The 142,859-nt window shown below is 34.8% G+C and overlaps 13 protein-coding genes and 4 pseudogenes across 18 annotated transcripts; 14 read left to right on the forward strand and 3 right to left on the reverse strand.

The window, feature by feature from the left end:
- Positions 1–2,325: 2,325 nt before the first annotated feature.
- LOC148584674 (uncharacterized) lies at positions 2,326–7,985 on the reverse strand. The gene is made up of 4 exons (XM_088518564.1): positions 6,801–7,985; positions 5,233–6,426; positions 2,575–3,921; positions 2,326–2,496 (listed from the first exon to the last, which is right to left on the reverse strand). The coding sequence occupies exons 1-4, from the start codon at positions 7,983–7,985 to the stop codon at positions 2,326–2,328; spliced, it is 3,897 nt and encodes a 1,298-aa protein (XP_088374690.1).
- A 3,269-nt stretch (positions 7,986–11,254) lies between these two features.
- Positions 11,255–14,892, forward strand: LOC132185702 (triacylglycerol lipase OBL1-like). Its single transcript, XM_059599477.2, has 5 exons — positions 11,255–11,561; positions 11,702–11,895; positions 12,004–12,037; positions 13,889–14,511; positions 14,591–14,892. The coding sequence occupies exons 1-5, from the start codon at positions 11,255–11,257 to the stop codon at positions 14,843–14,845; spliced, it is 1,413 nt and encodes a 470-aa protein (XP_059455460.2). The 3' UTR covers positions 14,846–14,892.
- A 3,880-nt stretch (positions 14,893–18,772) lies between these two features.
- Positions 18,773–22,031, forward strand: LOC132185086 (triacylglycerol lipase OBL1-like; annotated as a pseudogene).
- A 5,662-nt stretch (positions 22,032–27,693) lies between these two features.
- LOC132185889 (triacylglycerol lipase OBL1-like) lies at positions 27,694–30,478 on the forward strand. Its single transcript, XM_059599696.2, has 5 exons — positions 27,694–28,000; positions 28,183–28,376; positions 28,468–28,501; positions 29,389–30,005; positions 30,091–30,478. Exons 1-5 carry the CDS (start codon positions 27,694–27,696, stop codon positions 30,373–30,375), a joined length of 1,437 nt encoding a protein of 478 aa, XP_059455679.2. The 3' UTR covers positions 30,376–30,478.
- Positions 30,479–31,086: 608 nt separating this feature from the next.
- LOC132185084 (triacylglycerol lipase OBL1-like) lies at positions 31,087–41,063 on the forward strand (annotated as a pseudogene).
- Positions 41,064–42,986: 1,923 nt separating this feature from the next.
- Positions 42,987–46,494, forward strand: LOC132185083 (triacylglycerol lipase OBL1-like). The gene is made up of 5 exons (XM_059598907.1): positions 42,987–43,275; positions 43,426–43,619; positions 43,711–43,747; positions 45,522–46,135; positions 46,213–46,494. Exons 1-5 carry the CDS (start codon positions 42,987–42,989, stop codon positions 46,492–46,494), a joined length of 1,416 nt encoding a protein of 471 aa, XP_059454890.1.
- A 7,537-nt stretch (positions 46,495–54,031) lies between these two features.
- On the forward strand, positions 54,032–56,871 carry LOC132184994 (triacylglycerol lipase OBL1-like; annotated as a pseudogene). The gene is made up of 5 exons (XR_015912850.1): positions 54,032–54,384; positions 54,567–54,760; positions 54,853–54,886; positions 55,726–56,342; positions 56,428–56,871. The product of XR_015912850.1 is annotated as a triacylglycerol lipase OBL1-like (transcript).
- Positions 56,872–63,079: 6,208 nt separating this feature from the next.
- On the forward strand, positions 63,080–66,247 carry LOC132185082 (triacylglycerol lipase OBL1-like). Its single transcript, XM_059598905.2, has 5 exons — positions 63,080–63,356; positions 63,816–64,009; positions 64,126–64,159; positions 65,220–65,836; positions 65,924–66,247. The coding sequence occupies exons 1-5, from the start codon at positions 63,080–63,082 to the stop codon at positions 66,245–66,247; spliced, it is 1,446 nt and encodes a 481-aa protein (XP_059454888.1).
- Positions 66,248–71,924: 5,677 nt separating this feature from the next.
- On the forward strand, positions 71,925–76,651 carry LOC132185080 (triacylglycerol lipase OBL1-like; annotated as a pseudogene).
- On the reverse strand, positions 76,608–81,745 carry LOC132184222 (Remorin family protein). 4 transcript variants are annotated; one of them, XM_059597771.2, is made up of 8 exons: positions 81,395–81,739; positions 81,107–81,254; positions 80,873–80,959; positions 80,101–80,784; positions 79,268–79,619; positions 78,414–78,495; positions 77,540–77,788; positions 76,608–77,062 (listed from the first exon to the last, which is right to left on the reverse strand). In XM_059597771.2, exons 1-7 carry the CDS (start codon positions 81,605–81,607, stop codon positions 77,585–77,587), a joined length of 1,770 nt encoding a protein of 589 aa, XP_059453754.2. In that variant the 5' UTR covers positions 81,608–81,739; the 3' UTR covers positions 76,608–77,062; positions 77,540–77,584. The 4 variants fall into 4 exon arrangements, with proteins under 4 accessions (XP_059453754.2, XP_059453753.2, XP_059453755.2 ...); XM_059597770.2 differs by having other exon boundaries at positions 76,608–77,158; positions 81,395–81,738; XM_059597772.2 differs by lacking the exon at positions 76,608–77,062 and adding an exon at positions 78,219–78,265 and having other exon boundaries at positions 77,778–77,836; positions 81,395–81,745.
- A 4,226-nt stretch (positions 81,746–85,971) lies between these two features.
- LOC132184626 (uncharacterized) lies at positions 85,972–97,265 on the reverse strand. Of its 2 annotated transcripts, none has more exons than XM_059598328.2 (13): positions 97,099–97,265; positions 96,918–96,954; positions 96,758–96,815; positions 96,472–96,557; positions 93,254–94,305; positions 92,956–93,135; positions 92,682–92,860; positions 91,148–91,379; positions 89,833–89,968; positions 88,185–88,279; positions 87,975–88,098; positions 86,846–87,055; positions 85,972–86,321 (listed from the first exon to the last, which is right to left on the reverse strand). In XM_059598328.2, the coding sequence occupies exons 1-12, from the start codon at positions 97,179–97,181 to the stop codon at positions 86,972–86,974; spliced, it is 2,346 nt and encodes a 781-aa protein (XP_059454311.2). In that variant the 5' UTR covers positions 97,182–97,265; the 3' UTR covers positions 85,972–86,321; positions 86,846–86,971. The 2 variants fall into 2 exon arrangements, with proteins under 2 accessions (XP_059454311.2, XP_059454310.2); XM_059598327.2 differs by having other exon boundaries at positions 96,758–96,818.
- Positions 97,266–98,695: 1,430 nt separating this feature from the next.
- THO5 (THO complex, subunit 5) lies at positions 98,696–104,892 on the forward strand. Its single transcript, XM_059597340.2, has 8 exons — positions 98,696–99,023; positions 99,612–99,902; positions 101,157–101,493; positions 102,350–102,687; positions 102,819–103,078; positions 103,406–103,991; positions 104,071–104,205; positions 104,617–104,892. The coding sequence occupies exons 1-8, from the start codon at positions 98,790–98,792 to the stop codon at positions 104,881–104,883; spliced, it is 2,448 nt and encodes an 815-aa protein (XP_059453323.2). The 5' UTR covers positions 98,696–98,789; the 3' UTR covers positions 104,884–104,892.
- Positions 104,893–107,449: 2,557 nt separating this feature from the next.
- On the forward strand, positions 107,450–110,078 carry LOC132185608 (cytochrome P450 CYP72A616-like). The gene is made up of 5 exons (XM_059599366.2): positions 107,450–107,795; positions 107,950–108,170; positions 108,357–108,601; positions 108,973–109,342; positions 109,556–110,078. Exons 1-5 carry the CDS (start codon positions 107,519–107,521, stop codon positions 109,979–109,981), a joined length of 1,539 nt encoding a protein of 512 aa, XP_059455349.2. The 5' UTR covers positions 107,450–107,518; the 3' UTR covers positions 109,982–110,078.
- Positions 110,079–114,206: 4,128 nt separating this feature from the next.
- LOC132185761 (cytochrome P450 CYP72A616-like) lies at positions 114,207–119,510 on the forward strand. The gene is made up of 5 exons (XM_059599540.2): positions 114,207–114,498; positions 114,720–114,940; positions 117,058–117,302; positions 117,707–118,082; positions 119,085–119,510. Exons 1-5 carry the CDS (start codon positions 114,222–114,224, stop codon positions 119,508–119,510), a joined length of 1,545 nt encoding a protein of 514 aa, XP_059455523.2. The 5' UTR covers positions 114,207–114,221.
- Positions 119,511–128,135: 8,625 nt separating this feature from the next.
- Positions 128,136–132,884, forward strand: LOC132184862 (putative laccase-9). The gene is made up of 7 exons (XM_059598644.2): positions 128,136–128,288; positions 128,507–128,658; positions 129,113–129,360; positions 129,557–129,682; positions 130,461–131,049; positions 131,910–132,259; positions 132,677–132,884. Exons 1-7 carry the CDS (start codon positions 128,184–128,186, stop codon positions 132,808–132,810), a joined length of 1,704 nt encoding a protein of 567 aa, XP_059454627.2. The 5' UTR covers positions 128,136–128,183; the 3' UTR covers positions 132,811–132,884.
- Positions 132,885–134,573: 1,689 nt separating this feature from the next.
- Positions 134,574–135,642, forward strand: LOC148584675 (uncharacterized). Its single transcript, XM_088518565.1, has 2 exons — positions 134,574–135,080; positions 135,325–135,642. The coding sequence occupies exons 1-2, from the start codon at positions 134,574–134,576 to the stop codon at positions 135,640–135,642; spliced, it is 825 nt and encodes a 274-aa protein (XP_088374691.1).
- Positions 135,643–138,637: 2,995 nt separating this feature from the next.
- LOC148584676 (uncharacterized) lies at positions 138,638–139,270 on the forward strand. The gene is made up of 2 exons (XM_088518566.1): positions 138,638–138,676; positions 138,773–139,270. Exons 1-2 carry the CDS (start codon positions 138,638–138,640, stop codon positions 139,268–139,270), a joined length of 537 nt encoding a protein of 178 aa, XP_088374692.1.
- The last annotated feature ends 3,589 nt before the right edge of the window (positions 139,271–142,859 follow it).

The raw sequence follows: 142,859 nt of genomic DNA on the forward strand, positions 1-142,859 counted from the left end.
ATCAGAAGGAGAGGCAGCGGGGACGCACTGGTGCGTGAAGGCTTGAATGATGAGCGAGAGGCAACCGGAGGATAAGGGGAGGCCAGAGATGATGGTGGAGAGGCGTGTTGGATGCATGGCGTGGCTCTAGATATATATTTGATTGAAGGACTATGTTTCTAAATTGCTTTATTGAAATCACATGTTTTGAATAACAATGTTCATGTGCATATGAAAGACTATATCATGTTATATTATACAAAGAAATGACATGTTGATCACTAGATGATAAAATTTTTAGGACAGAAATGAAATGACCATGTTATGAAATGTTGTGCGCCTAAGGCAAGCTTTGATCGATCGGGAGTTAATTATATATATACATGGGTAGGCCAAGGAAAAAGGTCAAGACGATATTGTATAAATATGGATATGCATATAATTTTGTAAAGCTCGTGGATTTTATGAATAAAAGTAAATTGTCATAAATTATGCATTGTTTATATAATTCATGTACCTTGCGATTACAAAGAATCAACATGAATGTACTAACATTATTATAATAGAAGTCGATATTCATTTAATAATGTTAGTTGACCATGTGACAAGTTTGCTACGTTTTTGTAAAGTATCGTGGCCGTAGCGCTCTAAATTATTAAAGAGGTAAAATAATTGAAGGGTGTCACGAAGATGTGAGAAGTTTTTGTAAAAAGTTTGTATTTTATTTTTCAAAAAGTATTAATTTCTTTGATAATTTGATGTAGGACAGCTTACAACAACCGCTCGAGCGTCCATTGAAGAGCGCTCGAGCGGCAACCGGACCCTTCTTCGGTGCAGGCAGTATGAACCGCTAGCATGCACAGATGCACTGCTCGATGGCGCTTAGGTGGCGGCATTACATGGAGCCGGAAGAATGCTCTGATCGACTAGTGCTGCTTGAGCAAAAGCAACACAGGATGCTCTGCCGATAGCTTCAGAAAATAAATCCCATTTCATTAATTTCCATATTAATTTCCACATCAACCCTTTTACCTCCTCTTATTATTATTATTATTATTTGTTTTCTTTTGTAGGTTTTTACCTCCTCTTATTGAACTCTCTCAGCCATGTACTATGGGGCAACGGAAGTAAATGCCAAAATTTTTTAAAAATAAACACGTTGGCTCCCTCCGGAAGGACAAAATCTAATCTCTTGGGCCAATATTCCTCCTCATTGTCCCTTTTGAATCTTTGATAGGTGAAATGCATGGCGATACATGGAAGAGTAAGAACAAATAGATTTTCAGCAGCTAGATAAGTCTTAGAAATTTATCTACATCTTACCAGTACGTGGCACCCATAAAATTCAATGACAAGCCACCTTCTTCTTCTTTTTTTGAGTGTGACACGTGTAGCCCAGACATGGAGCAAATGGAGAATTTCTTAATTTGTATCCTGAAAGGCCTGTTTATGTTGTTGGATATCTTATTCGATGAATTCCATTCTATTGTTTTGGGCCCAATGAGTTCTTGTATGGCCCAGCTATTTGGAATGAATTTCAGCTCAAGGCAAGGGATAAGCCCTGTGGGTTGAAGCCTTGTAGTTGGGCTTGTTGAAGCCTATTAGAGACAATCAGTGTAGGCTGTGTAGCTGTCAACGTTTTTAAACAATTAGAGACAATTGAATTTTTTAGTTTTTGTTTTATGTTTTTAAACAATTAATATATATATATATATATATATATATATATATATATATATATATATTTCAAATTTTTAAAGGATATTTTTGTTTTATTGAAACTTTTTTAAGGTTATTTTTGTCTTTTTGCTAGCTTTGAGGAATATATTGACATTGTTTTGATAGTTTATGGAGAATAATGACACAATTGGTAGTTTAGGGAATAGGCTTTGGCATTGAAGTCATAATTTAAGGGGTGTATGAGTACTTTTCTCTTTGTTATTTTTCACTTACCCTAGGGAGTAATTAATCGCTTTTTAATCTTCAAAGAGCTATTGTTAAAGTACAAAATTTTTCTCCAAACTAGGTTGGAGGAAATTCTTCCAACATATTATATAAAAATGACGTGTGTCTTCCACATGTGAGAACCACATGCTTCTTTTAATTACAAGAACATAGTTGGAATAAATTTTATTCAAAAAGCATGTGTTTCTCACATGCTATTTAAAAAGAGACATGTATTTCTCATATGAAAAGTGAAACATGTCCTTTTTCTAAAATATGTTGGATTCCTTCAACCCAGTTTAAAGAAAAACTATGTTCACTTGGGCCAAAAATGTATTTATCCCTAATTTAGATCTTCAATAAGTCTTTTTTTTTTTTTTTAATTGAAAAGGAAAAAGGGGGCTACAAGGGAGGATCTTTCCCATTCTTGATCCTAATGGAAGAAAGAATGGGGGATCCTATGGGAATGCTACCAAACACTAGATGGGTAGCGGCCCATTTTGCTAAAGCATGTGCACGATAATTTGCACATCTAGAAACTTTCAACGCATTCCAGCATTGAAAGGAAGAGAGCTCAAGTCTCAAATCAGAGACAATAGGAGCAAAATGCCAAGTAGCAAAAAGATGAGGCTGATTAACAGCTAAAATAACCAAAAGAGCGTCCCCTTCAAGCATGAAATTACTAAAGCCTGAAGACACTGCAAGTCGGGAGGCAAGAAGAGCAGCAGAAGCCTCGCCTAAAAGAGCATCAGAGGAGAAAAGCTTTTGGGTAGCAGCATGAATAATTTCACCATCATGATTACTGATAACAGCAGCTGCCACAGCAAAATTTCCACAAACAGCTACATCAAAATTGCCTTTAACACTTCCTAGCTGAGGAGGAGACCAAAGAGAGGGGAGAGCCGAAATCTGCCAAGCTGAAACATGGTACTCATGAGTAGTCTTGAGCTGCTGGATAATCTTGGGCGGATCAGGTTGAATAGCATCATGAATCAGTTTGTTTCTTGAGAACCAAATGGTATCCATAACTAGAGCTGCAAAAAGTTGAAATTTTTGGGAATCAACTAGAGGAATAGCCAACCTGTCAGAGGGATAAATAATAGCAAGGATCCAATCAGAAATGGGTCTGGCAGCAAAAGAAGAGATCAAAATAGGCCAAGGAGAAGTCCTCCAAAGGATCTTTGCTAAATCACAATTCAAGAAAATGTGATTCAAGGTCTCTAAAGAGCCTTTACAGAATGGACACACCCAAGCATTGTCATCCACAGAGGTCACAAATCTACCAATATTAGCTCTAGAAGGTAAAATATTCCACCCAATTTTCCATAGCAAATGTTTTAATCTGGCTTGAATCTTGATGCCCCAAAGGGTCTGCCAGTCAACTGGAGATAATGGAGAAATCCTGCTAGATGAAGACAATGAAATATCACGAGCAGACTTCACCGAGAAGAGGCCAGAGGAAGAAGGTGCCCAAGACCACTTGTCAACATCACTAATCCGGGGAATATGAATTCCAAGGATGTTCTGGACAGAGGGAGGGTCAAAGAGATCACCAAGAAGATCAACATTCCACAATCTAATTCCTGGTAATAAGAGGTCAGCAACTGAAAAATCTGGAAGATCAACCAAATTTACATTGGGTCTAGGCTTAAAACTAGGCATAGAAGGAATCCAAGGAGAATTCCAAATATGAATATTAGCCCCATCTGAGATAGACCAACAAGCACCCTTTTTAACCACTGACCTGTTTTTGAGTAACCCTTTCCAAATCCAAGAAGAAGAAGGGTTTGAAGGAGCATCTAGAAAAGAAATACCATTCTTTAAATATTTGCCTCTAAGAGCTTCAACCCAAAGAAGAGATTCATTACAAAGCATCTTCCAACCCATACGTGCAAAGAGAGAATTGTTAATACACTCAATAGAGCAGATGCCAAGACCCCCCACAGCTTTAGGTTGGCAAATTTTTTCCCAAGAGAGAAAGGAGAGATTGTGATTCTTTTCCTGAGGAAACCCCCACCAAAACTTCCTCAAAACTGAATTAATCTCCAAGCACAGTGACTTAGGCAAGAGAAAGAGTGACATCAAATAAGAGGGAATAGCATTAGCCACTGATTTTATCAAAGTCGTTCTGGCTGCCTGGGAAAGTAATCTGGCTTTCCAACCAGTTACTTTAGCAAAAATCCTCTCTTTAAGCTCAATGAAAGAATCACTTTTCTTCCTATTTAAAAAAAGAGGAATACCCAAGTATTTTGCTCAAGCAGGGATGGGAGGCAACTTAAGAATATCATTGATAGCTGTCTTGATAGCAGGTTTGCAGTTTTTGCTATAGAAAATAGCTGACTTGGAAGAGTTGATTTGTTGCCCTGACCATTGAGCATAAGAGTTAAGAGCCTTGAGAATTACAGAAGCTTCTTTCCTATTAGCCTTGGAAAAAATCATTACATCATCAGCAAATAGCAAGTGAGAAATAGAAGGGCTCAATCTCGCTATCTTGATACCATGAAGCCTACCCAAATTTTCTTCCTTCAACAAAATTCTCGAAAGAATTTCAGAACCTAAAATAAAAAGGAAAGGAGAGAGGGGATCTCCTTGCCTAAGACCACGGGTAGGAGCAAACTTGCCATAAGGAGACCCGTCTAAAAGAATAGAAAATGAAGATGTAGTAATGCATTGACTGATCCAATTAATCCAAGTGGAGTTGAAACCCAGCAAGGAAAAAATTCTCAAAAGAAAGTTCCATTCCATAGAATCAAAAGCCTTCTCCATATCTAACTTCAAGGCCATAAGGCCCCCATTGCCTCTTTTATGCTTCATAGTCTGAAAAACTTCATGAGCAAGAATGGTATTATCATGAATGGATCTGCCTTTCAAAAAGGCCGATTGCATAGGAAAGACAATCTTATGAAGAAGAGGTTTAAGCCTATTGGACAAGATTTTTGATATGATCTTGTAGTTAAAGTTGGTGAGACTAATAGGCCTAAACTGATTCACTGAGGAGGGATTGTCCACCTTAGGGATAAGAGCTATATTGGTGTGATTAAACTCTTTTAGCATAAAACCCCCCCTGAAGAAGGATTGAACTGAAGCTAGAACACTTAGTTTAACAATTGGCCAATAAGTTTTGTAGAATAGTCCAGTCATACCATCTGGACCAGGAGCTTTATTAAGACCTAACTCAGATATTGCAGAAAAAATCTCCACTTCATCAGGGATAATACACAAACTCACATTCTCTTCATCAGTAATAACACAAGTCACCAAATCAGAAAAATTACTATCAAAAGAAGGCTGAGTAGTAGTAAAAAGGGAACTAAAATGATTAACCAAATAGGAGCCAATATTTTCCCTTCCCACAATGTTAGACCCATCAGCCGAAACCAAACAAGAGATGGAATTATACCTTCGTCGACAAGCTGTAGAAGCATGAAAAAACTTTGTGTTTAGGTCAGTGCATGAAAGCCACAATTCCCTGGACTTCTGTTTCCACAAAATTTCCTCTCTCCGAAGTTGTTCCTGCAAAGCTTCTTGGAGAACTACCTCTCTAGCTGCACTAGTAGGAGAGTGAGGAATGGATTGAATATCACTTATTTGAGCCATAAGAGACTTAATCTGAGTTTGAATATGCCCAAAATGGTGAGAGTTCCAATATTTCAGAGCATCTTTAGTTTTCTTCCACTTCCTGCTTAAAGAGAAAGCTGGAGAACCCTCTACTTCAACCAACGAAGCTCCTGCAACCACTGAATGGCTGGATTGATCACGAGTCCAAAAAGCCTCAAATCTAAAAGGCTTTGGCAGATTACGGTAACTACCATCAGTCGAGAGCAGGATAGGACAATGATCAGAATTGGCAGCCAAAAGATGATTAATCAAAGAGTTGGGGTAGAGATGTACCCAACCTTGATTGGCCAATCCACGATCTAGTCGTTCCCTGATATTAGCTCTACCATTTCGATGATTACTCCAGGTAAATTTATTACCAACAAAACCCAAATCAACTAAAGCATTAGACTGTACAAAGTCCACAAAATCAAAATGAGAAGTGGACCCAAAACTTCGGCCTCCACACTTCTCTGAAGATGATAAAATAGCATTAAAATCTCCCAGCAGGAGCCAAGGACCACCAAAGGAATTTCCCAAATCAGTCAACTTGGACCAAAAAACATTGCGTCTCTGAACAGAGGGAGGCGCATAGACACATGAAAGTAACCAAGAACGAAGAGGAGGAGCAGAAACCACAAGGCAGGAAATGTGATTTTCATCAAGCCGAACAGGTTCTAAAACAAACCCCTGCTTCCAAGTCACAAATAGACCTCCCTTAAAGCCAGCAGGAGGAACTTGTAACCAAGAAGAAAAACCCATGCGAAAAAGAGAATTCCAGTAGCGAGAAGACATCACCTTAGTTTCAGACAAGAACAACACATCAGGCCTATAAATCCTGACAAGGGCTCGAATTGTGCGAATTGTCGGGGCACAAGCCAAACCCCGGCAATTCCATGCTAACACCTTCATTGTGGCATAGGGGGCAGGCGAAAACCCACCACCCCATTAGAAAGAGAGTCATCAATGGATGAAATACATCCTCGTTTTACACCTGAAGCCCCATCGACATGCACAAGAGATGGGGGATAAGGAATTAATTTAGGCTTTTTTGGAGGTAAAGGCTCAGGTCTGGAAATGGAAGAGGGAGAGGTAATTTGTTTAGTATAGGGATGGAATCGTTTTTTAGGAAGAGGATTAGGTGGGTATTTTTTGGGTTTAGGAGTGGAAGAAGGGATGGTGCTTCCAGAAGAGGAAACCAACGTGGCATTAGAAATGGGTTCAATAAAAGGAGACAACGTGGCAATATTGAAAGTATGGGTTTTTGGGGAATTAGTTACATGAGAACTAGCAAAGTTAGAAGTGGAGCACGTGGGAGCAGGTGAACTTGTAGAAAGAGGCCACATGTTGTTGGAAAATTGAAGCTGGAGGCTATTGATATTGGGGACATGCGAAAGCATTAATGAGGAAGAGATTGGGCTCAGCTGGAAGTTGACAAGAGGAGCCTTTCCAATTAATGCAGCCGTAAATGAAGGGCATGAGCTGACCCCCAAGTCAGAAACAAGTTCCAACTCAGTAGAGTTGGTGGGGATGGGATGGGCTAGTTGGGTTGGAGTGGTACTTCGAACAACCAAATTACTGAGTTGGGAATGGCCATCAGGGGATGAGTTTAGAGTGAACTCGGTAGGGGGAGGAGCTGGAACTGGAACATGAACACTAGAACCCGGGGCAGCCATAGCATTCACAGCTCTTTTAGGAGGTATAAGCAATTCCACACGATTAGCAAAAGAAGAACTAGCTTTAAGTTTCGGTCCATACCTTCCAGATTCAAGTGGGCGAGGAACAACAGGACACTGAAATGACAAATGCCCAAGACGACCACAAGAGTAGCAGAACTCCGAGAGGCGCTCAAACTGATAAGATATTTGAGCAGGTGGCTTAGGCAGACGATGAAGGAGGAATCCCGTCGGGAGAGGATCATCTAGAGGAAGAAGAACACGGATTCTCAGAAAACTTTTCCTGCAAGGTTTCGAGCTGTCCGAGTTATCCAATTCAACTAGCCCCCCTAGATTTTTGGCAATAATAGTGGCATTGGCAATATTCATGCGATCCAAAGGAAGTCCATGAACTTGGACCCAGATGGGTGCTTTCACAAACTCTATCTCATCAAAGGTTTCATCATTACCCCAAGGTTTCAGAAATAAAGGAGTACCCTTAATATTCCAAGGAGAATTATTCAAAACCTTCGAAAGGTCTTCCATGTCTTCAAAGATGAACACCATCTTGTTGTCATCTTTATCTTCAGTGATAAGAGACTTCAAGAACTGCCAGGCTTGCAGAATGTTATTTTTTATAACAGATTTGGCAACAGGTCTGAGGGAGATAAGCTTTCCTACCAAGGTGAGAGATGGAGGTAGAGGTTGGTTGGTTGAGGGGTCATCTAAAGTGGGTGAAGGAGGGTCTGAGCAGTGGAGAGCATTTGTGTGGGCTATAAGATCGTTAATCTCAACGTTAGATGTAGCCATGATCAAGCAGCAAGGAACCAGAGATAAAAAACCAAGGACGAAGGAAGGAAGAAAAAGATAGGTGAACAGTGTTCAGGAGAAAACTCTACTTGAGAGCGGAATTAAGCTAGCGACTCTTTAGAGAAAACTTGTTCCTCGAGTTTCCAATAAGTCTTCTTTTTAACTTTGTTTTAAACAAATGATATTCATTAAAAGATAAAATACAAAGAGAGTAAAAACCCCAGAACAACAAGAAACCATGCCAATAAACATTAGAGAAATGCTACAACCTCTGCGGTTGTCCTTCTTAAACCAAGAAAACCAGTCCTGTTGTGTGACTTATTTTCTCTCTCCCACATTCCTTTTTTCTCTCTCGTCTCGATCTCTTCCTAAAAAAAATGCATCTCTTTCTTCTTAGTTCTCTATCAAGTAGATCTCTCTCTCCCTCTCTAAAATTCCTGATCTCTCTCTCTTCCTCTCCATAACCCAAAAGCACACTTTTTTTTTTTTATATAAAAAAAAAAAAAAAAACTTGATGTTTTACATTAACAAATAACCTAAAGCACATAACACTCAAAACTTTTTTTATCTTTAGGTCACATAAAAGCATTTTTTTTTAAAAAAATTATTTTTAAAAATACCCATAAAAAAGTATTAAGAAACATATGTATAGACTGCTAAACTTTTCCACAAGAATTTTTATTTTCCACAAGAATTTTTCTTGATTGACATTTCATAAGTATAGACTGCTAATCTTTTCCACAAGAATTTTTATTTTCCACAAGAACTTTTCTTGACTGACATTTCATAAGTATAGACAGCTAATCTTTTCCACAAGAATTTTTCTTGATTGACATTTCATATGTCTATACTTATGAAATGTCAATCAGGAAAAATTAGGTTTATTTTATTTTCCACATGCATCAGGGAGCCATCATGCATCTGTTTGTAAACAAAACGCGTGGAAAAGACTAAAAAGCTACAATAAAAAATTCAAACCAAAAAACACCACAAACGTTATTATCTTGCAAAAGCAACCTCAGCACTCAGCAAGCATGCATATATCAGAAAGTGGGAAAATAAAATTTTCTTTATTATCTAGCAAAACCAATTTTCTTCTCTTATTATTTTATTAATAGTCATTTGACCATTAAGGAATATATATATATATATATATATATATATATATATATATTTTAAAAAAAGAGCCTAATTTAGTGGTTGAAAATACTTTGGCTGTGTTTGGCAATGGAATGGATAAAAAAGTGAAATGATATTGTAATAGATTTGATTAATATGAGAGAAAAAAATAAGAATATTTTGTATAAAAAAAAAAAATTATTTTGTAGTGATTTTTTTATTTGAATAATAATAAAAAGTGATTATGATATAAAAAATAAAAATATTAAATTTAATTTTGAGAATTTTTTTTTTGAAAATAAGACTTGGTCAGGTCCAGGCTCTTGGCAAACACGGCTTTTATATCCTCCCGAGTCATAGACTCATAGCTACAGCTATCTTTATTTTGTCCACAAACCATCTTTTCCTTCATCTTAATTGTCGTACCACGTTTCTTTGGTTATTTTGCTGTCAGACTTTCTCATATCCTTCAGAGTCATAGACTCATAGCCACATTTATTTATATTTTGTCCACAAATTTCATCTTAATTGTCGGACGACGTTTATTAGGTTATTTTGCTGTCAGTCTTTCTCATATCCTTCAGAGTCATAGACTCATAGCCACATTTATTTATATTTTGTCCACAAATTTCATCTTAATTGTCGTACCACGTTTCTTAGGTAATTTCTCTGTTGTTTGCCATTGGTTAGACAAAAAAGAAAAAGAAAAAAAAGAAAAAAAAAAGCGGCATAAAACTGTAATAAGATTTGATTGATATGTGAAAAAATTAATTAAAAATGTTTGATGTGAAAGAGTCAAATTTTTTTGTTTCTATATATATATATATATTATTTGAATAGTAGTATATTTGAATAGTATATTATTTGAATAGTAGTATATTTGAATAGTATATTATTTGAATAGTAATATATTTGAATAGTAGTATATTTGAATAGTATATTATTTGAATAGTAATATATTTGAATAGTAGTATATTTGAATAGTATATTATTTGAATAGTAATATATTTGAATAGTAGTATAATGTGATTGATATGATGTAAAAAATAAGAATATTGGAGTTGAATTAATTGAAATGAATTGAGGCGTTTTTTTGGGTTCATTGGCAAACAACCCCAATGAAATGGTGGCAACTAGCAGCATTGACCTTAGGCGGAGGGTCGTTGGCGGTTGGTGTAAAATTGCTTTTTTTTTTTTTTTTTTTTTTTTTTTTTTTTTTTAAGTTTGAAAAAATATAAATTTAATTAATTAATTGATTAATAATTTAAAATTTTAGACAAAAAGTCCAACTTTTGAAGTAATTCTCCTATTACTTATTGCAATTAAAACTCTAGAGTTTAGTTTGAAACCAAGAATATCAACTCTGCATTTATTTTGTAATTAATCCTACTTAGTATATTGCTCAATTAAATAGGAAACCATTGTCGTCAAAAGAAATTGTTAATATTTGCAAGAGGCAGGAACACAATTAAAATAAGAGATAAATCCATTTTGGTCCCTGTAATTTCGAGTTTTGACAACTAGTTTTTTTTTAGTTTTAAAAACTGATCAAATCCTCTATGCGATAAGCAAAAAAGGAAAAATTTGTTTATGTTGTTAAAAAAATTGACATAATTTGTTAGTGTGCTAAATGGGAGTGTGCGAAACACCCCTATGGCATTGGGGTAGCCCTAAATTTTTGTTTTTTTTTGGCTATTTGGGATTGCCGAACCACCTCGCATGGGACCATCCCCACATATGCTTAAAAAGAGAAATTGTTTTACTAAGACTAAAAAAAAAAATTCTAATCAATCGAAAATGTTTTTGCTTTAACCACGATTTCCGGTTTACTAAAAAATATTTTATGTCAAAAAAACGAATAAGTTCAATCAAGGACGGAGAGAGGTGGGGATTGGTATTGGCCATGGTCCCCCTCAATTTTTAACAACAAAAAAATTTTAAGGTAAAAAAAAAAAAAAATTCAGCCAACTGGTCCCTAGCTAGTAGCAAATTTTGTTGACTCTTGGCTTTTACCCATAATAGTTCCTGGCTCCTTCCTTGAGTACAATACATATCATATATAAATATGAAATCACTTGCCTATATATGCCAAAGTATTCTCAATTGAGACGTCGCAACTCATCAATCATCTTCTTCATTGCTTCTAAGCCATGGGGCCTTGTGAGAGTGATCAATTCTGTGATCATTATTTGCTTAAGTCAGAAAATGCAAGTTTATATGATCTTGTTCGCTTTCTGCTTTCCTCTACATCAGAAACAAGTAGATTCATCCACCGCCCGAACGAGGAAAAGGATGATTTTTGGCGCCGATGGTATATATTCAACTCCCTCCTTGCTCAGAAACTCCTCCTTTACTGGGGAAAGCCCTTGGTTCAGGTGGGGCATATGCTGGAGCTGTGGCTGAATCTTCTTTCACAAAACGGGGGATTTCTCGTGCTCTTGTCAAATCTCTTAAAAGGTTCGGTTAATTTTTTTTTTTTTCTTTTTTTTCTTTTTAGTTCCAAAGAGAAAGGAATTTGCATCAAGCATTTGTATGACCAAAATTGCATGCATGCAGTAATAATGCTATTAAACAATGATTGGGTTAATTCATGGCAGGAAATGTGGTGTGGCCGGATACGTCATCGGCGACGTTCACGTCTGTGTTGGGAAATCTTGATCGGAGAGTGGAATTAGACAAAAACATTAGACCTGAAAACCCAAAATACAACGCTTCCCTTGCTATGATGGCCTCCAAATTGGCATACGAAAATGAAGCATTCGTTCAAACCACAATCAAAGATCAATGGAGAGTAAGTATCATTTATATATATAGCAAAATATAATACATCTCTGTTATTTAATTTTATGATATGCCCATGAATGGAGATTCATTTTCTTTTTCATTCTTTTTTTGCCAGATGGAATACTTGGGGTTCTACAACTTTTGGAACGGTAAGAAGCAACTATACTATTCCTTAAAAGTGTATGGTTAGACAAACACAGTCCTAGATTACTACAAGTGTTGAAAATAATCTGTCGACTGAGTTGGGGTTTTCTCAAAATTAGCAAACTAATTAGTCTTCATGTGAAGCCACATATGAGAGTTGGAAATTAAGGAGGGTACTACATAATATACTCGTTAGGAAAAATGTTTGAAATACTACAATTTTTATTACAATTTTCATACAAATTTATATGAAAATAAATAATTGATCAAATAATTAAGAATTTATGAATGACAAGTTATCTTTTCTGTTTAATCATTTTACAAATTATAAACTGTAAAATCAACTTGTAAAAAATCTTATAATAAAAACTGTAATACTCTTAACAAACGGTGATTATTCACATATCGGTCCTATTCATTACATGGTATAAGACATATATTACATTTTTAGATGAGTATAAGATATCGAGTATCAAATATCACATAATTAGAAGGTCTCGTGGACATGATAAAAATGGCAGCACCGACCACCCATTAGCCCCTCTCCACCGTTCCTCAACTTCTGTACCACCGTTGTCTTCCTTTACCATCGTCTCTTTCCTATTCGCCGCGCCAGTCTTGGATATATAGGTGCTTTTAGATTTGGCTTTTTCCAATCCAAATTTATCACCCTCCATCTTTCCCTTCCAGTACTTATGCCCTACTCCACCATGGTCCTCGGCCTTTTAGCTCCCTATCGCCTCCCTTTGTTGCACCATCTGATCTCCATGCGCCTTTTGTCGATCTCATGCTCCACCCTGCCGACTCCTTCCTTCGTTGATTTTTTTTTCCCTGCTTTTCTGAGCGTGCTTTTGTGGTTTGAGCTTGTTGTGGACGTTTTGGCTACTGAATATTGGTTTTTCTCTTTTGGAAAATAGAGCTTTTAAGTTAAAAAAAGTTTTTTGGTAAAAACTTCATTTTTAAACTTTTGCCAAAAGTGCGTTTTGGTCATTTTTAGGCTTTTTTAACCCTTAAAAGCGTTTTTAACTTTTTTTTATCAAACGTTTTTTTTTTTTTTTCAAACAGACTTTTTGAATGTTAAAATCACTTTTAGGTCTCTCAAACGCAATCCCAAACAGATTCTAGTTCTTTTTTTATTTTTATTTTTATCAATTTTCTACTATTTGTTTGTACTTAATTAATTTATATACAGTAATTTTCGTTTTGGGGTCTGCTGTTGGAAAGTTCACCCATTTTTCAATATTTTAAACTCATGTAACCTTTCCCCCATTTACAGTTATATATATATATATATATATAACACAAATGAAGTGCACCACACGTCCACTTGCTTAAGTGCAAAGTTGCATCGCTTGTGATTGATACTGGGCAGTGGGCACAGCGCTTTTGCCTTCTGCAAATTGCAACATGAAAGTCTAATGGTATAATTGGTAGGGATTAATTACCAGATTAGTTTGCCTTATAGGTTTAGAGGCCAAGTCGTTTAGCTTTTAATGGGTAGGGACCAAAATTTTGAATGGGTAGGGCCAAAATTTTGAATGGGAGGGGACCAAACAAGCTAACATTAATCAGATTAGAACCTTATGAAAAAAATTCAAACGAATTAGGAGGGGCGTTGGTGGTTGGTTCTTTAATTTATTTTGCCTCGTCTGATAAATTAATTAAGTTTTGTGCCTGATAATTTGTTTCTTCAACGTTTACAAAATCTAAAGAAAAAACCATTCTTCTTTCATAGGATTCTTCTTCTGTAGTGCGTTGTTGTCTTTAGTATCTGCTTTGCTTGCAATTATACAATATTTTTATTCTTCTTATTTGGCCACGTAAAAACCAAACATTTTTAATCCAATGCTTGACAGATTACCTAGAACTAGAACAACCGTCAACTCAAGCCATGATGTTCCAAGATACAAGAGTTCAACCTAACCTGATCGTGGTTGCATTTAGGGGCACCAGCCCATTCGATCCAGTAGCATGGCAGACAGACGTCGATCTCTCGTGGTTTAAGCTCGAAGGCGTGGGTAAGATTCATGCTGGCTTTTTTAAAGCTCTGGGCCTGCAAAAGGGCAAAGGGTGGCCCAAAGAAATACAAGAAGGAAGTAAGCAACCACAATATGCTTACTATGTAATCAGACAAAGGCTGAGAGAAATATTGGAAAAGAATGAGAGTGCAAAATTTATATTGACGGGGCACAGCTTGGGTGGAGCATTGGCGATTCTGTTTGTGACTGTTCTGGCAATGCACGAGGAGGAATTGTTGTTGAATAGGCTGGAGGGGGTGTACACTTTTGGGCAGCCAAGGGTGGGAGACAAGCAACTCGGAGATTATATGAAGGAGAAGATGGACGAGTATGGTGTCAAGTATTGGAGGTATGTTTACTGCCATGACGTGGTGCCTAGGATCCCTTATGATGATGAAGCTAATCTCTTTTTTGAGCACTGGGGGCCTTGCGTCTACTACAATAGCTTCTATAAAGGGAAGGTCAGTGCTCTCTCCCTCTCTCTCTCATTTTAGATGTGGTACAATAAGATTTAAAATAGGCCTTTTGATTGGAGTACAGGTTCGATATGAGGAGCCGAATAAGAACTACTTCTCGCTATTATGGGCCATACCAAAGTATCTAAATGCAGCTTGGGAGCTGAACCGGAGTTTCATAATCCCATATATACTGGGTCCGGACTACGAAGAAAGTTGGTTAATGAAAATGATTAGGGTGGTCGGATTGGTATTTCCTGGATTAGCAGCACATTGCCCTCAAGATTATGTTAACGCTACTCGATTGGGATGCTTAGCTCTACATCTCCAAAATGACTAAAATCCAATTCATCAAAGAGATTCTAAACTTGATTAACCCGTTATATATGGAAGTGCCATACATGTTATTCGCTTATCAATGTGATAATTTTAAGGTTTTGTTACCTTCTTTCTTTCCATTTTTTTTTTTTTTTTTTCAAAGAGTCAATGTAGCAAGTGTTGTCCTAAATAATTTTGGATGCTTCAATAAAGGCATTGTTAGGTAAGTCAATAAAATTATGTTAGGTAACTTAATAAGTGGCCGGGCATTGCTTTAGGATTTAGTTGTCTACTTAAGCATGCATTGTACTTCAATAGAGACAAAGTACTTTGATGGAATAAAATTATGTGAAAGTGATTTTCTCATTCTTCTCTCTTTCTAGTTTAATGGAGTAAAATTATGAGAAAGTTAGATCTTAACTCGATTGTTTCCCATAAAAATCGTGTGATCCACAACTATGCTACCCCTGCCAATCTAACTCCAGGACCATGACAACTACCATATTCCAACACCATCACTGTCACCTAGCCCAGTGACAGAGCCAAGAATTGATTTTAGTAGGGGCGACATTAAAATAATAAAATTATATATATATATATATATATATATATATATATATATATATAAATTCTTTTATGAAGCCTAATGACCATCAATATTATTTATTTGATGCTGATTCTTTAAATCTTGATTTCTTTTTGTCCAGCCAAATTCACTGCCCTCCAAAAACCCAACCTTAGAGGAGACGTTGTAAGAAATAACACTAAGAAATTAGCTGATTGGTGTGTTAGTCAACTAGTGTATTGTTACAAAACAACGAAAAGTCTAGGGACCTACAAAATTATAAGCATGTTTGATGTTTACATAGGAAAATAGAACTTGTCTCTAAAATTTTGCTAAAAGTTCTACCACTACAAAACTTTAGCGCTTTGGTACTTTTAGTTTACTATTACTAATGTTTGGTAACAAAATGAAAAAAAAAAAAAAAAAAAAAAAAAGCCATTTAGAAGCAAAAATGAAAAAACAAAAACAAAAAAGACATTTAGTGATTTTTTTTTTTTTATTGGGAAAAATATAAAAAAGTCTCCCAAACTACCAGTTGTTTACAATATAGCCTCTAATGTTCAAAAGGTACTCAAGTAGCCCCCCAAACTACCAAAATGTATAAAAAATGCCACTTATTTTTTTATATTCTTATAATACCCCTATTCTTTTAACAAATAAAATAATACAATAATTGTAAAAAAACCAAAACATTAGTGAAAAATACAAAAAAAAAAAAAAAAAACCAATGGGCGAATAAATACAAAAAAAAAAAAAAAGGATTTTTGGAATAAACAAATAATTAGTCATTGTAATTTGCCTAAATTACAAATTGCTTCATGTTATATTAAAGTAAAATCAATGGGGGAATAAAAATAATTTTTTAACATAATTTGACTCCAAGGACTAAATTGTTTTTTTTTTTTTTTTAAGAATATCTCAAGAACCATACATTTGATTTTACTTTAATACGACATGAATAGTCACTGTAGTTGGCCTAAATTAGTCATTGTAGTTAGCTTAAATTAATTATTTATTCCAAAAAAAATATATATATATATTTTTTTGTATTTATTTGCTCATTGGTTTTTTTTTTATATTTTTAAAAAATTGTTTGGTTTTCTTTACAATTATTTTATTATTTTGTTTGTTAAAATATTAGGAGTATTATAGGAATATAAAAAAATAAGTGGCCTTTTTGATACATTTTGATAGTTTTTGAGGCTACTTTAGTACATTTTGAACATTGGAAAGGTATATTGCAAATGGCTGGTAATTTGTGGGTTTTTTTTATACTTTTTCCCTTTTTTATTTCATTATAGCAAAATTAATGGTTAATGCCATTTTTTTGTTAAAAAAAAAAAAAAAATTAATTGCAGTAAGAAACTTTAGTAGGTGTTAGGCTGTACTTTTTGCACATTAACTATAGCACATGGCTTTTTTATTTTGGTAAAGTCTACATACCCTCTTAAAACTATCATCCAATTGACAATGTCCTCCCCAACTTTCAATTGTGACAATGTCCTCCCAAACTACCAAAACATTGTCAATGTCCCCCCAAGACCAAAAAGATAAAAATGTCTCTATAGATTTCATAATAAAACAAAAATACCCCTATAAATTCGAAAAAAAATAATAATAAAAAATTTTAATTTTTAATTTTTTTTGAAAACGAAAATTTTAATTTAAAAAAAAAAAGATTTTTATTTTAAAAAAAATATTATTAAAAAAATTATAAAAAAGGAAAAAATTTAAATTTTTATAAGAGAAATCGAATTTTTTTTAAATTTTTTTTCTAATAAAAAGGATTTTATTTTTATTTTTAAAATTGGCCAATCATTGGATTTTTATTTTTTTTACTTTTAGTTTTAGGGTTTTTTTTTAGAATTTTTAGTATTTTTTTGTTTTTATTTTACTAAGGGTAGTTTTGTCATTGGGAGGAACATTGACAATGTTTTGGTAGTTTGAGACCAACACCATTTTTGATCTACCTAATTATACTCGTATAATTTTTTTTTTTTTTTAAAAAAAAGCCCAATAAAAAATAGCTAGGAAAAAAATTATTTAAAATTTTTATGAGAATTTGTATTCTGAAAGGCTTGTTTATGTTGTTGGAATATCATATTCAATGATTGCATTTTGTTCCAATTAGTTCTTTCATGGTATGAAATACTATGAATTTCATGTCGTATGTCAAAACCCAATGGCAACCTGGCTTCTGCTCAATAAGCTGACCTAAGCCTAAAACTCTTTCTTGCAAATTTCACATGTCAAATTGATTCATAATTTGGGCAAAAATTTATTACGGTTGTTTGTTAATATTTGAATGGTGTTTCTTATTTTTGTTCGAAAAAGGTTTTTTAATGAAACATAAAGGTTAAATTAATTTTGAGTGTTTTGCATGTGAATATTTTGTGTTTTAATTTTAATTTTTAATTTTTGCTAATTTTTATTGGCATTGTTTTTTGTTGGTGTGATATTGTCCGTAGGGTTTTTACCCTATTTGTATTTTGATTTTTTTTTTTAATTAATATACTTTTTTTTTCCTTAAAAAAAGAAAGAAAGAAAGATAACGAAGACTTATTGAAGATCCAAATTGTAATAATTTTAGAACTATATATACCATGTACAATGTAGCAACTAAAATTGAAAGTTCAATTTAAAACTAAGAGATCCAATTTTAAGGTTTATTATTATGTGATTACCCATTTTTAATATATTTAGTACCTAAATTAGAGTCCATGGTGACGGTGAGCTTAGAGCTTATTTGTGATTGCATTGGAAAATAAATTTTTTATCTATAGAAAAAGCTTGAATATATATATATATATATATATATATATATATATTTTAAAACCCTCGTTTTGAAAGTTTTCCTACTCATTTTGAAAGTTTTCCTAAAACACATTTTTGGGCAAAAAAAACTCAAAAAAAAAAAAATTGTTTTTATCAAAGAAACATCTTATTTGTGTGAAAGAACTTTTTAAATACTAAAACACTTTTAAAATTATTATTTGATGCAATCACAAACAGCCCGTAAAGAGCACCCAACTTGAAGTGTATATACCACAATTGACCGGACTTAAACTACAAGATCGAATTGATTCTATATTTGTTCACGCGAGTGACCCACCTTCCAAATAATTTGGCAACCATTATAAATAGAATTGGATTCTCTGCATTTTATTCAAAATGGTTCCTCAAAGTAATAGGATTCCATGTCCATTATCATAAGCATTTACCTATTCTTTTCCAAAGTTTGAAACTTCAAGAACTACGTACAGTATAAAATCACAGATATATAAATATGAATTCACTTTCCCATATTTCCAAAGTATTCTCAATTGACACGTTGAAATAGCAACTAATCAATCAATCAATCATCTTCTTCATTGCCTCTAAGCCATGGCAGCATGTCATGAGAGTAAATTCTGCGACCATTATATGTTGCTTAAGCCAGAAGATGCAAGTTTATTTGGCCCTGTTTGGTATCTGCTTTTCTCTACATCAAATACAAGTGGCCATGGATTCATCCAGTGCAAGGAAGAGCCAAAGCTGGAAGGTTTTTGGCGCCGATGGTACATATTCATCTCCCTCTTTGCACAGAAACTCCTCCTTTACTTGGGGAATCCAATGGATAGGATAGGAAAAATGCTGGAGCTGGGGCTGAATCTTCTTTCAAATGTCTTAAAAGGTTTCTTTCTAATTAATATGCAAGCATGCATGTATGCCAAAATTGCATGCATGCAGTGATACTGCTATTATAATTATGTATTGTTATAATGAAATTGTAATTAATGATAATAAATTCATAATTAAATCATGATTTGGTTCATTTATGCAGGAAATTTTGTGTGGCCGAATAGGTCATCAGCAATGTTCACATCTGTGGTGGGAAATCTTGATCAAAGAGTGGAATTAGACAAAAGCGTTAGACCTAGTGACCCAAAATATAATGCATCCTTGGCCATGATGGCCTCCAAATTGGAATACGAAAATGAAGCATTCGTTCAAAAGACAGTCAGAGATCACTGGAGTGTAACTATTATTAACATGATAAAACATATATAATACATTTGTTTAATTTTGCCATCTTATTTATGATTATTAATTTTCTTTTTCATTTTTGCGCAGATGGAATACTTGGGGTTCGACAACGTTTTCTGGAACGGTAAGATGCAACCATTGTATATAATAATCCTTAACAGTTTATGGTTAGACAGCCACATGCATGCCTAGGTTACTTCAAGTACTGTAGAAAATAATCTGCGGCTGAGTTGGGTACTTCTCTCAAAATTAGCAAACTATAAATTTGTTTTCATGTGAAATCACACCTCGATCGCCAGGAAAAATGTTTGGATTAATTTTATAGCTTTTATTACAATTTTCATACAAATTGATGAGACAATATATAATTGATCAAACCACGGCTCTTTTGCTTTCATATAAGAGAGAATCGTGTAAATATATATATAAAAGAGTGAGAATGATTCTCTCTTATAACTCTTTTTTGTATTCAATTAAAAAAAAAACAAAACAAAAAGTTAGTGACTAATTAATAGTCAAATTTTTGGCTTAATTATTTTTTTAATTATAGACTGTCATATTAGTTTATAAATTGAGTTTAATAAAAACTATAATACTCTAACAACACTGTTGTCGTTGTGGTCATGATTCACATGTTGATGCTATTCATAACATGCACGTTACCGTTTTGGATGAGTATATGATATATGTAGCATCATCCGCACGTGAAAGTATTCTTGCCTAACCTTGATATGAAAGAAATCACACTTCTCTCTCTCCCTCTAAGTAGGGCTGCGATCGAGTTGAACGAGTCAACTGGTGCGGTGCACTTGACCTGAAAAATGCCTCCTAATTAATTTCTTGAAATTATTTTATATACTGTACTCAAAATTTGTTAATTGGAGAAAATAAACCACCTTTATATTGTCTCTCCATGCTAATTCGAGGACTAAATTTTGAATTTCCGTGCTATTTGTGACAATTTTTGGTACGTAATGTCAGTGCATGACAATTTTTATAAAGTTAAAATTATACACTTTTTTTTTTCCTTCTTTTAGTATATGCTTTGCCTGCAATTATACACTATTTTTTTCTCTTCTTTTATGACAAAAAAAAAAAAAAAAAAAAAATTATGTTGATGTTAGAGATATATCTGGAGACGTACAAATTAGACAATCTCTAACATGTTGTAATCCAATAATATATGCTGATAGATTACCTAGAACAACCTTCAACTAAAGCCATGATATTCCAAGATACAAGAGCTCAACCAAACCTGGTCGTGGTTGCATTTAAGGGCACTGGCCCATTCGATCCAATAGCATGGCGGACAGATGTCGATCTTTCGTGGATTGAGCTTAAGGGGGTGGGTAATGTTCATAGTGGCTTTATGAAAGCTCTGGGCCTGCAAAAGGACAAAGGCTGGCCTATAGAAATAGAACAAGGAAGCAACCAACGACAATTTGCTTACTACGCAATCAGACAAAGGCTGAGAGACATATTGCTAGAGAATAAGAGTGCGAAATTTATATTAACGGGACACAGCTTAGGTGGAGCATGCATTAGCGGTTCTGTTTGTGACTGTTCTAGCAATGCACGAGGAGGCATGGTTGTTGGATAGGTTCGAGGGGGTGTACACATTTGGGCAGCCAAGGGTGGGAAACAAGCACCTCGGGGATTATATGAAGGAGAAGATGGACAAGTATGATGTCAAGTATTTGAGGTATGTTTAGTGCCATGACATGGTGCCTAGGATCCCTTTTGATGATGAAGCTAATATCTTTTTTGAGCACTGGGGGCCTTGCGTCCAGTGGCGGAGCCACATGGTACCTTGGGGGTGCCCCCCCAAGGATTCTTTTTTTTTAAAAAAAAAAATTAAATTTTTTTTATTAAACCCACGGCACCCTCAAACTTAACACACATTCCATGTTTGATGTAATATTTCAATGATGTGTAGTTGGTCAAATTTTCCTTATTTTTCTTGGAATGATTATGGCCAGAGACCATAAAGTGCAGTTCTAGACACTTTTTTTTTTTTTTTTTGTATTTCTATCTTTTTGATATAGTGTCGACATGTTACATTTCTAATATATCAATTTCAGTACATATGTATGAACTTTTATAGATATTTTTTGTGATGCATAAATTGTGTGAATTACCAAATTTTTAAGGTGAAGAAAACTTTTAGGATGCAAAAAAAAATTTTAGTGGCACCTCCAATATAAAATAGCTGGCTCCGCCACTGCTTGCGTCTACTACAATAGCTTCTATGAAGGAGAGGTCAGTTCTCTCTCTCTCTCTCTCTATCTCTCTCTCTCATTTTAGATTAACACTAAGTCTCCTGATTTGGAGTCCAGGTTCGATCGGTGAAGCCGAATAAAACTACTTCTCGTTAAAATGGTCCATACTGAAGTGTTTAGATGCAATTTGGGAGCTGGTCCGGAGTTTGATAATCCCATATAAAAAGGGTCGGGAGTACAAGGAAAGTTGGTTGATGACAATCATTAGATTGGTTGGATTGGTAATTCCCGGAGTAGCAGCACATTGTCCTCAAGATTATGTCAACGCTACCCGAATAGGATCCTTACCTCCAGATCTTCAAAACCCAATTCATCGAAGAGATATTAAGATTGACTGACCCATGGCTAGATATCAAACTTCCTCGCATATTTTCCGCTTATCAATCTGGCAAATTCATGTGTAACAATAAGAGTTAAATAATTGGGTCTGTAATAATTTTATTTAGGTTTTACCCTAAATTACTTTTGGTAACTAAATAATGGGCGTTGCTATGTTACGTAAGTTAATAAATAAGCATTGCCCTAAGATTTAGTTGTCTGTTTAAGCATGCATTGTGGTGTAATAGAGATAGAATTTGATGGAACAAAATTATGAGAAAGTTATCTTCTCACTCATCTTTCTCTTCTCCCCTCTTCTCTCTTTCTTACCTCTGGTTCTTTCTCTTCTCCCCTCTTCTCTCTTTCTTACCTCTGGTTCTTCGAATTCTGTCTTCGATCTTTCTCTTTCCAGCTTCTCTTCTCTTAGGTTTTTACTATTTAGCCAAATTTTGTTGTGTGATTTATGTGATTATTTTGCCCCGCATCAAATTGGTATCACATCCTTACTTAATCGTTGCTCTTCAAAGCTTAAAAACTCTCAATTAAGGGTATTGAATTTTCAATCGTTTTGACATTACCACTAATAACTATATAACCGCTAATACTTGTTTTAGTGTTTAATACCATTTAAAATTGACCATAAATAGTCCAAAACTATTCAAATAGGTTCTAAAAAGAGGCCAAACATAGCCCCAAACCACTAAAATCTGCCCAAAAGATTCATACCTAAAAAGCAGTTATGCGGAGCATTTGTGGGTTTCAATAACCACTAATCAATAGTTATTTCAAAACTGTCTAATGCGATTGCGATTGCAGTTAAAGACATTAACCGCTAACCGTAACTTCTTCTGCATACACCCCCTAAATTCCATTATGTTTTTCCAGCCCAATGAGTTCTTGCATGGTATGAATTTCATGTCTTATGTCAAATCCCAATTTTCAACCTGGTTCTGCTCAAGGCAAGAAGGGATAAGCCATGTGGGTTGAAGCATTTTTAGTTGGCCTTATGGACAAACAGTGTAGCCATCACCCGTTGATTGGGGCTAAATAAGCTGACCTAAGCCTAAAACTCATTCTGCAATACGTGCACAATTCAATCTAAGCCTTGCTGAACACAACGAAATAAAAGCTTCAAGGAACTTCAAGCCAGCACAAAAAAATTATGGTTAAAGAACATTATTGATCGTGAAAACCCATCAAAATTTTAAGTTATTTTCTTGAAAATTTCACATGTCAAATTGATTCTTAATTTTGAAAACAAATATATTGTGGTCTTTTTCATACTCAATTAGAGCTTCCAAAAAGGTATTTAATTAGAGAAATTAAGGAGATATTGTCAAGTGCCGGCCTACGTAACTTGTGTTGGAAAATCGACAAGGATGATAGATTATTATTATTAATATTATTATTATATATATATCCAAGAAATTTTAAGCTTCCTTACTTTAGGGTAATTTGTGTAAATCATTATTTTTCCAAACAGTTCAAGCTTATAGGAATAGATAAATTTAATAATTCAATCAACACTTTAAGATTCCCCCCACACTTGTGAGACCCAACAAGTGAAATTTTTTAATTAAATGGGAAATGAATTGATGGAGTAAATATTCCAACTTAGGACCTTTGGCTCTAATATTATCACTACAAAAAAAAAAGGTTTTTGTTGACCAATAGTTTCAGACGTGTCAAGCATATTGACACGTCAAAAACCATTTTTGACGTGTGTCAAAGGTTAATAAGGTAGGTGTCAAAAATTTCAATTTTTTGACGTGCCAATTTTGACACGTTAAAAATTACTGATCTGTCAGAAATTGGCACATCAAATTTTTTTTTTTTTGACGTGGCAGTTTCACTGCGTCAATAATTTATTGATGTGTCAAAAAGTGGCACGTCAAACAAATTATTGACGTGTCAGAAATTGACACGTCAATAATTTTTTTGACGTGCCACTTTTTGATATGTCATTAAAGTTTAAAAAAATATTAAAAAAAAATTAATAACCTTTTTTTAAAAAAAAAAGAAAAAAATTTGCGGAAGTTTTTTTTCAATTAAATTTACTTCATGTTTAATTTGTCATCAAAAATTCAGTTGTAACTTAAAACCCATATAAATCCCTACAAATGTTGAACACCCATATATATCTAACTATTGAAGGAAAATTCCAAAAATCTCATCATGAATTCACTACACAAGTACTCCGATCTCTAAACATCCGGTAGAAATTCCTAAAATACTTCAAACCCCCAAATAGTGTGGAAGAACAAATCTAAAAGTGGGTTAGCAAATTTAACAAAAAAAAAAAAAAAAAAAAACTTCTATATAAGAGACTAATAGATCTAGAATAATTAAAATTCAAGCATTTCTACCTTAAAATCTCCAAATATTCAGACCCCTTGCCTTCTATCTCCATTTCTCTTTCTTCTTCACTTTTTCTCCTCTTCTCTCGCAGGTTCCTTCTCTTTTTTTCTTTTATTTTGTTTAAGCTACAAAGAAGGGAGGTGGGCGTGAGAAGAAGAAGAAAGAAGAAAAAAGAAAGAATATATATAAGTGAGAACTGAAAGACAAGCAAAAAGAAGGAATTTGGGAGAAGAAATTAGTTGAAAGAAGAAGGAGAAAGGAAAGAAAATAAGAGATGAGATCTCACCTAGAAGAGGAAAAGAAAAAGAAATGACAAAACAAACCCCATCAAACTTATTTGAAAAGGAAGGCTGTGGGCGCACACGGGAGGAGAAAGAAAAAGATGAGGGAAAATGACAGAAAAAAAAGAAAGAGGGTTCCAGCTGGTCTCGCGCCTTCTTGATGAGGTTTCTTGACGTGTCTACAGTAGACACGCCAATAAATTATTGATGTGTCACATGTGGCACGTCAAGTTCTAACGTGCCACATGTGACACATCAAGAAAGTCATCATATAATTAAAATATTGCATAATTTTTATTATTAATTAATAACTATATATATTTTGTTACCTAATATTAATTATTTCCCAATAAATTAAAGAATACAAATTAAGTACATATATATAATAACCATATATAGTGAAAGCATTGCATAGTTTTTATTATTAATTAATAACCATATATATATATATATTTTGTTACCTAATATTAATTATTTCCAAATAAATTAAAGAATACAAATTAAGTACATATATATAATAACTATATATAGTGAAAGCATTGCATAATTTTTATTATTAATTACTAAACATATATATTTTGTTACCTAATATATATATATATATAATAACAGCATCGCATAATTTTTATTATTAATTAATAGCCATATATATTTTGTTACCTAATATTAATTAATAACCATAAATTAAAGAATTCAAAGCACATATAATAACTATATATAGTGAAAGCATTGCATATAAGAGACAAGAGCATTAACTATTTTTATAAAATTTTAATGGGTTTGAATATATCTCGATCTTAATATATGACGACATATACCAATTAAATTTTGTTACTTAATATAGGTACCAATTAATATTGTTATCTAATTTTGTTACTTAATATAGTACAAATAATTAATATTATTAATTAATTAATTTTTGATGTGTGAAATAATGGCACATCAATAATTATTGACGTGCGAAAATGCGCCACGTCAATAAAGTGTTTATTGACGTGTAACTGTAGTCACGTCAATAATTATCGATGTGGCAAAAAGTGTGTTACTGTTTGCCACATCAAAAAACACCATGTTTTTTATACTGTATGTTAAATTACTATTTGTCTAAAAAACTTAAACTTATATTAAGAAAAGATAAATTTAATCATTTAATCAACACTTTAATAATTTGAAAAATCCTTAACCTCTTAACAACAAATTTAAACGTTTGATAACAATTAACTCTTTCATCATTTTATTAGCTTTCTTATGTTTTTAAATAGACACTTATAATACATAATAGAAACAAAAGACAAACTAAAATAAACCACTTCTAATGTTATCAAGTAATAATGATAACATACTATATATCTTTGAATCATTCAATTCTAATCCTAAAATTCCTCAAACCAAGAGTTGGTTTCTTATCTTCCCGGAAGTTACCATGCGTTCATTGACTAATTGCAATATGTACAACCATCTTGGCTTTAATTATTACTTAACCCAAAAGCAAGAAAGAAGACTTTTGTTTCGTAATTTTCTACGGTATTCCTTAACTGGGCTTTGACTATTACATGGGTAATTGTTGAATACGAGACTGATCGAGTACCTTAACTTACATTGCTTTTTTTATGCATCTATCTAATTAATCAGATCAAACTTATAAAACTGACCACCTAAAATAGAATCGTACAATCTCAACCACCTAAACTTCAGTCATCAGTTTCAACGTCCACAGTGTTTTCGTACGTAGTCGATCGACAGGAAGACAAACTTTTTTGGAATTGTTTCACGTGATTCTTCCGCGCGTGTTTTTTTTTTTTCCTTTGGGCGGTGGAGTCACGAAAGCTTACATTGTGAGAGTGATTTATACCTAAAAAATTGCTCACAATTTCACTAGCGATTTTGGATACCTCAACCCATTAATGAAGAGGCTGAAAGCTTCGAGGAGACGTTATTTTAATTTTAACATATAGTATTTATTTTAGGGTCAAAATTTAAAGTCAATATATTTAACAGTACACATGATTTTACGTTATTTAAATTTTTTAAAATACGTACTAACATTAACTTCATATACAATGTTAGATGCGTCACTCGTTGCGCATGAAATGAGTACTAACAACTTTGGCAAATTGTTACGCCTCACTGGTTGCGCATGAAATGGATACTAACAACTTTGGCAAATTGTTACGCCCTACTTCACAAAACGTGAAAAATGTGGCACTCCTTTCTCAAACTATTATGCAATTTGTAATGTTTTTGCAAACTTTTAATTGAAGCAATATTCTCTCAAACTATCAGAAAATTGCAATATACTTCATTTGTACCAATAAATTTTAAAAATTACAGAAAATAACATAAAATATATAGAGAAATGCTTAGTGTCAATAATTTGCCTATATTTTCTCTATATTATCTTACAAATGCAATAGATTAACTATTAACAAAGAAATAGATAACCTGCAGCTCAGAAAGTCATAATAATACCATGACTTATTTGTTTCTATCTGAAATCTATTAAGCGTGATGTATACATTATTAATAGATTGATATTCCACGTTAAAAAAACGTGGATCATAGAGAAAGCCAATTATAAGGGATTCGCTTACAGTATTCCTTTCTAGCATAAACGTTAATTTCAATGTAGACACTATTAATTAAAAAAAAAAAAAAAATAGCCCATTATTAAATTTGGCTCTTATCAAAATAGAAATTGCATTTTCATTCATGCTTTAGCACCTCTAAAAAGGCTCTAAATAAACAATTCTGGCTCCATTCCGACAGATGGTGACATGATATAAACACTTATGGTGTCCTAATTAAAAATCAGAGTACTTTTTATTAATTATAGTACATAAAAAGTGCATATATATATATATAAGTCAGAAGCGAACAAGTAAAATTATTTAATTAAATAAAAGTCATAATTCTTTCTACAGTACAGATCATGCATATAAATACGAAAACACTTTCCTATAATATTTTTCAAAGTATTCTCAATTGAGACGTTGAAATATATATACAGCAACTCATCAATCATCTTCTTCATTGCTTTTGAGCCATGGCGCCTTATGAGACACAATTCTCAGACCATCATATGTTGCTCAAGCCAGAACATGCAAGTTTATGTGATCTTGTTCGGTTTCTACTTTTCTCTACATCAGAAACGAGTAAGTTCATCCACTACACGAAAGAACGAAAGGAAGATTTTTGGCGCCGATGGTACATATTCAACTCCCTCTTTGCGCAGAAACTCCTCCTTTCTTGGGGAAAGCCCATGGTTCAAGTGGGGTATAAGCTGGAGCTCTGGTTGAATCTTCTTCCACAAAATGGTGGATTTCTCATGCTCTTGTCAAATTTCTTAAAAGGTCAGGTTAATTATTATTTTTTAACTCTATGCAGCTAATTAGTTAATTAGTATATTGAGCATCATATAGATTAATTCCAAATATAAAGGAATTGCATGCATGAAGTAATATTAATGCTATTATGTATGTTTTCTAACGATAATTAATGCATAATTAAACCATGCTTGGGTTAATTTATGTAGGAAATGTGGTGTGGCCGGATAGTTCATCGGCGACGTTCACATCTGTGGTGGGAAATCTTGATCAAAGAAAGGAATTAGACAAAAACATTAGACCTGAAAACCCAAAATATAACGGTTCCCTTGCTATGATGGCCTCCAAATTGGCATACGAAAATGAAGCATTCGTTCAAACCACAATCAAAGATCAGTGGGGTGTAAGTATCATTATCATTTATATGTTTAAATATTTTATGATTCCCATTTCCCATTTCCCGTGAACCATTTTCTTTTTTCTTTTTTGTGCAGATGGAATACTTGGGGTTCTACAACTTCTGGAACGGTAAGAATTAAACAACCTTAATTGTATATTCTTAAAAAAGTTTATGGTTAGACAGCCACAGGTCTAGGTTACTACAGTATTCTTACCTAATCTCTTGATCTGAAAGAAACCTATCTTTGTAATATTGCTTGTACTTAAAACTTTCCGTCTTTAGACATAAATCATCAGCAATAATACATATTGGGTGAACGGTACGTAGTACTGTTGGTTGTGATTAAAATATGGCAATTTGAAGTTAATTTATGGCTGTGATTAAAATATACACTCCAGATTACTATTAGATTTGTCCGCTGATGTAAACAATAGGCTTAATTAATTTTGTATGTTGTTGTAATCACAAAATTAAATAATGATGGCTTCCATGATTGAGAAGAAAAAGTTCAGTTGTAAATTAAAGAAGGGAAAAAAAAAAAATTAAAATCACGTTGCTTGCACTTTTAAGACGATAATTTTTTTATCAAGTTGGACCAAAATCAGTTCTTATCTTCGTTTTTATCAAGACGATAATTTAATTAATGTAATCTATATTTTTTTTTCGTTCCTCATAAGACTGACACCATTCTCCTAACCATTAGGCCTCACAAATCTGGGTGTAATATTTTTACCATCTGTTACTATATATGAACTTGTTGATGGATGATTCTTTAATTTATTATGCCATGTCTGATAAATTAATTAAGCTAATTTGTACCCAATAATTTGTTTATTTAACGTTCGCAAATCTAAAGAACAAATTAACCATTCATTTTTCAAATAATTCTGCTTCTATTATTGCTTTTAGTTAGTATATATATGCTTTGCTTGCAATTATACAATATATTTTATCTTCGTTTTCGAGCACGTAGAAAAATAAAAACAGTGGTAATCCAAATGCTTGACACGCACAGATTACATGGGAAAAGTTTCGACTCAAGCCATGATGTTCCAAGATACAAGAGTTCAACCTAACCTGCTCGTGGTTGCATTTAGGGGTACCAGCCCATTCGATCCAGTAGCATGGCAGACAGACGTCGATCTCTCGTGGTTTAAGCTCGAAGGCGTGGGTAAGATTCATGGTGGCTTTTTTAAAGCTCTGGGCCTGCAAAAGGGCAAAGGGTGGCCCAAAGAAATACAACAAGGAAGTAAGCAACCACAATATGCTTACTATGTAATCAGACAAAGGCTGAGAGAAATATTGGAAAAGAATGAGAGTGCGAAATTTATATTGACGGGGCATAGCTTGGGAGGAGCATTGGCAATTCTGTTTGTGACTGTTCTGGCAATGCACGAGGAGGAATTGTTGTTGAATAGGTTGGAGGGGGTTTACACTTTTGGGCAGCCAAGGGTGGGAGACAAGCAACTCGGAGATTATATGAAGGAGAAGTTGAAGGAGTATAATGTCAGGCATTTGAGGTATGTTTACTGCAATGATTTGGTACCTAGGATCCCTTATGATGATGAAAATGATCTCTTTTTTGAGCATTGGGGGCCCAGCCTCTACTACAATAGCTTTTATAAAGGAAAGGTCAGTGCTCTCTGTCTCTCTCTCGTTCTCTCTTTTTAGATGTAGTACAATGAGATTTACACTAGGCCGTCTGATTGGAGTGCAGGTTGAATTGGAGCCGAATAAGAACTACTTTGCATTATTATGGGTTATACCGAAGTGCGTAAACGCAGTTTGGGAGTTGGTCCGGAGTTTCATAATTCCATACATAAAGGGTCCCGACTACAAAGAGAGTTGGTTAATGAAAATGATTAGGGTGGCTGGATTGGTGTTTCCCGGATTCGCAGCACATTGTCCTCAAGATTATGTTAATGCTACCCGATTGGGGTCCTTGGCTCTAGACGGCCTCCAAAACCCAATTCATCAAAGAGATTCTAAAGTCGTTGATTGACCAGCTAGACAACAATATGTCATACCTTTCAAGTTTTCGTTGTGATAACCGGCAACCGGCAACCGACAACTTCTTCTTAATTAGTAAGATGTACTTTGAAAGGATAATGTGATTTTATTTTATTTTTATCTACTTTAAGAGAGAATTACGTCTTTTAAACCTATGCCTACTTTATGGGAGCAGTAAATTGTTAGAATATAATTAAATAATTAATCTCTTCTTATAAGATTAAACTTTTAAGATAAATGATTATTTAACCTGATATCAGAGCTAACTGTCATGAGTTCAAACTCGAAGTTAGAGCCAAAACGTGAGGGAAAATGTTAACTATATTAGGGAGAATATTAAAGTATTAATTAAATTATTAAATTTACTTCTTCCTACCAATTTAAGCTTATGAAACAAGTGGCAATTTAACATAAATATCTCTTTTATATATACATATACAAATGTTCAAGAATCAAGATCAAGAAGAAAATTGATTCTACTGACATGTATATAATTATATGAGATATGTTATACATCATTTCATAGTCCTTCTCTCATTCTTTTACTTTTTAAAATTATTATTAGATCTGTGGGGCTTACGTGTGGAATTAACATGAATCCACAAATTCAATAATAATTTTAAAAAATAGAAGAAAAATATTCATTTCTCATAATTATACCCAACATCAATTAGAAATTTCGTGGCCGTGATTAATTGTAAGAATGGCAAAAGAGAATCAGAGATCATACATCACTGTACTCAAGAAGGGTTGCCCATTTTCCTTCCCCAAAAACAAAATAATAAAATAAATTATATTGCCCATAAATTTAGCAAATGGAAAACTTTCAAAAATCAATGTATCAATTCATAGTGAACATAATCTCTAGTCATTTCAGTATTCCCATTTTTGCGCCAAGCTGTGTTGGACCCTTGGTGAAAAGGAAACTTCCGAAAGGGGGAAACAAAACCTGTCAAACCAGACAGAACAGTGGCTATGACTCGGGAGTCGGGAGGATATAATTGAAGAAGAATATTGTCAAATAGGCTCACGTGTTGTTAATGCTCTTTTACTAAGCAACATAATTGAGCGTGTTTTGTGAGTTTTTTATGTTACCTACGTGATATTTGCTATAATTTTTTTTCCTATTCTATTCTATTCAATATGAAGAGAGTGAAAAGGGATGGTCATTAAAGGAGATCTTACCGCTCTTAATCCATAAAATAAAAAATAAATAATATAAAAGGGCCGGATAGAAATTTACTCTATATCGGTTTGGAAAACATATCCTTAAACTAATGTAAAATAGTGTCAATTATCCATAAACATTTAAAATACATATTAAATTATTAACCTTATTAATAGCAATTTATTAATATTGACTAAGTTTAATATGTCTTTTAAATGTTTATAAACACTTTGCACTATCTTTCATGGGTTGGAAGATATTTTCTTCAGACCGGTTTAGAAGAAATTTTTGTCCATACGAGAGTAAGTAAGAATAATTTCAAAGACAAGGTGATAAATGTCTCATTTTTACAATTAAGTGTGCCCACAAGATGGCACATCTTGAAGTATTCAAAGCAACCCATTTTTCAAAGGAAAGAAGCTGTTGAAGAGTAGGATCTCTTACCAATTCCTTTTCAAACTAAGACACTCAAAAGAAGTATAGTACATATATAAAAATAGAGATATGATATACATCATTCTCTCAATCATCTTTTTGACCATCTTTTTTTTGCAAATCTAATGGATCTACCATTTATTTGTGAACTCATGTGGGTCCTACAAAAATTCAATGGTAGATTTACTCATTTATTATAGGGAGATGGTTGAAAGATGGTTAATTAAGAGAATAATTTTTAGCATTTCTCATAAAAATATGAAATCGCTTTCCTATATTTCCAAAGTATTTCCAATTGAGACGTTGACATATATAGAAACTCATCAATCATCTTCTTCATTGCTTCTAATTAAGCCTTGGCACCTTATGAGAGTCAATTCTGTGACAATTATATGTTGCTTAAGCCAGAAAATGCAAGTTTGTATGATCTTGTTCGCTTTCTGCGCTTTCTTTTACATCAGAAACCGGCCAGTAGATTCATCCAGCGCACGAAGGAGGAAAAGGAAGATTTTAGGCGCCGATGGGTCACATTCATCTCCCTCTTTGTGCAGAAACTCCTCCTTTATTGGGGAAAGCCCATGCTTCAGATTAGGCCTGGGTATCGGTCAAAACGGTCCGGTTAAGGACCTTATCGGTTATTAACCGATAATTTTCGGTTAAACGGTTTATTAACCGATACCGAACCAATAAGAATTTTAACCGATAATTTCGGTTAAAACGGTACACGGTTAAACGGTCCGGTTAAACCGGTTAACCGATTTAACCGATAGCTTTATATTGATTTATTTTGTTGGGCCAAAAACCAAAAATGAGTTTTTTTGACTTTTGAGAGCCCAAATACTTTTTGTTGGGCTAAAATAATTTATTAAAAATAAGTTGTTTTAGGGACCAAATACTTTTTGTTGGGACCCAAATATTTGTTTTTTGGGCTAAAAATTGAAGCTTTTTTATATTGATCAACTTCAACTTTTTTTTATTTTTTTTATTTTTTTATATTATAAAATACATTTTTCCAAAGCAAATGGACTAATTAACACAATGAATGCTAATTAGATTAGCAAAACTAGTTAATGAAAAATGCTTTTACTAAAGACAAAGAAATCTCATCAAATGCCATCACTTAAAAAAAAACATCAAACCTACCCAAACCCAAATTAAAATAAAATTCATTAATGAATAATAAACAAAGTATTAACTAATTAAAGTCACTTAGCAAAAGGAAAATAAGTCATGGGCAACACCATTATAAAAAAAAAAAAAAAAAAAAAAAAAAAAAAAAAAAAAAAAAAATCCGGTTTCTTATCGGTTAACCGGTTAACCGATAAGAACCGCTTAACCGGACCGGACCGGACCGGACCGAATTCCGGTATACTTTTTTTAACCGATAAGGATATCGGCATATCGGCTACGGTTTATATCGGTTCGGTCGAAGCCGGTAGACGGCCGGTTAAACGGTAACGGTTAATTTGCCCACCCTTACTTCAGATAGGGAAAATGTTGGAGCAGTGGCTGAATCTTTTTTTCAAATATTTTAGAAGGTTTTTTATTTATTTTATGTACAGTAGCTAATAATTACTAGGAGAAATTTTACAAAATCCCATCAACTTTCACACGTTTTAAAATTATTTCTCAAAAGTTTAAAAACCCATTTATGGTATCAAACTTTCAATTTTTTTGCAATGTCCCCACTCCATTACAATTTTTCATAAAATATTGTAAAAATTTCCAAAATACTCCTTTTTTTTTTTTTTTTAATAACAAAATTGCAAAAATTCGAGCTTAAATATTTTTGTAAATTTCGTTGAATTTGAACCAACGCCTAAATCTTTGTAATTTTTTTATTTTATTTTTTATAACAAAAAAAACATGAGGGGGATTAATTGCAGTTTGAGTTGTAATACAACCACAACTTAAATCCAACTTTGGCCTAACTTCTAGACCAAATTTATTTCTTTCTCTCCTCCACAGGCAATTTTTTTAAACTTAAGAGAAAAGTTAGGCAAAAGTTGAGTTTAAATTATGCATTTATCATTTTCGTTGCAGTTTCTCCTAATTAGTATATGAGGGATGATAGGTACCCAACTTAGAAGCCCAACTTAAGTCCAACTTTTGACTTATTTTTTAAAAAAAGCTAAATAGAAAATGAAAAAAAATGTGTGAAAGAATAATATCTATTTTTGGTCCTTGCTAGCTTTATTTAGTATTTTTTTTTTAAAAAAATACAAAATGTTATTCTTCTTCATAAAAGTATCATTTTTTAAAAAAAAAAAACAAATGACATTTTTATGAAGGAAAATATCATTTTATTTTTTATTTTTAAAATACTAAAGAAAATAAAGACAGAAAATAGATATTATTCATTCACACATTTTTTTCATTTGCTATTTAGCTTCTTTCTTTCTTTTTTTTTTAAATAAAAAAATAAGGCAAAAGTTGAACTTAAGTTGGGCCTCCAAGTTGGGACTCTAGCATTTCCCTTAGTATATTGAGCAATGCATCATATAGGTTAGTTCCAAATATAAAGAAATTTCCCAAAATTGTATGCATGCATAGCCATAGTAGTAATGCTATATATAATATATGCATGTGTTATAATGCAATTGTAATTAATTAATGCATAATTAAACCATGATTGGGTTAATTTATGCAGGAAGTTTTGTGTGGCCGAATAGGCCATCAGCCACGTTCACATCTGTGGTGGGAAATCTTGATAAAAGAGTGGAATTAGACAAAAGCATTCGACCTAATAACCCAAAATATAACGCATCCCTCGCTATGATGGCCTCCAAATTGGCATATGAAAATGAAGCATTCGCTCAAACCACCATCAGAGATCTATGGAGTGTAACTATATATCATTTACTTGCCAAAACATATATAATACATGCATTTGTTTAATTTTATGATGCCCATTGCCCATCAATGATCATGATACAATTTCTTCTTCATTTTTTTTCGCAAATGAAATACTTGGGGTACCTCAATCAGCTGTGGATTACGCTTCATGAAGCGGAGGTCACTAGTTCGAATCCTCATCCCCCTTCCCTTGTGTAGACAAGTCAAAAAAAAAAAAAAAATTAGGATGACTGTTATTATTGCTAATACGACAAGTCGTTACTTATAATGAAATTTTTTTGTTGTATTCACAACGACTATAGGAAGTCATTGCTAATAGAATAGTATTAGGATGACTGGTCCCCAAAGGATAGCTCAATTGGCTGTGGACCATTCCTCATGAAGCGAAGGTCACTAGTTCGAATCTCCTTGCCCCTTTCCCTTGTGTGGACATGTCAAAAAAATAAAATATATATATATATTAGTTCGAATCCCCCTGCCCCTTTCCCTTGTGTGAACATGTCAAAAAAAATAATAATAATAAAAGTATTAGGATGACTGTTATCGTCGCTAATACGACAAGTCGTTTATAATGAAATTTTTTTGTCGTATTCACAACAACTATAAGAAGTCATTGCTAATAGAATAGTAATAGGATGATTGTTATTGTCACTAATAGGACAAGTCATTGCTTATAATGACTTTCTAGTTGTTGCTAAAACATTGGTAGCATCTCCAAAAGGTAGTTCATTCGGTTAGGATCATGCCTAATGAAATGGAGGTCATTAGTTCGAATCTCTTTCTCCCCCTCTTGCATGTGCGGACATGTAAAAACAAAACAAAACAAAACAAAACAAAACATCGGTGGCTATGGCCAAATTTTCTGTAGTGCGTTGAGATTCCAAGAAATAATTTGAGCAGGTGCCGCCGGGCCTTGGAATATTCAACTAAAGGAATAAGACTTTACATCCCACTTGCTCCTTAGCGTGTGGAATATTTGCTCAGCAACTGTACAAACGTGGGTCAGTTGAATTGATTAGTCGGGCATTTGGAAGGGTATTGCTAATGACCCATCCCGGGGAGAGTTCTTGTCCAATCTGGTCCAACTAGGACTCAGGGACGGAACATAAACTTTGATGGGAGGAGGCCAAGCATAAATGAGAAATATATTAATATAAAGAGGTTAAAATATAAATGAGAAATATATTAAGATTATAAATTAAATTAATATATAAAATTAAACTTAGTATAAATTCAGTGTTAACAAAAAAAAAAGGTCACAAAACAATTATTTCATAAAATATATTTCAATTATTTCATAAAATGGAACTCACCGATTTTTAGATCCCGAAAATCATCTATAATTGAATATGTACTAAATAGCACTACAATTTCTCTTTCAATATACAACATCAAAAAATAAGTAACAAAATTCAGGTTAATTTCCACGGCGTAATCATCATACAGAATGCATTTTGTATCAAACTCCAGTACGTTATGCATCTAAAATACTGAGAAATGCTGATTACGAGAATGCAATGCTTGGGTGCAATGTATGTATACATGCAGTTGTGGGTCGGCCAAAGCTTTTCAAAAGTCTTATTACAACAACTTCGGAGGCGGGGCCATAGAGCTTTAGTTAAAACATGCTTTTGGACGGCTTGGGAGCCTTTTGATTTATGGGCCAATTGGCCCATCTTTTATTTATTTATTTATTTTTTTAACAAGCCTTCATTCATTCAACAAAGAGATTAAACAGATAAAAGAAAAGAAAAAATCAAATACAAGCTTACTAAAAGTCTCAACCGGACAGATCTCAAAAAACAGGAATAAGATCGTTAAGGGAAATGAGTGATGCGAATACTGCTCGAGAAAACTCTTGTCGCAGCGCATACTGGTGATGGATACAAGCATTGGAAATACAAATACTCCTATGAAACATCTAAACAAGCTTCCTAAAAAGTCATGAAGATTTAGATGAAAGGTAACTTCAACAATAAATTATATAAAATTACCTTAGTAATTTTTATACTTATTTTTCATCACAAATGAAAAAGAAAGAGGGAAAAAGAAAAAGAAAAGTCAGGCCTCCGGGAGATAATAAGAGACGCGTATCAATTAAGCTTGACAATGAAAACAAAGAGAATGAAAAGGGCAAGAAATTGATGTCTTATTTCTTTCTTCCCCTTCTTAATTATCATAGAAACGTGATTATGCATTCACACAGCACAGGGCCTTCAACAAGTTGTAATTTTTTTTTTTTTTTTTTTTGACATGTCCACACAAGGGAATGGGGAGGGGAGATTCGAACTAGTGACTTTCACTTCAAAAGACATAATTCATAGCCGATTGAGCTACCCCTTAAGGACCAACAAGTTGTTATTAGGAGAATGAAAAGGGCAAGAAATCGCAAAATCGCAACATAGTTTATGAGTTTAGGTTTTATTATTATTATTATTTATATATATAATTGTTAACATGCTAAACTCAACTCAACTATCAAGGTATAATTTCTTTTTCTCCTTTCCCATATGAAAAAATAAAATAAAATAAAAAAATTTCCCCTGGTTGTAGTTAAAGACATTAACCGTTAAGGCACTAACCGCAACCTCTTGTAGACCTCTAAATTCCATTATGTTTTTCCAGCCCAGTGAGTTCTTGAATGGTATGAATTTCATGTCTTATGTCAAATCCCAATTGGCAACCTGACTTCTGCTCAAGGCAAGAAAGAGATAAGCCATGTGGGTTGAAGCATTTCTATGGACAAACAGTGTAGCCATCACCCGTAGATTGGGGCTAAATAGTAAATAAGCTGACCTAAGCCTAAAACTCATTCTGCAATACGCGCGTGCACAAATCAAACTACGCCTTTGCTGAACACAACGAAATAAAAGCTTCAAGGAGCTTCAAGCCAGCACAAAAAAAATTATTGTTATTGATGATCGTGAAAACCCATCAAAATTTTAGTTATTTTCTTGAAAATTTCACATGTCAATGTGAACATGGTGGAGTAGGGCATAACCCTCCATCTTTCCCTTCCGGTACTTATGCCCTACTCCACCATGTTCCTCGGACTTTTAGCTCCCTGTCGCCTCCCTTTGTTGCACCATCTGATCCCCATGCGCCTGTCGTGGATTATCTCACGCTCCACCCTGCCGACTCCTTCCTCTGTTGATTTTTTTTTTTTTTTTTTTTTTTCTGCTTTTCTGTACGTGCTTTTGTGGTTTGAGCTTGTTGCGGACACTTTGGCTACTGAAGATTGGTTTTTCTCTTCGTCCAATTTGTTTTGGAATTCCTTCACCAGCTTTTGCTTGGTTGTGATCAGTTCAGTTGATTGCGAATGCATGGGTTCTATGCCACTTGGTTTTTGTTTTGGCTAACGCTTTATGCAACGGACAAGGAGTTTGTTTATGATTGTATTTGAGAAATAAAGCTTTTAAGTCAAAAAATTTTTTTAAGCAAAAGCTTCATTTTTAAGCTTTTGCCAAAAATAGGTTTTTGTCATTTTTAGGCCTTCTGAACATTTAAAAACGCTTTTAACTTTTTTTTATCAAACGAATATTTTCTCATTCAAATAGATTTTTTGAGTGTTAAAAGCACTTTTTTTTTTTTTTTTACTATTTGTTTGTACTTAATTAATTTATTTACGGTAATTTTCATTTTAGGGTCTGCTGTTGGAAAGTTCACCCATTTTTCAGTATTTTAAACTCATGTAACCTTTTCCCCATTTACTGTTATATAGATATAATAAAATAAAAAACATAAATGAAGTGCACCAGACGTCCACTTGCTTAAGTGCAAAGTTGCATCGCTTGTAATACTGGGCAGTGGGCACACCGCTTTTGCCTTCTGAAAATTGCAACATGAAAGTCTTATGGTATAATTGGTAGGGATTAATTACCAGATTAGTTTGCCTTATAGGTTTAGAGGCCAAGTCGTTTAGCTTTTAATGGGTAGGGACCAAAATTTTGAATGGGTAGGACCAAAATTGAATGGGCGGGGACCAAACAAGCTAAAATTTGTAAGATAATATTATGTTATTGTTATTTACTTTATTTGGTATTTTAAGTATATTAGGTTTACCTTTTCTTATTCTACTAGGTCTGTATTATTAGCCTATATATAGGCTCCTTTTGTACATTATATAGCGTGATTCAATATACAACTTTATTCTCAATATGGTATCAAAGTCAGGTTCAATTAGTTGTGGCCCACCGTCACTCATTGTCACACGTATTAACTTGAATGTCTTCTCGCCACACGTGAGGGGGCATGTTGGAAGTCCCACATTACCTGGGTATTAAGGAAATTGTCCATTTATAAGGTTGAGGAGAAACCTCAACTCTTGAGCTAGCTTTTGGGTCGAGTTAGGCCCAAGATCCATTTCTTTGATGCTGATTGGGCAGGTGATCCAACAAATCGTCGCTCTACCACTAGTTATTGTTTCTTACTTGGCACCTCGCTTATCTCTTGGCAAAGTAAGAAACAGACTGTTGATGCTCGATCTAGCACCGAGGCAGAATATAGCTAACACTACCACGGAGCTTCTTTGGTTGCGATGGCTGTTACAGGATATGGGTGTCTTTCTTTCTTCTACTACTCCTGTATACTGTGACAACAAGAGTGCTATTCAGATTGCTCATAATGATATTTTTCATGAACGGACAAAACATATTGAGATTGATTGTCATTTTGTTCGTCATCATCTTCTTCAGAGCTCACTACAGTTTCATTCTGTCATGTTCTGTGATCAGCTTGCAGATATCTTTACAAAGTCACATCCTTCAGGGCATTTTCGTGATCTTGTGTCCAACCTCAAGTTGGTTTGTAGCACTCCACCTTGAGCTTGTGGGGGGTTGTTAGATAATATTATGTTATTGTTATTTACTTTATTTGGTATTCTAAGTTTATTAGGTTTACATTTTCTTATTCTACTAGGTCTGTATTATAAGTCTATATATAGGCCCCTTTTGTACATTATAAAGTGTGATTCAATATACAACCTTATTCTCAACAAATCAGATTAGAACCTTATGAAAAAAATTCAAACGAATTAGGAGGGGCATTGGTGGTTGGTTCTTTAATTTATTTTGTCTCGTCTGATAAGTTAATTAAGTTTTGTGCCTAATAATTTGTTTCTTCAACGTTTACAAAATCTAAAGAAAAAATCATTCTTCTTCTGTTGTTGTCTTTAGTATCCGCTTTGCTTGCAATTATACAATATTTTTATTCTTCTTATTTGGCCACGTAAAACCCAAACATTTTTAATCCAATGCTTGACAGATTACCTAGAACTAGAACAACCGTCAACTCAAGCCATGATGTTCCAAGATACAAGAGCTCAACATAAGTTGATCGTGGTTGCATTTAGGGGCACCAACCCATTCGATCCAGTAGCATTGCAGGTAGATGTTGATCTCTCGTGGTTTGAACTTAAAGGCGTAGGTAAGATTCACAGTGGCTTTTTGAAAGCTCTCGGCCTGCAAAAGAACAGGATGGCCTAAAGATATAGAACAAGGAAGTAACCAACGACAATTTGCTTACTACGCAATCAGACAAAGGCTGAGAGACATATTGCAAGAGAATAAGAGTGCGAAATTTATATTAACGGGACATAGCTTGGGTGGAGCTTTAGCGGTTCTGTTTGTGACTGTTCTAGCAATGCACGAGGAGGCATGGCTGTTGGATAGGTTGGAGGAGGTGTACACATTTGGGCAGCCAAGGGTGGGAAACAAGCACCTCGCGGATTATATGAAGGAGAAGATGGACAAGTATGATGTCAAGTATAGGAGGTATGTTTACTGCCATGACATGGTGCCTAGGATCCCTTATGATGATGAAGCTAATCTCTTTTTTGAGCACTGGGGGCATTGCGTCTACTACAATAGCTTCTATGAAGGGAAGGTCAATGCTCTCTCCCTCTCTCTCTCATTTTAGATGTGGTACAATGAGATTTACACTAGGCCTTTCGATTGGAGTCCAGGTTCTATACGAGGAGCCGAATAAGAACTACTTCTCGCTATTATGGGCCATACCAAAGTGTTTAAACGCAGCTTGGGAGCTGAACCGGAGTTTCATAATCCCATATATACTGGGTCCGTATTACAAAGAAAGTAGGTTAATGCAAATGCTTAGGGTGGTCGGATTGGTATTTCATGGATTAGCAGCACATTGCCCTCAAGATTATGTTAATTAATGCTACTCGATTGGGATCCTTAGCTCTACAACTCCAAAATGACTAAAATCCAATTCATCAAAGAGATTCTAAACTTGACTAACCTGTTATATATGGAAGTGCCATACATATTATTCGCTTATCAATGTAATAATTTTAAGGTTTTGTTACCCTTCTTCTTCTTTTTTTTTTTTTTTTTTAATTTTAATTTTAATTTTTAAAGAGTCAATGTAGCAAGTGTTGTCCTAAATAATTTTGGATGCTTCAATAAAGGCATTGTTAGGTAAGTTAATAAGTGGGCATTGCTTTAGGATTTAGTTGTCTATTTAAGCATGCATTGTAATTCAATAGAGACAAAGTACTTTGATGGAATAAAATTATGCGAAAGAAATTTTCTCATTCTTCTCTCTTCCTAGTTTGATGGAATAAAATTATGAGAAAGTTAGATCTTAACTCGATTGTTTCCCATAAAAATCGTGTGATCCACAACTATGCTACCCCTACCAATCTAACTCCATGACAACTACCATTCCAACACCATCACTGTCACCTAGCCCAATGACAGAGCCAAGAATTGATTTTAGTAGGGGCGATATTAAAATATATATATATATATATATATATATATATATATATATATATATAATTTAAAATTAAAATAAAATATTTTATAACACTATAAAAAATTTATATTTTATGAAGCCTAATGACCATCAATATTATTTATTTGATGCTTATTCTTTAAATCTTGCTTTCTTTTTGTCCAGCCAAATTCACTGCCCTCCAAAAACCCAACCTTAGAGGAGAAATTGTAAGAAATAACACTAAGAAATTAGCTGATTGGTGTGTTAGTCAACTAGTGTATTGTTACAAAACAATGAAAAGTCTAGGGACCTACAAAATTATGAGCATGTTTGATATTACATAGGAAAATAGAACTTGTCTCTCAAATTTTGCTAAAGTTCTAACACTACAAAACTTTAGCGGTTTGGTATTTTTTGTTTAGGGAAAAGTACACTTTACCCCCTCAAAGTTTGTGGTAATTTTCAATTCTACCTCAAATGTTTCAATTTTTTCAATGCACCCCCAAACTTGCAAATTTTTTTCAATTCGACTAGTGTAATCCCAAAATTCTTATACTGGCCCTAATTTTTTTTTTTTTTTTAAAAAAAAAAAATTCAGGGTGGCGACGGCCATTTGGCCATTTTTTCACCCCCCAAATTTTTTTTTTTTTAAAAAAAAAAAAAATTAGGTACCTAAAATATACCATGTACAATGTAGCAACTAAAATTGAAAGTTCAATTTAAAACTAAGTGATCCAATTTTAAGGTTTATTATTATGTGATTACCCATTTTTAATATATTTGGTATCTAAATTAGAGTCCATGGTGATGGTGAGCTTAGAACCTATTTGTGATTGCATTGGAAAATAAATTTTTTTATCTATAGAAAAAGCTTGAATATTTTGTTTTTTCTTTTTTGTTTTGTTTTTTTTTATCTTAAAAAAAAAAAAAAAAACGACCTCATTTTGAAAGTTTTCCTAAAACAAATTTTTGGGCTAAAAAACTCAAAAATTTGTTTTTATTAAACAAACATCTTATTTGTATGAAAGGACTTTTTAAATACTAAAAACACTTTAAAAATTATTATTTGATGCAATCACAAACAACCCGTAAAGAGCACCCAAATTGAAGTGTATATACCACGTACAATTGACCAGACTTAAACAACAAGATCAAATTGATTCTTTATTTGTTCACGCAAGTGACCCACCTTCCAAATAATTTGGCAACCATTATAAATAGAATTGGATTCTCTTTATTTTATTCAAAATGGAGAAGATCCTTTTCCTCAAAGTAATAGGATTCCATGTCCATTATCATAAGCATTTACCTATTCTTTTCCAATGTTTGAAACTTAAAGCCCATATTTCCAAAGTATTCCCAATTGACACGTTGAAATAGTTCATCTTCTTCATTGCCTCTAAGCCATGGCAGCTTGTAATGAGAGTAAATTCTGCGACCAGTATATGTTGCTTAAGCCAGAAGATGCAAGTTTATTTGGTCTTGTTTGGTATCTGCTTTTCTCTACATCAAATACAAGTGGCCATGGATTCATCCAGTGCAAGGAAGAGCCAAAGCTGGAAGGTTTTTGGCGCCGATGGTACATATTCATCTCCCTCTTTGCACAGAAACTCCTCCTTTACTTGGGGAACCCAATGGATAAGATAGGAAAAATGCTGGAGCTGGGGCTGAATCTTCTTTCAAATGTCTTAAAAGGTTTCTTTCTAATTAATATGCAAGCATGTATGCCAAAATTGCATGCATATATGCAGTGATACTGCTATTATAATTATGTATTGTTCTAATGAAATTGTAATTAATGATAATAAATTCATAATTAAATCATGATTTGGTTCATTTATGCAGGAAATTTTGTGTGGCCGAATAGGTCATCAGCAAAGTTCACATCTGTGGTGGGAAATCTTGATCAAAGAGTGGAATTAGACAAAAACATTAGACCTAGTGACCCAAAATATAATGCATCCCTCGCCATGATGGCCTCCAAATTGGCATACGAAAATGAAGCATTCATTCAAAAGACAGTCAGAGATCACTGGAGTGTAACTATTTTTACATGATAAAACATAAAACATTTGTTTAATTTTGCCATCTTATTTATGATTATTAATTTTCTTTTTCATTTTTGCGCAGATGGAATACTTGGGGTTCGACAACTTTTTCTGGAACGGTAAGAAGCAACCATTGTGTATTAATAATCCTTAACAATTTATGGTTGGATAGCCACATGCATGCCTAGGTTACTACAAGTACTACTGTAGAAAATAATCTGCGGCTGAGTTGGGTACTTCTATTAAAATTAGCAAACTATAAATTTGTTTTGATGTGAAACCACACCTCGATCGCCAGGAAAAATGTTTGGATTAATTGTATAGCTTTTACTACAATTTTCATACAAATTGATGAGACAATATATAATTGATCAAATAAGTAAGAATATATGGTTAACAAGTAAGAATATATAATTGATCAAACCACATCTCTTTTCGTATTCAATTAAAAAAAAAAAAAAAAGGTTAGCGACTAATTAATTAAATTGGCAAGAGTCATATTTTTGACTTAATTATTTTCTCAATTATATATAGACAGTCATATTAGTTTATAAATTGAGTTTAATAAAAACTAGGGTAAAGTCCACTTAACCCCCTCAAACTACTGCCCCATTGACAATCTATCAGCAAACTATCAATTACAATAATTTACCCCACAAACTACTAAAACATTGACAATGTACCCCCCGATGCTAACAAAATGACAAAATTACTCCTAAAAAATTTTCAATACGACAAAAATACCCTTAAAATTTTGAAAAAAAAAATTAAATTTTTGTATTTTTATTTTTAGTTTTGTAAGGGTAATTTCGTCATTTTGTTAAAATCCAGGGTACATTGTCATTTTTTTAATAGTTTGAGGAGTACATTGTCGCAATTGATAGTTTATGGAGTAAATTGTTATTAAGGTAGTAATTTGAGAGGGTTAAATAAACTTTACCCTAAAAATTATAATACTCTAACAACATTGTTGTCGTGCTGGTGGAATATTGTGGTCATGATTCACATGTTTAATTGGTGCTATTCATAACATGCACGTTACCTTTTTGGATGAGTATATGATATATATATATATATATATATATATATATATATATATATGTAGCATCACCACACGTGAAAGTATTCTTGCCTAACCTTTTTTTTTTTTTTTTCTAATATTCTTGCCTAACCTTGATATGAAAGAAATCGCCCTTCTCTCTCTCCCTCGAAGTAGGGCTGCAGTTGAATGACTCAGCTGGTGCACTTGACATGAAAAATGCATCCTAAATAATTTCTGGAAATTATTTTATATACTGTACTCAAAATTTGATAAATTATGTGATTATGTTGCTCAAAAGAAGAAGAAAAAAGGAAAGAAAAATTGAATTCATATATATATATATATATGAATTCAATTTTTCTTTCCTTTTTTCTTCTTCTTTTGAATATATATATATATATATATATATATATATATATATATAAAGAGTGGTTTATTTTCTCTAATGAACTGCTGTCTTAAAATCCTTGGCCCATGTATTCAATTTGGGTGGGTATGGCTTAAATTATATCCACACACACACACACACACACACATATATTTATATATATATATATATATGTTGTGGATATATAATTTATAAACCACTCTTTATATTGTCTCTCCATGCTAACTGGAGGACTCAATTTTGAAATTCCCCGCAGTGCTATTTGTGACAATTTTTATAAAAGTTAAAATTATACACTTTTTTTTTCTTCTTCTTTTAGTATATGCTTTGCCTGCAATTATACACTATTGTTAATAATAATAATAATTTTTTTTTTAAAAAAAAGTGTTGTTAGAAACTTAGAGATATGTCTGGAGACAAATTAGACAATCTCTAACATGTTGTAATCCACTAATGCTGATAGATTACCTAGAACAACCTTCAACTAAAGCCATGATGTTCCAAGATACAAGAGCTCAACCAAACCTGATCGTGGTTGCATTTAAGGGCACCAACCCATTCGATCCAGTAGCATTGCGGACAGATGTTGATCTCTCGTGGATTGAGATTAAGGGGGTGGGTAATGTTCATAGTGGCTTTATGAAAGCTCTGGGCCTGCAAAAGGACGACAAAGGCTGGCCTAAAGAAATACAACAAGGATCTAAACAATTTGCTTACTACGTAATCAGACAAAGGCTGAGAGACTTATTGAAAGAGAATAAGAGTGCGAAATTTATATTAACGGGACACAGCTTGGGTGGAGCATTAGCGGTTCTGTTTGTGACCGTTCTTGCAATACATGAGGAGACATGGTTGTTGGATAGGTTGGAGGGGGTGTACACATTTGGGCAGCCAAGGGTGGGAAACAAGCAACTCGGGGATTATATGAAGGAGAAGATGGACAAGTATGATGTCAAGTATTTGAGGTATGTTTACTGCAATGACATGATGCCTAGGATCCCTTATGATGATGAAGCTAATCTCTTTTTTGAGCACTGGGGGCCTTGCGTCTACTACAATAGCTTCTATGAAGGAGAGGTCAATTCTCTCTCTCTCTCTCTCTCTCTCTCTCTCTTATTTTAGATTAACACTAGGTCTCCTGATTTGGAGTCCAGGTTCGATCGGTGGAGCCCAATAAAAACTACTTCTCATTAAAATGGTCAATACCGAAGTCTTTAAACGCAACGTGGGAACTGGTCCGGAGTTTGATAATCCCATATGCAAGGGGTCGAGAGTACAAGGAAAGTTGGTTGATGACAATCATTAGGCTGGTTGGATTGGTGATTCCCGGAGTAGCAGCACATTGTCCTCAAGATTATGTTAACGCTACCCGAATGGGATCCTTACCTCTAGATCTCCTAAACCCAATTCATCAAAGAGATATTAAAATTGACTGACCCGTGGCTAGATTTAAAACTTCCACACATATTATACGCTTATCAATCTGGCAAATTCATGCAGAACGATAAGAGTTGAATAATTGGATTTGTAATTAATTTTATTTAAGTTTTATCGTAAATTACTTTAGGTAATTCAATAATGGGCATTGTTCTTCCTAAATTAATAGATAATATTTAGTACGTTTTACTCGCAAGTGCACAAGATCAAACGATAGTATAGTGTAGCAAGTACGAGATCGATTCCACGAGGATTGTTGATTTTATTTAGAATTGATTAAAAGTATCAAGTTGTCACTAAATTGATATTATGAAAAAGAAATAAAAAGATATAAAGATAAAGTAAAGGCAGGGCTTTGATATCCACCACTAATTATACTCAAATAATATAACAATATACCAATGATTCAATCATATTATGAATACCTAATGTTTGACAACCTAAGGGTATGGGTGTATACTCCTTAAGCTATTGATTTTCCTAAGCAACGAGTTAAGCATGGGCGTATACTCTAACTCTTTTCTTTCTCAAAGGATTTAGCATGGGTGTATACTAAGTTGTTCTTTAAGAAAGCATAAATCTATGAAAATCGACAAACACATTAGGCCCAGGGCATGGGTGTCTACTCCCGATTCCCCATGTTGATTAACCCAAGAACCTGGTGTGAATTTCTTTTGTTACTCTTATTAAATCCAGAACTCGGTCATCCAAATTGATTTAATTAACTAGTTCATACCACATGCATATAATGGTCAATCACATACATATGAGGAATTTAAGAAAACATGCATTAATTAAGTTAAGCATCACAATATGATTATCACAAAGGCACCAATATTGAAATATTAAATAAACATAATTAGGGCTTTAATTTAACTCTCCTTAAGAGTTAGTTACACATAATTAAAATAAAACTAAAAAGAAAAGGGAAAGAAAGAATCGAAAACCGCTCCTAGAAGTAGCCTTCAATTCCTCTTCCCAAAGTTATCTCCTTGAAATTGTGTATTGAATTATGAGGTTTAGATGTCTATTTTATAGGGCTTAGGAGATTCCTAGAAGCCTTAATAATCCTAGGAAATTCGGAGATTTAAGCCCTAGTCTAATTAGGATAAAAAAAACTTAAGTGCAAATTGAAATAGAATTCGTCCAGAATTGCATTCCTATCTTGCGGGGTGATTTTGGAATAGCGGCAGTCCGAATTAGGAATTTTGCAATGAGTTATATCATTTTGAGTTAGCTTTCTAATACTACTTAAATCACCTCAATCGGATATTTGAGCTGAAAGTTATGGTCAAAATACCGAGACGTGTGCAGAATCCAAATTTGAATCCAATCCAATTTTGACTCCAATTTGAGAAATTCTGATTTAATCATTTCCTTTATTTGACTAAACTTAACCACATCATATTATGATTGGTTAAGCTTAATCATATCTTCTAGGTCTTCCCAATTTTTTCTTTAAGCTTGAAACTTTTCCAAAAACGCTTTTTTTTCTTCCAAAAACCTATAGAACAATGAAAATACAAAAATAAAAGTAAAATGGCACAATCTAACAATACTAAGGAATTAACACATATAAGTTATGAATATTTTGACACTTAACAGGCATATATATTGCTATGTTATGTAAGTTAATAAATGAGTATTGCCCTAAGATTTAGTTGTCTATTTAAGCATGCATTGTGCTGTAATAGAGATGGAATTTGATGGGATAAAATGATGAGAAAGTTATCTTCTCACTTATCTTTCTCTTCTCCCCTCCTCTCTCTTTTTTACCTCTTGATCTTCGAATTCTGTCTAGCTTTTCTATTTCTAGCTTCTTTCTCTTCTCTTTGGTTTTTAGCCAAATTTTGCTGTGTAATTTATATGATTGTCTTGCATCAAATTGGTGTCACATCCTAACTCAATTGTTGCTCTCCAAAGATTAAAAACTCTCAATTAAGAGTATTAAATTTTTAATCGTTTTGACACTACCGCTAATAACTGATAATTGTTAAGTAACCGTATAACCGCTAATAAACGTTTTAGTGTTTAATACTATTTAAAATTGGCCATAAATAGTCCAAAAGCTATTTAAAATAAGTTCTTAAAAGAGGCCAAACATAGGCCAAAACCACCAAAATTTGCCCAAAAGATTCATACCTAAAAAGCGATTATGCAGTACATTTGTGATTTTCAATAACCACTAATCAGTAGTTATTTCAAAGGAAAATGCTATGTGTTCTTTTAATGTTCTCCTGATGTCCTCCCAACTGTGATGTGACTTTTAAAATCACCGTTAAATTTGAGATTATCATTATTGACTTAATCTATTGGTGATTTTAAAAGTCACATCACAGTTGGGAAGACACTAAAAGAACACATAGCATTTTCCTATTTCAAAACTGTCTAATGCAGTTGCGGTTGTTAGTGGTGAAAATGTGGTCGGATAATAACCGTTTGCATCCGCTATCCACACTTATCCGCAATCTACTATCTGCATATATGGATGCAGATGTGGATAGCGAAAACTTATATCCGCAAATACGGATGTGGATAGCAGTTTTAGGGTATGCAGATGCGGATATTATCTGCATCCGCATTCCTTTATATATATATATATAAAATATTTTTTAATTTATATATTTTGCCAGATTTGTGTTTCTTATATTTGCTAAATTTGTAATGTTATTAGTTTTCACTTTTAGAAAACTCTTTTAATTTGTTCTAATTAATTGTCTTATATGTTCTTCCTTTATTATTATTATTTTTAATGTTTTTTCTTGTTACCAACTATAGATTTATTAGAAGCTAAATATTAAATAATGTATGTGATGAAAATTTATTGGCAAAATGATTAAAAAGTGTGATATGAATATTAATAGTGTTGAACTATTAATTATGTCTTCTTCTCTTTTTTTTTGTTTTTTTTTTTTTTTTGGTATTTACTAGAAGCAATAATTAGTGAATTATAATTTCAAGGTCTAAAATGCTCATCACCTCAAATGCGGATAGCAGATAATATTCGAATTTATTATCCGTATTACAGCGCGGATGAGGATAATAATCGCATGATGCGGATGCAAATATCAAAAACCATTATCCGCATTTTACGGATGTGGATGCGGATGAGGATAATATCCGCATCCGCATTCGCATTTTCATCCCTAGCGGTTGCAGTTAGTGGCGAAGCTAGGATTTTGGTTCAAAGGGGTCAAGATTAAAAAATAAAAATGAACAAAAATTTATTTTAATATTTTTGAGGTATTGCCACACTGTGCCATGAAGTGTGCTATGTGTTTGTATGGATCACCGAAATAAAATAAAAAATAATTAATTTTTGTTTAAAACATATAAATGTAAATTATAATTTATTTTTGCTTTTTATATTCATAAACAATTAATCTTTACTGACCAATTAAAATATAAAAGTGTGCATAGACATTTTGTTATTTAATAATAAATTAGTATAAAAAATTGATTACATACCTCTCAGAAAAAATAATAAAACACTTTATTTGAATTGTTTAATGGCTTGAAAAAGAGAAATTTGGCTGATTGAATTTGCAAATCACAAATTTAAAATCGCCAAATCGCAACATAGTTTATGAGTTTAGGTTTTATATATATAATTGTTAACATACTAAACTCAACTCAACTATCAAGGTATAATTTCTTTTTCTCCTTTCCCATATTAACAACACTGTTGCATGTCGTGCTGGCGGTGGATTATTGTGGTCATGATTCGCACGTTTAATTGGTGCTATTCATAACAAGCACGTTACCTTTTTGGATGAGTATATGATATGTAGCATCACCACACGTGAAAGTATTCTTACCTAATTAACCTTGATATGAAAGAAATCACCCTTCTCTCTCTCCCTCGGCTCGAAGTAGGGCTGCGAGTTGAATGAGTCAACTGGTAATGCACTTGACCTGAAAAATGCATCCTAAATAATTTCTTGAAATTATTTTGTATACTGTACTCAAAATTTGATAAATTATGTGATTATGTTGCTTAAAAGAAAGATTGGTAACTCCCGGAGTAGCAGCACATTGTCCTCAAGATTATGTTAACGCTACCCGAATGGGATCCTTACCTCTAGATCTCCTAAACCCAATTCATCAAAGAGATATTAAAATTGACTGACCCGTGCCTAGATTTGAAACTTCCACACGTATTATCCGCTAATCAATCTGGCAAATTCATGCAGAAGGATAAGAGTTGAATAATCGGGTTTGAAATTAAATTTATTTAAGTTTTATCTTAAATGACTTAATATCTTTAGGTAATTCAATAATGGGCATATATATTGCTATGTTACGTAAGTTAATAAATGAGTATTGCCCTAAGATTTAGTTGTCTATTTAAGCATGCATTGTGCTGTAATAGAGATAGAATTTTATGGGTTAAAATGATGAGAAAGTAATCTTCTCACTTATCTTTCTCTTCTTCCCTCTTCTCTCTTTTTTACCTCTGGATCTTCGAATTCTGTCTTCTCTCTTTCTAGCTTCTTTCTCTTCTCTTAGGTTTTTAGCCAAATTTTACTGTGTAATTTATGTGATTATTTTGTCTTGCATTAAATTGGTATCATGTCCTAACTCAATTGTTGCTCTCCAAAGCTTAAAAACTCTCAATTAAGAGTATTGAATTTTCAATCGTTTTGACACTATCGCTAATAACTAATAATTGTTAACCGTATAATCGGTAACCGCTAATAATCGTTTTAGTGTTTAATACCATTTAAAATTGGCCATAAATGGTCCAAAAGCTATTTAAAATAGGTTCTCCAAACATAGGCCGAAACCACCAAAATCTGCCCAAAAGATTCATACCTAAAAAGCGATTATGCAGTGCATTTATGATTTTCAATAATCACTAATTGGTAGTTATTTTAAAGGGAAATGTTAGGTGTTATTTTAGTGTTCTCTTAGTGTCCTCCCAACTGTGATGTGACATTTAAAATCACAAATTTTCTCCATTCCCATATGAAAAAATAAATAAAAATAAAAAATTGCCCCTGGATGCAGTTAAAGACATTAACCGCTAAGGTGCTAACCGCAACCTCTTGTAGACCCCTAAATTTCATTATGTACACCGCAAAAAATGGTATGAAAAACATGTTTTTCCAGCCCAATGAGTTCTTGCATGGTATGAATTTCATGTCTTATGCATGTCAAATCCCAATTGGCAGCCTGGCTTCTGCTCAAGGCAAGAAAGAGATGAGCCATGTGGGTTGAAGCATTTCTATGGACAAACAGTGTAGCCATCACCCGTAGATTTGGGCTGAATAGTAAATAAGCTGACCTAAGCCTAAAACTCATTCTGCAATACGCGCGTGCACAAATCAATCTACGCCTTTGCTGAACACAACGAAATAAAAGCTTCACGGAACTTCAAGCAGCCAGCACAAAAAAATTATTGTTATTGATGATCGTGAAAACCCATCAAAATTTCACATATCAAATTGATTCTAAATTTTGAAAAGAAATATATATATATATATATATATATATATATATATATATATATATTCAAATTCAGGACATATACTATATTAAATCACAATTTATTCCAAAAATTTATTATAGTAAAAGATAAATTTAATCATTTAATTAATACTTTAACAATTTAAAAAATCCAACCTCTTAACAACAAATTTAAACGTTTGATAGCAATTAACTCATTCATCATTTTATTAGCTTTCTTATGTTTTAAATAGACACTAGTTATAATACATAATAGAAAGAAATAAAAGACACTAAAATAAACCACTTCTAATGTTATCAATTAATAATGATGACACATATTATCTTTGAATCATTCAATTCTTGTCCTAAAATTCCTCAAACCAAGAGTTGGTTTCTTATCTTCCTGGAAGTTCCATCTTGGCTTTAATTATTACTTAACCCAAAAGCAAGAAATAAGACTTTTATTTCCTAATTGTCTACAGTATTCCTTAACTGGGCTTTGACTACTACATGGGTAATTGTTTATGCATCTATAAAGCTTAATTGATCAGATAAAACTTATAAAACCAACCATGCACCTAAACTTAATTCAGTCATATCAGTTTCAACGTCCACAGTGTTTTCGTACGTAGTCGTGGAAGACAAACTCTTTTGGAATTGTACGTTTCACGTGATTCTTCCGACTTTTTTTTCCTTTGGCCGGTGGAGTCACGAAAGCTTACATTGTGAGAGTGATTTATACCTAAAAAATTAATCGCTCACAATTTTACTAACGATTATAATGAGAAGGCTGAAAGCTTGGAGGAGACGTTATTTTAATTTTAACATATTTAACATATTTATTTTAGGGTTAAAATTTAAAGTCAATATATTTAATACTATACATGATTTTACGTTATTTAAATTTTTTAAAATATATACTAACATTTACTTCATATTTAGATGCGTCACTGGTTGCGCATGAAATGGATACGAACAACTTTGACAAATTGTTACGCCCGACTTCACAAAACGTGAAATATGTGGCACTCCTTTCTCAAACTATTATGTAATTTGTAATGTTATTGCATTGAATCAATATTCTCCCAAACTATCCCAGAAAATTGCAATATACTTCATTTGTACCAAAAATAACCAAAATACCCTTATAATAAATTTAAAAAATTACAGAAAATAACATAAAATATATAAAGAAATGCTTAGTGTCAATAATTAATTTGCTCATATTTTCTCAATATTCTCTTACAAATGTAATAGATTGACCATTATTGACCATTATATATATATATATATATATATATATATATATAAGAGAATAATTTTGTAAAATAAGTGATTTGACCAAGACAAACTAAACCAACAGCAGCTCGTATTTAACGCGGAGATCTAAGCATCCAGGCAATTAGCAATTTAATGAGCATAAACAGAGAAAAGATAACCTGAAGCTCAGAAAGTCATAATAATATCATGACTTATTTGTTTCTAGCTGAAATCTATTAAGCATGATGTACACATTATCAATAGATTGGTCCACGTACGTTAAAAAAACGTGGATTGAAAAAGCCAACTATTAGGTTTGACAAGCATAAACGTTAATTTCAATGTAGACATTATTTAAAAAAAAAAAAAAAAGGCTCATTATTAAATTTGGCTCCCATCAAAATAGAAATTGCATTTTCATTCATGCTTTAGCACCTCGATCTAAGGCTAATTAATTGGTATGATATTTTCAGGGTTTTTTATTGCAACTAAAATTGAAAGTTTAATTTAAAACTAATTAAGATCCAATTTTTAGGTTTATTATGTGATTACCATTTTTTTATTTTGTGAGCTTAGAGAGCATGGTTAATCATTCAACACCCAAATTGAAGTGTACAGTATGACAATTAACGAGACTCTTTAACAAGAAGAATTATAATTCTTTATTTTGTTCACGAGTAACACATTATCAGAAGCCAACAAGTAAAATTATTTAATAAGAGTCATATTAATTGAGCATGCTCTCTTTCTACAGTACAGATCATGCATATAAATACGAAAGCACTTCCCTATATTTTCAAAGCATTCTCAATTGAGACGTTGAAATATACAGCAACTCATCAATCATCTTCTTCATTGCTTTTGAGCCATGGCGACTTATGAGACACAATTCTCAGTCGACCATCATATGTCGCTCAAGCCAGAACGTGCAAGTTTATGTGATCTTGTTCGGTTTCTACTTTTCTCTACATCAGAAACGAGTAAGTTCATCCACTACACGGAAGAACAAAAGGAAGATTTTTGGCGCCGATGGTACATATTCAACTCCCTCTTTGCGCAAAAACTCCTTCTTTCTTTTGGAAAGGCCATGGTTCAAGTGGGGTATAAGCTAGAGCTCTGGTTGAATCTTCTTTCACAAAATGGGGGATTTCTCACGCTCTTGTCAAATTTCTTAAAAGGTCAGGTTAATTATTGTTTTTTAATTCTATGTAGCTAATTAGTTAATTAGTATATTGAGCATCATATAGGTTAGTTCCAAATATAAAGGAATTGCATGCATGCAGTAATATTAATGCTATTATGTATGTTTTCTAACGATAATTAATGCATAATTAAACCATGCTTGGGTTAATTTCTGTAGGAAATGTGGTGTGGCCGGATAGTTCATCAGCGACGTTCACATCTGTGGTGGGAAATCTTGATCAAAGAAAGGAATTAGACAAAAACATTAGACCTGAAAACCCAAAATATAACGGTTCCCTTGCTATGATGGCCTCCAAATTGGCATACGAAAATGAAGCATTCGTTCAAACCACAATCAAAGATCAGTGGAGTGTAAGTATCATTATCATTTATATGTTTAAATATTTTATGATGCCCATTTCCCATTTCCCATTTCCCATTTTCTTTTTTCTTTTTTTGTGCAGATGGAATGCTTGGGGTTCTACAACTTCTGGAACGGTAAGAATTAAGCAACCTTAATTGTATATTCTTAAAAAAGTTTATGGTTAGACAGCCACAGGTCTAGGTTACTACAGTATTCTTACCTAATCTCTTGATCGATCTGAAAGAAACCTATCTTTGTAATATTGCTTGTACTTAAAACTTTCCGTCTTTAAACATAAATATTCATCAGCAATACATATTGGGTGAACAGTGGTACTGTTGGTTGTGATTAAAAACGGCAGTTTGAAGTTAATTAATTTATGGATGTGATTAAAATATACACTTTAGATTACTATTAGATTTGTCCGCTGATGTAAACAATAGGCTTAATTAATTTTGTCGCTTGTTCTAACCTTTTTTTAATCACAAAATTAAATAATGATGGCTTCCATGATTGAGAAGAAAAGGTTCAGTTGAAAATTAAAGAAGGAAAAAAAAAAATTAAAATCCTGTTGCTTGCAGGTTTAAGACGATAATTTTTTATCAAGTTGGACCAAAATCAGTTCTTATCAATTTAATTAATGTAATCTATATTTTTTTTCCTTCCTCATAAGACTGACACCATTCTCCTAACCATAAGGCCTTACAAATCGATCTGGGTGTAACATTTTTACCATCTGTTACTATAAACTTGTTGATGGATGATTCTTTAATTTCTTATGCCATGTCTGATAAATTAATTAAGCTAATTTGTACCCAATAAATTGTTTATTTAACATTCGCAAAATCTAAAGAATAAACCATTCTTCTTATATTATTGGTCTTGCAATTATACAATATATTTTATCTTCGTTTTCGAGCACGTAGAAAAGAAAGAAAGAAAACAGTGGTAACCAAATGCTTGACACGCACAGATTACATGGGAAAAATTTCGACTCAAGCCATGATGTTCCAAGATACAAGAGCTCAACCTAACCTGATCGTGGTTGCATTTAGGGGCACCAGCCCATTCGATCCAGTAGCATGGCAGACAGACGTCGATCTCTCGTGGTTTAAGCTCGAAGGCGTGGGTAAGATTCATGCTGGCTTTTTTAAAGCTCTGGGCCTGCAAAAGGGCAAAGGGTGGCCCAAAGAAATACAACAAGGAAGTAAGCAACCACAATATGCTTACTATGTAATCAGACAAAGGCTGAGAGAAATATTGGAAAAGAATGAGAGTGCAAAATTTATATTGACGGGGCACAGCTTGGGTGGAGCATTGGCGATTCTGTTTGTGACTGTTCTGGCAATGCACGAGGAGGAATTGTTGTTGAATAGGTTGGAGGGGGTGTACACTTTTGGGCAGCCAAGAGTGGGAGACAAGCAACTCGGGGATTATATGAAGGAGAAGTTGAACAAGTACGATGTCAGGCATTTGAGGTATGTTTACTGCAATGATTTGGTGCCTAGGATCCCTTATGATGATGAAGATAATCTCTTTTTTGAGCACTGGGGTCCCTGCCTCTACTACAATAGCTTCTATAAAGGGAAGGTTAGTGTTCTCTCTCTCTCTCTCATTCTCTCATTTTAGATGCGGTACAATGACATTTACACTAGGCCGTCTGATTGGAGTGCAGGTTGAATTGGAGCCGAATAAGAACTATTTGGCATTATCATGGGTTATACCCAAGTTTCTAAATGCTGTTTGGGAACTGTTCCGGAGTTTTATAATCCCATACATAATGGGTCCTGACTACAAAGAGAGTTGGTTAATGAAAATGATTAGGGTGGTTGGATTGGTATTTCCCGGATTAGCAGCTCATTGTCCGCAAGATTATGTTAACGCTACCCGACTGGGGTCTTTTTGCTCTAGACGGCCTCCAAAACCCAATTCATCAAAGAGATTCTAAAGTTGTTTGACCAGCTAGACGTCAATGTGACATATCTTTCAAGTTTTTGTTGGTGGTAACCGGCAACCGGCAACTTCTTAGAAAAATGTACTTTGAAAGGATAACGTGATTTTATTTTATTTGTATCTACTTTAAGAGAGAATTACGTCTTTTAAACCTATGCCTACTTTATGGGAGCAATAAATTGTTAGAATATAATTAAATAATTAAGTTTATTTTTTCTTATAAGATTAAATTTTTAGGATAAGTGATGATTTAACCTGATATCAGAACTAAATGTCATGAATTCAAACTCAAAGTTTGTGCTAAAACGTGAGGAAAAATGTTAACTATGTTAGAGAGAGTATTAAAGTATTAATTAAATTATTAAATTTACATATTTCTACCAAAATAAGTTTCTGAAACAAGTGACAATTTAACATAAATATCTCTTATATATATACAAATGTTCAAGAATCAAGATCAAGAAGAAAATTGATTCTACTGACATGTATATATTGTAAATATACAATAAAGAGATAATTCTTTTATTCAAATAAATATTGTCATGTACATGGATATATATAAACAGAGTGTGTACAAAGTAGTCGTTGGTTTTCTAGAGAATTTCCTTGTACAACTTGATATGTCTTTCCTTATTTTCACCCATGCTTTGATTGTATTTCCTTAAGTCTTGGTGTATGATATTTCTCTGATTGATTGGGCGTGTCTGATGGGATATTTCCTTCTTGATGCAGCACCATATCTTCATGAGCTGTAGAGGAGTGAGTCACGGCTGATTGGTTAACAGCCCCCCTAAAACTGATGGGGGGAAGACACACCATCAGTTTTCCTTTGAGAAAGTTGAAGCGAAGAGAGGATAAACCTTTGGTAAAAATATCCGCGACTTGATCAACGGTGGAGATAAATTTCAACTGAACATCTTTATTGGCTACTTTCTCACGGATAAAATGAACGTCGACCTCAATGTGTTTCGTACGAGCGTGGAAGACCGGATTAAAGGCCAAAGCAAGCGCTCCAATATTATCACACCAGACTATGGAGCGAGACAAGAGGGGGAGGTGTAAGTCTTGGAACAGCATACGAAGCCAATAGAGTTCAGCCACTGTCATTGCCAAAGCCCGATATTCAGTTTCAGTGCTACTGCGAGAGACAGTAGGTTGCTTTTTGGCAGCCCAAGAAACAAGACAGGGACCTAAGAAAACACCATAGCCCGTCGTGGAGCGGCGATCATCCGGGTCACCAGCCCAGTCTGAATCGCTGTAGGCATGAAGGTCAAGAGAACCACGTGTAAAGTAGAGGCCATGGTCCACCGTGACTTTGAGGTAGCGAAGGACACGTTTAGCCGAAGTCCAGTGAGCTATGGTGGGAGCATGAAGGTGTTGGCAGAGCTGGTTTACCGAGTAGGCAATTTCAAGTCGTGTGAGGGTGCAATATTGCAAGGCACCCACGACACTGCGATATTCACTAACCTCGGTGAGAGGTTCCCCGGACAAAGAAGATAACTTGCTGCCTGATACACATGGAGCAGCATATGGTTTTGCACCAACCATACGTGCACGATGGAGGACATCCAATATATATTTGCTTTGGCGAAGGTGAAGACCGTGAGCTGTCCGGGTTACCTGAATACCAAGAAAATATCCAAGTGGGCCAAGATCCTTCAATGCAAATTCTTCTTGAAGGCGTTTGATGAGGGAGGCCAGCAGGTTGCTATGTGTTCCTGTCAAGATAATATCGTCAACATAAACAAGTAAGAACAAATGAACACCATATTTATGATAAATAAAAAAAAGAAGTATCCATAGAGGAGGCCGTGAAGTCCAGTTCAAGGAGACACTGAGACAGCCGATGAAACCAGGCCCTTGGTGCCTGTTTGAGGCCATATAAGGACTTGTGCAGCCGGCAAACATGGTGGGAAAGCATGGGATCAACAAAGCCTTGGGGCTGCTCCATATAGACTTCTTCAAGGGGTTTGTCGTGTAAGAAGGCGTTGGAAACATCTAGTTGACGGAGGGGCCAGCCAAAGTGAACGGCAAGTGCGAGGAGGACACGGACAGTAGCTGGTTTAGTTACGGGGCTGAACGTCTCTGAAAAATCAACTCCAGAAATTTGATCAAAGCCTTTTGCGACCAAGCGGGCTTTATACCGATCAATACTGCCATCGGCACGTTGCTTCAACTTGTAGACCCATTTGTTACGAATGACATTCTTATGGGCAGGCCGTGGAACTAAACTCCACGTATGGTTGGCTAACAATGCATCAACTTCATGACCCATGGCTTGGCGCCATTGAGCTGAGGTAACGGCTTGGGAGTAACATGTGGGTTCAGGAACAAGGACACTATTAAGGGCTTGTAGAGGATGTTTGGTTGTGTAAAAAAGTTTGAAATTGGGGAATTCTTTGGGTTTGAGAGAACCCGTTTGAGCACGGGTGAGCATACGAGTAGGAGGGTGTGGAGGAGAAGTGGGAGTGGAAAGATGAGGTGGGACCAAATCAGGAGATGTTGTGGAAGAGACGGGAGAAGCAAGCAGGCTGGGCGTGGCTTGCGTTGAGTTTGGAGTACCTGAAAGAGGAGGAGAATTGAGTGCCGAAATTTCTGGAGATGAGATAAGGCATGAATTGGGGGATTGGAGGAGGGGAATATCCAGATTTTCAGGGATATTGATAGGTGTAGGAGCTTCATGGATATTGACAGGTGTAGGATTTAAATCAAGGGATGTGTGGTTTGGAGAGATCACAGGTGCATTAATTAAGGGAGAGGTGGATGTGGCTAGAATGGACAGCAAAGAGTGGGTAGGAGACGTGGCATTAGAGTGTGCAAGTGGTGGGATTTCTGGAATTAATGGAGAGGGGGTTGTTGCTGGAATGGACAGCAAAGAGGGTTGAGAAAACGTGGCACTTGATTGAGGAGATGAGGGGAGATTGGGAAAATTTTTCTCATCAAAGATAACATTGCATGACAAATAAGTCTTTTTGGAGACTGGGTCGTAGCAACGATACCCTTTGTGTTGGGGAGAATAACCAAGAAAGAGGCAAACTTTGCTGCGAAAGGCAAGTTTGTGAGACGAATAAGGACGGAGAAGGGGATAACAAACACAACCAAAGCTTTTTAAGTGAGAATAATCCGGAGGGTGTTTAAACAATTTACCATAAGGCGAGTTATTGTTTAAGACGGGTGTTGGGAGACGATTTATAAGGAAAATGGCTGTGAGAAAAGCATCGACCCAAAACGTGGAAGGGAGACGTGATTGAGCAAGAAGGGATAACCCAATATCCATAATGTGTCTGTGTTTTCTCTCAGCAACCCCGTTTTGTTGAGAAGTGTAAGGACATGTGAGTCGATGTAAAATACCATTGGTGTCAAGAAATGAAATAAACTGTTTTGGTATATATTTGCCGCCATTGTCCGTTCGAAATTTTTTGATGCGACAAGAGAAAAGATTTTCCACCAAAGTTTTAAATTTAACAAAACAAGAAAAAACATCACTTTTATTGAAAAGAGGGTACAACCATGTGAAACGTGAATAGTCATCGACAAATATGACATAATATCGACTACCACTATGGGAAACAATAGGAGAAACCCATACATCTGAGTGAATGAGTTCAAGAGGACAAGTAGAAATTCTAGAGGAATCGGAAAATGGTAGCTGTTTGGTCTTTCCAAGTTGACAATGAGAGCATACATGATCAAGTGTGAGAGATCCAGCCACGGGAAGTTGAAAAGAGGAGACAACCCGCTTGGTTATTTGAGAGGAAGGATGGCCCAATCTTGCACGCCAAATATCCAGAGACGTTTTGACACCGAAAAGAGCAACACGGGCATGGAATTTATTGATAGAATTTTTATTAATGTGAATGGGATAAAGTCCCCCTTCACTGAGACCCTCCAGAAGTGTGATGCCAGTTTTGTTGTCCTTGATGAAATAATGAGAACCGGTTAGAATGAAGAAACAAGCATTATCTATGCAAAATTGATTAATGGAAAGCAGATTAGCCATGGCTGAGGGACAGTGAAGAACATGTTTTAAATGTAGAGAGGATGAAGTTTGGAAAGTGAGAGAACCTTTATTTTGAATGGGTAACCCAGAGCCATTACCAACAGCTATGGTTTCGTCACCACCATAGGGTTCATGACGAGACAAGTTGGCGACGTCGTTGGTGACATGGTTGTTAGCACCGCTATCCGCAAACCATGGATCATCCTCAGGTATAGTATGGGTTTGAGCTACCATGGCAGTGAGTTGAGCGGGAGGATGGCGCCCTTGAAAGCTGTAATCCATGCGATGAAAACAGTCAAGAGCCCTATGACTTAATTTTCCACAAATTTGACATGGGCTTCGTGATGCACCACTATAGGTAGTAGGAGAACCAGGTTTGTGCTGAGGTGTGAAGGAGCCACTGGGTTGCGTGAATTTAGACTTCAATTGATGTTGACGAGTTGCAAAGTGTGATTGAGTGGAGGAATGCTGAGGAGGACGTGGAGAAAACTGCATCTTGGATTTCCTGGGGCCATGGGGCGTGGACTTTCTAGCAAGCATTGCAAATGATTGTTGTGAGGAAAGATAGGCTTGATTCTGCTCCTCCAATATTACCTCGTGGGAGAGCAATTTTGATTGAAAGTCATTAAACTTCATGGTGGAATCATCCAGGGCAAAGGAACAAGCAGTTATAAAAGTGGTATAAGAGGCATTCAAACCACCAATTACATATGAAATGAGATCCTCATCCTCAACTGGCTTACCAATTGTTGCAAGCTGATCAGCCAAGAGTTTGGCATCATGAAGATAGTCAATAATGGATTTGCTACCTTGATGAAGATTCTGCAATTGCCTCTTGAGATGGTGGACCCGAGCGCGGGATTAAGAGGCATAACGGTTGGATAAAGATACCCAAACCTGCCGGGCAGTAGTTAAGCCATACAAGGTGGAAATCACCTTGTCTGTGAGAGAGGCATTGAGCCAACTCATTACAAACTGATCCTTTTTGAGCCACAGTAGGTACTCAGGATTGAGATCAGTAGATTCCTTACCATGTAAATATACAATAAAGAGATAATTCTTTTATTCAAATAAATATTGTCATGTACATGGATATATATAAACAGAGTGTGTACAAAGTAGTCATTGGTTTTCTAGAGAATTTCCTTGTACACCTTGATATGTCTTTCCTTATTTTCACCCATGCTTTGATTGTATTTCCTTAAGTCTTGGTTTATGATATTTCTCTGATTGATTGGGCGTGTCTGATGGGATATTTCCTTCTTGATGCAGCACCATATCTTCATGAGCTATAGAAGAGTGAGTCACGGCTGATTGGTTAACATATATATAATTATATGAGACATGCTATATATTATTTCATAGTCTTTCTCTCATCTTTTTATTTTTCGAAATCAATATTGGATCTTTACGTGTGGAACTCACCTGGATCCTCAAATCCAATTAAAAAGTAGAAGAAAAAGAATAATTTCTCATAATTATACCCAACATCAATTAGAAATTTCTTGGCCGTGATTGTAAGAATGGTAATAGAGAATCAGATCGAGATCATACATCACTGTACTCAAGAAGGGTTGCCCATTTTCCTTCCCCAAAAACAAAATAATAAAATAAATTATATTGCCCATAAATTTATCAAATGGAAAACTTTCAAAAATCAATATATCAATCATATTTAATAATATTCATAGTGAACATAATCTCTAGTCATTTCAGTATTCCCATTTTTGCGCCAAGCTGTCATGGACCCTTGGTGAAAGGGAAACTTCCGAAAGGGAAAAAGAAACAAAACCTGTCAAACCAGACAGAACAGTGGCTATGACTCGGGAGTCGGGAGGACATAATTGAAGGAGAATATTGTCAAATAGGCATTAGGCTCACGTGTTGTTAATGCTCTTTTACTAAGCAACATAATTAATGAGCGTGTTTTGTGAGTTTTTTATGTTTCGTACGTGATATTTGCTATAATTGTTTTTCCTATTCTATTCTATTCAATTCAATATGAAGAGAGTGAAAAGAGATTGTAATTAAAGGAGTCTTTACTGCTCTTAATCCATAAAATAAAAAGAAAATAATACGAGAGTAAGTAGGAATAATTTCAAAGACAAGGTGATAAATGTCTCATTTTTACAATTAAGTGTGCCCACAAGATGGCACATCTTGAAGTATTCAAAGCAACCCATTTTTCAAAGGAGAGAAGCTGCTGAAGAGTAGGATCTCTTACCAATTCCTTTTCAAACTGAGACACTCAAAAGAAGTATAGTACATATATAACAATATGAAATCACTTTCCTATATTTCCAAAGTATTCTCAATTGAGACGTTGACATATATAGAAATCAATCATCTTCAATTGATTGCTTCTAATTAAGCCATGGCACCTTATGAGAGTCAATTCTGCGACAATTATATGTTGCTTAAGCCAGAAAATGCAAGTTTATATGATCTTGTTCACTTTCTGCTTTCCTCTACATCAGAAACCAGTAGATTCATCCAGCGCACGAAGGAGGGAAAGGAAGATTTTAGGCGCCGATGGGTCATATTCATCTCCCTCTTTGTGCAGAAACTCCTCCTTTATTGGGGAAAGCCCATGCTTCAGATAGGGAAAATGTTGGAGCAGTGGCTGAATCTTTTTTCAAATATTTTAGAAGGTTCGACGAATTTTTATTTATTTTATGTACCGTAGCTAATAATTTCTGGAAGAAATTTTACAAAATTCCCCTCAACTTTCACACGTTTTAAAATTATTTCTCAAGAGTTCAAAAACTCATTTGTGGTATCAAAATTTCAATTTTTTTGCAATGTCCCTACTCCATTACGAATTTTTATAAAATATTATAAAAATTTCCAAAATATCCCTATTTTTTTTAATAACAAAATTGCAAAAATTCAGGCTTAAAGATTTTTGTAAATTCCGTTACATTTGAAACCAACGCCTAAATCTTTGTAATTTTTTATTTTATTTTTTATAACAAATAAAGAAATTTCCCGAAATTGTATGCATCCATAGCCGTAGTAGTATTAATGCTATATATACTATATGCAAGTGTTATAATGCAATTGTAATTAATTAATGCATAATCAAACCATGATTGGGTTAATTTATGCAGGAAATTTTGTGTGGCCGAATAGGCCATCAGCCACGTTCACATCTGTGGTGGGAAATCTTGATAAAAGAGTGGAATTAGACAAAAGCATTCGACCTAATAACCCAAAATATAACGCATCCCTCGCTATGATGGCCTCCAAATTGGCATATGAAAATGAAGCATTCGCTCAAACCACCATCCGAGATCTATGGAGTGTAACTATATATCATTTACTTGCCAAAACATATATAATACATGCATTTGTTTAATTTTATGATGCCCATTGCCCATCAATGATCATGATTCAATATCTTCTTCATTTTTTCCGCAGATGAAATACTTGGGGTTCTACAATTTCTGGAACGGTAAGATTCGAAGCATGCAACCTTAAGTATATTAATGCTACACTTACTTTCATTTCTTTACACCAATCTTTTCACACCCAAAAGTGGCTTTTAAAACTACCACTTCTTTTTTGTTTTTTTAAAAAATAATATTCACCTAAGACCAAAAAATCATCACGAAAATACCAGAAGAACGTACACTTAGCATTGAGAGCCCTGGCTTTTTGATCTTGGTTCAATTTTTCTTATTAAGTTAAAAATTATTTTTAGGCTTAAAAATTAAGTATCAAAACTAAATTTATTCCCTCATTTAGAATTTGGTTCCTCTAATTAAAAAAATTCTTATTCCGTCCATGATTGCATGCCTAACTTTTATTTAGCCTATAAGATTGACACCTTCGATCTTCTAACAATAAGAGTTATCTTATTACAGCAAAGCCAACAAATCTGGGTGTATATTTTCCTTTCTTTTTTTTTGGGTTAGTCTACATGCATGTTTCCTTTGTCTTTCGCCTTGTTTATAAGCTCATGCACATGGTGCGACATGCCGAGCATTCATTGCTAAAAATAACTTGAATTATTGAATTATTGTTGTCGAATTTTTGCTTTTTAAATAATATACACCAAGCTTTAATTTTAACTTACTTTATAAGGTTGGGATATTCTTCGTCTTCTACTAATGGTGAAGCGATAGGATTTTAGTTGTTTTTAATATGATGTAGTGCTTCTCTGTCATATGCTAATAAAGTCAAATTGTATCTCAAATTAAGATTTTTTTTTTTTATAGCCGCAAGTGTTTTCAAGCAAATCTTCAGCTTTTCTGATTTGATCTACACTAGATCATGTATAACTAACTAAAATTTCAATAACAAACAGTTTTTACTATCTGTTACTATAAACTTGTTGATAGTTGATTCCTTCATTTCTTTTATTATTTTTTAAGAGACTTCTTCTTCTATTGTACGTTGCTTTTAATTAGTACATGCATGCTTTGCTTGCAATTAATAGTTATACAATTTTTTTTCTTCTCTTGGCTTTCGAGCACGTAGAAAACAAACAAATGTAATACAAAGCTTGACAGATTTCCTAGGACAATATTCAACTCAAGCCATGATGTTGCAAGACACAAGAGCTCAACCTAACTTGATCGTGGTTGCATTTAGTGGCACCCACCCATTCGATCCAGTTGCATGGCAGACAAGTGTTGATCTCTCGTGGTTTGAGCTCAAGGGGGCAGGAAATGTCCATGGTGGCTTTATGAAAGCTCTGGGCTTGCAGAAGGACAAAGGCTGGCCCAAAGAAATACAACAAGGACGCAATCAACCACAATTTGCTTACTACGTAATCAGACAAAGGCTGAAAGATATATTGCAGGAGAATGAGAGTGCAAAGTTTATAGTCACAGGACACAGCTTCGGTGGAGCATTAGCAATTCTGTTTGTGACGATTCTAGCAATACACGAGGAGGCAATGTTGTTGGATAGGTTGGAGGGGGTGTACACTTTTGGGCAGCCAAGGGTGGGAGACAGACAACTCGGGGATTATATGAAGGAGAAGTTGAACAAATATGATGTCAGGTATTTGAGGTGTGTTTACAGCAATGACATGCTGCCTAGGATTCCTTATGATGATCAAACTCTCTTGTATGACCACTGGGGGCCCTGCCTCTACTACAATAGCTGCTGCTATAAAGGGGAGGTCAGTTCTGTCTTTTTCTCTCTCTCCCTCTCTTTCTCTCTCTCTTACATTTTAGATTAACACTAGGCCTTTTGATTTGGAGTCCAGGTTCGATCGGAGGAGCCGTATAAGAACTACTTCTCATTACAATGGTTCATACTGAAGCGTGTAAACGCAGCTTGGGAGCTGGTTCGAAGTTTGATGATCCCATATACAGAGGGTCCAGACTATAAGGAAAGTTGGTTAATGAAAATGGTTAGGGTGGTTGGGTTGGTATTTCCTGGATTAGCAGCACATTGTCTTCAAGATTATGTTAATGCTACCCGATTGGGATCTCTACCTGTTGATCTCCAAACCCCGCTAGATATGGAACTACCATACAGATTATCCACTTATCAATGTAACAAATTGATGCAAAAGAAAAAGAGTTAATTGGGTCATGTAATTGTATTTAGAATTTGTGCAATGTATTGCGTATTGTACTAAATTATTTTGGATAATTCAATAAAAATATTGGGCAATATTTCCATGTAATGTAATTATGTAACGCTGACGCCGAGCAGAAGTAGGTTGTTCTGACAGCGTATAAAAGCAGCAAAAACTAAGATTTGAAGATAGAAAATGGAACTTAGGAAGAGAGAAAATAACAAATAGGGAAGAGAAAATCCCTAAGTGCCTCAAATAAGCAAATAGAGAAATAACTCTGAAAGACTTAAATTTAATTGATAATATAAACTGAATTGAAAAACAACAAAGACTAGATGCCTTTATATAGGCTAGACATCTCCTAAATTAACAAGGAAAAGGAAAAGCAAACTTAATTGGAAAAGAAAAACAAATCCTAATAGGAAAAGGAAAACAAATCCTAATATGAAAGGAAAAACCCAATCCTTATTGAAAAGGAAAACTAAAACACACATGCATAATTAAAATAATAATTTTCTAAAATTTCTCCTGCATCAGTCTCTCCAAGTTGGAAAGAACTCGCCCTCAAGTTTAAATCATATTTTTCTCGATCTTTTGGATATCCAATTAATCCCTTCCATCCTGTACTTCTCAAAATCAATGCAACTTGATACCGGAAGAGAAACAATTTACAACCCATCACAACATGACTGGAAATAGTAGTTTGAAAACTCTTCATATCGTATTGAGATGCTTCAATCTTCACACAGTATTCATTTATCTGCCCCCATTCGTGCGGCATATAAATCTCCCAAAAAGGATCAACTATTTCTTCTTCATTGAAAATAAAATTTTCCTCCACCTCTAAAATTTTCATCGTCAACATATATATCATAAGTTGGTGGAGAATTCCAATCCAAAAAACATTGCGAATGATCTTCAACGTCTTCTTCATATTGAAACTCTTCATCAACAAACTTAACTCCGAAATCTAAGTCTCCATATCGTTCATCCGGAACACGTTGTTCTTGCAACAGAACACGCTTGTGATACGTGTTCTCAAAATTGGATTTTGAATTGCGACCGTCAATATCGCAATACATCTCCAAGTTTTGCGCCGCTAGATGCTGGGTTAACTCCGCAACCTACCTTTTCAAATCTTCAATCATCATGTCTTGTATACTACGCTCATGGTAAGAGACTTCCTCATTCGAAATCTGTTCACGTCGACCACGACCACTAGTCATGAAAAACTAATGAAAAGATTCATCCCAAGAAGACACTAAGCTCTGATACCAATTGACGCCGAGCAGAACTAGGATTGTTCTGACAGCGTATAAAAGTAACAGAAACTAAGATTTGAAGATAGAAAAGATAATTCAGGAAGAGAAAAAATAACAAATAAGGAAGAGAAAATCCCTAGTGCCCCAAATAAGCAAACAGAGAAATAACTCTGAAAGACTTAAATTTAATTGATAGTATAAACTAAATTGAAATTTTAATTGATAGTATAAATTGAATTGAAAAACAACAAAGATTAGATGCTTTATATAGGCTAGGCACCTCCTAAATTAATAAGGAAAAGGAAAAGCAAACATAATTGGAAAAGGAAAACAAATCCTAATAAGAAAGAAAAAACCCAATCCTTAATGAAAAGGGAAAACTAAAATACACATGCATAATTAAAATAATAATTTTCTAAAATTCCTTCTGAATCAAACGCTCTGGGGAAAAGTACAGTTAACCCATGGTTTGCCTTTTCATTTTATCTACCGAAAAATAAGACTAAGAGGCTTATCACTTGTATTATAAGATAACCAATTCTACATCCATAAATAATAACTAAAGTAATAACTTAAAAGCATCATAAAATAACATAGAATAACTTAAGCATTATAATTCAGTGTTGCAGTCTCATCAAGTCAATCATAAAATCTTATAGATCAAAGTCTTAAAATTTCCAAAATAATACAAATCTAAACTAATTAAGTATCCCGATTCGGTGGTTACTAAACATCATCAAAGGTCAAATCACAATCCTGAGTAACCTTATATGTGAATTCATCATTAATATCTAACAATTCAACATGGCAGGTTCGCTTGAAGATGGTATACAAACAACAAAAACTCTATGAATTCGCCATGTTTTCCCACGTGCGACCATAAGAAATCAGATAAACCCGGATTTTACTCATCAAATACCAGCATGGCCAAATCCTCTAGGACCTTTGGGGATAACTGGATAAGGGCTCTGTCCTCCTCATATACGACATCTATAGGGTAAGCCAATTATAAAACAAGACATGTTTTACCGGTAAAAAAAGATACAAACATAAATCAACGACTTAGTGATTAAAATATACAGAGATAACATGTTATTATAGGGTAAACTCAATTATTTCCTAACAGGTTAATAAACCACGGGCAGTATATGCAATATATATGGTTTTTGTTATTGTTAAATGACAAGGCCTAAAATCATGCTGATGCAAAACGTACATGTAATAGTCATATTCCATATGATCTACTCGAGCCCTTAACTCATTTTTGGTAGGATTTGCGCTATTCTATGAAACTTATAGTATGATATCGGTGCTCCAATGAAGCACGCTACTAGCCACCAACTAGTAATCTGGCTAGGTCCAACCTTAGGTAGCCCAAATTACTAGCGGTATTGTCCTTTTTGTGACCACCACCTGTACATGGTTGTTCGAGTCACCTATAAAACCAATGGATCCAATACTAAATAACAATAAACATAAATCTTTGTACCATAAGGTGTAACTCGTATGATGGTAAGCCCATGATCGCCATTTGTCCATAGAGTTTTATGTTATATGATACAATTAATCATTGATGAGGTGTGGAGTCTTAATAAGTGTACTTGTAACGTGAAAGATTGATGAGTTGCATGTGGTTCATTATAAAAAAGACAATTTCTCTTGTTGATTTATAAGAGTTAAACATAATAATTTGTTTATGTTCTTATATGGTATCATAGCTATAGGCTAGTGCCAGCAGATCCTGTAGTTTGTCTCTCTTTGGTGATAGCATTGGCCACACGGGTAGTGCCTTGACAAAGTTCTCCGACAACGTACACTATCGTGCCTTATTCCCTTTTTTTAACAAAATTCTTGGAGAATAAGAAGAGTTAGAATTATACACAATAATTATAGGAATTACTGTAATAATGAGGAGTTACGTGAGATATAAATCACTTGAAGTGAAATAGTTTACAACGTGTAGTGAAGAATTGCTAAGGTGTAGAATCTTAATAAAATGTACTTGTAACGTGAAAGAACCAATGAATTGCGTGTGGTTCATCATAAATAAAAGACAATTTATTTTGTTGAGTTCTGGGAGTTAAGCATAACAATTTTTTTTGTTCTTGTTGGAACAGGCCTTTGACCATCTCATTTAAAAACCAATTGGTGTCCAGTGAGGGAAGCCAAATCCTTTTATGACATTCGAAATTGCACCCCACAAGGTATCAAAGAGCCGTCCAAGTGAGTAGAGCAGCGGGCATTGTTGAACCTCAACAATCCCTCCCTAAACATGATGCTCCCGCAACTCGAACCCATGACCCTGGCTCTGATACCATTTGTTAGATCGAGCCTTTGACCATCTCATATAAAAACCAATTAGTGTCCAGTGATGAAAGTCAAATCCTTTTATGGCATTCAAAATCGCACCCCGCAAGGTATCAAAGAGCCGTCCAAGTGAGCAAAACAGCGGCATTGTTGAACCTCAACAGTTCTTATAAGTATGATCTCTTACAATTCGGTTTTTATTTTTTATTTTTTTTTCTATTCAATATGGAAAAAGAAAAAGAGATTATAGTGGACGATTTTTACCCGGCCTCTTAATTAATAATAAATATAAAAAGAAAGTAAGCAAGAATATTTCCTCCATTTTGCAACTAAGTGTGCATAAAAGTCGGCATATATATCTTGAAATGTTCAAAGCAATTGACTTTTCAAAGAGGGGAAGCTGCTGAAGAACAAGATCTCTTACCTTTTCAATTCCAAACAAATTAAGACACCTAAAGAAGTACAACACAAAGCTAGATATAAAAATATGAAATCACTTTCATATATTTCCCAAATCATTCTCAATTGAGAAGTTGACATATATAGTAAAAATCTGCTTTGATTAGTAACGACACTTTAATAATGTGTCAATTACTAAATGTTAGTAACATGTGCGGAGTGTTACTAATTTGGATGTTACTTGAAAAACATTTAGTAACGTGTCAATTTCTGACACGTTACTATTTAATAACGTGTCAAAATTGACACGTTACTAAATATTTAGTAATATGTCAGAAATTGACACGTTATTAAAATTTAGTAACATGTCAAGTTTGACACATTACTAAAGTGTAAAAAGTTAATAAAAAAAATTCCAAAAATAAATTTGAAAATCAAATTCCATGATCATGGAATCTGATTTTCAAAAATCCAAATCCATGCTGTAGCAAATCAAAATTTAATTGAAAAAAAAAAAGAAATTAATTGAACTTGGAATACAGTAAGAGCAAAAAATTGAACTTGGAATACCGTAAGAGCAAAAAATTATTAAATCCAAACTCTGCAACTTTCTGCTTCAACCTGGCCACATCTGCTTCAGCAAGAGTAAATAGAACACCCCAATCGGCTATATAAAACAAAGACCCACCTTAAATCAACCAAAAATTATTCAATATCTACCAATTTAACCAATGGGTATCCTAAAAAGGGAGCTGTATTCTCATGGGTAGCATTCAAAACCGAATTTGGAGCAACCCAAATACTGTGGAGAAATCTTTTCGGTTTACAGCCTAAGCTCTGAATTTTTTTAGAGATTTTAGCTAAATCATTAAGTGGGTATAATCGAAAATCATCCATACATACTATGTTACTAACCCATAAATTTTCCTCAACAATCAATCAATATAATAGAGATTGATCGATTAAATCAACAACATAATCAACAAATTAATGCATATGTATGCTTGAGGAAAGGAGATCGAAGGAGATGCAAAGGGTATGGCAGCCGGAGTACTGCCGGAGGGAGATAGAGTGACGGCCGGAGGTGATTTTGGTGAAGAGAGCATGACTAAGACACTGGGCGATGGAGGAGAGAGTAAGTGAGAGAGAAAACGACAGAGAGCTACTGGGAGGAAAAGAGAAGAAGAAAGAAGAAAGAAAAAGTGCGGCTAGGAGGAAGAAAAAGAAAAAAGGAGGGACTGGCGCTTGTTTCCAATGCCCGATAGTAACGTGTACTAAAGTTTTTGAATTTATTTATTATTATTATTATTTTTTAAAAAGTTTTCGATTTAGTAACGTGTCAAATGTGACACATTACCATTTAGTAACGTATCAACTTTGACACGTTACTAAAGTTTTCGATTTTTTTTTTTAATTTTTTTTTTTTAAGTTTTTGATTTAGTAACGTGTTAACTTTGACACGTTACTAAAGTTTTCGATTTTTTTTTTTTTTTTTTTTTTTAAGTTTTCGATTTAGTAACGTGTCAACTTTGACACGTTACTAAAGTTTTTGATTTTTTTTTTTTTTTTTAATTTTTCGATTTAGTAATGTGTCAATTTGACACATTGCTATTTAATAACGTGTCACAAATTGATATGGTACTAAATGGTAACGTGGCAAAAAATAATAAATAATAGACATGTTATAGTTTTTTTGTAGTAATTGCTTCAAAGCCATGCAGGTGCCTTATAAGGCACACTCCGGCCATTGTACCTTGCTTAAGCCAGAAAATGCAAGTCCATATGATCTTGTTCGCCTTTTGCTTTCCTCTAAGTCAGATACAAGTAGATTCATCCAGAGCACAAAAGAGCAATTTACAAAGGGAGATATCCGGCGCCGATGGTACTTAATCATCTCCATTGTTGCACAGAAACTCCTCCTTTACTTGGGGATGCCCATGATTCTGACTAGGAAAATACTGGAGTTGTTTTTGAATCTTCTTTCAGGAAACGGTGCATTTCTCATGCTATTGTCAAATTTCTTAGAATTTTTTTTTTAAATTTTTTTTTTTTTTATCTTGCTAGTATATATATTGATCATCATATAGCTACATAATGCTATTATGTATGTGGTGTAATGAATTAATGGTAATTAATGCATAACTAAACCATGATGATTGGGTTAATTTATGCAGGAATGGATAGGTCATCCGCGAAGTTCACATCTGTGGTGGGAAATATTGATAAAAGAGTGGAATTAGACAAAAACATTAGACCTGGTTAAACTACAAAAAATGTAGTATTAGTAACGTGTGTACTGTTCATTATTTTTTGTCACGTTATCATTTAATAAAGTGTCCGTTTGTGACACGTTACTAAACATTACTAAATTTTTTAGTAACGTGTCACTGTACCCACGTTACTAAATTTGACACATTACTAATTCGAAAACTGGAAAAAAAAAAAAAAAAATTCGAAAACTTTAGTAACGTGTCAAAGTTGACGCGTTACTAAATGGTAACGTGCCAAATTTGACACATTACTAATTTGAAAACTGAAAAAAATAAAAATAAAAATAAAAATAAAAATAAAAAAATTAAAATTAAAATTAAAATTAAAAAAAAATTAAAAAAATTAAAAAAAAATTAAAAAAAAAATTAAAAAAAAAAATTGAAAACTTTAGTAAGGTGTCAAATTTGACACGTTACTAATTCGAAAACTGAAAATAATAATAATAATAATAATAATAATAATAATAATAATTAATTCAAAAAAAAATTCAAAAACTTTAGTAACATGTCAAAGTTGACACGTTACTAGTTCAGAAAAAAAAAATTAAAACAATTAAAAAAAATTCTAAAACTTTAGTAACGTGTCAAAGTTAACATGTTACCAAATGGTAACGTTTCAAATTTGACACGTTACTAATAGGCATTAGAATCATGCGCCAACTGCTTCTCTCTTTCTCTCTTTTTCTTTTCTCTTCCCTCTTTTTTCTTCCTCCCTGCCGGACTTTTTCTTTCTTCTTTCTTCTTTCTTCTTTCTTCTTCTCTTTTTCTCTCTTTTGCTCTCACACCCACTATACCCCCATATATGGCAGTTCCCTCTTCTCTCAAATGGGAAGAAGAAAAAGAAAAGGAGAAGAGAAAAAGAAAAGAAGATAAGAAGAAAATGAAAAAGAGAAGAAAAATTTTTCTACCGGGTTTGGGTTTGGGTGTTTGAAATTTTTCTGCTGGGTTTGGGTGTTTGAAATTTTTCTTGGTCTGATTTTCTGGTTGGTTGGTTTGATTTTTCAAGTTGAATCCACTTGAGAAACGGACATCGTATACTCTAATGGGTAATTTTTCTGATTTTTATGGTTGATTTTTCTGATTTTTTTGGTTGATTTTTCTGATCTTTTTATCTCTTTTAAATTAATTAATTATTTGTAACTTGTTTAGTTTATTTTCTTAATTACATTAGTATTATTGACCCAAGACACTATAGAGGAGTAAGGTAAAGACCGTGGGGGAAATGGGCAGCCGAGATTCGAGACCCACAGAAATACATAATGCAGCAAGAGTTTGGCTTGGGATCATAGTAAAGGCTTTGAAATTGTTTTTAATGAAAAAACACAAAACTTGCAGGCCTAAGAGTACTACTCGGCCAAATTCCGGAAGTAAATTTGAAAAAAGAAAATTATTTTTTTTACTAATTTTTTAAACTTCAGTAACGTATCAAAGCTGGCACGTTACTAATAGGAATTTAGTAACATCCAAATTAGTAACATGCTGCACATGTAACTAACCACATGTTACTAACATTTAGTAACGTGTCAAGCCTATTGACTCGTTACTAATCAGAAGGTTTTTTGTAGTTTGTTACTAGTCAGAAGGTTTTTTGTGTCGTTACTAACGCGTCCCTTGCTATGATAGCCTCCAAATTGGCATACGAAAATGAGGCATTTGGTCAAGCCACAGTAGAAGATCAGTGGAGAGTAATTAACTATCATTTACATGTCAAAACATCATACATGCATGTGTTTAATTTTATGATACCCATTGCCCATGAATGATATTGATGATTCATTTTTATTTTTTATTTTATTTTTCTATTTTTTTTCGCGGATGAAATACTTGGAGTTCTACAGCTTCTGGAACGGTAAAAAAGCATGCATGCAATCTTAACTATATTCCTTCTAAATTTATGGTTAGACACTACAAGTGTAGAAAATTAGCTAACTATAAATTAATTAGTCTTCATGTTTTTGAAGAGAATTAATTCTTCTTGTATTGTTGCTTTTAATTATATAGTATATATATGATTTGCCAATTGCCACAGATTACATAGGAACCATATCGACTCAAGCCATGATGTTCCAAGATACAAGAGTTGAGCCAAACCAGATTGTGGTTGCATTTAGTGGCACCCACACATTCGATCCAGTAGCATGGCAGACAGATATTGATCTCTCGTGGTTGGAGCTTAAAGTCGTAGGAAATGCCCATTTGGGCTTTATAAAAGCTCTGAGCCTGCAAAAGGACAAAGGGTGGCCCAAAGAGATCGATAACTTACTACGCAATCAGACAGAATCTGAGAGAAATATTGGAAAAGAATGAGAATGCGAAATTTATATTGACGGGGCACAGCTTGGGTGGAGCATTGGCGATTATGTTTGTGACTGTTCTGGCAATGCACGAGGAGGAATTGTGGTTGGGTTGGAGGGGGTGTACACTTTTGGGCAGCCAAGGGTGGGAGACAAGCAACTCGGGGATTATATGAAGGAGAAGATGAAGGAGTATGATGTGAAGTATATGAGGTGTGTTTACTGCAATGACATGATGCCTAGGATCCCTTATGATAATGAAATTCTCTTGTATAACCACTGGGAGCCCTGCCTCTACTACAATAGCTGCCTCTATAAAGGAGAGGTCCGTATTCTTTCTCTCTTTCTTTAAATCACCACTTGTTTTAAGAGTTCAAATACGCTCCTCTCCCTCTCTTGATTGGAGTACTTGATCCATGCAAGTTCTATCGAAGGAGCCGAACAAGAACCGTTTCTCATTAGTATGGGAAATACCGAAGCATGTAAACGCAGTTTGGGAGCTGTTGCGGAGTTTTGTAATCCCACATACAAGGGGTCAGGAGTACAAGGAAAGCCGGTTAATGAGAATCCTTAGGGTTGTTGGACTGGTATTTCCCGGTACACAAGCACATTGCCCTCAAAATTATGTTAACGCTACCGGCCAATTGGGAATCTTACCTCTCGAAGCTAGATATGGAAGTGCCATACAGATTATTCGTTTCTAAATATAGCAAATTGATGGGCAATGGCAAGACTTAGTTGTGTTCTGTAATTTTATTTAGCCTTATTAAATTTTAATTTATGTTTATTTTAATTTTCAAGAGTCAATGTGTTAAGCGTTGTCCTCAATTATTTTGGGTAATTCAATAATGGGCATTGCCACGTTAGGTAAGTTAATGAAATTATGTTAATTAAGTTTATAAACGGGCGTTGTCCTTAGGAGTAATATTGTAAGTCTTCTTAAAGTTCTCTTAGAATCATCTCAAATGTGATGTAACTTTTAAAATTATCAATAGATCAAAAGTTAATAAATCATATCTCAAATTCAAACCTGAAAAAAAAAAAAAAAAAAAAAAAATTTATTGAAAATTTTGGATTTCTTGAAGACCAATAGTAGGATGAGGATTTTTTTAGTGAAGCCGTTAGATATTCAATTGTGAGTCACTGTTACAGAGAATGAAAGAGGTGTAAGCTACAGAATCCGTTATATATATATATATATATATATATATATATATATATATGTATATATAACATTAACAGATTTTGTCAACTTTTTTAACGGTGAGGACTTTTGTTCTTTTGTTCTTTTTTTCTTCTGCTTACTTAAAAGAGTATTTTAATCACTTTTTTAACCCCAATATATTTGTTAAAACTCCAAACCACATGAACCAATTTACCATTTATCCCTTATTTTTTTTGTACTTCCTCCACCAAGGCACCTTACATTTTTTTAATTACTGCCTGCTTTCTGGGAGCTGTAAAGAGCTCTTGTTTAAGGTTTAAGAATCAAGATTAGGTATAAAATTGATTCTACCGACATCTATGTAACTATAGCCAATATTAACTAATAAATCTAGGCCTTGATTGTAAGAATGGTAATAGAGATCACACATCACTGTACCTGCAACTCAAGAAATGAAGAATTCTGGAATTAGTATTGTATCTGAAAACTGACAAAGCTGCATAATTTTGTCAGACACCTAATTAAATTATGCAGCTTTGTCAGTTTTCAGATACAATACTAGTTCCAGAAAATAGGGATATGTCTCATTTCTGTGCTGGTTTACAGATACTTCAAAAACACATGATTCCTAAATTACAATAAGTACACCACAGCAACATTGCCCATAAATTTAGTAAATGGAAAACTTTCAAAAATTATTATATCAATCATAATAATGCACAGAGTGAACATAATCTTGTCATCTCCAAGTTTCAACAAAAATATAGCTCAACTAGATACTTGGTATCTCCATTTCTGGGCCAAGGTGTCTTGGTGAAAAGGAAACCTCCAAAAGGAAAAAAGAAACAAAAAATATGAAGGCTGATTTACATACATATATGCGTTATAAACCATGGAATCCCCAAGAATGGGGTGACTGGAGTCTTCACTTCTTATCAGGTACCTAGCTGGTGTCTTGGTGAAAAGGAAACCTCCAAAAGGAAAAAAGAAACAAAAAATATGAAGGCTGATTTACATACATATATGCGTTATAAACCATGGAATCCCCAAGAATGGGGTGACTGGAGTCTTCACTTCTTATCAGGTACCTAGCTGGAAGTCCTGGTGCTTTAGTCCACCAGACTCTGCATCGACACCAAATAAGTGTCAAAATAATATTTGTCCTCCGCTGTACACCATCCAATCATGCTCTTGCACTCCATTTTCCATTCTACTTTAACCTGGCCAGAATTAGAGCATAGTACATACATAAGGAAACATAGAACAATGTACAGAGATAGACTTCCATCATTATAAATAGCAGTCTTTCATGCAAGATCATGCCAAATTATAGACACATGGCACATTCCATACTTCTGAAACCAATTTTGGTAATTTTGGAGGACCAAACTGTGCTTTCAAATCCATTTCCAATTGCAACGTTCAGATGCATTTCAGCTAACAAAATTACATAAAAGTAATATGGGTGCGTACTAAGCACTCTCTCCTATCTAACTAGTAAAGCTGTGGCTGTCAATTGTACACTGGAAGGGACAATAACATGAAAAATTATTCAAGGGATCAAATTCTGGACCAGAGAGAGAATTTTACAGAGAAGTTACCTGCTAGTATTGGTTAAGCCGAGTAATAGATGGCTGGATGAGACATTAAAAAGCATGGCATGTGAAACAACCGCTCAAAGAGCTTATCTGACGTCTGCGGAATGATAGAGCCTTATGGGAAGTCCCGGTAACTTGATGGGCTGGATTGGCCAACCCTGAGCTCCTCATGTCTTGAGCTCTCTTCTGAGCCAATCTCAGCTTGTTCATTATCTTATCCATGGATGATGATCTCTTCTTTTCCAGCTTCATCTGAAATAAATGTCCAAGTGAGGGACATAGTACCAAATGCCTATGCCTCTGAACACAAACATATAATGCATGTTTAACAATGTTGCTGTAAGAAGAGAGAGAGAGAGAGAGATTCTTATCTACTTTTATCATCTTTCATTTGGCCCATATGCCCACCAGGGGTAGAGGGATAGAAATCTCGTGAATAGATAACTTGTTCATGTTAAAGAATACTATAATCCTATTTCCTCCAACTTTCAGTCCAAAGGCTGGGCTGAATGGAGCCTAGCCCTCCCCTTTCCCATAATCCCCCAATCTCCTGCTATTATTTAAATGCAAAAATCACTCTAGCAAAATTTCACATTTCAACTAAGCTGTTTCTTAAGATTTTCAAGAGCGAGACATGTTATGTTCCCACTATTAAACTGAAATGAAAGAAAATTTGGCTAACCTGGAATTCATATGTTGTGATATCTTGGCACCGACACTAAAATCATCCTAAATTGGACCAAAGTGACAAATTCAAGGAAAGAATATAATCTAATCACATTGGCAAAAGAAGAATAAAGGCAACATCTCTCTGCACCAAGGGTTGATTATTGGGTACATGTTTCAACAGATATATAACAATTCATTAAAAAATAACCTCTAGTTTGCGTATTGCTGCCTCAGCTTTTGCCTTCTGCAGGTTCTCCCATGCACTGATTTTGGCTTCCTCTCTTTTCAACCTGGAAATTGAAGACATTGACACATTAATATTGAATAGATAAGTTTCTGCAGTGTTTCATAGCTGGCACTTGGTGAGATTTATCTTCTGGTCTAATACTATGGCCAAAACTAATAGTTAAGGCTAATAAATTATAGAATCGGTGGCCTTAAATATCTTTGGGCAGGACATTGGATGTTGTTATGACAGTCGGGGGGGGGGGGGGGGGGGGGAGGGGATTAGACCTGGTACCTGACCGAATTGACATGAATTCCATGATATTCACTAAACTAACCAATCCATTGCTGTCACCTGGAACTGATTTACATTTGGGAAACTTGTTTGAATTCAAAGGTAATAGCTCAACTCCCTGAGAGAAATTAAATTACTTATATAAAAGCTAACTCATTAAAGATCTGTTCACCACTCTATTTAAGCAATTAGCCATCTGAAGCTCAGGACAATTTAAAGTATCCTTGTCTCCCAGCTGTTTCATAGCAAGATATATCCAAAAGTTTATAATGCCAGTGTTGCAAAATCACACATCCTGCCTTTTATTTCACCCCCACGTGGATGAACTATGGGACAATATTAAAACCAACGGTAACTTAAAGATTTCTTGTTAGGGGATCTCATAATGTTTAAGAAAGACTTGCACTATCTGATATCTCTGACATTTTTCTTAACTAAGTTTTAATGATCCCGTTTGCTTATAAGGTGTCCATCATGTTCACATTAGATGGCCTGACAAAATGAAGAAAACGTAAGTAAAAAACATAGTCAAATATTCATACTTGGAAACGCTCTTTACATCCCAATCTGAAGATTGAGCATCTCTGTCTTTCTTTTTCCAGTTATCAACATTCTCTGAGCCCTTTGCAGGGAATCGAGCTCTATGTTTTTTGGACCACCTAGTGACAGTGACACGTTCATCTACCTGCACATCCCTAACTTCCAATTTAGAGGATGGGACATTCTGCAACTCCACAATAGGCAGGGCGGAGGGAGTGGAGGCAGAGAAAGAAAGCCTCCTTTGGGGAGACGAGTGAGCGCTATTTTCTGGGCTCATTTGGGTTGCCATGTCCCTTCTTGAAACATCTCGAGATATGTCGTTGCGTGCATCCTTGATCCCATCAAGCTTTTCATCTGTTTATTTTTACCAAGGGCAACAGGCAAGATCAGATATGTAAAAACCCAACAAGTTTAACAATTTCATTAAAGTTCCCCGTCTTTGCAGGTAAAGACACATTTTTTTTATTTTTTTTGATTAGTACAGACACATTTAATCTTAAGATTGTTCAAATGTGGCTTTTTTACCCACATTGAAATACTTATCTACTATTTTAGATCTAATGAGAATCCTAATCAACCTTCTCCAATAAGCATAAGCATAAAAACTGCTGAAGCAATGTTGAGATTGCAAAATGCAAAAGACCTATCGAATTAACTAAAACCCAACTAAAAATGAACTGACATCCACATCCAGTTGTTGGCTCAATCAGTTCTTTTCTCCCTCACTCTGACAATGACATCCATGAATGATAGTAAACTAATGAAGTCTGAAAAGCATGCAAAGTCTAACTCTAATCCAAGAAAGCAAGGCTCAATGGAGCTAATCTAGTAGTACCTTGGGATCCAGGCAATGATGACTGGCTCGGCCTCTCAGAGTACCCATGCACACTAACCGAACGGGCCATGCAAGACTCCGTCCGCCCAGCAAAGCCTCCACCATTGCCACTACAACGCATCGCCAACCCATCTGCCGCTATAACACCAGCCGAAAATGGAGAATGCGCGACGAAATTCCCCACATTCCCCACATCAAACATCGGCATCGCCGGTGAATACAGCGAGTAATATGCAATCCCAGGCTGCCCCAGCGGCCCACTCTTGGACTTGGGTCGCCTCTGCGGTTGCTGGACCGAAGGCCTCGCACCACCGTCTCCCGAAACCGGACTGAAAATCCACCTCTCCGCGTCTTCCCATTTCGACGGCAACGTCGACCTTCCGTTGTTGAAAGGCAGCAAGGCCGAGTTCATCGCCTGCCTCCGGTTGGCGCTCGCATGCGACGGTACTCGCTCCGAGCTCCAACCCTTCTGCCCTCCGATTCCCGCTTGCCGATAATTCGGTGTCCCGGGACTCGGAAACGTCCCGGACCTGCGAGACGAAACCGCCGAACTTTTCTTCATGGTTGCCAAGCGCGGCGAGGAGGACGAGGAGGTGGTAGCATTGTTCAGATCCAACGACGCGGGTCTTCGCCTCTCTGGATTATTGGACAGAGCTTCAGATCTGGATCTCCGGTCCTGGCATTCTATGTAGAGAATCGAAAGAGAACTTGTACAAATCAACTCCTCGAATAAACCAAGCAAAAGCTTTTAGTTGCAGCTTGTAGAAGGTACCTTTGAGAGCTAGAGAGAAGGAGCTCCTGGCAGAGTCTAAGGCCGGAGTTTCGTCTTCAAACTCTGCGTCGCTGTCTTCCTTTTGAACTGCGGATAGTACAAGGAAACAGTGAGAGTGCTTGTTACTGGAATTTGAATTTTAAAGGCGGCGTCGTTTCCTTTGTTCTTTATCAAACTTTTTTTTTTCTGCTTTTTCTCTGTTCAAAAGAGCAAAGAAATAGAATGGAAGGTCACCTTTTGGTTTGTCTCCTTTTCTGGAGAAACGACTATGCTTGCTGTTAGAGTTATTGCAGTAAACTGTGGATTTGTTTGGATCTGAATCCGGATCTGGACCACTCGAGCTCTCTCGATGATCACCATGCTGCTCAGGTCCTGCCAAATTCTGCATCAAAATCACAGATTTCAAACGCTTCGAACCCGACGAACCAAATTGACTCACGCAGAAACAAAAAAAGTAAAAAAAAAAAAAGTATGAAACGCGGCGAAATCAAGTTCAAATAGGTGAGTTGGAGTGGGCATTACTAGAGAGATTTCAGAGGCGATGGAGTCGTGGTCGTGAGCATCGGATGCAAAAGAGCAACGGTCGACGCTAGCGGAAGCAGAGGAGAAGAGGCTGCCGAAGTTGGATTCGAGGGTGAATATGACGGAGTCAGGGCTCGCATCGCGAGGTCCCACGCCTGGACCTCTCGACGACGTGGATGTCGTCTGGTCCTGAAACCCCCCCATCTCTGGCATCGTCAATGTCACGAGAGAGACACAGAGAGAGAGAAAGAGAGAGCTGAGAATCTGTGTGAATGGCGGGTATAAGAGGGAATTCGTTAATCGTGCCCAACAACAAGTGATTAAAAAAAATTGATTAGCACTAAGAAAGTTGATTAGGGATTTTCAAATTCTTGGCTTTTCATCCAAATTCTTTTGGCGCTATTAATCATGGGAGTTTTTTGTTTTCTTCATCAAGTGCTTTCGTTTCCTCTTTATTACCATTCACCAATGCACCTTATACTTGACTGAAATGGAATGTCAGTACGGCCCCTGGGATTTCCTATTTCGGGTTCTTGCAAGCGGGGGTAAGAACGACTTTTGAGTTCTTTTTCTTTTTTATTGGAAATTTCTTCTTTTCAATGCCGTACAAATGATGGCAGAACATCATGATGATATGTCTAGGCTCTAGGAAGTAAATTTTGACCATAGAGAGGTAAATAAAAGCGGGTAATTAAACAATTTACGCCAAAAAGAGGTTTGAATAAAAGTAGAGGCAACTTTTCCTTAAAAGAATGTATGGTGTCACCAAAACAGAACTCATATTAAAAAGGTTTTAAAGTAACACTTCCACAAATCTTGCAAAAAAAATGCAGGAAATTTCTGTAGAGTAAATTAAAAGGAAATTTCTCCAAAAGAAAACTGTCCATATGTTTTTTACCCAAAAATGGGAGATTGTGAGATTGTAATAATGGTTAGTGGCGGACAGGAAAAATGCAGGAGCCAAAAATAGTATTATTATTAATAATGTAGGAGGAAAAAAAATATTTCCATCTACCATTAAATGGTTTGGCTTTCTTTTTAAAAAAAAAAAAAAAAAAAAAAAAAATTGTATTGAATTTGCTACCAACTAGTGCTGAAGTTAAAATGATGAAGTGAAATCTCAAAAGTTGTAATTTATTTCTTAATTAGCACCAACTATGCCGTAAGGCCCATAACCCACACAAATGCTACAAACATTCATTCCAATACTCTCAAAGTAGAGGTGACAATTTGTGTCTGCGTGTTAGGTTCGAGTCGTGTTGAAGTATGTGTATAAAATTATTTAAGTCAATTTTAATTAAACTCTTTTAATTAAACGGGTCGAACTCCTCAACCCTAAATTACATGTCATTATGTTGCATATCGAGTTTAGATTATAACTATATAGGTCAACTTCATCTCCTCCCATGGTGATTGTTTTAGCCTAAAAGAGGCTCCCTCCTTTGTTAGGTTGCGTATACCGCTTTATATGACCTATTTCTTGACTTTTTTGCTCAAGGTATGGAGGACTGGACATTTTTGACTCTATGGGGTCATTAGCACACCCATTTCCTCATTGGCGATTGGTTTTTTCATTTTCATTTTTAGTGCTTTTTTTTTTTTTTTTTGAATTTGTTTTTTTGGCATTCTGAATAATATATATATTTTTTTAACCTGTCTTTGTTTAATAGATTGAGGTATTTAAAAAAGAAAATTAATTTTTAGTGTCGGTTAAAAAAATGTGCATTGAAAAGTGGGAGAGGAAGAGTTTGAGGTAATTTATTTTTATTTTTTTTTATTACACATTCATTTATAGAGAAACTGATTTTTCACCAAATTCTACTCAAAACATTAAAGAAACGCAGAAGTAAAAGATGAAAAATACTGCCAGTTTAGGCTGTCTCATAGACTTCGTAGGGAACCATTTTTCTTGTTTTCTTCTTCTGTAGACTGTGGCCACTGGAAACTGCAGAAAATGTGGCCCTATCTTTCTATCTTTCCGTCCCCACAATCGGTGCTGCCTAATTGGGCTGTCTTTGTCCTTTTCTTGTACCCTGGAATTTGTAAAAATCCTTAATCTTCCCCACTAATACCAAACTTAGCCATTGAAGGCATCCCTTCAAAGGGAGGGAGTGTAAAATAAACAATTCATCGTGGAAGGAGCTCTCTGCCATCCTCCACAACATATTGGCAGATGGACAGCCTGGGCTCGAGCGGTCAAACCGGGTTATGCACCAAACAAATCATAAAAAATGGGGTTATTCAATATTCACCGTCAGATTCTCTTAATGGAAAGTTCTAAATATGCAAGGAAATGGTCTTTAGGGCTTTTTAATTTTTTATACGATTAAATTAGCATGGTAGAATTAATAGATTTCATCTGTTTAATTCATTTAGAGACAACAGTAGAAACTATGAAGACCCTTTGATTGCAAGTCCCCCCTGAATGGATTTGTCAAGATTAATTGGGATGCGAGTGTGGATGAAATCAATGTTACTGTAAGATATAGCATGAGTGAGGTGTTGATAACATTGTCGACGCCAATAGACCATATTATTGCACTTGATATTGCAAAAGCCACAGCGGCATTGTGAACGGTAAATTTTGCTTAAGAATTAAGATTTTATAGGTTGGCACTGAAAAAGAAAATTAAAGCCGGTGTAGACATCTAATTGATGAAACTAGATGAGTTTTGAACTCTCTACACCGCTAGAAGGTCAACTATATCAAGCGAACTATAAAGAGCGTAGCCCACCTACTTGCAAAGGAAGCGTTAATCGTAAAGGCAAAATATGTTCTTATAGAGAAGTTTTCCTAATGTATTTGTGATATTATTTTAGCCGAGTGTTGTACTTCTCAACTTTTTTTTTTTTTTTTTTTTTAAAAAAAAAAAAAAAGAAGAAGAAATGTTGGATTAAAGTTGACGTATACAGTTTTATATTCACACTTCGAATTTAACATGTAACATAAGGACTGACAATTTTTTACACGATCTACGAACTCGATACAAACTGAATTCAAAATTAGCGAGTTATAATTGAAGAATTTAATCTATTTAATTAAATAAGTTGAATTAAAATTAATCAATATCATTTTATACCCATACTTTAACCCGACTAGAACCCGATGCTTGAACACAAATTACCGCCCTTATCCTCAGCCAAAAGGCTCCAAACTCAGGAGTGGTCATCTGCATGTGGCATGAATTTGGACACATGAGAAAACTTTGGTCAGACGCAACGAAACGTGTCTGACTTCTTGGTAGCATATGAGGGCATTAAATATCAGAGTCAGAGAGTTTGGTTTTTTTCCTCATATGACTCGTGACCTCTGCCATGCCAGAAGGGCTTCACAGGCTTAGGAGGTTAGACTTAGAGCTGGTGTCCTTTTCGGTTTATGTTAGACTATATGCCCAAATCCTCGAATTGTCATTCTCATTTAATCATTCTCTCGAATCAACATTTATTAACTTAGAATTGAAATTGACATTAGCTAATCAATATTATTGTCGAGTTGGATGTAGTCGGAGGATCAAGTGGCAATTAAATTACATATTTTTGTTTAGAAATTTGATATCTCATTTGGAACCCAAGTTTGAAGTCTCATATTTTTTATAAAAGAAATGTTATAGGTTAATAAGTTTTTCATATTTCTTTACAATCAACCATTGAGTTTGTAGGGTCCACTATTGGCTTATGTGAGATCTATGTAAGTCTACAAATTCAATGGTTGATTGTAAAGAAATATGGGCTAAATATGAAAAACTTATTAACTCTTAACATTCCACTTTTGACAATTTCAATAATTGTCTCACTTATGAAAACAAAGTTTGAAATCTCGTCTAGCCAAAAGGAGAAAAAGGAAACTACACTTTCCTTCGCAATCTGACACTATTAGTAATCATCCTCCCAAGCATTAAAAGAACAATCAACCCTTTCAAATTACTAGATACTTTCAATTTGCTCACTCTGTTAGTGGAACAGGATCCTCTTCGGTTCGAATGAACAAAAGAGTATTCAGTCAGTTGTATTGCAAAAGTATTTTTGTTATTTCAAATAGTTATATTGAAAATGTATTTTTGTCTTTTTACTTTTTGAAAAAACAAAAATACCTCTCCAATATCACTAACAGAATATTATCTGGTTCAAATGAACTGAAAATGATCATAATTCTCTTATAGCACTTTATGTAACTTGAATCGAAAATGCATCATGTGGTCCACACGTACCTCAAATTGTCCATTATACCCACAGCTAGAGACAATCAACATGGCCAAAAGAGTCATTTTTTTTTTTTTTTTTTTTTTTTAAATTTTTTTTTTTTTTATATAAGGGCATAATTATTTTTTCACATGTTGCATTTTCCGGCCAAGTTAATAAAAAATGCTAATAGATGAAATGAAGTGAAAGTGTTTTGTAGTTTGAGAGAGATGATCGTCACTTTCTAAAGTGTAGTGAGGTGATTGCAAAACAAAAACTGCCGGAATTAGAAAAGTAAAAAAAATAAACTGGTATATCATGCAGGATTTATTTTCTAATTTGTATTTTTACGCAAACCTTAAATAGTGAGTTGACACTTCAGTTTTTTTTTTTTTTTTTTTTAATATTTCTTTACAATATTCATAAGAGTTATAAGAAGGTTGATACATCACAATCTCATAACAAATTCCACGGAGCCCTCTTTCTTTCAACCTTCTGTAGTCAATGTCCCAATCTAAAAGCCTAAAACGTACCCTCCAGTACGCCAGCTCGGAGGCGTACGTCCTAAAGAAACTTTAAAGAATTCCGACCAACTCAAGCCCTTGATATAATAAACCCATCACCTCAAAATAAATTAGTTCAGAAAATAAATATTTAAATTACTTGATATGCTGACTTATGTTGGGCTCTCTTCCGACCAAGACATCAATAAGCCGTGGCCATTCTTCACTGGTTGAACACGATGTCCCTGCATTAAGTATTTTGAACCCAGCATTCATAAAAAGTAAACGAACCCTTTTATTAATATTAGATGGCATTAGGCCGGCAGATAAACTCTCTAGACAAAATTTAACCTATCTTTTGAACAAGAATAACCCAAATACAAAATAAATAATTAAAAACAAAAAGCCAACTCCTACTTCATTGGGTGCCTGTGCTACAAATCTCAACTCTATGTTTCCAATGACGCTTTACTGAGTTTGAAAGACAAACATAAAAGAAAAGCCACCTCCCCCACTTCCACTGGTGGTTGAACTAATCACTGCCAACATGATCCACTTTCTACCCAATATGAACACTACCCCCTGCATCATTCTCCAGCCCTAAACGTCTCTCCTTTACTGTTATTGCCACCTCTTATCCTCATCTACAGGGTATTGTAGTCTTCCCGTACCAACCCAAGCCTCAGCTTATTGAATTGGCATTTAGTTTAGGTTGTCAGGAACCATATTCTTCTAAAATCCAACATCAGTGTATAGAAAAAGTACTTACTTTAATTTATATGCACTAAGCCACTAACCACTCTACTCCACCGTGCTGCAAGATAGCCACCTCAACAGCTGCTGAATGTCTAGATAATATGGAGTTCAGCTACTAACTACGCACACCACCTGTCGATCAGGCTGATTTATTGTCCACTGTTGGGGCATTGAAGTAAGCAGTTATTGCCTTCAACTTGCCATTTAAATAGTTCTTCTCAACCTGGGACCAGGGACCTCAGAATTAGCAATAAGAATATGAAATGTTATTAAGAAAGAAAGAAAAATAAGAATATGGCACGATTATATAGCATGAGAGAGACGAAGTTCTTGAACTGAGAATATTAACAAACCAAACAACAATTGAAAGCCCAAATTAAATAGTACTACATGCTATCAGTAAGAGAGGGGCCATACAGTTAAAAGATGCCAGTAAATTCCTTTATGATTTTATGGCACAATTACAACTTGAACACTCAGTGACATCACAAGAGATAACTAAACAACAATGTGTCCAATTTTTCCTTCTATCATTAGGTTAACAGAAAAAATAGTAATGTAAAAATCTTCTCTTAGATAACTAACATATGTAAATATTAAGGACAGGGCACACTTTGGACAAAACCTGGTCATTCATTTTTAATGAAAACTAAAGGTCCAAAGCCAATTTCAAGAATGAACACACAGAAAGTTGACCCATCACAATTCATTAACAATGATTACGAGGAATGAAAATTGGCATCTTGAAGGTGGTAGCTAGCCTAGCTAGTAAGGTTTCTGGGTGCGTACCAAAAATCATGGAACAAGTCCTGCCTTCACCAAGGACACAGGTTAAGGGATGAAAGTGCTACCTCTGACTGTGAAGCCAAAAGGCCTTAGTGGCCTCTAATGGACCAAAATTATGCCATTTATTTTTAAAATGATCTTATGCTACCATTTCAGCGATTATTAGAGAATGGAATTTAACACTAAAAGATATAGGAGCTTAAAATGCAATCAAGCAATTCTAAAAGCACAAGCATCCAAATGCAACCTTTGCCCAATGATCTTCTACAGTACCTGACTTTCTACAGAGGATAGAGTGACATTGGGTCTACTAATTACTCATAAGAGAAATCTAACTGAATAAACAAAATTAGTACCTCTAGTGCCCAGGGAGGATGAGAAGATAAACATAACTCTGCCAATTGGTTGAGATCAACATTTCGTGGGAGAAACATAACAAGTCTGGAAGCAATTTTCTTTGCAGTGTTAAACAGAAAATATCTGCACGAGTACAAATCAGAGCAGCATGAAGTTAACACCTGTCTTCATGCTAACCTAATGTCCAACTTAGAAAGAAAAAAACTCACCCATCACGTGGCTTTAGCATTGTCTTGATGTCATAAGTCTGCACTTTGGCATAATCAGGTCCCCCCCAAGGAGGTGATAGGAAAACCGTGTCTGCCTGTAGCACCAAAGAAACGATGCTGAAAACAGTGAAAATATTGAAAAACCAAAATATAAAAAGGACATATAAAGAAATCTTAAATGTGTGCATCAATTATCAAGCATAAAAGTACATGTTTCACATTTCAGTAGACAATATCTAAAAGTTAAGCAGCATAAAAATATTAATATCTGGGATGCTCCTCAATATACAAATGTTAATACCGTAAACTCAACCATATCTTATGTGCCATTACTTCACTCTTAAAAACTGCTTCATTTGTATGAAAATGTACAATAATATTTTCAGGTATATTAATAATGTCCTTCATAGCGACAGAGTCAATGATAATCTAAGCTCACAATCGTTCCACCCCCCCCCCCCCCAACCATTGGGTATGAAAAAGGGCATATCCTAGATTATATCTCTGCTTTCTCCAAATTTATAATTATATTTACTCATAAATATAACAGAGGAAGGAAAATAGAAAGAATACTACCCAAAGCATCATGCAATTTCAGTGGATGAGCCATGATTAGACTTTGCAGGCTGGGGGGAATGAAATTATCAAGTGTATCATATAAAATTTACTGCTTTTCACAATTTTCATCAGATTTGCAAGACCACATTATTGTTACTATATAGCAATTTTTATTTTATTATGGTGAGAAATTTTATCCTCTATCCCTTTTTTTAATTTTTAATTTTTTTAATTTTATTTTTTCCAAACTTTTGAGGTCACCAAGTAGAAGTATAATGTATGCAATCAAACATTACATTTCGAGTCCTGAAAGTTTCAAACTCTTTTTTCTTCCCTATAAATTTCATTTGCCCAGGTAAATAATCTAAAAGCTACAAAACTTATTTTCTTCAATATCTCAAGATAAAAAGAGAGAATTTTTTTTTTATAAGTAATCGAAATTTCATTAAAGGCGTAAGGCTCCCCAGGTACACATGAACAATATAAGAGAAGCCACCTAGTTAGTAGAAGTAAAAAAGAAAAGACTTAAAAAATGTAAAACAAGCATGAATTGAAGGATTTGGTTGACTTTAGTGAGGGTTGGTTTCTGTCACACTTTGGAACCTTAACTAGCTATCTTGACAAAAAAACTTAATAGCATCCATGTAGAGAAAGCCATTATTTTATGAACATTTTAAATCAAAGAGAACATGCACATTATCTTCCCCTTAAGTTTCCTGAGAATTATTATTTGTTTTTTTATTGGTATGTTACACACGCACCCGATGGGACTTGAACCCACGTCCTCACCCTCCACCTTGCTACAAAGGGAGGAGTTACCATTTGAGCTAAAGCTCAATGGTTTTCTTAAGAATTATGCTGTGTCATTTTCTTGTATTGCATCAAAACAATGTCTATCTAGTGTTAGCCCATGTGGCTTTCATTCAAAAGGTAAGGGGGGAACATATTCTTGATGATATATTCAACAGAAGAAACACTCTCACTTACCTCAGGCAAAAGATAGACAATGTCAATCAGTGTGGTGGCAACTTCCACCACACAATAGTCAAACACTGTCAAATGTTAATATGTTAAGAGACATATTTAATACCTTCAACTTTGGTGCCAAATTGAAGAAGTCCCCTTTTATGAAATCTATTTGGTCATCAACTCCATAGATGGTAGCATTATGATGTGCATAGTTGATCTTCTTTTCATCAATATCAATTGCCGTGACATGCTTGCTCCTGAAAAAATGACAAATAAAAGAGCAAGCATAATTAATTAAATTTAAAATGCAAAGCAGAACTTAATGGAAAAGTGACAGGAATTTCCACCTTATCCATCTACATATATCATGAATAAAATGATAGGGACGTGAAACCCAAATCCGCTGAAGGTATATACAAAATATTTATAGAGATACTTCAAATCAGTTAACCTGGGTAAGAAACCAAACGGCAATAGTTCAAAATTTCAACGGAAGTTGCCTTAGGTTGATCAGATCTGCACCAGTGAATTATGCTGGTGTAGTTGTGCTTTAAGCATAAAATTGAGTCTGTTAATGTCAGAGTATCATCAAGCTTAAGTCTTCAATTGGATATATACATTGCGACTGCAATGGTTACATTGCAGTATAAGAAATCAATTAGGACATATTTCATTTAGTGTTGAAATGCAATCAGGAACTGAGACAAATGAAGATCACTTGATGACAACATGAAATGCATTCAAATAAAAGGTGACTCATATATTATCTTCCAGTGTCCATGGGAAGTTCCAATTCCCTTTGACAATGTGGAGCATCTGGAGAAGATCAAAGCACACCCATTTACATATAGAATTTTCCATTTTCATATAGTTATTAGATCGGTGATACAGTAGTACGTTAAATTTCATATAATTTTTTTCTTTCTTTCCTTTTCCGTTTGGTAATTTACACACATACACAGAGTTCACCGAGAACCTGTGACCTCACCCTCACTCAATTCTTAAAAGGGGGAAGGTGTCATTTGACCTTGAGCTCATTGGTAAATTTCACTATCAAGTTCAAAGACAAGTGAAACATTATCAGAATGTCTCTAGAGAACAAGAACTAATGGGAAGACTTATGAAAGGTGTGTCCATTCCCAGATGTACACATTAACCACAGTAACAACAATCATAAAAGGGAAAGGAGAAAAATCATAACCAACACAGTGCAAAAATCACAGCTAAAAAGGCATGTATAGGATGAACCCCCAAAACATTGAGAAATAATAGTTTTTAGCGTAAGGACCTCCAAGAACAGACACATGGTCCAAAATGCCACCGGCTTTCAAGTGAAACTTCATGCAGAACTATAACAACCCTCCCGTTTACTCAAGGGGAGCTTTAAAATTATTCAAAATAAAGAAATCATAAAATGAAGTCACAAGGATACTCACCTTTGAGCAAATTGGATAGCATTCCCACCAACTCCAGTAAAACAGTCAACTATGATGCCACTGCCACATCGAGATGCATGGTGCCTAGCTATCGACTCTGGAGTGACAGAAAACCATCCTTCTTCATCCATTTTTACACCTTCATCAAATCTGGAGAAGAGTAAGTATCTCTGGCACCAGTATTTGCCAATATCAGAAGAATATTCTCCAAGAATTCCTTGAGATCGAAGCTCTGCATTATTTAACCAAGTGTTAACAGTATTCCAAAGCACCAGACTATTATTGGCAATAATAGCACAAAACAGTCAATTTTCTGGTAAATAGATCAAGCATACTCAACAGACAAAGGTGGAAGTATACTAATTGATAGATAGCCTGATCTGTTCTGATAGATCAAAAGAGTAGGAATAGATAGAGAGGGAATCCATCAATAATAAGGGGAAATCTCCTATTTCTATCTATTGATAACTAAAATCCCCTTTACGGAGGATAAGCAAGATCACATACTTGACCTTCTATTTTAGGACCTTTGGTTGCAGAACGCCAACCATACGTGCAAGCATCCAATCTATCTTCTATTAGTTTGACCAAAGTCATGTGCACTATGAGATGTAATCATCCATATCATGGCTGATTAACATAGACAATACATTTCATTCAGGGGAAAAAATACAAAATACAGTACATTTTATTTTCTGCAACTCTTTGTTGATTGACTTTTACCACCTAAGAGAGATTTGAATCCAGAGAATAATTTTCTCAATTCTAAAATAACTTTTTGCAGTGCCTCAAATAGGTAAGGATATAAGAGGATTATCAATTATCATTATCGCCCTCTTCACTTCCACACATCAGATCACACTACAAAACAGAAAACTTGATTCTTTGTAATAAAAACTTGCATGTTCAAATTACACAAACCTGTCAAAATAAACTACGATCTTTCTCTTTCTTGCTTCACATATTAAATTACATTAGAATAATCAAGATTATTAATGCCTACATGGCATATTCTGGTCAAGATGTCCGAGTTCTTTTAGTGACTGTGATTAGATAATAGTGTCTAGAACTAACACAAGCAAGGTGATGACAACACAGAATCATGCTCTTGTAAGGATGAATTTAGAAGACAAAAGAAGAAGAAAACAATATGAAAACCAAAAAAAAAAAAGATTGCCCACCAATACAATTTTCAGCAGTTAGAAAAGTTAAGCTAACAGCAGAAGTCTATCATGACCCGTTGCTTTAATCAATCAGTTGTCCATCATGAACTACCAGACAACTATTATCAATCATAAATCACTGCACTGACAAAAGGAAGAATATCTAACTAGAAATTGGAAATGGATGCACAAACAAATACAGGGGAGCCAAAGGTGCCAGCTAGGTCTCAAGTCCTCATATCAGAGACAGAGGAGAGACAACCACCTTCACCAGAAATGCTGTGTCCAAGAGAAGCTACCTCGCCTTGCATAGGCCCAAGTAACCTCAAATGAACCAAGAGTGAGAGAGAGAAAGAGATGGAATCACGAACCTTCAATGCCATTGGACAATTTTCTTTGTCTTCGTGCTTTTCTCACCTTCTTTTTTTGTTTTGTCATGAAAGGGTCATCATGGGTATCTATCATATCAATCTTATCGGTTACAGTAACCACACTTCCCAAAGGCAACTGACCACACTCATAAACTGCTTCAGAAAGTGTATTGGTCAAGCTGCAAGCAAGATTCAATGTTAGAACCTGAGTGGGTGAAGCTTTTAATATAAATGCTGAACCAGACACAATCATCACCATGCTTTTATATTCTACCTGCTAATCTCTAAGAGTTGAAAGGCTTCATCGTCTTCGTTTACATCACAAATGATGATCTTATTAGGTTTATCAAGTATATCAACACAATCTAGTTCATCAGGTCTATCAGCATATGTCTGTCGCAAATCACCACTGAAGACCTCACAATAAACTGGCTGCTTGATTTTAATTCCTGAACTACAACCATAATTGGATACTATTCAAGTTCAGTGTCATCTACAAGAGCAACATAAAAGCACAAATGCAGAAATTAACAGGCAGACATGCACACACACACAAATGGAAGACTGAGTACCTGTCAATATGCTCTGGGGTGTTTGGTAAAAAGGATAATGCACTTTCATTATTGCAACTAGTAATCTCATAAAGTGCATCTGTATGCTCAAAACTTTTGCTCGCAGTAGTTACGGCAACAACAGACAAAGTGTTGTCTGCACCAAGTCCAATCCCAACTGAGAGCTCATCGGGTAGCTGAGCTCCTAACTTGTCATTATTCAACGATTCCTCAAATGAGTGAATTTTAGTTTGCAAATTACACACATCGGCTATCTCTTCACCAAAGGTAACATCCATTTCAGTTCCCTCAGCAATCAATTCATTATTGACGACACCATATGCTAGATGTTCCATCCCTGGGGGTGGGTACCATGTAGAAGCATGTGTTTTGATATTATAAAAATAGTTTCTCCCATAGAAAGAGTCCCAATAGACCATCCAATCCCCAAGATCATCATTACATTTACATTTGTCGGTCCCATTATGGTCAAGCGACTTTGAACAAACGGTACATGCAACTGAATCAGAAGCACATTGCTGCTCAGTGCTCATATTATTTGAATTATTCTTGTTTCCTGTGTTATAGCAAGCGGCTGATAAACCTTCTGAACATTCATAATCCAATAATGTCTCATTACATTCTTTCTTATTGTGGTCAAAATCAGCATCCATCAAATATCTTCGTGTAGGAGGTCCAGCATTCCAGTTAGTCAAATTAGCTGAGTCACAACCCCGGCCATCATAGGATCCAATGTCAGAAATTCCATAAAAGACACCTCCCTTGTCAGTGTCACAAGTGATTCCAGTTGAACTTGCAGAATTATCTCCATTTGAGGGGCATTGGGATATTTTGACATCCACTGCAACACCATAATTAGATGATTCACTTTGGCCCAGCATTGTCATAGAACATAAAGAACTGCTTGTATTATCATGAAAAATAATAGGAGATACAATCTCCCCTTCACTCACTTGGGATAATTCAATCGCTTTATCCTCAATATCTTGATGATTGTTAGAATGCTTCACACGTGTACCCTTTCTTTTGGCTTTACCCATTCCATTTCTCTTCTGAAAAAAAAAAAAAAAAAATGTCCCAGATAGGCCAAAAACCTGGCAGTATAACTAGTAGTAAATAATAATAGCAAGAATGACAGTGGAAAATGGTGATCTATACAATAAGAGTGATGAGGCAGCCTCCAACAACTCCTGGATTCGCCACAAGTAAGTTTTATATACTTCATTTTCATACTTAGGTTTTGTTGGAATTGCGGTTTCAAAACGTGTTGTTTGAAAAAGTAGCAATTCAAAAGGCAGTTAGTTTATGAAAACATAATTTTTAAAATCGCAGTTATACGTTTGGTAAAATTTGTAAAAGAGTGTTGTTTTTGTCAATTGAGTGTTTTGATAACATCGGCACTAAAGTGTTGTTTCATGTACAAATTACCAATAAGGACATAATAGTAAGATAATAAAATCTCTGTACGTACTGTGATAATAAAATAGAATAAATCTGGCCTAATAATTTTGCATGAACTTTTTGAAGCGGAAAAGAGGAACCAATAAAGTTGAAAACTATGTCTGATAATTATGTTCTATGTGGAAATCATTCATGTCATATTACTGCTCGAGAAAGGACTGTCTTTAGTTGTATTCGAACGAAATATTTTCATCCTAACCATTTAATGTTTTAAATAAGTAAATAACCTTCAGAAATATTTACACCTTTCTTGAAAGAGAGAGGTGTGGAATGCAACTGTTGGTTATCTCCCATGCAAATTGAGTGGACAAATAGCTGTTAGGTCACAAATGGCAACAATAGTTTGAAAACTCTGAAACAAACCCAATGTGACGTTAATGTAAAAGCAAGAGATTCCTACCTAAAAATTTCTACCACACGACGGTCAAGAATATTTATGATTCAAAAGAGCTTCCAAAGCAACATCCCTCCACAAGAAGGTTTATTGAAACAAGAGTTCATACAGTGTGAAATCCGGTGAATCGTAACTTCTCAAGTAAGTTCAAGTAACTTAAAACATTGTACTACTCTCAAAACATAGATATTAAAATAAGATATCCACACTGCTCGATGCCTGACAAAATAAGATATCCGCAGTTGTAGTTTCATGAGCTCCAGTAGTTAACTTTCTCATTTGTTCACAAGATATGGAACTGGGGTTACAATAAATTAAAATTCACAAGCCAGTCTAAAGTCCGGTCCTTGCGCTGACACACACCCCCGTTGAGCTTAAAGATAAGCTTATAAGACTAGCTACAAGAGAATAGGCCAGCTTTTCTATAAATAAAAAGAGAGTCGTTACCCTCTTGAAGTAGAGGAAGAAGAACGTTGCAATTCACTTTAAGTAGAAGAAGAAGAATAAGCAACATTGTTAGCTTCAAGAAGAAGAATAATTGTTAGGTTTCACTGTTGCTTGCGCTTGAGAGATAAGGTGAGATGTTTACCTAAGATTTGGAGGCTAAGACGTGACAGAAAACGGCAAGAATGACCAGCACAACAGGCAGAGCAAACCAACACCAGTGAGGTGAAAGAGAGCAGAGAGGTAGAGAGAAAATAAAAATAAGAAAGAACGAGGGTTTGGTCTTGTTTTGGGTGGGTATTCATGTGATTTCATTGTTTAGCTGACACTTATACTACCTGTTGCACAAAAATGCTGTTTTGCTTTAAAATCGTGCATTTTTTAAAAATGCTCCCTTTAGCTGCTGTATGGAAATGTGGATTTTTCTACGTTTTCAAATCACTACTGTTTTAAAACACACTGCCTAACACAATTTTTTTTTGCAATTTTGTGTAAAAACGCACATTGGCCTTGCCAAATGGCAGGGCCAAACGCACTCCCAAAATGCTAAGTTAAATGACAAACAATCAACTTATTACAACTCCAAAAGCATTATAGGTTAAATTTTTATTATAATTGTTGGATAGCCTCGATTGCTGTTTTGTAGTAATTACATGAGTTATATTTTACTTCATTACCTATTTTATATACTTCCTCTTACGAGTTTAAAGACAGAAACCCCTTTCTAGATGTTTTTCCGGTGGTAAAAATATGAAATGCAAATTATCTTTGCCCTACCATTAACCAATTCCATAACCTCTCAAAGGAATAAACCTCAGTTTTCACTAGCCATGCCCTGAATAGATTAGCCGTACCCAAGAAATTAATCTTAATAGGCATAAACAAGGCATTGACCATAAGAAAATAGACGCAAACCTACCTCCCTGTTTGTGTTGAAGGAAAGAGGAAGCCCCAATTCATCCATCTGTTTGGTGAGCTCCATATGTTCTGGCAAAGTGCTATAATCTGAACAAGCAGCCCAAAAAGATATTCAAAACTTAAATTTCACTTTAGACACATAACATTATCATAATAAAATGTGATACAGATATGTGATCGAGATAATAGATAATAATCCTACTATTCACGCACTTATTACTAGTGCACAACAGAGGAAATAATGCAAAAACTAAAAGAAACAACGGGGACGAGAGAGATGGACTTGCCACTGGCTGTAGAAAGCATGTTTGAGCCGTTGTCATCATTATCATCCCCAGCTGATTTCTGCTAATTCAAAGAAGAACGAAATAATTTAAAATAACAAACAAAAAATAAATAGACTTGCAGAGAATACTAAAAGTGAAACTCAAAGAAACAGAGACTTACAGAGCCCCCTTGTGGTGCCTCAATTGAACCATCGTCCCTGCAAAACAAGTTGAAAGGGAACGCAAAGTGAAAACTTGCCCTTATCTTTTGGCGTATATACTGTTTTCTGTGCGTCTCTGTGTGTGTGTGTGTGTGTGTGTGAGAGAGAGAGAGAGAGAGAGAGAGAGAGAGAGAGAGAGACCAGAGAGAGACTTGGGTGAGCTTGAAGAGAGAGCCGAGAGCTCTGATAGCAGGGCCTTGCCACTCTGGTTCGACGATGTCCATTGTGAAGAAAATCTTGGAAAGGATTTGACCAAAGATGATTTAGGTCAAGAACAGCACTACCAACTTCAGTTCCCGTTACGGTGAGTCGGTGACCAATGGAACATCCAGGCCCTGTGATTTTATAGCGTGCCATTCTTGAACGGCGCGAGTTACACGGCATCTTGTAAAATAAAAACAACCAAAATAAGATATTATTAATTTGAAAAATCTATTTAATTCCTCTTCGTTGCAGGTCGGTCTGCTACCTATTTGCTGTTTATTTATTTTGTAAATTTAATAGATGATTTGCAAATTTGTAATATAGAAATATACAGCAGATGGACAGCTCACAGCATGATTTGTAAAATTTTCTTTCAATATACAATATAAATTTTTAAAACCGACACCTCAATTTACACATTTACAACGCTGGATGTATACTGTTGTTTATAATTATGTTATAAAAATAGAGAGTTTTACTATTAGGATGTGGTATAAAAATTTTATTTAATCGTTTTCAATAGAAATTTGACACGTAAGTAAAATTAAAATATTGTATTTTTAATTCAATTAATATAATGAACTTTTTAATTCATTATAATTCAATGCTCCCATCACTTATCACCGAATCCTTCACGCACCTTTGACTTCGAGTCCTTGACATTAGGGGTGCGTTTGACAATCGGTTTTGGTTCATGTGCGTTGGTTGTGCACTGTAGAGTAAGTTTGAATGGTCTACCAAAAGCTGCAGCATAAAAGACATTGTTACAGTGCTTTTGTTGTGTTTAACACGTCCATTTTCAGTCTGCATTTAGTGTTTCAAAAATGCCCCTGCAGCAAACCCATTTAGAGTGATATTTCTTCCCACTTTTGGGTTTGCTACAAGGGCATTTTGGGAACACTAAATGCAGACTGAAAATGGGCATGTTAAACACAGCAAAAGCACTGTAGCAATGTCTTTCATGCTGTAGCTTTTGATAGATCATTCAAACTTACTCTACAATGCACTGCCAACGGACAAAAGCCAAAATCGATTGTCAAACGCACCCTAGAGTTTCTAAAACTAAATAAGACAGTGGCTTTGATTGTTTTGTTGATGGTTTTGTCAACGAGTATTTTGTTTAGAAAAATAAAATTATTTAGTGTGAATGTTTATATTATTTTTTTATGTTTCAAGCTAATGTCTGCTTCTTATTTGAAAATACAAAATACCCAATTTGTATCATGACTTTATATTGTAGCTAATAAGCTAAAGACCCAACAAACCATAATAATAGAAACAAAAGAAACTTGCATGATTAAAGTATATTGTCTATCTGAAAACACTATATAATGAAAATATTTTTTTCCAAACTGTAAATATAGAAAAAAAGATTAATCGTTCTCCAAGTGATGGCTCAATCGGATAGGAATTATGTCACTAATTTGAATTAATCCTCGATTTATACGGTAAAAAAAAAAAAATAATAATAATAAAGGATTCGTTATAAACTGTTGCCGTTTAGTTAAACTCTTAAAAAGTGATTTTCCTTTGGAACGTCGCCGTTAAAGGCGTTTGAACCTGGAAGGGCAACCCAGCGAGTATCTGAGCATACACGAGCATCACCTAAACTCGGGCCAAAGGGCCAAATGGAAGACGGGGAGATAGACGATGGGGCGATGGTGGTAGACGAGGAAGTAGCAGTTCCAGCACCGCAACAGCACAAGTCAGAGAAGTCGGCGCACGAAATGCTACAAGAGAGCAAGGCCTCGGTGGAGGATATCGTGGCGAAGATGCTCTCCGTCAAGAAAGAAGGCCACCCCAAATCTCTTCTCCGGGAGCTCGTCACTCAGATGTTCCTTCACTTCGTTACCCTCCGCCAGGTCCCTTCCTTTACTCTCTCTCTCTCTCTCTCTCTCTCTCTCTCTCTCTAGGGTTTATGGTTTCGTTTAAGCGGTAAAATTCCATTAATTTGATTAAGAATTAATTAAGTTCATTTCTTCAACTACAAGCTAGTGGAGTATGACTAGTATGCGAGTGAGAAAACAATGGTACCTGGATAAAATGTGATTTTAGCAGGGGTTACGTCTAGAGTCAAACTCGAAGTGAAACTGTTTTTGCTTTTGTGCGATTCGTTGTTTCTTCTTATTTTCTGGAGTTCGGAAATCGTTGTTTTGTGCATGCAATGGAATTAGGTTTGGTGGTTGAAATTGTAGAAAGACCAACACAGCTATGGGAAATTAAAAAAAATGCGAGTTCAGAAAAAAAAAAAATGCTGAAAAAGGCACCTAGCGATGTTTCTGTAAACCCTAGTTTTCATGGATATGGTTGGCAAAAAAATTCACAATTTCCTTCATTTTTTTTTGGAGAAAGACCATTTTTGACAATAGCATCTAATTGTCACTACTTGAAGAGCGAAATCTGTTGAAATGTAATTGTTATAAATGATTGTTTACGATGTTCTCTCACAGGCAAACCGCTCCATCTTGCTAGAAGAAGATCGTGTGAAAACAGAAACAGAGCGTGCAAAGGCACCTGTGGACTTTACTACCCTCCAGCTTCACAATTTGATGTACGAAAAAAGTCACTATGTTAAAGCAATAAAGGCTTGCAAAGATTTCAGGTCAAAATATCCTGATATCGATCTGGTATCTAAGGAAGAGTTTTTCCATGATGCACCTGAAGAGATTAAAGGCAAGATGTTGTCGAATGACAGTGCACACAATCTGATGATGCAGAGGCTCCAATTTGAGCTGTTCCAGGTGTTTACACCTCATTATATTTTGTTGCTGTTGTCAAGAATTTGTCATAATTTTTTTACCAGAGCATGCTTGCTATCAGAGTGCTTGTTGATTGAGTTAGGAATTATTGGGATTGGTGTTTAAGACTTGAAATAATTTTGACCATCTCCTATAATATCTCAGTTACGAATGTGAAAGAAGCAGCCGGAGATTTAGAAACATTTAGTATTCCTCCATTTCAAGATTAACAGGGGATTTATGAGATATTACAAAAATATAGGTGTGCATTATTCTAATTTTTTAAGTTTTTTACTTGAACTCTGTTCTTCCCTTCCATGAATAGCACTACTTAGTGACAACAAGTGGAGAAGCGCTTTATAAGTTTTTGTTTAAAGGAGAATTTCTCTTTCCTCTGGTGAATTTCAGGGAAATTATGGAATGCAATCTAGCAATCACAGTATGATAGTTTTTCGCACATTTTCTCACAGTGCAGGTCCTGCTTATACACTGTATTTGGCCTATGACTAGTTGGTACTCAGAGGCTGACTTTCTATCTCTCGAGTTACATATTAATAGACGTAGGGTTGGGATGGGAATTATTATCTAATTTTTGAAGTTTTTAACTTGAACTCATTTTTGCACTTCCCTGCTATCAAAATCCACATGGGACTTAATATTTTCTTTATGTGCAACTTTTTTCTTATGGAATAATTCTCCCACAACTTTTGTATAGCTTTTCAAATTTAACATTTGATGTGGGAGAAGCTTTGAGTTTTAGCATAATCCTATTTTATAATATGCCTAATCTATCTTAAAATAAGGCTAGAAGCACTCTTTTGGCTAAGGATCTGAAGTCTTTAGGAAAAAAACTGAAAGGTATGGAAATTGTCGATCTAGAATGATGACTTCTCCTAGCATGTGCTTGTTTGCTTTCTTTTTTATTAACACAGATGCCCTTGGACTCAAACAGCTGTGAAATCACACATATTTGATGTACTTAATGGCTGTGGTAAGGATACATGCATATGTTGCCAGTAGATGTGCTATGTGTAGAATATCATTAGTGGATGCATGGTGCATTTCATTAATCTTTTAATTAGAATCAAGTATGTTCCTGCCTGATTTGGAAATTTATTTTCCTTCATCCCAAAATAATTCAAGTCTCGCAGTAAATTTGGAGTTCATTCTCATGATTGGTGTTCGTGTTTGTTATTATTGTCACTTTTGTTATTTATTATGGTATTGGGCTTATTGATTTATTAACATCACTTTCAGCGAAAAGAGCTATGCAAACTTCAAGAGAAACTTGAAATACAAAAGAAAAAACTTTTGGATACAATTGCAAACCGCAAGAAATTCTTGTCAAGTCTACCCTCGCATCTTAAGTCTCTTAAGAAAGCATCCTTGCCAGTACAGAACCAGTTAGGGATTCTGCATACGAAGAAAATTAAGCAGCACCATTTGGCAGAGTTGCTTCCACCTCCTCTCTATGTGATTTACTCAGAGTTCATGGCACAGAAGGAAGCATTTGGTGAAAATATCGATTTGGAGATTGTAGGAAGCGTGAAGGATGCTCAAGCTTTTGCTCGCCAGCAAGCAAATAAGGACACTGGTAATTGATATTCATTCTCACTTTGTAACTACTTGGTGGATAGTTGTTTAATATTTCGACTTCCTATATTATTGATATATCATGGTCAGAAGCTCTTTTTTTTTTTTATTCATATGTAAAAAACATGATTTTTTTCCCCATGTAAAAGTCCATATGTGTTTGTGCAGAGTTGCTTTTCTGTGATTCTGGCATTGATAGAATTATGCATTTTACACAAATTAAGTTGATCAATTATCAAATAATTCATTTTCTTTTTCAGATGAATCTTTTGTATCGTCAAATAAGGGCACTGTTTTGATATTCATTTTCACTCTGTAACTACTAGGTGGATAGTTATTTAATGCTTTCTGGTCTACACACACAAACACATACCATGGTATATATGTATGTGTGCATGTGCGCATGCAAGTCCATATATGCTTTCTATGACTGTGGCTCCATATATGCTTTTTGTGATAGTGGTATTGCTAGAATTATGCATCTTACACGAATTAAGTTGATTGGTTGTTAAATAATTCAGTTATTTTTTGAACCTTTTGTACCTTCAAATAAGGAAACTGGTAATTGCTATTCATTCTCTAACTTAGATTAATTAAGTCGATCGATTATTAAATAATTCAATTATTTTTAATGACTCTTTTTGTATTGTTATAAGAATCCTATCTGATATGGTTTTACATTTTTGGAAACTAACAGCATAATAAACTGGTTTTATGTCTGTTTCACATTAGAGTATTGGCAACTGTAATATTTATTTGTTAACACACCCCACAACACCCCCCCACCCCCACCCCCCACCAAAAAAGAAAAGAAAAGAAAGAAAAATGAACACTAATGGGGTTTATTAATGACTCAGGCATATCTACCAGTGTAGAGAATTCTAGATTGGAGGATGATGCACCCGATGAGGAAGATGATGGCCAGAGGAGGAGAAAGCGGCCAAAGAGGGTTCCAAGCAAGGAGAACCTTGACCAGGATGGAGTATATCAAGTTCATCCACTTAAAATCATCCTTCATATTTATGATGATGGGATTTCTGATCCTAAGTCTGCAAAAATTATCACTCTCAAGTTTGAATTCTTGTTAAAGTTGAATGTGGTATGTGTTGGGATTGAAGGGTCTCATGATGGAGCTGAGAATAACATCTTATGCAACTTATTCCCTGATGACACTGGCGTTGAGCTTCCTCACCAGGTATGGACTCTTGTTGGGCATTGTCATTTATCAATATACCCACTTTATATCTTTTTTTTTACCCCCTCTCATTTTCCCTGTTACATTTTCCATTTTTTTTGTAATGACTATTTTTCTGGATGATGGTGCAGTCAGCCAAGCTCTGTGTTGGTGATGCCCTTGCATTTGATGAAAGGAGAATATCACGTCCATATAAGTGGGCCCAGCATTTGGCAGGGATTGAGTTTTTGCCAGAGGTGTCACCATTGCTTACTAGCCATGGAACCCAAAGTGGTGAAACAGCTAAAAGTGAGGTTGTTGTATCTGGTCTTTCGCTGTATCGCCAGCAGAACCGCGTCCAGACGGTTGTGCAAAGAATTCGCTCTCGGAAAAAGGCTCAGCTGGCTCTTGTGTGAGTCGCTGCTTTGTATGTTTGGAATCCTGGATCATCAAGGAAAAACTAGAAATCAATAGGAGAGAGATATCAGTGTGGTCAAATCTGAATTTAGAATTATGGTTTTGTTTTACTTTGTTGAGACTCTTCTTGGCATCTTTTATAATATTTAGTGGCTGATATTTTGGTTATTTAAGGAACTTCAATCTGCTCTGCTTGTTTATGACTTGTTTGTTTGCTGCCTTTTATATGTGGGAACTTTTTTTATTGGGGCTCTCTATATCTTGTTTGTCAGTTCTCAAGATGTGCTTATGTTGAAAGTTTGGAATTCTTATTGGCTTACAGGGCACAGCTTGATTTGCTTATGAAGCTTAAGTGGCCTGCTCTAAGTTGTGAAAGTGTTCCATGGGCTTTGCATAACCCTTTGTGCAATTTGCATGGTTGGTCGCCTGTAGGACCCCCACCCATTCAGGCCTTATCTTTGCCTATTATAGATACAGAGCAAGTTCGGGAATCTATAGATGCTGACACGATTGAACAACCTGGTACTTCAAAGGAAGAGCTAGAAAGTACAAGGGAAGATGGGGAGCTTCCATCTTTGGTTCCTGCTGCATTTGTCAATGGTGATGTAAAACTTAATCGCTCAAAGGGATCTAATCTTGAGCATTCGAGGCAGCTTGCTTTAATTTCAAAAAGCCTTGTATCTCCAATCAGCGTGGCAAAATCACAAAGTTTCAAGAAACCTGATGAGGATTTGGATCTAATATTGGATACTGATAGTGATCAGGATGCACCTGCATATATTGAGCCTGAGGTAGAAAATTATGAGATGGACAATATGTCATGGGTGGATTATGGGGCGAGGGAATTTTGTGTTGTTTTAACCAAGAGCAAGGATACTGACAAGAGCCGTTGGAAGTTAGAAGCCAAGGTAACTAAAACTGTGTTACTTTCTTGAATTCTGTTTATTTATTAATATATTGGCTCTTCACATCAAAATCTATTGGCAGATCAAGATCAGCATGGAATATCCTTTAAGGCCTCCTCATTTTGCATTGAGTCTTCGCACTAAATCTTCTGGGGGAAATCATCCTGAGAGTGATGGTTCTGAGTGGCTTAATGAACTTTGTGCTATTGAAGCTGAGGTAAGCATCTGAGGTCTTGGGAAAAGCTATAGTCAGTGATAATACTATGCTGTGGCTTATTGGACTAATTCTTCAAAATATAGAAGGACATTGGAAGGATTATAATGTGATTGCAATTGATTAGCTTCCACTTAATGTCATAAATCACTACCCTCATGTTTTAACCGAATGTTTCGAAGTCGCTTTTGGTGGAAGAATTTTTATTATGGCGTTTATGATGGAGTTGCTGCTACTGACTTCCCAACATTTTTCTCAGGATAAGCACAGCTTAAATGAGTTTATCTGATAAATTCTTTTGTACATAATAGTTTTTCTCACGATTACTGAACCTTGTTTGCTTCTTGATAATCCCCGCATATTTCCATCATAAAATGTTATTACAAGTTGACATTTTGCATTTGCATTTTGTAGATCAATCTTCACATATTAAAGATGCTACCTGTGGATCAAGAAAACTATATTTTATCTCATCAAGTTCGTTGTCTTGCAATGCTGCTTGACTATTACATGGATGACACATTCCTATCCTCCGAAAAGAGAAACAGTACGTCAGTGGTTGATGTTGGTTTGTCTAAGCCTGTCAGTGGCAGGCTTCTTACCAGATCATTTAGAGGACGGGATCGTAGGAAGATGATATCGTGGAAGGATATGGAATGCACTCATGGCTATCCTTACTAGGAGGTTTCTGAAGCCACTACCTGTAAGCCACGAGGTTTCTATAAGTCAAGCTGAATCTGTTCTTGTTCTTAGTTGATTTGCCATTCATTTTGTTGCCCAAAAGTTATTCCTTTTTCTTAAAAATTTGGCTTTTTAAGCTTGTTAAGAAACTCAATTATCTTTTTCCATCCAAATAATCATGAGATGCCGATGGAGTCTTAGCAATTTCCAATTCCAAACGTGTAATTATATATGAGAAACTTTCTATCCTCCCTTTCTTTCTTTGGTTTTTGGTCAATTGAGCGAGCTCAGTTTACAACACCATTATCTAATGGATCTGTTTTTATTGCTTAAATTCTGAAGTTGAAACTTGAACGATTCAAGGAAAATACTCAACTTTCTTTTTAAACAATAGAAACGGGAACTTCCCTTCAATGTTATCGTAATTCTCGAAATAAATTCGAACAGAACACCACTACTACAAAAATTAATATAATTCTTCAAATGGTTCAAACACACACCCACAAAAAAAAAAAAAAAAAAAAAAAAAAAGTGCTGAAACCGTAAGACGTGTAGGAGAGAGGCTCATGAAACTGCGTCGTATCGGTTCGGGTCACCCAATTGGGTAGAAGAAATTAATAAAGACGTAGAGCGTGGCATGGGAAAGCGGCACAACGGGCAGAGGTGACTCTCCTCCAGCCAGCGGCCAACACAATCTTTGTGATACACATGCTGACATGGCATACGTCTAAGCTGATCTTTCCCCTCCAAACAACCGGAAAAATTTTCCAAGCACACCGCACAACATGTCACCGACTCTACACAGCTTTCCAACGTCACCGCCTCCAATGCATCAACTGACTCGGCACTGGCGCCCACACCACCAAACACATTGTCCTCTTCGATCGACGCTTGTATTATTGCTTGCTCTTCTTCATCGTAATCCAGCTCCTCCACGTACGCGTACAGTGTTCGTCTCCGCCGCCACCGTATAACCATAAAAGCAACGCCTATGTGCACCGTGCACGGATGTTCCGCGCTTGCTAACGCTCTTTGAACATAGCCGGCGATGTCATCAAGACAGTCATTCCTGTATCGTCTTGGGACTCTTCGTCTACTGCGTCCCACGTTGAACTCTGTTCCGAATAGTTTCCGCTTGAATTCTAGGACCGCCCGGTGGACCTGCTCCAGGTTCGGGCTATCCAGCACGTCAACGGAAACATAGCAAACCCGGATGTGAAAGCACACATCGTCGCTCGCATGCGTGCAGTTGTCATCGTTTGGCAAGGTATCGACGTTGGGCTGCCAAACCCTGCACATGTATCTGTATTTGCTCCTACGACAACATCGAGCGATGGATGATAGCAGTGATTTGGTATCTGTGAAGAATGATGAAAGATTGCGGAAAGAAACCATTACTAATTTGCAGTTTTTGGACAACTTGATTCTCAGCCGACAAAACGAGAGAAAAGCTAGCGGCTGAACTTTTATGCAATTCGTGATGTTCTTGGAGTCTGACCCCGGTTGGCTTTATATAGACGTGTTTTAAGGCGGTGGAAGGTCTAATGGGCCTCTGGCCCAGTAATTATATTTCTCCGGCTTCAATTGGGATTTGTTTTAACTCCCTAGCCGGCTTGGTGTTTTACTCCTTCTTGGACTTGGAGTATTTTCCTACTTCCAGCCAATTTCAGATTTCTCGCTAACGGATTTTGAGCCTCTCTAAAAATGAGGCTTTGCAAAAAGAAGAGAGTGAGAGGGAGAAAAACTTAATAGCCGCACATCTTATTAGGGTTTTTTTATTTTGTTGTGCCAAACGGTACTTAAAGAAGAAAGAGTTTTTTTTGTCAATTTTTTCTCTCTTTTGTGTGAGAGTGATATCTTGGTGTATTAGGGCTTTGAGTTTTGAGTGGTTTTCTTCCTACTCATTTTTTGCTTTCTACTCCTTTGTACTCCATCTTGTGTTAGTGAATTTTCTCCGGGTCGTCTCCGCTAGTAGAAGTAGGCTTGTTAAGCCGAACCACTTAAATCGATCTTGGTGTCGTGTGTGATTGATCTTTTTTATTCTGTTATTTTTTGCTTCTTTAAGATCCTGTATTTTAATTTTGTGCACAACAATTTTTTTTTTTATAAGGTAAAAAACAAAATAAAACCAAGCAATAGGTCTGGGCCGTCTGGCTTCGAGTAGATGAAAGGTCCCAATCACTAAGAAAAAAAAAAGAAAAAGAAGGACGAGGTCACGATCACGAGGGGTTCAAGGCCTTGTTTGTTAAACCCCACCCCATCCCTCACATTCCACTACTCTATTCACTTCATTTTTTCCAAAAAAAAAAAACATTCTTACTTTTATATCAAATCATTCACTTTTTATATTACATCATTTACTTTTTATTACCATTCAAATTAAAAAATCACTACAAAATAAAATTTTCCACTTTCCAATACCACTTTTTCATTTTTCCATACCAATCATTATTTTATTTTTTATTTTATTTTTACACCTAAACATGCGGTGGTGTTTGTCAAACAACACCACCCAAATAATTCATTCTTGTTTCTTTTGGGAAGACGGAGGTATTATGGTGACAAATATCCCCAATCGGATTCTGCTCTAAATAAAAAAGCTCTAGTGTTTGTTTCAAACTTGGAAGCTAAAGAAATGGAAGATTACATTTTCAAACTTGTGGCAATCTCTTCTGCTTTGCTACTTCTTTATCCCGTTATCAGAGTTGTTCATGTCATCTGGTGGAGACCCAAAAGGCTTGAGAAGCAATTGAGGCAGCAGGGGATCAGAGGAACTTCTTACAAGCTTTTGCATGGAGATATCAGAGAGATTAAGAAGTGCACCGGGGAGGCATGGTCCAAACCGATGACCCTAGACCACCAGATTTCGCCACGTGCCTTGCCATTCTTTCATCAAATGCTACAAAAATATGGTAATTAAGCAACTTCTTACAAGCTTTTCAGCCTTTTTGTGTAGAGAAAAATGGTTAATTTATATCAGAAATGGTCATTGAATGATTCCAGATTCTTAACAATTTTTCTGTCTCAAAGACTGGAAATGAATTAATATAAGAAATTCGTCTGTAGGAAAACTGTGTGTATTTTGGAATGGAACAAGACCAAGATTGATGGTAGGGGACCCAGAGTTAATGAGGTTGATATTAGCAGATAAGTATGGTCATCTTGTAAAGATGCCACTGAACCCTCTTGCGGCTATGCTACAACTGGGTCTGTCAAACTTGGAAGGAGAGCCATGGGCCAAACACAGAAAGCTTATTACACCTGCTTTCCACCTAGAGAAGTTAAAGGTAACTCTACAAGAAACTTATATTGAAAAAAAAAAAAAAAAAAACTGAAATAAGGGCATTTCATGGATGTTCCAGAAATTTATTCTGTGCAAAACAAATTATTGTTTTGACAATATCCGAAATTATTGTTTGATTGAGATTAATCATCAAATAACTTTGACTAATTGTTGCACTAATTAAGTACAGAGAATGGTTCCAGCATTTGAAACCAGTTGTTTTGGGCTGATTGATCGGTGGGAGAAATTGATTAGTCCTCAAGGATCAGTTGAAATAGATGTAGCACCAGAACTCCAAAATCTTGCTAGTGATGCCATAGCTCGGACAGCCTTTGGAAGCAGCTTTGAAGAGGGCAAAAGGATATTTGAACTTCTGAATGAGCTGACCAAATTGGTGCATGAATCCTTCCAAAAAATTTACATCCCAGGTTTCAGGTACTGCAATGCCAATTATTATTAGGCTTATCCTAATTAGCCTCTAAATTAATTAACCGCATTATGCATAATATTTAGTTAACATTTTGAAGGCCTACATCAGATGTGTCACAAACAGTTACCTGCAGGGATTTAAATAAGCATATGTAGTTGACAGATAATATTGTTTACCAATTCTGAAAATGATGGTATTGACTGGTCCCATAGCCAATAATTCAATTCGGGGATTAAAAATTGTTTAAAACATAATTGAAAAATGAAATGAATGGTATCTAATTAAATCTTTATTTTAATTCTTTAGTACATAATAATTGCAAATAATGCTTTTTTTTTTTTTTTCTAATCCTTGCAAATAATGCTTATTTGTTCAGATTCATTCCCACTAAGAAGAACAAAAGGAGATATAATATGGAGAAGGAGATCAATGCAATATTAAGGGATATGATCCGTAGGAAAGAGGAAGCAATGAGAATTAATGGAGATTCGGGCAACGATGATTTACTAGGCTTATTGTTGCAATGCAAAGAAGAATCCGACAATAATGGTTTAACAATTGAAGATGTTATAGAGGAGTGCAAGTTGTTCTACTTTGCCGGCCAAGAGACCACTGCCACCTTGCTCACATGGACACTCATTGTTCTATCTATGCATCCCGATTGGCAACAAAAGGCAAGGGACGAGGTGCTACACATCTGTGCCAAGAGATCACTTGATTTCGAAGCCATAAATCAACTCAAGATTGTAAGTTTCCTTGTCAATATTGCACGTAATTCTTTAGTATATATGAATAGAAATAACGAAAGAATGTCTTGGAAAGTCATTTCCTTTTCTTAAACAATTTTTTTCTTCTTAATTCTCTCTTCTCATTCATGTGAAAAAGGACCACATTTTTTTCTTAATTTATTGTAAAATATAATTGGTGTTTTACAAGCATTGTATGTGCCCTACTTGCAGGTTCCAACGATATTATATGAAGTCCTTCGACTATACCCACCTCTGACTTCTCTTTATCGACATACTCGTCAGAAGATCAATATTGGAGGCCTATCCATCCCGGTCGGGGTTGACTTGGCATTACCGGTGCTACTTCTACATAATGATCCAAATTATTGGGGCGAAGATGTTGAAAAATTCAATCCTGAGAGATTTTCTCAAGGCATTTCGAAAGCAACAAAGGATCAAATTGCTTTCTATCCATTTGGTTGGGGTCCTAGAATATGTCTTGGCCAAAATTTCGCCATGGTAGAAGCAAAGATGGCTCTAGCTATGATTCTTCAACATTTCTCTTTTCAACTCTCACCATCTTATGCTCATGCTCCTTGTACTGTCATTACTCTTAAGCCACAATATGGTGCTCCAATTATACTGCACAGAATCTAAGATGTTTGATTGTGCGGAGATGAATAAATTCTGATATATATAGTTACATAGGAAGATGGATTCTATTGTAAATTTTTAGTTTCGAGAGGATGTTTGGTGCCCCATACTTGTCCTTTTAAAATGATTTTGTTCATGTTAAATCACCATTTATTTGTAAAGAATTAAGATGCTAATGGGCCACTGGCCTAGAACTACGTCAAACCGACTCTCAGACTGTATAGCTTCGCCATGTCACACCCTTTCTCTTTTGGGTCTAGGATATTTTTTTTTAATCTTTTTAATTTAAGCAGTGAAATTCTATTAATTTAATTATGATAGTGAGAAAACAATGGTAGCTAAATAAAATATAATTTATTTTTGTAACGTTAATACTATGAAATTATGCTAATTTTGCATTTTCTCAACATTCTGTCAATATATTTAGCTAATGCGGCTTTTAATCATTTTTTAATTTTTTTTTTAAATTAATATTTACCTAAGAGTAAATTAAGCGTGTCACATCAGCTGAATATAGTAAGAAAATTAAAGGAAAAAAAAATACAAAATAACATTTCTGGGTCCAGCTCAGGAGAGAATTATCTGTATACCCCAAGTGGTAATTAATTACATATATATGCATATAAACAGTCGAGTTGAGGAGATTATTTGAAGACCTAAAATCCATCAAAAGAAGATTGTTAACTAATTTCGGTGACCAAAATGCATTTTACTAAGTCAGAATCTAGCCTTCCATGTTAATTTACATAAAGCCAATTGTTATTAAATATCATTTTGTTCGAGACATTTTGGATAATGGAAAATTTTCATTACAAAGTAATCACTCCAAAAACAATGTGGGACTAAGGTTGTTTCATCAAAGAAGTTTATTTAGCGTTAGAATTTTGATTAAATGATTAAATTTAGGGTTAAATACCTTATTCACTTATGTGGTTTAACTTATTTATTTTTTGACTCCTAGGGTTTACTTTTATCACATGAGGTCTCTCTAATTTGCCTAAAGACGAAGATGGCCCCTCCGTCCAAAATTTGACGGAACGCCACGTCAGCACCAATCACGGTTTGACACATGTCCATATAATTAATTAATTAAAAAAATATACTTTTTAAAATTAAAAAATTATATTTAATTAAGTAAAAAAAAAAAAAAAAAAAGAGGGGTGTCCGCAGCCACTCCCTTTGGCCATGGGGTGGCCGGATGGGCCAATTGAATTAATGTGTGATTTGTTGGTTGCAGATGGTCTTTGATAGCTGGGTCGCTTCCAGGCCGAACAGACATTGAAATCAGGGAAAATTACAGTTTACCCCCTCAAAGTTGACAGCATTTTTCAATTCGAATATCAAAGTTTCAATTTTTGCAATTCACCCCCACAAAGTTCTAATTTTTTTTCAATTCGACCAATATTATCTCAAAATTTCCATATTGCCCCTGATTTTTAGTTCTATTTTTTTTGTTTTTTTATAAAAAATAAATAAATTTGGGGGTGCAAAAATGGCCAGATGGCTAAATTTTTTTAAAATTTTTTTATAAAAAATAAAAATAAATATAAATTATGGGCAATATGAGAAGTTTCGAATACAATTAGTCAAATTGCAAAAATTTGAAATTTTGGGGGATGGATTGCAAAAATTGAAACTTTGGTGTTCGAATTGAAAATACTGTCAACTTTGGAGGGGATAAACTGTAATTTTTTCTTGAAATCAAGAACTACTGGAACACAAATATTGGAAAGAAAATTCAGGAGGCCGGAGATCACCCAAAACGAAGGCCATCAAGTGATCCAAGTCAACCCCAAGCTAGAGATCAACCCAAATCCCTCCATGGAAAGTAGTTCACCTAAGCATACAGGCTTATCATCTGTGGTCCGAACTAAGGCGACAAGGTGCACCAAAGTTGTCGTAACCTCCGGCCCATAAGAACACGTACGACCAATCCCACGCCAAGCTCCAGTCATCTTTAACTCCTGACCGGCCGGTTGACTTTTCAAACCCCATTTCGGAAGAGGATTTATATGCCCAAAGCCCAAGGATGGCCAGCCACCCCAAATGGCCATAGCCAGGCAGGCTCAACTGTTAGGCGAGTTAGGCCGGCGCTTAGAGTCCCGATTTCATAAGTCCTAAATTTTTTTTTTCTAACGCCCCCCCAAAAAAAAAAATTGCATAAAAATTTAAGACCCTCAACACGCTTAAAAAAAATATTATTACTTGTTTATAATATCAAGGCTCTCAACATACTTTCTTGAGGCCTTCAACGTACTTTAAAAAAATACTTTATTTATTTATTTATTTTTTTTAATATGGAGGTCTTAGTATGCTTTCTACAGAACGGCCACAACCTCAACATGCTTTAAAAAAATAATTTTATTTTTTTATAATATTGAGACCCTCAGCATGCTTTTGCTGCACAACGACCACAACTCACAAGGCCCTCAACATGCTTTCTTGAAGCCTTCAACATACTTTAAAAAAATACTACTATTTTTTTTTATATATAATATAGACGTCCTAGCATGCTTTTTACAGAACGACCACAACCTCAACATGTTTTTAAAAATATATATGTTATTTGTTTATAATAATAAGCCCCTCAATATGCTTTAAAAAAATAATTTTATTTTTTTATAATATTGAGACCCTCAGCATGCTTTCGCTGTGCACAACGACCACAACTCACAAGGCCCACAACATGCTTCCTTGGCTGTACAATAAAAAATAGAACAATAAAACCACAACTCAGTTTTATTGTTCTATTTTTTTATATAGATAAATCGTGTTTGTTTAATTTTTTAATATTTTAATCAAATATTTCTACCAAAAAATATGCATCTTGAAAAGAAAAACTTGAAAAAAAAAAAAAAAAAAGTAGAAAAGCTGATTGAATCTCAAAGAGGAGCTCTAAATAAATTTGTTATTAGCAAAAAACAAAATATAGAGGATAATTTAGGTGAAAAACTTGTAAATGAACAAGAAATTCATCAAAAAGAATTAGAAGATAATGAAAATACTATTGATATATCTAAGTCTATTGGTACAAATATTTGAATAGTATCTAACTCTATCCCTTTCCTCATTTGAATAGGAAAAAAAAAAAAAACTCTATTACAAATATTTATGACCCAGGCCAATAGAAAAATATTGATGCAAAATTAAGAGATTTATTAGTAGAAAATGAGTCCAATAAGATAGTAATATAGATTTTTCTAAAGATAAGAACTCTAAGCATTTTTTTAGTACATATTATATACGGAAATTATCAAATGGGGAAAAGCATAATAGAAAATGACTAGTTTATTCAAAAGATTTAGACAGAGTATTTTGGGGAGAATAATGATTTTTAAATAAAAATATAATAACAATAATATTAAAATAAATATTATTTAATTAATATTTAAATATTTTATAAAATAAAGCTCCATTTAAAAGTTTCGCCTAAGGCCCTAAAAACCATTGGGCCAGCCCTAGCCGTAGCCACCCCCAATTTTTTTTAATATAAATTTAATTAAATATAATTTTTAATGCTTTTTAATGTTTTTAATTTTTTAAAAAATTATTATTTTTAATTCATTAATTATATGGACACGTGTCCGTCAAATTTTGGACGAAATTTTGACGGATGGACAATCTCCATCTTTAGGCGAACCAGTAATAAAAAGTAAACCCTATGGGTCAAAAAATAAATAAGTTAAATCATAAGGGTGAATAAGGTATTTAACCCTTAAATTTATCTCTTTCTACTTACTTAAACTTTTGAAATAAGTGATTAAAATGTTGATTAAATTAATGATTAAATTTATCATTTATATATATAAATTTACTTAAATTTTTTGAATAAGCGGTGATTTTATAAGACTTCTCTTGGCCTTGTTAATAACTTTTCTCAGTTAATGATTCTCTTGAAATCCTTAATCATGATGAAGCAAATACCAAGCCATATCAAAATTATAATCTGGCAAAATCTTTATTTTTTTATTCATATAAAAAGAAAAAGATGATATCAGAACCAAGATTTTTAATAGTATAAGGTTGAATTTGAGTAGATGAGGGGTTCCAATCACTAAGCAAAAAAAGAAAAACAAAACAATAAGAAGGACGATGAGTCTCAATAATTAATTCTTCCTTCTTTTGGGACGGAGGTAGATTACTGACAAAGTCATCAACCAGCTGGCCTGATAAATATCCTCGGTCGACGCTGCTCTAAATATAAAAGCTCAAGCGTTTGCTTCAAACTTGCAAGCTAAAGAAGATGGAAGATTACATTTTCAAACTTCTGGCAATCTCTTCTGCTTTACTTGTTCTTTATCCTGTTATCACAGTTGTTCATGCCATTTGGTGGAGACCCAAAAGGCTTGAGAAGCAATTGAGGCAGCAAGGGATCAGAGGAACTTCTTACAAGCTTTTGCATGGTGATACCAAAGAGATTAAGAAGTGCAGCAGGGAGGCATGGTCCAAACCGATGACCCTAGACCACCAGATTTCTCCACGTGTCTCGCCATTCTTTCATGAATTGGTGCAAAAATATGGCAAGCATGCAATTAACTTCTTAATTACAAGCTTTTTTTGTGTAGAGAAAAATGGTTTGTATCCAAAATTGTCGTTGCATGATTCCAGATTCTTAATTAACAATTTTTCTGTCTCAAAGACTGGAAATTAATTTATCAATTTTTTTTTTTTTTTTTTCTTTTTTAAAGTTTCTTGAGGGTTCTAATGGTGTAATATATATATATGGGGAATTATTCTGTAGGAAAACTGTCCTTCTTTTGGAATGGAACAAGACCAAGATTGATGGTAGGGGACCCAGAGTTAATAAGGTTGATATTAACAGATAAGAGGGGTCATTTTGTAAAGATGCCACTGAACCCTATTGTGGGTGTGCTACAACTGGGACTGGCAAAATTGAAAGGAGATCGATGGGCCAAGCGCAGAAGGCTTATTACACCTGCTTTCCACCTAGAGAAGTTAAAGGTACCCCGAAAAAAACTTATAAGCAATGGAAAATTAAATACAGATTTACCAGCGGTTCAGTAGTAGACCCCTGCCTTTTACCCTTTTTATTTTTTTATTTTTAATTTTTTATGAAATTTACAATACAAAAGATTCCTATCTATATAAACATGGCATTGATTTAATTACCATAAAACTTCTATACGGTAATTATCCTATAAGAAATATATATGTATTATTTGAATGTACACCTCCATCACACATGTTAATCCCTAGCTACTACAAGTACAAGTAGAGAAGTAGCCTATTTGATCTATGTTACATATTTTTTAGAGTTTTGGAGAAAGCTAATCCCCCATACATTTTGGCTAGGGACATCTCTTTCTAATATATATATATATATATATATATATATATATATGGGGAAACTTCACTTACCCACATCAAACTTTCGCGCTTTTTGCAGACACCTCTTATTTTTCAAAAACTCTCACTTTCATGTATCAAATTTTTAGTTTCGTTCACTTTGCCCCTTCCGTTAGGATTTTCTGTGAAATCCTAACTGGAGTTAAATTACTAAAATATTATTATTTTTTATTAAAAATATATTTTTTTAAAAAAAACTCTTGACCTGTGAGTTTACTGGTGGATCTAACCCACCCGTATTGTGACCCATGGGTCATATTGTTATTATTATATTAAAAAAAAAAAAAAAAGTGTAAAGAAGAAGAAGAAGAAGAAGAAGAACACGGGTATTATGCCAACTTTCTTTCTTCACATGCATGAAGGGTATTTCCATACAGTCATCTGCAATGCCCCGGAGTTCCAGAACACCACAGTAAACCATGATCTTCACTTCATATCGTGGCACAACCCCCGAAACAACACCCGCATTTTCTCACAAGCGATGACTTTAAGAGCATGGTAGGCAGCAATGCCCCTTCGCAAGGAAATTTGGCAAAAATGAAGCTGTTCTTGAGAAGATTGATTTTGAGCTTTTGGGCCGCAGTGCCGATGGATTTGTGCGTGGTGTATGGTTTAATTATCAAGAAAATGCAAACCTGACTGTCCTACATCAGGAAATAGCAAACACCAGTGAACTCAAGCCAGGTCCAAGTCGTGCTGAGCAGCACCTGGATTTTCTTGATAATTAAGCCATCCATTGGGTGACTTGTGACCCGCCAATGGCCGGGTCACTTGTGACCCTCCGATGGGTCACAAGTGACCAACCGGGGGTCACAAAGTGACCCTCGGAACGGGGTACACTTTTTTTTTTTAAATATAATAATTATAATAATTTTATATTTATAAATAAGGGTAAATTTGAATTTTTTTTAAAAAAAATTAGGGGTATAAAGGACTTTTACTCATTTGACCATTTGATTTAGTTACAAAATCCTAACGGAAGGGGCAAAGTGAAAGAAAATAAAAATTTGATACATCAAAGTGAGAGTTTTTGAACAATGGGAGGTGCCTGCAAAAAGCGCGAAAGTTTAGAAGGGGTAAGTGAAGTTTCCCCTATATATATATCCTTTTTCCTCACATTTTTCGGACTATTATGACTGTTTTTCGCAATTCGATGGAACTCTATGTTGGAAGTCCCACATTGCCTGTGTATTAAGGAGATTGGCCATTTATAAGTTGAGGGGAAACCTCAACTCTTGAGCTAGCTTTGGGTTGAGTTAGGCCCATGACCCATTTCTAACATGGTATCAGAGCCTAACCCAATTAATTGGTTGTGGCCCACCGTCACCCATTGTCGCACGTGTTGGCTTGAATGTCCTCCCGCCACACGTGAGGGGGCGTATTGGAAGTCCCACATTGCCTGAGTATTAAGGAGATTGGCCATTTATAAGTTGAGGGAAAACCTCAACTCTTGAGCTAGCTTTTGGGTTGAGTTAGGCCCAAGACCCATTTCTAACACTCTAAAAAATATATCCCATCAAATAATTACAGATTGTTAACCATCGTTATATTAAAAAAAAAAAAAAAAACACTGAAATAAGGGCATTTCATGGATGTTCCAGAAATTGATTCTGTGCAAAACAAATTATTGTTTTGACAATATCCGAAATTATTGTTTGATTGAGATTAATCATCAAATAACTTTTACTAATTGTTGCACTAATTAAGTACAGAGAATGGTTCCAGCTTTTGAAACCAGTTGTTTTGGGCTGATTGATCGGTGGGAGAAATTGATTAGTCCTCAAGGATCAGGTGAAATAGATGTTGCACCAGAACTCCAAAATCTTGCTAGTGATGCCATCGCTCGGACAGCCTTTGGAAGCAGCTTTGAAGAGGGCAAAATGATATTTGAACTTCTGAAAGAGCAGACCAAATTGGTTCATGAATGCTTTCAAAATATTTACATCCCAGGTTTCAGGTACTCCGGCCGGCCGGCGCCAATTATTATTAGGCTTAATATTTAGTTGACATTTTCAAGGTCTACATCAGATGTGTCACAAACAGTTTCCTGGGATTTAAATAAAGCATATGTAGTTGACAGAAATATTAATGTTTACCAATTTTGAAAATGATGGTATTGACTAGCTAGTCCCATAGCCAATAATTCAATTCGGGGATTAGATAAAGCTTTGAAGATGTCAAACATGAAATATGATTTAAGTATTAACATTAAAGGTTAGATTAAAATGACAAATAATTTACTAAACTTGTTTAAAACATAATAATTCAAAAACGAAATGAAAGGTGTCCAATTAAATCTTTATTTTAATGCTTAATTAAATAATTATAGTTGCATGCAAATTAATGCTTATTTGTTCTCAGATTCATTCCCACTGAGAAGAACAAAAGGAGATACAATATAGTGAAGGAGATCAATGCAATACTAAGGGATATGATCCGCAGGAAAGAGGAAATAATGAGAATTAATGGAGATTCGGGCAACGATGATTTACTAGGCTTATTGTTGCAATGCAAAGAGGAATCCGACACCAACAATAATGGTCTGACAATTGGAGATGTTATAGAGGAGTGCAAGTTGTTCTACTTTGCCGGCCAAGAGACCACCGCCACCTTGCTCACGTGGACAATGATTGTTCTCTCTATGCATCCCGATTGGCAACAAAAGGCAAGGGACGAGGTGCTACACATTTGTGCCAAGAGAACACCTAATTTCGAAGCCATAAATCAACTCAAGATTGTAAGTTTCCATATTCAATGTTGCATGTGTTAGATTAATTCTCAACAGCACGTAATTATTCTTTAATATGGATAGAAATAACGGAAGCATGTCTTGGAAAGTCATTTCTTTTCCTTTTTCTTTTGTGCTTCCTTCTGTTTCTTTTTGGAGTATTGGTAAAAGTGATTCATTTGGTGCTAGAAAAGAGAGGCAAAAATAGAACTTGAGCCCCTACAGTTAGTAAATTGATGGGAAAATTTCACTCACTCCCAATGCATTTGGGTTATTCCAATGTTAACCTTGAATTATCAAAAGTTGTAACGGGGTTGTTTTATTTCTTACACCCTTTTAATTTCACCCCTCAGTTAAAATTTTGTGTGAAATCCTAACGATGATCCTAAAATGACTAAAGTACCCATGTTTTTTAAATAAATAAAAAAATTGAAACATCCTTGGCGACCCACGGCTAGCGGTGGTTTAGCTTTTATTTTATTTTTCCTTTCTTTCTTTATTTTATTTTATTTTTTATTTTGCTGTTATACATTTATTTTTTAATTTTAAAATTAAGATAGTAATTTTGTATTTTTTATAAATTTTACAGAAGTATAATAAACATTTTACATGTTTATGTTTAAGTTAACGCAAAACCCTTACTATAGTGGTGAAATTAAAAAGAATTGAAAAATGTGATCTCTTTTAATAATTTGAGGTTAACATTGCAACATTCATGATACTTCGGAGATTAAGTGAAGTTTTTTCTTAAAATGAACTTTAGGGGTTGTAGTTAATTATAATCACCAATTTGCCTTAAAAATTTCTAAGACAATTCTATATATCTACCAATTAAGTCTTTAAATGAAAGAATTGACTTTACAAGGTTAATACAATAATTTAAACAATTTTTTGTTCTTAATTCTCTCTTTTCATTCATGTAAAAAAGACCAAAATTTCCTTAATTTATGATAAAATATATTTGGTGTTCTAACTTATAATCTACATGCATCGCATGTGCCTTATTTGCAGGTACCAACGATATTATATGAAGTCCTTCGACTATACCCTCCTGTGGTTTCTCTCTATCGACATACCCACCAGAAGACCAACATCGGAGGCCTATCCATCCCTGCCGGCGTTGACTTGGCATTACCAGTGCTGCTGCTACATAATGATCCAAATTATTGGGGAGAAGATGTTGAGAAATTCAATCCTGAGAGATTTTCTCATGGGATTTTGAAAGCATCAAAGGATCAAATTGCTTACTACCCATTTGGTTGGGGTCCTAGAATATGTATTGGCCAAAATTTCGCCATGGTAGAAGCAAAGATGGCTCTTGCTATGATTCTTCAACACTTTTCCTTCCAACTCTCACCATCATATGCTCATGCTCCTTATCCTGTCGTTACTCTTAAGCCACAACATGGTGCTCCAATTATACTCCACAGAATCTAAGATGTTTGATTGTGTGGATGAACAAATTCTGATATATGTAGTTGCATAATAAGAAGATGGATTCTTAGGTAAATTTTTAGTTTCGAGATAGAGGATGTTTGGTACCCAATACTTGTCCTTTTAAAATTGTCTTGTTTCTGTTAAATTATCATTTATCTCAAAAGCAAAAGTTTAATGTTATAAGAATAAATGAATTTAATCATTTAATTTATATTCTAACATGCTCCATCATGTAAGAGCTCAAGCTCGAATGTAGAAGCATGTATCGCCTCTCGCATGCATGCAGTTGTCCTCGTTTGGCAAGGTATCGATGTTATCGGCTGTCGGGTTGCCAAACCTTGCACCTGTATTGTTCTATCTGTATTTTCTCCTACGAAAACATCAAGCAATGGATGATAGTAGTGATTTGGTATCTACGAAGAAGGATGTAAGATTGTGAAAAGAAATCATTACGAAAGCGAAAAAAAAAAAAGCTAATGGCCGAATTTTTCTGCAAGTCGTGATGTTCTTGGAGACCCATGAAAATAATGGTAGCTAGATAAAATATAATTTCATTTTTTAGCGTTAATGCTATGAAATTCTGATAGTTTTACATTCTTCCAACATTCTCGATCAGTATACTCGGTTAAAGTGGCATTCAATCTATTTTTAATTTTTTTTTTCCTTTTTGTAATAGGAAAATACTAGATGAATATAGATAATAAGAGCTCTTATTCTAGCTCGAGAATACTAGAAGAATACAAATAATATTTCTCAGTCCAGCTTCGAGGAGAGAATTATCTGTATCCCACGTGGAAATTATATATGCATGCATGTAAACAATCCACTTACTTAAGGAGATTATTTGAAGACCTTAGAGACTATCAAAAGAAAATTGTTATCTAATTGCGGTGACCAAAATGCATTTTACTAAGAATTTGTTTGAGATTGCGTTTGAGAAATAGAGCTTTTAAGTCAAAAAAAGCTTTTGGCCAAAGCTTCATTTTTAAGCTTTTGCCAAAAGTGTTTTTTTTGTTGCTATTTTTAGGCTTTTTCGACCCTTAAAAGCACTTTTAATTTTTTTACCAAACGAGTGCGTTTTTATTCAAACGGACTTTTTAAGTGTTAAAAGTATTTTCAGGTCCCTCAAACACAATCTCAAACAGACCGTAAGTTAGAATCCAGTCTTCCATGTTAATTTACATAAAGCAAATTGTTGTTAAATATCATTTTGTTCGTGACATATTGGATAATGGAAAATTTTCATTACAAAGTAATCACTCCAAAAACAATGTGAGACTAAGATTGTTTCACCAAAAAAGTTTAATTAGTGTTAAAGTATTGATTAAATAATTAAATTTATTTATTCCTATTAGCTTATAATTATAGCTTTGCACCTATTAAAAAAAAGTGTTAAATTTATTCATTCGTATTAATTAATTTAAGTTTTTGAGATAAATGAAGATTTTAACAACTTTTCTCAATCGTGATTCTCTCTTGAAATCCTTAATCATGATTATATATAGAGTCAAGCGATTGGAGATCTATTTGATAAATAAGAGAAATCGTTGTCACAGAAAATTATTTACCATATATACAGAAGCAAATACCAAGTCATATCAATTATAATCGGGCAAAGTCTTTTTATTCATATAAAAAAGAAAATAATAATAATAATAAAAAGAAAAAAAAAAAGATCAATGATATGATCAGATCGAAAACGATTAAAAAAGCTTGAGTTTGAGTAGGTGAGGGGTTCCAATAATCACTAAGCAAAAAAAGAAAAAAAAGCTGAAAGATAATCAAAGGACGAAGAGTTTAAATAATTAATTTCCTTTTTTTTTTGGGACGTACGGTGGTAGATTGCTGACAAAGTCATCGATCAACCTGGCCTGATAAATATACTTTGTTTCAAACTTGGAAGCTAAAGAAGATGGAAGATTACAATTTCAAACTTGTGGCAATCTCTTCTGCTTTGCTACTTCTTTATATCCCGTTAGAAGAGTTGTTCATGTCATCTGGTGGAGACCCAAAAGGCTTGAGAAGCAATTGAGGCAGCAGGGGATCAAAGGAACTTCTTACAAGCTTTTGCATGGTGATATCAAAGAGATTAAGAAGTGCACCGTGGAGGCATGGTCCAAACGGATGACACACCTAAACCACCAGATTGAGTCACGTGTCGCACCATTCTTTCATCAAATGCTACAAAAATATGGTAAACAAGCTGTGAAACTCTATCTTTCATAGAGAAAATTGGTCGTTGAATGATTCCAGATTCTTAACAATTTTTCTGTCTCAAAGACTGGAAATTAATTTATCAATTTTTTTTTTTTTTAAAAAAAAATTTCTTGAGGGTTCTATATATATGTGTGTGTGGGGGGGGGTTGGGGGGAAATTCTTCTGTAGGAAAACTATCTCTATCTTGGAATGGAACAAGACCAAGTTTGATGGAAGGAGACCCAGAGCTAATAAAGTTGATATTAGCAGATAAAAAGGGTCATTTTGTAAAGATACCACTTAACCCTCTTGCGGGTATGCTACAACTAGGAGTTGCAAAATTGGAAGGAGGTCGATGGGCCAAGCAAGCACAGAAGGCTTATTACACCTGCTTTTCACAAAGAGAAGTAAAAGGTACGTACCCTAGCTAGAAGAAACTTATAATGCAACCAAAAAATTAAATACAGATTTACGGGGGGTTCGGTAGTTGACCCTGTGCGCTTTCTAACAGCTTTTTTTTTTTTTTTTTTAAATCATAGATTATATATTCTAAAACCCCATCACAGATGTTAATCCTTAGAAAGAGGGACATGACCCTCTTTCTATATATATCCTTGTTCTTAGCTCACATTTTTCCGACTACTATGACTGCTTATCGATCGATCGCAATTCGATGGAATTCTAATTAGAAATATATCCCATCAAATAATTAGTGATTGATAACCATCATTATATATATATATATATTTTTTTTTTTTTTAAAAAAAAAAAAAAAAAAAACGGAATAATGGAAAACATTTGGTGGGTGTTTTAGAAATTGATTCTTTCCAAAACTATATATATATATATATGGTGATGCAAAACAAATTGTTGTTTTGACAATATCCAAAATTATTGTTCGGTTGAAATTAATTAATCATCAAATAATTAACTTTTACTAATTGTTGCACTAATACAAGTACAGAGAATGGTATGCCAGCATTTGAAACCAGTTGTTTCGGGCTGATCGATCGAAACCAGCATTTGAAACCAGATGTTTGATTGTGTGGAGATGAATAAATTCTGATATGTATAGTTGAATAAGAAGATGGATTCTATTGTAAATTTTTAGTTTGGAGAGGATGTTTGGTATCCCTTGCTTGTCCTTTTAAAAATGGATTCGAACTAATGACTTCCGCTTTATGAGACGTGGTTCAAAACCGATTGAGCTACCATTTGGGACCTATCTTTCTATCTTTTGTTTTCTTTTTTCAAAACAAAAATATTGGCAACTAACCCAAACACAAAATTAGTTCGATCACTTTTATATTGTTGGGGATTGGGCCAGATATGCAAGCCCATCTCATTATTATCAGTTCATTGAGGGTCCATTGGACAAGTCCGACTATGATTACCGATCAGAGAGGTCGCATTTAAACCGGATCACTTGAGAGTTGAATACTCGAAGCCCAATTGATTGAAGTATGGATATAGCTTCCGGTGAGCTGGCTGGCACCACATTCTATCTTCTCTAAAAAACACATTAACAAATAAAGTCTTTTCTACTCTTCATTTTCCTTAGATCGTCTTCTTATAACAAGCAAGAGAGTGTAATCAAATCTTATATTTCCTGTTTTCTCTATCAGAAAAATAAAATATATAAGGTGTAAGTTGGTTCTTCCGGTAAAAGTTGTAAAACTTTTTATTTTTTATTTTTTATTTTTTTAATTGAAAGGGGAAAAGGTTACATGGGGGATCTTTTTCACTCTTGATCCGTAAGGAAGAGAGAATGGTTGGTCCTATGAGAATATATACTTCCAAACTGAGGATTGAATGGTTCACATATAAATTATAATTGGCACCATCACAAAGAACCATATTAATTTGTGAGTGAATTATGCTTAATTAGATTTATTAATATCGTATATATATGGACGAAATTGCCCAATCAAAGTGGGGTAACCAATGTACATCTCTTAGCTAGGCAAATGAATTGTAGTACATGTTTTGTACTTCACTTTCATGGTTGATGGTACTACAAGAAGATCGATTATATGCTATAAAATCACCCAACCCCACGATCTCAATCAATATGCTTTCAAATATCCTCTTTAATTTACTGGTTTTCTCTTTCAAGTAATTTCAGTAATCAAATTATCTCTTTCGTCTTGCGTTTGTTTTTGGGCTTGAAATTGATCACTTCAAATTTCATCATCTTCTAGAAAAGCAAGAGGCTGTTTTTGATCACTTTGATTACACGCAGAAAGAAAGGTTATGTCAAGGTACATGTTAGTGCATGCTTTAAAGGTGATATATATGCCAAATTAAAGTTGATTAATCTCTCTAATAGAAATTCTTGTGCCTAACAAATCCTTTCTGATGTGATTATAGTTAATTTGAATCTTTAGTGTTCATTAACTTTTTGGCTGATTAATCGAAAAGGCATTATCTTGATTCTTGATAGCTGTCTAATTACATGCATGCACGCTAGAGCTGGGTACAGCACATACTCGTAGACATTGGGAGTTTAGAGAGGCCAATGAATTATAATTAATTCTCTCCTTTTTTCTTTTTTGATGCTAAAGATAAAAAGCTAGAAATTATCAGTCTTTTCCACAAGAGTGTTTTATGTGCTGGATCCATGCATGCATGTACTGTTTATTCCTCTTTAGTATTGCAAAGGGACAAGGATCCTTGTCCATTGCAAAGAGCAATAAAATTTGAATCTGGTCCATTTATTGCTCTTTACTATTGCAAATTTTTAAAGTGCCCTTTTGTTGCGATGCTTATCTTTTTTTTTTTTTTTTTTTTTTTTTTTTTTTGTATGTACACAATGTTGATTTGCCAGCTTCAATCAAATTTTAATTTTTAATTTTTTTTTAAAAAATTTATTTATTTATTTATTTAATGAGGATTGACCAACTTGGGGTTGCTATGTGAACATTTAAGATAGTTGTTGACGTGGCAATCTCACCCCCTCCCTTCGATCCGTCCTTATCAAAAAATAAAAAATAAAAAAAATTAAAGAATGAATTCAAACTGCTATATAAACATTGTGAGATGAAAATGTGGTATATAACATCACTCTTAAAACACGTGTTTACTTTTTTTCTTCAAATTTTGATGAGTTATACCTTTTAAAAAAGCCAATCATAAACAAAAAATCATGCTTAATTATTAAATGACAAATTTTTCTCAACCCATATAACTTCATTTTTATTAATGTTTATAGTATTATTTTAATTTCGTAATTAGAACATCTTAAGTAAATTGATAAAAATTCAAGTTAATTTGTTTAATTAACTCAAATGATAAATTTTTAACAATAAATAATTAACTAATAATTAGTTTGTATGAATTTAGGAAAAAAAATAAAATAAAATAATCATAAACAAAACTTGAAGATACAGTAGTGTGAACTGAATTACATCCTTATGAACAGCCAGGTTCGCTTGGTAATGCAGTCAAACAAGGAACCTAATTACAGCACATGCATGTAACCTTACTATTATAGATTCCTAATTGAATTTGATGTCCCTTTGGATTAAGACAAATACATATTTTATTGTTTTTTCCTCTGGCCCATTTAAAACAAAAGCTGTCAGACACTGATGCATGCCTATGGAAACAAAGGAAAAAGATTAAAAAAAAAAAAAAAAAAGGTTTTTTATCCAGCCATGTGAATTGTGATTAACAGTATAACTAAAGACAAGCTAGTCTCTTCAAATATAACTAAAGACAAGCAACTTTCACGTGTGCATAAGCAAACTTATCTTTAAAAAAAACAAAAAACAAAAAAATCAAACTTATCAAATGCTTCTATTTTGTGCCATGCTAATCATGTAATTTTTCATATTAATTAAAGGAGTTGTTGGAAGATAAAGCGGTTATAGAGTTTTTACTAAGAGTACATTAATATACGATTAATGCTAGAGACCGCCTTTTTATTAATATACATAATTGAACACAACTCTATCCAAAAAACCTAAGCTAATGGGCTAAGAACCACATAGGTATATTATGCACTATTTTTTTTTTATATTTTCTCAATATGAAACACAACACTCCCAAGTAAACTCACAACAGGAGTTTAGTCTAAAAGCTTAAGATTATATAAAATGGTACAATTTATATATATTAATTAGAAAATTTTCAGTCTTCAATTAGTTTTCTTCCTTAATCAGCTGCAGAATTGCTTTCCAAGGATCCTGATGATTATGAGCTTTGACATGGAAGCTATGTTTTACCGGAGGTCTTCCCTCAGGTTGCGGTGCTAGTAAACGATGAAGCACCATCTGCATTTTGACTCCATTACAAATAATAATCTAAGCAGAATTAGCGGATCATGTTATCATGCATGGGACTTCTTTTACTAATACATGATTAAATTAAATTTATCTTAATTATCTTTTAAAAAATTACCCTTGAATTTTGTTTGACAAGTTAAACAATCATTTATTTTACCTATTACCCATATATGTTGCCAAAATTTTGAATAAAGATATGTTATTCCGGCCATGTTTTCCATGCTATCGGGGAAGCAAAATTTCCGGCCTCCATCGGAGGTATCACCGTTTACATTATGTGTTCTTATTATATATATGTGAATAAGAAAACTTCGTTCTTTAGTCAAACTTTCATAGGGATGGTAACTAGCTTATAAGTCAAGCTTTATCATAATTACAAATTAATTAATGAGAAATTTCTTTGCATTAATGCAGCGTTTATTACGCATATATTTTCGCGAACAAAATAAACGTTAAAGGTCCTCATATCCCCCGGACATCATGCCCTAATGGTCGCATGGTCCCCAACAGCTTGGCTTTTCCACTGTCGAGCAATGTCAAAATGGACATTAATTATGGTGCCATTCAAAATTTGGACAATATTACCTCTGTTTCAAGAAGGATATATATAATTAGAAAAAAAAAAAAGAAGGATATATATAAATTTGTCCTCAATGGATAGTTCAATCAGCTGTGAACTACGCTTCATGAAGCGGAGGTCACTAGTTCGAATCCTCCCTCCCTCTTCCCTCTTGTGGACTATAAGCAGAGGTACTTAGTGGTAATTGGGAGATAATCGCACCCTCGTCCTCGTGAAAAACTACTTTAATCAACAACATTTAGTGTCTTGTTGGGGTTGGTAGCCATTTGTCGCACCAAATTTTAACTTCCGAATCATCTCCTATTCTCCAAATAAGTTCATTTTTTAGCAACTTGCACGCCGACAATTTGCTTTGCCATGAAAATTAAGGAAGGTCATCACCTGTAGAATGGTTCCTTTGGGATAATGTTTTGCTTTGATAATCCTTTTTGTCAGACTATCTAGGTTTTGTAACAATTTGCAACACTGCTTAATTTGTTAATAGTGCTTTGTTGCAACACACTAGATCTCTGAATTAACTGATCATGTCTCCTTGTCCCTTCGAGTACCTAGCTAGCTCATCTTCTCCCACCCATTCGGTGGATCTCGAATTCTTTGTCCTGATGTTCACACCAAAATTTCTGTATCATTGAATTGATTTATTTGCAAAAAGCTTTGGTAAAAGAAAAAAATAAAAAATAAAAAATAAAACTTAATTAAAAAGGAAAATTTGCTCCCATTAATAAAAGGGTTAAATATCCTCTCAAAAAGTAGGTGACGTGGCTTATTATTTGAGCACATAAAGGATATTCTATAGGTATACATATGATGCTCTATCCACCCATATATATATATTATATATGCATGCAACCAGTAATATAAAAAAGTGAAATGCTATGTGTTCTATGATGTTTTTCTCGTTTTAGGTGAATATTATTTTTTTAAATTCGAGTGAGAAAAATAAAAGTAAATTATACTTTTTCCTTTTTTAAAAAGTAATATCTACTTAAGACTAAAAGAACACTTAACATTAAAATTAAACCCTTTGTAGTAATTAGTGAAAAAGGGTCACATAATCGTTTGTCTCAATTACACATATTTTCTTTAATTTGATTATTATATTTAAGAAATATTTTCTTTGCTGGGGTCCGGGGAAGAAAAAGTAAAATGATCAGAAAGTCGAATTTGTAGGACAGGCCAGCCACAACTATTTTTTTCTTCTTCTTCTTCTTTCTTTAATTTATATGAGAGTTACTTTAATTGCGAAGCGTCTCAATCACGTATAATATCTTTTTTCTTTTCCTCAACCAATCATCAACCTTGTATCAATTAGTGCCAGAAAATCAACGTGCTTTATGAAATTTAGGTGGTCCAACACTACGTACAGGGCGTGAATCTAATGCCGCGTCTTTTCGTAAAAGGAGCAGGCACATATGTTTATCCCATGTTTTTCGTATGTATTTTCTATCTCGTAAATCTTTTTTTATTATTTTTTTCTTCATATTTTCGGTGGCAAGGCATTCAGACTTCAGTCTATAAGTAGCTCTTGAAACTCTGGGCGATGGACACAGAAGGAAGAAAAAGACTAAAAGAGTGTCCTTTCTTCGTTTGCGAGAAGTGCTGCAGATCAATATGGGAAACAAGAATATGGGTTTGATCCTGGGATTCCTAGGGTTTTTGTTTCTGGATTGGGTGTCCCTTTCCATGGCTTATGATGTCCACAACTACACCTTTGTCGTATGTTTGCTTTCCTCTATGCTTCCTCCATATATATAATTTTTTTTTTTTTTTTTCAAAATAGAGACCAACCTGCATGCATGCAAATATTGCAAGTCTGTATCTGTGGAAAAAGTGTTGATTAATTATTTATATTGTTTATGTTTTTTGCCTTTTTGATTTTTTCTTCCATAGTACGTATTTCATTTAAATAAAGATATACATTATTGTGGTTGCAGCTGGGTAACACAAATTTCGAAAGGCTGTGTAGCAGCAAGAGTATGCTAGTAGTAAACGGCACGTTCCCTGGCCCAAATATTACTGTCCGTAAAGGTGATAGGGCATTTGTTAATGTCCAAAACAATGGAGATTATGGTGTCACTATTCATTGGTACGTGATGACTCATCCTCTCTCTCTTTCTCTAATTCACAAAATACACACACAGAACAGAGTCAAAAACCAAGTTGGAGAGAAAAATTAACTTTTATGTAAAATCAAACCATATTGACGTTACTACTTGTTTATTGCTCCGGACCAAGATCTTTGTTTAATTGAATTTGATGTCATCTCTTGGTAACGCATGTCTTAAAGATGCATAAGTACTTGTAACGTAGAAGTCCAATTATAAATGCATCATTATGCATGCAGTTACAACTACTCAACATAAAGTCAAATTCAATTAAACAAATATCTTGGAGCAATAAACAAATAGTAACGTCAATAAACCAACTTAGAGTAATGACCCATACGTGAGTTTTTTGAACCAATTAACAGTATATATGAAACAAGATTATGTGAACTGAAGAAAATAAATATTTTTTTTGACTTTTATTTATTTATACAGGCATGGGGTGAAGCAACCTAGAAATCCTTGGTCAGATGGTCCTGAGAACATCACACAATGCCCCATCCAACCAGGAAAAAACTTCACACAGGAAGTCATATTTTCTAACGAAGAGGGAACTCTATGGTGGCATGCTCATAGCGACTGGTCACGTGCCACAGTCCATGGCGCCATTATTATTTTACCTGAAAACGGAACCACTTATCCATATGATCAACAACCTGATGAAGAAGTAGTTATCGTACTTGGTAATTAATTGTATTCTCTATTTCTGGTAACAAATTATAAATTATAGATAGCTAGCCGTTGTTTTTTTTTTAGGAGCACTTAAGCCAAATCCGACTTAGAAAATGTATAATTGCGTATTTGTACCCAATAATTGTCATGTTTCTAGTTTTCTAAAGCTGAGCATTATTCATGTAAACTTTCACCTTGCTGCTGCAGGGGAATGGTTCTTGGGAGATGTGAAGGAATTAATTGATAATGCCACGGCAACTGGCGGTGATCCAACCACTTCAGACGCCTACACCATCAATGGCCAACCAGGATTTCCAAATAATTGCTCCAATGGTAACAAAATAATTAAATTATAATTTATATATACTGCCATAGACTGCCATGAAATGACATATATAATAGTGTTAAAGTAATGATTAAGTAATTAAAGTTACTTCTTCTTATCAGCTTAAACTTTTAGAATAACTAGTAATTTAACATGGTATCAAAGCCTATCACAGGATAAATGGGGTCCATACTACTTACCCTGTGACAAGAACTAGAAAAAATACTGGTATGCACGTGAGAGAGGGTGTTGAGGAATAATTATACATTGCTTGTGGACAAGATTATGTGCATGTTTATAAGGAGTGGGCAATCCTTTCATATTGAACCGGTTTTATGAGATGTGTTGAACTCACAAGTTTCTTCATGGTATTAGTTAAGCTTTGATACCATGTTAAATTACCAGTTATATTAAAAGTTTAAGCTAATAGGAAGAGGTAAATTTAATTACTTAATCTTTACTTTAACAAGTAGTAGGAGTAGAACAATTCCACCATAACATGACATGCCAAGCCACCAATGAGTACGTTGCTCTTCGTTGATTGGCAAAGTGGAACTTAGCTTTCTTTCTCGATCAATCTTTTTATTTTATTCTTGTTTCAAATTTTACCAAGGTATTATTAGAATGGAATATCATGGGACCATGCTTATTAAATCTTAATTTCTTACTGTAGATTTCTATCATATATTACTTTGTCAATTAGTTGCCTTTATCTCCCTCCTTTTTCTTTTTCCTGATATGAAATATAGTATTATACAATACCATATCATATTTTTGATATTGCAGAAACATCATACAGTCTATCAGTCGAATTCGGCAAGACATATCTTCTCCGTATAGTAAATGCAGTGATGAACGAGGAAATGTTCTTTGGAATCGCACAACACAACATCACAGTTGTCGGACAAGATGGTTCATACATAAAGCCCATCTCCACCAATTACATCATGATAACACCAGGACAAACAATGGATGTCTTGCTCACAGCAAACCAGACACCCAGTTATTATTACATGGCTGCCACTCCTTTCTTCGACTCCAGCGCCCCATTCGACAGTTCCAACACTTCAGCGATTCTCAAGTATACAGGCAATTATACAGTTCCATCCTCTCCTCCCTATCCTTCTCTTCCTAATGTCACCGACAAGGATGCTGCAGACAACTTCACAACTCGCGTAAGATCATTGGCAAGTACCGAGCACCCGATTGATGTTCCACAAGAATTTGATGAAAGAATTGTCATTACAGTTTCTGTTAATCAATTGCCTTGTGATCAAGTTTCGTGTGATGGCCCCAATGGTAATAGGCTAGCTGCTAGCTTAAACAACGTAAGCTTCGTGACCCCGACGATTGATATACTGCAGGCGTACTACAGGTATATTGTTAAATCACTACTTATATCAAAAGCTCAAGCTAGCTTATAGTTATAAATGAATATTAGTTATAAATCAATGTTTGTTTCGACGTAAGATACTTTTTGTTCAAAAATGTTTTAGTGGTAAACATTTATTTGAAAAATGATTTCCTTAAAAACATTTTTAGGTGTTTGACGCATACTGAAAATCACAAATATTTTTATATATATTTTTTCATTCACTCATATTAAACTTTAAATTACGATAATATCTTGACTGAGTCTCAATCGAGTACCAATGAGTCCTAATAGAGTACCGGCTATTTCCCAAGCGCGAGTCTTAGGGAGTCGTGAATGGATCCCGACGATGGCCCAGTGAAGTCCTAGCGGGGTCTCGATAACGTCCAAGTTGTATCCATTGATTTGAGAATGAAAAGGTAAAACTCCAAAAATGGTTTACGGCTTTAAAAAATGGAAATTAACCATTTTACTGAAATTAAAGCTTTTTCGGTCAAACTGAAAATATTTTCCATTGACCATTATTTTTCATCGCACCAAACATCGAAAAATATGGAAACATTTTTCAAAAATTATTGTATGCCAAAACAAATAGAGCCTTCAATTTATACTATAACACTCTGATACCATGTTAAATAACTATTTATTCTATTAAAATTCGAATCCAGGACCTTTACTCGAATACCATATAAAATAACCACTTAACTCATAAGCTTAAATTAATGATTAATTAATAAATTTAATCATTTAATTTACATTATAATAGATATTTCCCTTTATTGTTGTCATTATTGTAAAGCAGAAATAAGTGAATCTCACATATACATGCCTAAATATAAATGTTTTTCGCTCTTTGCATGCAGGAATTTGTCGGTTTATGACGATGATTTTCCAGGTTATCCTCCTTTTGTTTTTAACTACACAGGAGTTTCCGCTGACACATATCTACTTCCGAGCCAAGGAACAAAGGTGAAGATGGTAGATTACGGTAAAAAAATTGAAATAGTTTTCCAAGGGACAAACATAGGGAATGCAGAAAACCATCCGATGCATCTTCATGGTTTTAGCTTCTACTTGGTCGGGACTGGTTATGGCAATTTCGACAACACCACCTCCCCGGATGGTTACAATTTGAGTGATCCCCCGGAGGTTAACACCATCGGAGTTCCTAAAGATGGTTGGGCTGCCATTAGATTTGTTGCCGATAATCCCGGTACTTAAATCTTTTTCTCGATCTCCCTCTTCTTTTTTTTTGGATACATGCAAGCAGTTATTAACCGTCTAATAACCATTAGCTAACATCTTGGAAAAAACTGCTAACAGCATACTGTTATATATATATAAACCCTAAACCCTAAATAATAATAATATACCAAAAGAACTTGGTTTTGGTGTTTAATATTATTTAAAATAGGCCCTAAAAAGAGGAAGGTAGATCCAAAAAAAAAAATCTCCAAAAGGCCCATATTTGAAAAGCAGTTATGCAGTGCCATACGTTTTAGGTTTCAATATCCGCTAACCGGCGGTCAAATCCAAAAATAAATTTAATTATTTAATTTATATTCTAATTATATATATATATATATATATATGTGTGTGTATTAATACATGGATGATGCATATTTTTCAGGGGTATGGTTTATGCACTGTCATTTGGAAAGGCACGCTAGCTGGGGTATGGACACTGTCCTCATTGTGAGGAATGGGACAACGGCAGAAACAAGCATGTTGCCACCTCCACCTAATTTGCCTACGTGTACCTAGTTTTCAAACTTGTTTGGCTTCAATAAATAAGGACTTGAATTATTAGTCCTTTCAAGAAACTTTCAATTGTTGAAGAAATTATGCCGTTGTCTATTAAGATAATTTAAATAAGAAAAATGTTTCTTTATATTCTGACATTCATTTTTTGTACAGTACATCCTCACTGAGATGGCAAGTTCCATCCAACATTAATTAAAAGGGGAAAAAGAAAAAAAAACGTCAATAGTAGATAAAGTTTGTCAACTCAAGAGAAGTGTACGCGAAATAAACATCCAAATGCAAATAAGCATTTCTTTTTAAATAATGTTCCTTGAGATACAAATTTCTCTTCTTATATATTATTGTAACGAGCTTGTACCCCGTGCAGTGCATTGGTTGTTTTTAAAAATGACAGAACGGAAAATAATAATAATAATAATAATAATAGTTAGTGGATGCATAAATGACAGAAGTAAAAAAAAAAAAAAAAAAAAAAAACCCTTCTATAAAGCTTGAAAGAAAAAGAAAAGCATATATTGAGAGACCATTTACAACAACCCAAATGCTCAAGTCATTTTTCCATGTCCTTATCTTTGCATTCCCAAACTAACTTTATTTAAAATACTTTCAAAGAGAGAAGTTTGAGAAATTACACTAATTAATTTCCTTCTCCTCATTCAATTACCTAATTGGCTACCCAAAATAAAAAATTTTCATTAAATCATGGTGAAAAAAATAAATGAATTCTATCATTTCTTTTTCTTCTTTACTCAAAATCATAAACAAAAACCTAACCATTGAAATGCATAAGGTATAGGAAGTCCAATCAAATAGAGCTTTTTTTCTTTTTCTTTTTTCTTTTTTCAACCATACTTTTGCATTATAAAGTAAAAAAAATAATAAAAAAAAAATAAAACTATTTTTAGAACATAAGTAATAAATAGAGAAATGATTCACATTAATATTTTTTCCATCGATGTTTTTCTCATCTCATCCTACAAATTCAATATATCAATCATTAGATTTGTAAACTCATGCGGACTCCACACAAATTCAATGGTAGATTCATCCATTCACTATGGAGATGGTTAAAATATAGTTAAAAATATAATGAATTATATCATTTCTCTTTATAAAAATTATAACAACAATTAAGGACCAAAAATGGAATATGAAGCACAAAACTACATTAAAAATAAAAAATAAAAGACAAATAAATTGACTATTTAGCATTCTCTACTACATTATTTACCATTCTCCTTAAATACGACCTTGCAAACACAATTTCCAAAACCGAATCAAAGTTAATACTAATATAATAAAATATAATTGACTTTTCCATATACTTTTCTCAATTCCAATGAAATTCATAAGTATAGGAAGCATACATGTCAATTAAATATTTTTTCTTTCAACCATCGTTCGTATATAAAAAAATAAATAAAAACTACTTTTACAATGAAAGTAAAAAATATTATAAAAATTAAAACAGAAAATAAAAACAAAAAAATGGAATCAAAAGCACAACCACAAAAAATAAAATAAAAATAAATAGACTATTTATTTTTCTGCTACATTATTTATCATTTTCTTTGAACACGCCCCTTCAAAATTACTTTTCATAACCCAAATATTAAAAACACACACACACACACACACATTTCATCAAATAAACTAATTGCCTCGGGCAGTCAAAGACATGTGCCAAATAATTAAGGTCAAGAAGCCCAATATGTTTTTCCTCATGGAAACAAAAAAAAAAAAAAAAAAAAAACCAAAAAAATATGGAGAGAATAAAATCTCAGACGGGGTTTTGCAATATGTTTGTCGTGGACTATGTCGGGACGAGTGGTGGTCTTGCATTACTTTGGAATGAGGAGGTGGGTCTGGAGATTCAGAATTTTAGCCGGCGTCATATAAATGCCACTATCAACCCTGTTCACGGTGGTGTCCCATGGAAGATGGCGGGCTTCTACGGCCATCCGAAAGCGCATAAGAGGCAAGAGGCGTGGGGATTACTGCGACATCTAGCTTCTTTGTCACCGGAACCGTGGATACGCTTTGGAGATTTTAATGAAATACTTAAAGCTGATGAGAAAAAAGGTGGGGCAGTACACGCAAGGGGCTTGATGGAAGCTTTTAGAAATACTTTAGAATTTTGCGGCCTAGCAGATCTAGGAGCCAAGGGGCCAAAATTTACATGGAATAATGGAAGGGAAGATGCGGAATTCATGCAAGAACGTCTTGATCGAGTTGTGGCCAATGCTTCGTGGTGTGCAGAATATCCGAAGGTATATATCAATGTCTGTGGAAGCAAACCTTAGTTCTGATCATGCTCCAATCATATGGAGTTTGCATGGGCCAACTGGAAGGCGGCGAATTAGACGTCCTTTTAAATATGAGGCTCATTGGGCTTTACATAAGGAGTGCAAAGCCATCATTAGAAAGGTATGGCGGGTGTAGGCTTCTCAAGGGAGTAGGTGGCAGCTCTTGTTCCAAAGATTGAAGGCTCGTAAGGAGGAGTTGACCCTCTAGAATAACAACACACTAAAATCAGCCGAATTGGAGATAAAGAAGAAAACTGAACAGTTGGTTTTGTTGCAAAGGGAAGAGGACGATTATGATGGGCAACAAGTGGGTCTCCTTAAAGAGGACATCCATATGTTGTTAGAGCATGAAAATATAAGGTGGCAGCAAAAATCAAAAGAATTGTGGCTGAAGAATGGAGATAGGAACACAAAATACTACCACGCATGTGCCAATGAACGGAGAAGGAGAAATGTGATAGACAAGATTGCGGATGCATGGGCTGTTCGTGGGACAAGCAGGAGGAGATCCAACAAGCCTTCATAAAATATTTTAGCAAGATGTTCTCTTTGGAACCAACAGGAGATATGAGTCATTGCCTCCAAGGAGTAGAAGGCCGAATTATTCAAGCAATAAACAAGCACCTCACTCAGACATTCACTACTGACAAAATTCGGGAAGCTGTTTTCCAGATGTCCCCCGTGAAGGCCCTAGGGCCGGATGGGTATTCAGTTAGATTCTTCCAAGAGAATTGGCCTATTGTAAGAGATGAGGTTTGCCAAGCGATCTTTACTACTTTTAATTCTAGTATTCATAATACAGATTTGAATTTCACTTACATATCGCTTATACCGAAGAAAACAATTGCTGCTTGTGTTTCTGATTATAGACCTATAAGCCTTTGTAATGCTCTCTACAAAATTATTTCCAAAGTGCTTGCAAATAGGTTGAAAGTTCTATTGCCAGAAATTATTTCCCCGAATCAAAGAGCATTCATATTGGGGAGATTAATTACAGACAACATTTTGGTGGCATATGAATTCCTCCACATAATGCATGCACGCATGTACGGAAAGAAAGGATACATGGCTATTAAGCTAGATATGAGCAAAGCCTATGACAAGATAGAGTGGAATTTTTTGGAGGCGGTTATGTACAAGATGAGGTTTGCAAGGGAGTGGGTGAAGCTAATAATGATGTGTGTCCGAACTGCAAACTACTCTGTATGGGTTAACGGTAAAATTTGGTCTACACGGGGGATTCGGCAAGGGGATCCCATTTCCCCTTACCTATTCCTTCTATGTGCCGAAGCCCTGAGTTCTCAACTGACAAGAGTAGATGATAAGGGTGATCTAATGGATGTTCCAACTTCTAAATACGGGCCTTGAATTAATCACTTATTCTTTGCAGACGATAGCCTTTTATTTTGCAAGGCGGATTTGAATCATTGGGATTGGTTATCAGGAATCTTAAACACATGAGCAAGCATCAGGGCAAAGAATGAATAAGGAGAAAACTGGAATTTTCTTTAGCCGGAATACACCCACGAAGATGTAAGAACAAATTTTGAGAGTAGCAGGGATCACATCTTCCAAACGGTACGATATGTATTTGGGATTGCCTGTTCTAGTGGGAAAATCAAGAATTAGCGCATTCCATAGTATAAAGGATTGGGTTTGGTCAAGGCTACAAGATTGGAAGCACAAATTTTTGTCCCAAGCAGGCAAGGAAATTCTTCTTAAAGCGGCCATACAAGCCATTTCTACATACAGCATGAGCGTTTTTTTGCTTCCAAAAACCCTATGTTTGGAAATCAATTCACTGATGCAAAAGTTTTGGTGGGGACACCAATCAAATGAATCTCGAATTCATTGGATGAGTTGGAAGAGACTGGGAACACCAAAGGCATAAGGAGGGATGGGGTTTAGAGATCTTCACTGCTTCAACAAAACTTTGATTGCGAAGCAATATTAAAGATTATAGGAGAACAGGGACAGTTTGGTGGCTCGGATTATGAAAGTAAAATATTACTCGAATTGTACGGTACTTGAGGCGAATTTGGGTAATAAATTGTTATTTGCTTGGCGGAGTATAATTAATTAGGGGGATCTTGTGAAGGAAGGTTTGATATGGCGAATTGGAAATGGGAATAATGTTTGAATCTGGAGAGACAAAGGGTTACCAATACCGACTACGTAGGGCTAGCAAAACGGGTCCGCAGGTTGACCCGTTTATGACCAGCGGGTACCCGCGACCCATTTACATAATACCCAAACACGACCCGTTTAATAAATGGGTCAGACCCTCCGACACGACACGACACGGGTATTTTCACGGGTCACCCGACACGACCCGTGAGACCCCTGTCAAAAGCTCCGTTGCTTTGCTTTGCCGGAGGGAGCCTGGACTGCTTTTGCTAAAAAAAAACAAAAACCAAACAGCAAAGAGAGGGGGAGAGCGGCAGTGCAATGTCGACAGCGCAGCAGAGAGAGGGGGAGAGCGGCAGTGAGCGGAGAGAGAGAGCGGCGAGCTGGAGAGAGAAAAAGGGGCGGCAAGAGAGAGAGCGGCAGTGGAGAAAGAAAGGAAAAATGGAAAAGGTTGGAGAAAGAAAGAGGAGCGGCAGTGGCGTGGCGGTGGTGTGGGTGTGGCTGCGTGAGGACTGAGGAGTGAGGCCGATCGGGGACTGGACTCTGGAAGTCTGGATTTGGAGTCTGGACTCTTCACTCTCGCAAGAGGGTCTGGACTCTAGAGGTGCCTGGAAGTCGATCTGGATTTGGAGGAGAGTATGCGTTTTTCACTTTTTTGGTTTTTCTTGTAGGCTAAAAGTTATATATATATATATTAAAAAAAAAAAGAAAAAGAAAAGAAGGTTAATCGGGTCTGGCGGGTTGACCCGTGACACGACCCGCCAGACACTCATAAACGGGTCATAAATGGGTCGACCCGTTTATGACCCAAACCTGTTTAATGTAAACCCAAACCCACTAATTTCGTGTCGGGTTGTAGGGTCGTGTCAAAATTGATAGCCCTACGACTACGTACAAGATCCAATCTCCTACAGCTGTTTTGAACAAGAAGGCTAGGGTAAGTGAGTTACTAGAGTAAGACTTACAATGGTAGAATATAAGCCTTCTCAAGTAGATTTTTAATGAAGAAAGATACAAGCAATCCAATCCATACCAATTAGCTTAACAAATCAGCCGGACATCCAAATATCGAGGGGTACTGCCAAGGGAGAATTTTTTGTATGCAGTGCCTACCACTTGGCAAAGGAGGTAGAAAATCAAGCAAAGGCTGAAAGTTCGGATTGGAAGAGATAGCAAGGTTTGGAATGGAATTGATCGCAAGGTTTGGAATGGAATTTGGTCTATGAATGTTCCAAATGCATGAAAAATTTTTATGTGGAGGGGATGCCAAAATCTTCTCCCTACAAGAGAGAATCTGGCCAAGCGTAAGGTTATTAAGGAGCTGTGGTGTCCAGTTTGCAATCTGGAAGCTGTAACCCTCTTCCACATTTTATGGGAATGTCCTTCTGCGAAGGATGTGTGGGAGGCTAGCAAAAAGAGTTTTTAGAAGCAAGGTTGCATGGAATCTGAGTTTTTCCATCTAGCGGAAGATTTTTTTCCAGCAGTGCAATAAGGTTGATTTTAAACATTTTGTGGCAATTGCTTGTAAGATTTGGTTTCGAAGGAACAAGCTCATCCATGAAGGGGTTTTTTCTCACCCGGATGATGTTGTACGTGAGGCAAAAGTAGCCATAGAAGACTTATCATCAGTGCACCAACTGGAGGGATTACAAATTAATGAAACAGAGAAGGAGGGTACCAAAGTATGGAAACAACCTCTTAAGGGATGGGTGAAAGTCAATTATGATGCGGCGTTGGATATTACCAAAGGGTGCTTTGGACTGGGCATTGTCGTGCGAGATCACGAAGGGAAGGTGAGGGTAGCACAATGTTTATACAGTAGGGGTACGGTAGTACCTACAGTGGCTGAAGCAATGGCTACCTTCTATGCGGTCAAACTCTGCAAGGAAAAGGGATTTCATAAAGTTTGGCTGGAGGGTGATGCAAAAGTGGTGTGTGATGCCCTGAATTCCAGAACCCCCAACAATAATAGAGTGGGGCTGCTTATAGAGGATATAAGGGCGGAGCTCCTTGCGTTATGTCGATGACAGTGTTCACATATCTGCAGAGAGGCAAATACCACAGCACATATACTTGCAAAGGATGCTCTCAGTTATGCTAAGGAGAGAACATAGGAAGGAGTAATCCCTGCCAACATCAAATTAATTGTAAACCATGAGATGGTGGCTTTATGTGGATAGTACCAATAGAGCTCTTATGCTCTGTTTTTGATTGTACCCACAGAGCTTTTTGCTCTGTCTTGATTTTTCTCAATGAAAGTTATCGTCAATTTCGTCAAAAAAAAAAAAAAAAAAAAAGAACTCATGGTGTGATACCTATTATATCTTAATACATATAAAATTCATAAATTCTGAACATTTAGAAGGAAAAAAAAATATAAAGCAAAATAAACAAAAACAATTCGCTCAACATTTAAGCCAATCAAATAAATTCTCTCACATCAAGTTCAATGCTTCATTATGTATTAAGTGTTTCAAAAGAGTTTATGTTCCTTTTATATACAACAATCAAATAATTTTTTTCCTTCTTTTGCTCTTAAGAAGAGAAGAAATTTTTTTTTCCAAAAATGCATGAAAATTTGAATAAATCACACAAAAGAAAAAAAAAAAAAAAAAAAAAAAAAAAGAACTCATGGTGTGATACCTATTATATCTTAATACATATAAAATTCATAAATTCTGAACATTTAGAAGGAAAAAAAATATATAAAGTAAAATAAACAAAAACAATTCGCTCAACATTTAAGCCAATCAAATAAATTCTCTCACATCAAGTTCAATGCTTCATTATGTATTAAGTGTTTCAAAAGAGTTTATGTTCCTTTTATCTACAACAATCAAATAAATTTTTTCCTTCTTTTGCTCTTAAGAAGAGAAGAAATTTTTTTTTCCAAAAATGCATGAAAATCTGAATAAATCACACAAAAGAAAAAAAAAATCCCATAAAACATTCAAATGAAGTAAAATATAAGACCTATTATATTCTAATACAAATAAAGCTCATATAATTTTGAACATTCGAAATAAATACATAGCAAAATAAACAAAACATTTTTTAATAAATATAAAATAAACAAAATCTTCATTAACATGGATGAACGAAATCTAAAAATTATAAATTAAAAAAAATGAAGCAAAAAAAAGAAAAGAAAAGTTACATTCACATTAAATTAACATGCATTGCAATCTCAATTATAATTTTATATATTCATAATATATTCTCGATCAGTTGTTAGAGCAGTTGTAATGGATAAATCGAAACAAAATTCATTAGGCTAGATAACACATGATTCTTAAAGATAATATTCTAATACTTATCCTGGTCATCTTAAACATAAGACAATCAGTGAAATAAGTGATCAATCTAATTATAAATATTATTTGTATAAATATTTAAAATTATAAATAATACTACAGTTCATAACCTCGTTTGATATAACTCATCTTTTTTTGCAACTTATCGTTTGATAGAACATGGATTCAGGAGTAGGAATGATCCTCTCTTATAACCCTTTACTTATTCAATTAGAAAAAATAAAAATAAATAATAATAATAATAATAATAATAATAAGAGCATAAACTTGCATATCATTTATAGGAATTAAATTTAGAAATTCATAAAGTTTAATTCATATAAATTGAAACGTATTAAATAGTTGTACCTATAGATGTAGTATAAAACTGTTAAATATGCTCTAATACCATGTGAGAATAGCTCTGATACCATGTTAGAATGCTTTAATACTATGATAGAATAATGGAGAGATATAGAAGAATGGAAGAATAATAGGGAGACCGGAAGCACACAATGAACTACATTGTATTGATACTAACTGATATAGAGGACTATAGAAACATCTATTTATAGAGAGGCTATGAGTGATAAGTAAGTAACCTAATAGACTAAGGAAGGTAAACCTAGTAGACCTAGAATACATAAGGAAATCAATAACCCTAACATAATATTCTTAACATTCCCCCTCAAACTTAAGGTGTAAGCTTGACTTTGGGTAAAAGAAAGGGAAAGAAAGAGTTTAAGTCGCCGAAAAAGCTGCTTGTGCCGAAAGAGTTGTCGAAGTAACGTCATAAAAGTTGCTAAAGACCGGTGGATTCTACTTGAATTGAGCTATGCATTTAAGCTGGAGCTTGGTTCAATTGGTGGTAATTTGACTTGAAAATCATATGCTAGTAATGAAATAGTTGGCCTCGTCTGGTCTAGTGGAGAGAAAGCTGTCTCGCCTGGTCGGCTGAGCTAAGTAGAGAGAAAAAGGGCCGGTTGAAGCGGCTAATCATGCCTGAAACCCTTGGACCATTGAAAGGTCTGACCCAAAAAATTCTCACTAGTAATGGATCAATGTCTAGGAGAGGCAGCAATGACTGGTGATGGCGGCATAAGTGGGCTAGTTCAAAGGGACCTGAGGAAAGATTGGTCTGACCCAAGAGTGCCTACCGTAAGAAAAACGAACCGGATTGAACTGCGCCAAAGAAAAAGGCTTTGTAACCGAATTGAACAATACATCAACCGACTTGAACCGCATAAAACAAATGCCTGAATTTGGAGAAGAATTTTGTTTTCTATCATATAGAGATACCAAAAGCAAAAATATACCACAAATTTGAAATCAGGACGAAAAATTGAGTGGGAAACACCTGGTCAACTTTTCGAGTGGTCAACGTCAATGGTTAACAGTCAACATTGAGGAAGTAAAAAAAGTTAACTTAGGAAAGGAAACTCTAGCAAAGTGCTGACGTGGTAGATTTGATGAAATGGCAAAGGCGTTGATGTGGCGCAGGATGACACGGCCTAGGGCTGACATGGACTAAGGTTGAAGTGGCAGGTTGAAGACCAGGCACGTGTGATGCACTCGCGGAAGGGCCGGAGGCGCATGAAACCCACGCGCAGGAGCTTCCACCGGTGCGTGGGGGCGCGTCCAGCGTCTGATAGCAGCGTTCTTGGCAGGTAACTAAACGGCAGCGCTAGATTTGTAAGGTCGACTGGCAACCTTCCTGATCGGGCCGACGTGGCTACACGTAGAGGAGCTGCAACGGCGCGTGGGCAAAACGGCAGCAGCTTCCATTGGCACGTGGGGGCGCGTGAAAGTTTCGATGAGGCTGTGCTTGATGGCTCTAGACTCGTCTAGCCCTGATCTATCGATTGGCACTATTACCGAGGTGATCAGTGCTGTTTGTCTTCGTGTAAAGGAATGAAAAGATTCTTAGGCGAGTCTTGCCGGCGCATGAACTGCTCTTGGGACGCGAGTGGAGGCGCGTTTGCTGACGAACAGAACCTTCTGGTGGCGTGTGTGAGCGTGTGGAAGCCTGGATGCTTTAGATCTCTTTGGATCTGTACTTGGCGGAGTTTGAATTGTCAGCGACGATAGAAGCATGTAGCTCCTACAAGGGCAAGGGCGGCGCAGGCAGAAACTAGTGGAGGCGCATGGTGGCGCATCGGAAGGCCGATGGCAATTCCAGATCTATAGGCTAGCACGATTTTGAGACTATGGGTAGCAAAGATTTTGGTGGCGCTTGATGTAGGGCGATGAGACTGAAATTCGTCAAAGGAAAGACGTTTATTGAAGATAACAGAAAAGTGGCTCTGATACTATGTTAAATATG

The sequence above is a fragment of the Corylus avellana genome, chromosome 7, assembly GCF_965113065.1.
Source record: "Corylus avellana chromosome 7, dhCorAvel1.hap1.2, whole genome shotgun sequence".
In the NCBI taxonomy this organism is placed as follows: Eukaryota; Viridiplantae; Streptophyta; class Magnoliopsida; order Fagales; family Betulaceae; genus Corylus; species Corylus avellana.

Bases quoted from the DNA above. Each gene is read 5' to 3' on its own strand.
- LOC148584674 (XM_088518564.1), bottom strand. From the start codon at position 7,985: ATGGCTACATCTAACGTTGAGATTAACGATCTTATAGCCCACACAAAT. The intron at 6,427-6,800 runs GTAACTAATTCC...GCCACAATGAAG, and splicing joins CTAACTTTGCTAGTTCTCAT to GTGTTAGCATGGAATTGCCG. The intron at 3,922-5,232 runs TCCCTTTTTACT...TTTCCTCAGGAA, and splicing joins ATTTGGTTAATCATTTTAGT to AAGAATCACAATCTCTCCTT.
- LOC132185702 (XM_059599477.2), top strand. From the start codon at position 11,255: ATGGGGCCTTGTGAGAGTGATCAATTCTGTGATCATTATTTGCTTAAG. The intron at 11,562-11,701 runs GTTCGGTTAATT...AATTCATGGCAG, and splicing joins CTTGTCAAATCTCTTAAAAG to GAAATGTGGTGTGGCCGGAT. The intron at 14,512-14,590 runs GTCAGTGCTCTC...ATTGGAGTACAG, and splicing joins ATAGCTTCTATAAAGGGAAG to GTTCGATATGAGGAGCCGAA.
- LOC132185889 (XM_059599696.2), top strand. From the start codon at position 27,694: ATGGCGCCTTATGAGACACAATTCTCAGACCATCATATGTTGCTCAAG. The intron at 28,502-29,388 runs GTAAGAATTAAA...TGACACGCACAG, and splicing joins GTTCTACAACTTCTGGAACG to ATTACATGGGAAAAGTTTCG. The intron at 30,006-30,090 runs GTCAGTGCTCTC...ATTGGAGTGCAG, and splicing joins ATAGCTTTTATAAAGGAAAG to GTTGAATTGGAGCCGAATAA.
- LOC132185083 (XM_059598907.1), top strand. From the start codon at position 42,987: ATGGCAGCTTGTAATGAGAGTAAATTCTGCGACCAGTATATGTTGCTT. The intron at 43,748-45,521 runs GTAAGAAGCAAC...TAATGCTGATAG, and splicing joins CGACAACTTTTTCTGGAACG to ATTACCTAGAACAACCTTCA. The intron at 46,136-46,212 runs GTCAATTCTCTC...TTTGGAGTCCAG, and splicing joins ATAGCTTCTATGAAGGAGAG to GTTCGATCGGTGGAGCCCAA.
- LOC132185082 (XM_059598905.2), top strand. From the start codon at position 63,080: ATGGCACCTTATGAGAGTCAATTCTGCGACAATTATATGTTGCTTAAG. The intron at 63,357-63,815 runs GTTCGACGAATT...TAATTTATGCAG, and splicing joins TTTTTCAAATATTTTAGAAG to GAAATTTTGTGTGGCCGAAT. The intron at 64,160-65,219 runs GTAAGATTCGAA...AAAGCTTGACAG, and splicing joins GTTCTACAATTTCTGGAACG to ATTTCCTAGGACAATATTCA.
- LOC132184222 (XM_059597771.2), bottom strand. From the start codon at position 81,607: ATGCCAGAGATGGGGGGGTTTCAGGACCAGACGACATCCACGTCGTCG. The intron at 80,960-81,106 runs GTGACCTTCCAT...TACTATCCGCAG, and splicing joins AAAAGGAGACAAACCAAAAG to TTCAAAAGGAAGACAGCGAC. The intron at 80,785-80,872 runs GTACCTTCTACA...TTCTCTACATAG, and splicing joins CTTCTCTCTAGCTCTCAAAG to AATGCCAGGACCGGAGATCC.
- LOC132184626 (XM_059598327.2), bottom strand. From the start codon at position 97,181: ATGGACATCGTCGAACCAGAGTGGCAAGGCCCTGCTATCAGAGCTCTC. The intron at 96,819-96,917 runs GTAAGTCTCTGT...TCTTTGAATTAG, and splicing joins AGGCACCACAAGGGGGCTCT to CAGAAATCAGCTGGGGATGA. The intron at 88,099-88,184 runs GTGAGTTTTTTT...GTACTCGTGCAG, and splicing joins ATGCTAAAGCCACGTGATGG to ATATTTTCTGTTTAACACTG.
- THO5 (XM_059597340.2), top strand. From the start codon at position 98,790: ATGGAAGACGGGGAGATAGACGATGGGGCGATGGTGGTAGACGAGGAA. The intron at 102,688-102,818 runs GTATGGACTCTT...ATGATGGTGCAG, and splicing joins GCGTTGAGCTTCCTCACCAG to TCAGCCAAGCTCTGTGTTGG. The intron at 103,079-103,405 runs GTGAGTCGCTGC...ATTGGCTTACAG, and splicing joins AAGGCTCAGCTGGCTCTTGT to GGCACAGCTTGATTTGCTTA.
- LOC132185608 (XM_059599366.2), top strand. From the start codon at position 107,519: ATGGAAGATTACATTTTCAAACTTGTGGCAATCTCTTCTGCTTTGCTA. The intron at 107,796-107,949 runs GTAATTAAGCAA...ATTCGTCTGTAG, and splicing joins TCAAATGCTACAAAAATATG to GAAAACTGTGTGTATTTTGG. The intron at 109,343-109,555 runs GTAAGTTTCCTT...CCCTACTTGCAG, and splicing joins CCATAAATCAACTCAAGATT to GTTCCAACGATATTATATGA.
- LOC132185761 (XM_059599540.2), top strand. From the start codon at position 114,222: ATGGAAGATTACATTTTCAAACTTCTGGCAATCTCTTCTGCTTTACTT. The intron at 117,303-117,706 runs GTACTCCGGCCG...ATTTGTTCTCAG, and splicing joins ATTTACATCCCAGGTTTCAG to ATTCATTCCCACTGAGAAGA. The intron at 118,083-119,084 runs GTAAGTTTCCAT...CCTTATTTGCAG, and splicing joins CCATAAATCAACTCAAGATT to GTACCAACGATATTATATGA.
- LOC132184862 (XM_059598644.2), top strand. From the start codon at position 128,184: ATGGGAAACAAGAATATGGGTTTGATCCTGGGATTCCTAGGGTTTTTG. The intron at 128,659-129,112 runs GTACGTGATGAC...TTATTTATACAG, and splicing joins TATGGTGTCACTATTCATTG to GCATGGGGTGAAGCAACCTA. The intron at 129,683-130,460 runs GTAACAAAATAA...TTGATATTGCAG, and splicing joins TCCAAATAATTGCTCCAATG to AAACATCATACAGTCTATCA.
- LOC148584675 (XM_088518565.1), top strand. From the start codon at position 134,574: ATGGAGAGAATAAAATCTCAGACGGGGTTTTGCAATATGTTTGTCGTG. The intron at 135,081-135,324 runs GTATATATCAAT...TTGACCCTCTAG, and splicing joins GGTGTGCAGAATATCCGAAG to AATAACAACACACTAAAATC.
- LOC148584676 (XM_088518566.1), top strand. From the start codon at position 138,638: ATGTGTGGGAGGCTAGCAAAAAGAGTTTTTAGAAGCAAG. The intron at 138,677-138,772 runs GTTGCATGGAAT...ATTGCTTGTAAG, and splicing joins AAAGAGTTTTTAGAAGCAAG to ATTTGGTTTCGAAGGAACAA.